Genomic DNA, 136,596 nt, shown 5'->3' on the forward strand with positions numbered 1-136,596 from the left:
TAAATACTTTCCCAAATGGAGTGCTTAATGTGATGTGCCTTACAGAGATTAAGTTCTGTGATGGGAAAATTCCTGCACCACTTTATAATTCATGCCAGAGAGCTGCTGATCAGAGACCGGCAATGCCCAGCAAACACCCAGCTCCCTGCTGTGTGCAGGCAGTGCTGTGATAATTCACACTTCTGGCCTGGGCTGCAGGTGAGGAGAAACTTTCCAATCCTTCAGCAACCAAAGGCTATAGGACTGTGTAAAAGTTGTGTAATTCTTCCCCTATCTGTCATAGTCAAGACAGCCACTGCACTCAGATTGCTTCATTTAAAAACCTCAGAGGCCTTCAAGTATCAGCACTATGTTATAGAGAAGCCCTTCATACCTTTTCCATGTAGCAATCCTACAGGCAGCTCCACACAGCTCTGGCTCTTCCTCTCTTCCTTCTGCAGTTCCAGCTCGCTGCTTCCCTAGCACAGCCACATAACCCTGTCTGTCCCTCATACAGTGGCTCACCTTATCTGCCCCTCACACAACCTCCTACCCCTTCCTCCTCACAGCACAACCAGCAGACTCCAACTGACTCTCTACCACCTAATGCACTCTTTTATCACACCCATAGCTGTGAGGACAAGGCTGTTCCCACTCTTTGGTAATTAACACAGCTGCACTATATCAGAGGCAGGATTACCTTTAGCACTATCTTTATCTGTCTTACCACACCTATCACTCAATGGACTCTCCCATTGCTCCTGGTGATGTGTAACCTCTAGGATGTTTCCTTCTGCTGATAGGAAAGGACATTAAAGAAAGGTGGACTGTGGAGAGCTTGGGAGGAATATGGTGGCAACTCCACTTCTAAGCATGCAGACAACTGGGAAGGCCCCTTTTGCTGCTATAGTCAAGAAGATAATCTTGCTCTGTGAGGTATGGGCAAAATTAAACTGTTGATAGCTTCTTTTTTAAAGGCTGAATATTAAAAAAATTCCCAGAGTTCCCCTACCTGTTCTAAAGAAGGATATACAGATATGCCTGAAATTAGCTCCTGACTCCCAGGTGTAAGTGCATACCAAAGCTCTGTAGATTGTAAGTAACCCACTACATCTAGTGCTTAAAGATCTATAAAGTATTTAAACTCAAATCTGAGCAAGAACAGTTATGCTCTTGTTTCTGAGGTGCTGGTGGATGCACACTGCATTAAATCCACTATTCCCTGCTTTAAAACAACCTGCCAGCCTCCACAACATAAAAGAATTAACACACCACTACAGGCAACTCCAGACACATTGCCTTCCGTTAGCTCTTCCCTGTGTGGAAAGTATGATAATAGTACTACTTCAACTTAGAAGGCTGTTACAAAGTTAAATTTATGAATGTTTTGAAGGAGTTATGAGGCTACCACAGGAAAGTCATCATGGAAATTAATTAACCTGCCTTCAAGGCAGGGTTTGAAGAACATAGAGAGAATGTGACATGAAAGATTCTACTTTACATGATGAAAATGAAGAGAAACATTGAAGAACTGTACATTAATTAATGACATCCTTATATTGAATGAGGTAGGAGTTTTGTGGAAAAAAACACTCTGCAAAGGTAATTTAAAAATTAATTCATATCACCAACAACATACAATAGTGTAGGGGAGGGCTTTGTCTTCAGAGCTTTCATGTTTTCTGTATAGTTTCCTTAAATTTTCTTTAAATTTATTTTTTATTTTTCCACTGCATGACTCCCAGTCTGAATGCTGTGAACCAACTATCAGAGGAAATTACAATTGTAGCAGAACATTTCTTTCTCCATGTGACATGCTGTGCTTGTGGGATCCATGACCACTTGAGAGCCAGCACTGGGGGGCTCATGTTCTTCGGGGCAGATTCTCCAGTGCCTCCACCCCTTCCTCTCCTCTCAGCCCACTGGCTACTGCCTGAATACCCTCCCTGCAGATACCCTCATACCCCTTTATCCAGTTTCTGGCCATAGTCCTCCATCTTTTCATGGTCCACATCTATTATCTGCTGTCCTATTTCCCAGTCCTGGAAATCTCAGAGTCCCAAGTCCTCTCTGTTTCCTTTTCCTCATCACTAAACTCATGTATCTTGCACTGGGACCAGCTGTTCTTTCCCATGTGTTCATCAGACACCAATAGGCTAAAGATGAATTCAAATTACAGGAGATTCTTCCTTCTTTTGTTATTAAAGGAGACCCTGGAAATTAGGAGTAACAGCTACAGTAAGACAGGTGGGGTTTTTCTTCTGTAAGGTGAACAAAACTGCAAATTAATCTTTAGACAGGTAGAATAATAAATGGAGCCTCCTGACGTAGGGTTGGCAGGAGAAACAGCTGAAATGAAAACATCATTTGACACTTTTAAAGCAACATTAGGAATAATTGTTACTATATGCACCAGGAACCCTAAATCCATGTAGCTAAAGTTTTGTTGAGGTGAGTGAGCTCAAAAATGAGAATACCACTTGAATGGGTAGATGGAAGAACTGTTGCCCAGCACCCCAACAGAATAATTGCCTCTTAGGAAATAGTGATTTACTAGGAGGCACATCAGGAATACCGAAGCAAATGCTGTCCTTCTCCTTCCTCTCATATTGACTGTGCTCTGTACTTTTATGTAAGGAATATAATGATAATATAATTGCTCAGCAAAAAGAAGAAAACAAAAGGAGTAAGAATGAAAAGTGAAACGATTAAATATATCTTACATTTAAAATCTGGTAAATTGGCAATGAAGACGGGTGAACAAGGTGTTTGGGATCTAACACCATTTCTGGCAAGGCTTTGAGCAGCCCAAAGCCACAGGCCCGGGCCGTGTGCGCTGCCCCAGCACCGCTGTGCCCAGTGCGGCCCGGGAACAGCAAAAGAACCGTACAAGGTGTGTGTTAGAATTCTGGGGAGAGGAGTTCAACCACTACTATGTGAGTGATGAGGAGAAACAAAGATTCTGTTAATTTCTGCCCTTCCAAAAGCGAGCACAGAGCGGTCCCGCCGCTGAGGCCGGCCCGGCCCGAGGGGACCCGCGGGGAACCGCGACCGCGGCCGGACGGAGGGGCCCGGCTGTGCCTTCCCCGGCGCCATCCGCCATCCGGGGCCGCACGGGGCTGCCAACAAACACCTGGATGGAAAAATCTGGGAGAACGGCCGGATCCGCCCGGAAAGGTGGAGAGCGCGCGCTGTTCGGCTCCCGGGGATAACCCGACTGAAGGCGCCCGGGCACCAAAGCGCCGCTGGGCCGCCCCCGCCCGAGCGCAGCCCCTCAGCCCGGGCCCCGAGGGCGGGGGTCGGGGAGCCGAGGGCGGGGCGCGGCCCCACCTGGGCACCGGCTCCGCCCCGCCGTGCGGGCCCGGCCGCCTCTGCCCCTCCCCTGCCCTGCCCTCCCGCTGCCTCCCCGTCAGGTGCCGGGGCGGGCACTGCGCCTGTGCGGCGGCCGCGGGCGCAGCCAGCCCAGCCGGGCCCGGCGGGACGCGGCCGCACCGGCGGGAAGATGGCGGAGCCGGGGGCTGCGCGCGGCCACCCGCGGGCCACAGGTAAGGGATGGAGAGATGGAAGGATGGAGGGACGGGGCCCGCCGGGTGCCGGGTGCCGGCGCCTCCCTCGCCCGCCGCTTCCCCCGCGCCGTCCCGTCCCGTCCCTCGCCGCCCGGGCCGGCGCTGCCCGAGCCCCGGGGAGGGGCGGGCGGGGGTCGCTCCCCGGCAGGTGCCGCCGGCCCCGGCCGCCATCTCGGAGGGACGGGGGGCTCCTCCCGGCTCCTCCCGGCTCCGGGCGGCCGCTCCCGAGGGGACGCGGAGCGGGTCCCGCCCGGGGCTCCCGGCGATCCCCGTCCTTGCCCGCTGTGGTGCGGGAGGTGTTTGCCGTGAGGCGCTTTGTGCCGCCGCGGTTTCCCGGCGCTCCCGAGGCGGGCGGGCGGCTGTGCCCCGAGGTGCGGAGCGGGGGGCGGCGAGCTGTGAACCTCCTTCTCCCGGCGGTGCCCGGGCCTGCCCGTGCCGGTGCTGCCCAGCCCGGGCAGAGAACTGGTTGGGCGGGTATCGGGCGTGAACGCCGCACGCAGAGCCCTTGTATAGACACGGCTCCTGGTTGAGCTCCTGCTCAGCGAACGTAACTTTTAATTTCCGAGGGTGAAAAGGGCGTGCAGATGTGGTGGAGGTCGCTGTGCTGTATGTGCGGAGCAGCGCCTGGCACGGGGTCAATCCCCCCGCACCGTGAGATGCTGGGCCGGGCTGGGGGCCGTGACCTCGGCTAGTGCATTCACCTGTAGGTGTTGGGGTGGCTCTGGCTGCTCCCTCTTCCTCCCCTGGGCTCGGGTATGAGGCGAGGGGTGATTCAGGTGTTATGCAGGTGCTCATTACGCTTTTTCCTTAATTATCTGCTATGGAGCCTCTGCTTTGTGGATGGTTAAACCATCTAAACCTGGTGCGTAACAGGGAATTAATTTCCCCGTTTGTCCTAAGCCACTGTAGTGACTAAAAGTAGCTTTACAATTGCTTTGGGAGATAAAGAAGGATTACTCTCCCAAATTTATGGAGTGGGAATCTGAGACTGACTTCTTTGAGATCACACAGTGTGAGGAGCCAAGGAAGGAGCTGAGAACACCTCTGTCTGCTGTTCATCACCCTTCTCCACATGCTCAGCAGTTCAGCTTTTGCTGTAAGGCTGTTACTGTTTAGTAGTCAGGCACTTCTAGGGCTTGGGTCTCCAAATTTTAGAATTTCGCATGAAAGACAGGAAGAAATTAATGCTCAGAATTCATATTTGTGAGGATATTTTTCCACCTCTTTTCTAAAGCATAAGGAATTCTTCCCAATATTCATTTGCACTCTTCCCAGACATTTTTCTTTTTGTGTCTTTTAGTTGATACATTCTAACCTCAGAGTTAAATGTTGTAAAAAACCGTGACTCCTTATGTTGACCAGTACAAAATCTATTTTTCACCCTGTATGGGATTGGGAATTCATAGAAAAGGTAGCATGTACTATAATTAAAGGTGGTATCAAATGGGTCATGTGTTGTAGGTACAGACAGATGTAATTTCTTGTGGTCAGGCATCAGCATTTGAGTACTAATGCCCAAGGAAGGCAGTGTAGAGTGGTCTTGGCCAAATTCATTATTTGAATTGTCTGCCAGAAGGTGTAAAAGATGTGTGTGTTACCGACAGCAATATGGATGGGATTTGGATCTCCTACAGCAGAGAATGAGGCTTTTTTTGGTGGGATTTGCCTATTTTGTAACAAGTGCAGCAGCTTGTGAAGTGAACCATTAACGTGGATGTGGAAATGATGCTCTCTTAGTTCATGTTTGTAGGTATTTCTTGGTCCTGGAGTCCTCATCTTGGTCATAGGGATAGGAAGAATTTTACCTCTCTGTTCTAGAGTAAAATGCTCCTTCCCACAGCATTGTCCCCCAAAAATGCTGCTGCCCCAACAACAGGCAGTGACTGTATGGCCACCATTCCCCTTCCCAAACTTTGAGTTTTGATCTGTAGTATCCTCTAGTACCAGGGGAATTGCAGGGATGGCAGTGTGAGTAAGGCACGTCAGATTGTCAGCCCAGACCAAGCTGTAACAAACAAGCCTGCAATAACGGATTTTTTTTTTGCATCTCTTGACTGCTAGGGGAGAGAATATTATTCAATTGTTTATAATTCTGCAAAAAAGGAGCAAAAAACTGTGGCACAAGAAAATAATATTCACAGAACTCAATTATATCCCTTTGCCAAAAATCAAAGGCGTGAGGCAAACAATAGCCTGAGAAGACACCACAGGAATCTTTTTGTCAGGAAGAGTGTTAGGTGACCAAAATGTAGGCATTATTGCTGCTGCTGTCTGTAGTAAAAGTAATGACTAAGGAGCATTTGAAGGACAAGTGACTCAGTATTGAATCTCTCATCTTCCTTTTTACTGCCCAGTGAGATTTGGTTAATGTATGTGCTAGGAGATTGAAATACTGGACACTTTGATTTTCAGAGTAAAATGTGTTTGTTGGCTGTTTGGGTTTTTTTCCTTGTAGAAAACATGACCATGCCTAAAAGAATTTAAGAGAAAAAATGATGTATTGTGCCATCTTAGACTTTAATCACAAAACAAGTTTGTGTGAAAGGAATTCATGTTTAGATCCTTTTAAAAATACTGTGTGGGTTTTTCTTCTTGATCTCCTTTCTTTTCCAAGTGATTTCTCATAGGCCAGAATGATTTAAACAATGTATACTTGCCCTCTTCTTTTTGTACTGTATTGTTTTCTCTCATCTGTGGACATTCAAGGTTGTTTATCCCCAGCGTTAATTCATGTGCTGCTTTTCATGTGATGTTACCATTTGCAAGTATTGGCTTTAGTTCAGGGCAGTTTAATACGCTACATCCTCTCAAGGTTACTGTTCCAGTGTTTAAAGTATTGTAACATTGGCTTTGTCCTTAAAAAAGAAAAAGTCAAACCACTTTCCGATATAGTTCATTAACCTGCAGTGAAGAAAAATGTCTTGCCTTTGAATTCCAGGACTGCAGAAGTAAAAGGAAGGTTTATCACTTGAAATGCACAGGTTAGGAAAGTGAAGCATCTGAAAACTTTAGTGTTTATAGGACAGTGTTGTGTAGTGTCACATACCTCCATTTCCTTTAGGGCTGGTGTATCCATAGCAGTGGAAAGGCATCAGGAATGCTTTTTTTAACATTACGTAATTAGTTCTAGATGTGCTAATTGAAGAAGCATGTACATATTTAATGTAAATGAAACTATATATCCTGTGTGATGATCTGTATGAAGATTTATGTAGTAAGGCTTTTTTATATCTCATGAATAAATAAAATACAATTATAACACTCCTGGTTATCAGTCGTTGTGGACCAAAACTGACAGAGGAAATCCTTTAAAAATCTTATGTCTGTCATTCACTTACAAATGCCTTCTAAGGCTACAGAATAGGGCAAGGCTTTAAATTCTGTTCAGTTCTGGACTATTCAGGTGATTGAGAAAAAAAAAAAACACCCCTCTTTTTTTCCTTCTTGTGTGTTTCACCTTTGCAAAGAAGGTCCCACTGTCAGGATTACTGAGTAGCTTGTTTGGCTCTTTTTTAGTTATCCTGGCCACTCCTCATGAAATCAGGTTTTTGCATCAGCTCTCTGATGGGGCATTGCAGCATCCAGCCCTTTGTTTGTGACTGGCTCAAGCTGTTGAGCAGATCCTAGAAGCAGTAATCCTCAGTTTAGATTCTACATCAATTTATATAAGGATTTTTTGTTTTAAAGGTATTGTTTTATGGAATCTTTAAAAATAATGACTGTACAGGTTGGAGAGGGATGAAGCTAATACAAATTTTGGGAATCCTAACTGCATTTAGTTACACCAGTAACTGAATTACGCACTCAGATTTAACTTTCTTGTGGACGTGTACTGCTTGAGAGGGAAAATCTGGATAATATGCTTAAATAGTGGAAAGGAGTACTAATGCTCAGCCAAGGTTATTGGAGTAATCAAAAGCAAAGTTCAGTACTGTAACAGGGTTTATTTTAATCTGCCTGTCTTAGGTCATTTTACATAATTTCTGAGTTATTTTGCTGTAATTGACTTGTGTTTGGTACTTTCATCACAATTTGATATATTACTGGTGTATTTACTATGCCTGGAATTAGTGCTTGTAGGAACATGGTATGTATCAGTTCTCCCAATATACTTGTGTTCAAGCAGCTTAACCAGTGAAAAATGTGACTTGAAGTCTTGGGTAGTCACATTACCCTGGACTGACTTTAGATAGGATATTTAGAAATACCTTTCACTCTGTCTTATCTTCACAATGATTAATGATGATGATGTGTTGCTGTGTAAGGATAAGAGATAAGTGGGTTTCACAAAGTGGAAATCTAACCATTAAAATGGGGAAAAAACCTCTTCAAGATTATGTTGTTTAAAAGACTGTAATGCGTGTGACAGACTTTGTCATTCAACTAACAAACTATTGTTTTTATTCATTTTTGTCATGAAGCTGTCAAGATTCTAAAACCCTTGCACTCTCTGTGGGTCTGAATGTTGTAAGAATCTTAGTAAAGTACTTCTTGTTGTAGTTAAATAGTAATCCAGACATTTCAGAAGTAATCCTGGCTTTGAGTTGTCCTCTGTGTATGTACATACATAATACATGTACATTTCAGGCTTTTTGCAGTTGTAATGATCTAATATATTCAAATGCTTGTTGGTCACATTCTTAGTTTTCTTAATTTTCTTCTTGTGACTTTTAAATGCATTACCCACAGTAGTTACACTTTCCCATAACTATTTAATATCTATACCCTCTGTGATCTAAACTTTTGTGAAGTATTGTGCTTCTTTTCATTTAATGTATTATTTGTGTTCATGTCATTTTTGTTTGCCAAATGCCAGATCAAACTGTTTTGCCCTAAATTCTGGGATGTCATTTTCGCTTTTGCGCTTAAATATCTGAAGATTTTTGCTACTTCTTTCATGTGTTTGTGTCTGCTTTGCTTTGATCGAGGGGGAGCTGATTATTCTTGTAGTACTGAGGTGCTGCAGACAAATGTCAGCTTTGCTGAGATTGATAAAGCATTTCTGTGATCTTTGCATAAACTTCACTTACACAGCAGGTGTTTGTTTTTTTAGCAGCTTTTTCAGTGAGAAGGTCCAAAGCATGAATAGAAGGTCCAAAGTGATGGATAGAAGAGATATTCCTGACGTTGTGCAGGGTCTGCACAGTTGTGTTGTGGTAGCTGTTTGCTTAGGTGTGGGCTTGCTCTAAACTTTTTCTCTGTGTGCCAAAGTTTGTTTTTTCACTGTGTTTTCAAGTTACTTTTCTGGGCATAAAGATGCCAGTAGTAAACTTCTTGTATTAGTATTTCACTTTTGTTAGATTCATTCCTTTACAATGTGCAAAATGCAGCTTTTTGTGTTCCAGTGTTATACATATAGGCTTTTTGATTGGACCAGTTGGAAAAACAATGTTGAACTCAATTTCTTCTAACTATTTAACAGAAGAGATTGTTTCCTGTGCATCATGCAATATTTAACTTTTTGACCTTTGTTTTTCCTTACAAGAGTAAATACACATTTGATGCAGTGTTGGACATTCAAATCCTTTTTTTCTAGTTTGTGAAAAAATCTGGAAACTCTCATTTTTCTGTATTTTGAGTACAGAAATAAAAGAAATTGTTGAAGCTTTTGAAGTCAACCCCTTCAGTAGTAATTACATGTAAATACATTCTGTATTCCTGTGTGCTTGCATTTGCTTTCCAAGAGGTCCAGTCCATGGAATATGTATTAACTTGATGCAATAGGATGAGCATTTTAGTCTGGGGTGTCTTCTGCATTGTTACTTTGTGCCAGAGCCAGATGCTTTGTTGGCTTTGTGCATGGTAATACATCCGCTTGCAAAAAAAAAGGAAAATGGATTTTATGCCTCATAACCTTACCACCATCACAGGTGTGTTGTGCATTCAACCAGTTTAGAAGAAATTACATGAAGCTTCATAAATCTAGTTCTCTTTGTTAAATAGTTTCTCTTAGATACTTCTTGTTCCTAGTAGTGATTTCAATAAATAAAATGAGTGAAAATTTATCACTTCTACCTGGGATTTTGATATGATGGGAATGGGTGTGTTAGATAAAAATACCATACATGAATTTGTGGACGCCACTGTAAAAGTATCTCAAAAAACTTCAAGAAAATAGTAGTAATACTGCTACAGTTAGTACAGTTTTGTCTGTTTTGATGCCAGATGCTGGAGGATGGATTGTGGTTTTGTTTCACTTAGGAAGATCTGCAAGTACACCTTGCCCAGTTCCATCCATATGAATTATCAAATTACTTGTCTTGTGCCAAGCAGAAGCCATCAAGGCTCTGCTTTATTTCAGAAAAGTTCTCATTCAAATATTTATAGTTTGAAATTAATTTTGCTCGTGGGTGTGGAATACTAAAATTCTTCATGTGGCTGGGATCAAAAGAGAAAGATACAAACTTTCCAAAGGTGCTGTGGCATGCCTGGGTTTGTAACCACAGCAGGAGTGCTGGAGGGGTCGGCGCAGAGCTCTGCTGCCTTCTCACTTAAACAACAGATCAAGTGAGAGCTGGAAGAATACTCTAGTTTGAATAAACTAGCCTTGATTGTTCAGTTGGAATAAACTTTCAATATCCAATTATATTTGGACTAAAATAAACCTAATTTTGAAAAAACTCCAGTCATGTGAAACAAAAATATTTTTTTTAGCTCATAAGTTTGCTGCATCACAAATCACCCAATAAAGGCCTTTCCTTTTGTCTCAGAAGGGAAAACAGGACAATATTGCAGTGTTTATCCACACATCATTACTATGATTTTTACATATTTTAAGTTAAGGGATTTAGTTTTCCTTCCCTTGGGAGGGTGGTATCGACACATGGGAAGTGCTTTCCTTTTCCCTTTGCTGGTGACTTGCTGCATCTTGCCAGTTTTCATTCCCTTGTTTGTGTCAAATGTGGCATCTGTGTGTGTGTGCAGACCCACTCTGTGTCAGGGGAAAGAGACCTCAGGGAGAGGACTGGAATGTGCTGTTGGGCCTCTTAAAATGTTGATAAAGAGTGAGCAAATTGTGGCTTCCAAGATAAATGGTGGATGAGCTAGTTCTGCTTTCCTTCTCCTGAAGGGAAGGGACTTTACTTTCATGTTAGTTTCTTGACTTTTGATACCATGCATTAGCCATAGGACATATTTTTCCTGTATGCTTAATGGCCTATTAATAGATATAAGTATTTCCATTATGTTTCCTGGGTGTAGTGGTGCTAAAGTGCTGTGGTTACAAGTAAACATGGCACTTTTCAATAGTCAGAGGATGTGGTTTTAATGGTGCAGTGTAACAAGAGGTGACCTTCCGTTGGCACAAATGAGTTTTTGATGAGGCTCTGGATGTGGATGTGTGGGCTGTGGGCCAGGATGTGTTTTGTGGCTTGTTGAGGCCAGGTTATGGCACTGAATGAAAATGTTTGAGCGCTGCATAGGGAAGAAATTGTTTAGGGAAAGTATTATGGAGAAAGGCTGCTTTTTATGGCATTATCAAATTACAGAACTGAAAGAAAACTTGAAACAGAAATAACTGCACAGATTGAGACATTTACAGATAATGGAAATAGAATATAAAAATTATTATGAAAACCAAGCTATGGGCAGTTTTGCATCTCTTTCGTGCCTTGCAGTATGATTTCCCTGTTTTGAGTTGGGTGGTTGTTGGTTTTTTTTGGGTTTTTTTTTTTTTTGCCTCTGAGGTTTTTGTAATCTCTGTTCTTATAACAGAGTCAGTGCCAGTCTTCCTCTAAGTCTCATACAGCCAAAGGATGTCATAAAAAGAGTAAGTAGCCTATCTTTGAATTTTATTATATTTAATCTGTGATGAAGTTGTCCAAATCATGTGCGAATGGAACTGAAAGTCACGTTACACAGTACGAGCACATCCACTTTCAGACCCAATTTTTGTCATGACTGGTCTGTTTGAAGTGCTGAAGATGAACTGAATACTACAAGGGAAGTCTTCAGGCAACCTCCTTGTAGTGAGTGCTCCCTAAAGCATAGTGACAAGCTTACAGGCCATGTAGCAACTGAAAAGGTGTTTAAAATAGCACATTGATGCTCCTGGAAGATCACTAAATTCTCTGTTGATGAAAACCCCTGCATTGCATAGAGCTTCTGGTGCCTACTTGCTGATAATGGTGCATCTGTGCTATTGATAAAATGAGACTCTACTCAGATAACTCTTAAGATTTTAGAAGTTGGCCTTTCATTTTCCTCTATAATGTTTTCTTCCTTCGCTATTGTCATCCACTCAGTCCTGCCTACCAGGTCATAGGGGTGGCCACCTTAGTGAGAGAGAGTGTCTCTCTCACTGCTGTCCTCCCTGGTGCCTTAGAGAAAGGCATTAAGGGTGGTGTGTAAGATCACAGCAAGCATCCAATGTGTTTCCTCAAATTATGGTTACAGGACTTAGAGATGTATCCAGAAGATACATCTTGACTGTAGCTCTGCATGTACATATTCCCACGCTCTAGTCAGCTTCTTGCCCCAATTTCATAATGACACTCAATACACTAATTCTACCCCAGCAGAGCTCACTCCACTCAGTTCAGCCTAGGGAGTGGAGGGAGAGAAAAGTGTGATGGAGGAGACTGGGCCCATCTGATGGGCTCCAGCAAGAACTGACTTCTCCCCAGCCCACCTGCCTCCTGCAGTGGGACCCCAGAGGGCTGAAGCAGCTCTGAAATTATTCTCATGGCAGCTGCAGGGGAGGCAAAGAGACCATGAATAGGAAGAAGGTGGGAAGGAAAAGAAAATGCATTCCATGCTATTTAACCTCTGCTTCAGGCATTACTGTTCAGAAATAGAGAATCACCATATCAAAGGGCTCTTTGAAAAGCAAAGGTAACAAAAACAAATAGAGTGAGGAATGTTTCCCTCGTCTTCACAGCAGCTCTTGGTTAAGGTGTTGCAGCGTGATATACTTCCTTAACTTGTAGACTTGGAGAAGTAGAGGGGCAAAAGTCCTCAAGATGGTTTGTTGATGGCTGTTTTGCACTGAAATGAATCCAGATACCTCCTGGTGATGCATGCATCTTGAGAAATTCTGGTCAAAACTTCCATGGTATAAAGTAGTACTTTGAAGATGTAATTTTCCTATTCTGACCTTCATTCCCAATGGCTGAGAACTGTTGGATCTGATTCTGAGGAGCAATGTTTCAAGCTGATTATATTATAGAGTCCTTCATAAATTTGTACAACTGAAAAACCCCAAGAAAGAAGATTCTTAAAGGAATATGTAAAACTGCTCAGCAGCTAAAAGCTAGCTTTAATTCCAGTGTTTTAGATTTGAAAGCATTCAACCACGTCTATCTGTTTCCAGCTCTAGTCCATTACTTTGTACCTTGCCAAAAGAAACCAAATTTATTCTTCATGGGTGTCATTTGGTTAAAACACGTAGTTTCACCATTGTCTGATAGATGCCAAGTGCTGTTGGAGAACAGTGAAATAAATACACATATTTATTTGTAGGTAGAGCTAGAGTGACATTCTTTGAGTATACAGTTTGGGGTCTTTGGGAATTTCCTTTGTATTAGTTTACACAAACTGGTAAGAACTGATGGTGTCAGGTTTGTAGAGAAAAAGATTTTCGTTGTGCATCGTCTAGCACTGCTTTAAGAACATAGTACAGGATTTGGCTTCTGGTTCTGGATTTAATGAAGCATGTTACACTGAAGAAATCTGCCCCTGAGTCTTCAAATGTTTTATCAGGCACAAGAATTTCTTTATCTTCTGCTAGAAAACTGTCTCCTTTTGATTCGGAAATGTTTAATGCATTAATTAAAATCTACTAAAAGCAAAGACAAAAATACTTATTTCTTGCCAGTTAGATGGTCCTCTTGCCTATGCACAGAAGCAATACCAAAATGTTTCCTTGCTTGTTTGGGAGAATTTAATTTCAAACTCATTTGTATTCTCAAGAAGTTTGGATGCTGATCCTGGAAAAAAGAGTGAGGTTTTTTGTTAGTTTTGTTTTGTTTTTTGTTTATAGCATGAATCCTTATTGAGGTAGAGAAGGTGGGTCTAGTTGGTTGTTTGTGATTATACACCTGTAATTTTCTTTGTCCTATTGCTTGTTGGCCCAGAAGAATCCGTTCTTTCTTCTACTGTCAGCTGAGGCTTAGAGAGCAGCCTTATTGTGTGTGTGTGGACCTGTGCTTCCTTCTGCCCAACTTTCTTCTTACACGCACAGGACGGGATGTGGTTTTTTCCTGCGTTTTTGACTCCTCCTGTCCTCTTCCAAAATATTTACTGGTTTCTATTTCTTCAGCCAACTCAACCTACTCATCCCTCTCCTCTTCCCTTGCTATGGGTAGGCAGGTTTTTCAAGTCCTGACTATGTCTTTTGATTTGTATCTACATGTGAAACAAAATTCTGGAAGCGTGTAGGATTCCTGTGACTTTCAGCCTGAGTGTTTGATGAAATGGGGCTCCACATTCAGCAGAGCTGCTTTCTGTTGCCACTATCAAACAAAAGCCTTTCCTTGTACAGGTGTGTCCTGAACTTTGCTCTGCCCGCAGTTAGCCTGTGTCTAATCAGCCCTGGCAAGGAGCTCCTCAGTCAGCTGCCTTTGCTGAGAATCCAACAATGAATGTATCTTTCCAGTGAGGCGGGGTTTGAGGACAGATAACCTCTCCTTATCAGAGCAACCAATTACAGTCCAAACAAACAAGGTTCCGTGCCCACTGGTCTGAGCAAGGAGCAGCTTGGTTTGTGATTTGTGGAAGTGGAGAGGAGAAAAGAGGACAAGTGGATGCATAAGCACTGAGGTTCTTGGGGCAGCAGCTGGTTCCTGCTCTTACAGACACACAGGATGTTGTGGCCCAGCCTTTAATAGTGGGACACAACACCTGTGATCTTTTGCTCTGCTGTAGCTGTGGTGCAAGGTGGCAACCAATGCTCAGGGTCAACTCAGTTTAGGTTCTAGAGAAGCACTGGGCAAGAGGGTGGGAATAAAAGTTTAGATGTCTAATTTACTTTGAAAAGTATTCTAGTGGTTCCTGGCTTTGCAGGGTGAGTATTTGCTATTATATTTCAAGAACTGACTAGGTGAATTTAAGACACATCTCTTGGGGTTTAGAACGAAGTGTAGAACCCATTGATGGGCTTTGGTTTTTCTGTGCTTATATCCAAAACTACTTTCACCTAATGAAGCAACCCTGGTGAGTCATTTTATTAACTAGAGTTGTAGTTGTGGAATTCCAGATTAGCAAAGGAAAACAAAACTGGTAAAAAAAGGAAATAAACAAAAAACTCCAAGCCAAACAAAAGTTCCTTTTTGACATATCTTTCATGTCAGTACATTTTGGATGTATACTTCATGATTTTTAAAAGTTATTAAACCGAGAGAGAACTGCTGATGTGTATGATCACTGTATGCAGTTTTTAGATTCCTTGTAAATGCTGGAGATAGCAATCTTTTGTATGCACTCTTGCAATGATTACTAAATATTAATCAATTTCTAAGTCTAGTAGGTGCATTTAAGTAGGCAGGCAAGGCTCTTTTTTCATGTAGTGCTGTTAATTTGTTCCTGGGTTTTTCACCTAGGCTTGCGCTGTATAGAAAAGATAAATGGCACTACTGGTTAGCTTGCATGGAAAAATAGGATGCAGTCTCCACTTTCCTCGTTTGAGACCTTCCTTTGTCGAGGAAAAATGTCAGATGGAAGCTTCCTGGAAGAAATAAAAATGTCAGCCACAACACTTAGCAAGGTTGAATTTTTTATTCTTGATATGGTGGGATTTATGGCACCAGGCTGTGGGCACATCTGGAGCTAAATGAGCAGGCAGGCGTGTTGCTGTGACTCTTTGCAGGGACTCTGCTGTTACAGGCTTCTGCCATTTCTTTAGTAGAAAGGAATTTAGCAGTGTCAAATGTATCACTAAAGCAGTGGCAGCTTTACTGTTTTTCTCTAAGATTTTTCTGGACGATGCTAGAGTTAGGAGACAGTAAGAGATCCTGCTGCCACCTAGAGCATCAGCAATTACCAGATCTATTCTGAGCACATACATGCTGTCTTTCAGTGTTTCAGGATTTCAGGTAGTAAGAGAATTAGGGATATGCAGTAGTTATCTGGGAAAACACCTTTTCTCTTACTTTGCAGAGCTGTGGTTCTCACTGGGAGCCATAACTGGAACCCACTGTCAGTGCCTTACATGCCCAAGGGCAGATTTTTTTCAGCAAATTTGAGAGGAAAGGAATTTATGAGGCCAAGTACAACTGCTTAGTTTCAGATATAAGAGCTTTCAAAGTAATTATAAAAATGTTCTTGTTATTTAGCTTTGTTTTATTTGACTTGACAAAAAGCTCAGTGCCATCTAAATAAGGGAGGGGAATAAGGTAATGTTTTGTGTGTTATGTAAAATATCATTAAGTTTTTTTGCCTTTGAAAGTAGGATATATTTTAAACTCCTATACAGATTGCCTGCTAAGTATAGAGAACTATCAGCTCTTAACACTTTGCTTGTAGCGTGAGGGTGCTTGCTTTTTAAAATGGCTGGCAGAACAAATTGCAGACTGGAGGAGTGAGGGGTTTTTTTGTGTACAGCACAGATGTGTAGGAGATGGAAAGTTAAATTTTGGAACAGAAAACTATGAGAAAAGTGGAGATTTCCCTTAGTATTTTCATACTTGTCTTTTAAGATATAGTAAGATGAAAGGTGTTTTAGTTTCATTTGACTGACAGGATGAGAGTAGTAGTCAAATGTGTTTTGAGAGAGGAGTTTTTTAACCTGTCTTGTACATGTGTGTGGAGGCAGGGGATGGACTACAGAGCAGTATGTGTTGGCAGAGATACTATGAACAGCCCACTTAATGTTAGGAAGAGTTGAAAGGAATAGGTATGAAACTATTTTTTTTTTTTTTTTTTGAGAAGGAACATAAAGCTGAAAGTAACTGAATGCCTAGAGAAGGTGATAAGGGAAGAAATTGTAACCTCAACAAAGGCAAATCTTGTAGTTGATTTCAGGAAGGTGAGGAGGTGTGAGGTCTCTGCCCATCAAAGCTGAGACACTGAACATCTGCATGTCTTGGGGATGGACCTTGTGTTGGTGTATAGGGACCTGCAAGGCAGCATGGGGTTAACCTCAACTTATTGCAATGGTGGAAACCTTTCAGTTTCAAAAACCTGGATTTAAAATATATCATGAAAACGTTAGTAATCTGATTCTTATGCCTTTGTTAACTCTACTATAGCCTAAGTCTTAAAGCATGACTGACGTGAACCATAATTGATGTAGCATACCCAGGATTGACAGCTCTGATGTCAGTAGTAAGGAAAGAATCTAGTTTTTCTTTCATTTATTCTGTAGAAATGTCTAGGTTCTTCTGGAAACAAACAAAGTCTCTACTTCAGGTATACTTGGGTAAGTTCTGGCAGGTTCTCCAGTGATTTTTCTGTGCATCTGCCTGTTCTCTGAAGAACATTGTCAATAAGGGGAAAGTGGTAGGAAACTCTTACTGATTCTTGTATGGGAACAACAGAAAAGGGTATTATTTGGTGCTATTTACATGTAGTATGTTCCTTTGGTAGCTGATGCAACCAAGACATGACTGTGGTTATGTATATATTATCAATAATGAGCAATTTTCCTTAATCTTTCTTATGATGCATTGATATTTTTTTCTCCAATATTGAGTATCTACTGTAAAAAATCTTTATTAGTTGAAGTCACTAACTTATGACATTTGTTCTGATGTTTCCCTTTCTACTTAGCTTACTTACTGAGGTTTGAGTTTTGCAAGGAAGAGACGTTTGCTAATCAGTGACTGTCACTTGATCTCCTAGAAGGGCATAGAGCTCTTCAATCACTTGAATTTAAAAAAAAAAAGAAAAAAAAAAAGGTGTGGGGGAGGGAGAGGAGACGAGACATTGGAAAGGGAATGGGTATGTTGGGGTTTTTTTTAGAGATGCTGACTTAAAAGCAAGAATGAAGCTTATAATTTTAGTGTTGAAACTCTGAAAAACTATGGAGAATATGTAATAAGACTCTTAAGCTAAAATTGAGCAAACCCATGCTTAATAAAGAATGACATTAATTAAACAATAAGCAGGGTCCATATGCATTCTTATTCTGTGAAAAAATGTCATTATTAGAGAGTAACTCATTGATTTTCATCGTAGTCTTGTAGTATATTTATTTATAAATATAAAAATGTAAGGGTTTTGCATATTGATTTTTTTCTTTCCTTTAGTCATATCTCTGCTTTTATCCTCCTTCTGTTAGATGATCCTGGAAAAGAAAATCAATGTATGAGGTCTATCCACTAGATCATGTACTAGATATATTGACTTAGTAATCTTTAATCCTGCATGTAAACAGAAAGAAAAATGCTGTTCAGTAAGACTGTTTTTTTTCTTACTGTTTGGTATTTTTCATCTTCTGGTAACAGATTTAACTTCTGCAGCTTCTTTGTGCATATATATATGAACACATAAGAGTTCTTCTGAAGTCTCCTGTATTTATTTGTACTTGGAATTCTTTCACACAGTGTCACAGGAAAGAGAATGGTGTGCATCCCTTTGGTTCAGTGGGATTTATCGTCATGATGGGAAAAAGAATAATGGGATTGAGATTAAATAAAGGTCAAGAATTTTATGTTGGCATTACTGCACTGCTGTTGTTTCCTCATGACCTTTTGCAAGCATCGCTCTTGCTGTGCTTTCATTAAACTACAAAAACTCTGAACTCTCCTCGGGTTTGTTTCTTATCTCTGAGGTTAACAGGGCATGAGCACTGTCTATTTCATGCTGCTCTGAGCATTCATCTTGAGCAGGTGCTGGACCTGGATGTGTATGGTGAAAAGCTGGCACTATTACTGTGTTAATTTGATGAAACTCTGCTAAAGAGTACCCACTAATGAACATTTACACACGTTTGTCACAGGTGAAGAAGATACTGTCAAATGTGGATTTGTCAGTGTTACACCAGGAACTGGGTTCACTTCATGTATTTTAGGTATTCTGCTTAAATGTTTCAGTTCTGATGAAATCAGTTTTGAGATAGTTTTATCTCTTAGCCGTCCAAGGAGATAATTATGACATTAAATATCTAGTATTTCAGTTCCTTTGCTAAGATGCTTTAGCTGATTTCTTCCATTCTTTTCAGTCCTGCTCTTCTGTCCCTTCATTCCCTTGAGGTCTGTTCCTCTGACATTGTAGAAGTGCTGCTTTCATTCAGGAACCCAAAGGCTGATGGTGCTGTGTAGAGTAACACGTAATGGAATTGAAAAATATGAGCTTTAGATAGTCTAATTGTTAGAAACGCCATTTTATAGCTCTTCTAGAAGCCTTTGATCCTTAGCTGAGAAACTCATCGTTAAATGTCCCTTCCCTGGAGGGATCTATGTTCAGCTGCTTAGTGTTCTTCATTTGTCATCAATAAAAATGTAGAATTTTGAGATTCCACCTCCCAAAAAAAGAAAAGTTTAAATAAAAACTTCCTCCTTCGCTATTACCTGTGCAGTGTAATTTTTCAGCTGTTAATAAGCAGACAAATGAAGACAGTTAATATTTTGAAAGTACCTGTAGAAAATGCTGCCCTTCCCTGTACGTGCTCTAATGCCTCACTGACAGGGAGAGTGCACAAATTGCATTACTGTGCACAATTAAGTTCTCTGCAGGAATTCGTCTGACATCTGTCTACCCTGGTTGTCTTGGGCTCCCTTTGAGTAGAGTGCAATAGGCACTTGTAAATTCCTCCCTCAAGAGGAGGTGACAGGTCTGAGAAGTACCTCAGCTCTCTGTAAAGTGAGTGAGAGGAAAGCTGAGAGCTGCTGGCTCTCAGAGGTGTCTGTTTACTCGGGCAGCTGAAGTTAGGCTGAATCTCACTCCTCCTGGCACACTGGAGGTGCTGTACCTGTCCTAATGTACTGCTCTGTAAATGAGGAGACAATTTGTGGCTGCCATCCACTTCATGATGTGGTGACAGCTGTAGCAGCTGCTTTACTCTGCACTCCTCAGGCTTTGAAGATGCTCAGGAGGCACAGGAGGGCCAGCTGTGGCCTCTGTGCACTGTTGAAGCTGCTGCCTGCGAGCCCAGAGGCAGGAAGGTGGGTGCTGTTTACAAGTCAGGTTTACCATTTTTGTTGCAAAGGTTAATTGCCAGTCTGCTGTCACATTTTCCCCTCTGTAGCAATGTGTTGCTATTGGTTGTCAATTCATGGAGCCATGGCTCAGCCAGGGCCTTTCCAGAAACGTTTTGTTGACTCACAAAGATGTAGTCACTGGGACTTTTCCAGTGGCAGCAGTTCGTTCCAAGCTGCTGTTTTCCTCAGTATACCTGTGGCCTTCCCTCATGTGTTACTTGGAATCTTGGAATGCCCCATCTAGGCAAGGGGAAAGCTGCTTGTGATCTGTGTGACTTGTATGGTGGGCAGGATGTAACCAGGAGGCTTCTGGTTTGATACCACTGAATTGGTTTTTGGTAATCATTCAAACTACTTATCACTTCATTTAAATCTCCTCTTTATTTAAGAGGGCAGGCAAATTTCATGGGATGTTCTCTTTCAATTATAGATGTGTCAAAGTGTCATGAAGATATTTGTCATGCTCTTGCTTCTCTGGCTCTGAAAGCTTATCTTAATCATCAAAAGAATTACTGGTCCATATATACTGTATATCGCTATAACTTTTGACCTTTGAGGTTACAACACATGCCGCACACACTGTTTGTGGTGTTTTAGCTTTTTGCAATAGTAATTAAATGGAAATGTGGGATAGAGGTTATGAGAATTGCCAGTCCCTGTTTTAGAAAAGCCTGTGTAAGGTAAACCCATATATACATGGATTCCTGTGAAGTCTGTCATTCAGCAAAGCATTTGGGATGAGGTTTGAAAATATTAAAAAAAACTAAAACAAAATCATCAAGCTTCAGGCTTTTTATTTGAGTTTTGTTTTGATTATACAAATTGTTTATCCATGTAGGGTATTTTTATTGCTAAATTGAGGGTAGTCATGAAGACTAAGACTTAACATACTGTATTAATTCTGTTTATTGGACCTTGATATTTGGTACATGTTTTGCTTATTACATGCTTCCTGGTGAATGTAAGATGACTTTCCAGATACAGCTGGAAGGTCACAGACTAAGCAGACAGTGTAGCCCCCTACTTTGGAGATGAAGCCATTACTCCAAAACCATTTTTGATGCTCCAAAACTCTGAATAAGTGAAACCTCTTTTTTCTGCATGATTTGCTAAATACAAGTAGTATTTAATCTTTGACCAGTTTTCCTGCCAGAGCTGCCTTATGTAATTTTTAATGCCTTATTGCTATAACTTTAATCACTGGGGGACAGGATCTGCCTTTTATCTTATGCTTCTCATGCACACTGCATCTCTGAGCCAAATATTAAAGACTTTGTGCATTTTTTTTCCCTACAATAGAATTTTTTTCCTCCCAAAGAAAAAACAAAATCTATCAAAAGAGTACTTTGTTGGAATCCTTAAAACATAGTTAAACAGCAGAATAAAGGAGTATATTGATAATAAATGAACAAGGGGGAAATATATCCAAATGAGACCATGGAAGAGAGCATAATCTCAAGAAAGTAGAATTTTAAAATTACAAAACAAATATTTTTGAGGAGAACACTGGCAAATAAAAACAATAGTGAACATGTCACCCTTTGTACAGACCCTGCCAGACTTTGTCCTGGGTTGCTGGAGTGGTCCATATGTGAAAGGAACAATCAAGAAGCATAAGGCTGTGTTACTGAGGCTGAGTTACTTCAGTGTTGTGTGTGAAAGAGTTTAGGGGTGTTTCTTGTCCAAGTCTTAAAATGGAATATACCTTAATCTATTGCTTCAATTGTATTTGATGCTAGGGGAGAATAGCCTTAATACAAAGGTTTTAAAACTCTACAGAACTGAAGAAAGAAAAATGAAAGTTTTCAAGTGTAAAACTGAGCAAGTAAAATATGATACACTGGGAAGAGCCTATGAGCTTTCTCTAAGGGAATAAATATATTTTGGGCTTCTCACAAGAGGTCAGCAAATAGGCAAGGTGCAATCATGCAGAAGGGGGAGTGTGTTTGGCTTTTCTAAAAGATGTTTGCAGAAACCTTCATCAAAGACACTAAACATCTTGAAAGCTCTTTACTGTCTGATGATTTCAGGATTGAGTGAAAAAATGTGTGAATACTGTGATGGGGTTTTCTGTTGATGGAGTTTTAAGAATAGTTGTGTAAAGAGTAGGCACTAAAGTTTGGTAAACTTTAAAATGAGTACCAAGTGACTGAGCAGTAAATGGCTGATATATTTCAGTGTCCATTGGTACAGATACAGATCAGGAGTGATGCCTGTGGGAGACAATTTATAAACAATGAGATATTTCCCAGTAACACTGGGAAAGTGGTCTTGGAGGAGGGCCAGTTTGTGGGGGTGACACCTTCCCTGCAGAAAGTTCCTGAGCTTGTGAGGATGGGTTTGACTGGGATCTTCTCAGATCCTGTGTCCTCACAGTTAGTGTAGCTGCCTGTAGCTGTGAAAAGTCTTTTATTCTGAGTAGTATTAATGATCATTCAGAAGCTGATTTTCTGTGGAGGTTTTCTATGCAATACATGTGAGTGAAACTTTTTTTTTTAACCAGTAATTAAGGGTTTGTGATAGAAGTATTCCCTAAATATGATGTATGATTTATTTTTAGAGAGAAGCTGTATTGGTCATGTTAGAATTATTGATGTTAATTTTAAATTATTTAGAAAACTTGATCTCTCTACAGAATTTGGCACACGTGAGAAGATTCCCTGTTATAAATGCCTTTAGCCATAGTTTGCACTGTGAAGGCTGAAATCTGTTTGAGAGGTAACTTTGTGCTGCATATATGCAACAAAGAAAACTTTGCAAACCTTCCTCTTGTAAAATCTACAGGTCTACCCTGCATTTTCTGCCTTTCTTCTTGTACAGATTGAGCATCCCATTTCATAAATATGTAACCATAGTGTAGACTTGCAGAGATTTTCAACTATCTGTTAAAGCTAGGAGTAATTTTGAGAATGAAAATTTAATTATATAGAGAGTATTGCCTTTTTTTCCTTATTCAGTGTTTTCTGTTTTAATCAGATATAAATGTAATCCTCCATACCAAAATGAATTCATTCTTAATGGTTTATGTTCAAAGGGACTTTTAAAGTTGTCCTTTAAAATCCTAGGGTGGTTTTAATCAAGATTAAACAATTTTTATTTTTTTTTCCAGAAGCCAGATATTTTTTTGGTTTTGTTTTTTGAAGATGATGGTGTAATTATTAATAGTTTGTCTCAAAACATCTGCAGTAATGCTGTTTCTAGAACATAGATTGTCTGGTGCTACTGAGCAGAAAAGCATGTTGTTTGTCGTGTAGGCAATCAGATGATCTTGTAATAGTGTAGTGGTATAGAGTCAAGTCAGACTTCTTGGGTCCTGTTTTTGCTTTAGAAGGCTATTTATTCTTACTGTGTTGACATTTTAAATAAGGCAAACGGTGTTTCTGGTGGAGTTCAAATATCATGGCTTTTACTGTAAATGAACCAGTTCTTAATGAAGTTCCAAGATAAGTGGAGCTACTGTATTGAGGACTTAACACCATCCAATGTTTCCATTTTCTGTTCTTGATTTCCCACCCCCCCATCAGTTTTGTGCATGTAAATTTGCATGCATGGCCTAATTATGCTTGTTCTCCCTCTGTCTCTCACCTTCAGGAATGCAATCACAGCAATTTGCTTGTTTTCCATCCTTGTCAAAATGTCCACATCTTTATTTCCTCTCTGTGCTGTTATGTATGTCCCAGAACTGGTCTCTGCAAAGGAGAGCAACCCATGCATGTCATTTCCATGCTTGGCTCTATTGGTTTCAAGTTCAAATCAAGAGCATTGCTTGGCTGTGCTGCAAATCTGTGTGCTCTCTTTAATTTTGAACTGTGTTTGATGAAGCAGTATCTTACTGAAATCTCATTCTTACATGTCCATTAGATGGATATCTTGTTTTTCCTTTAAATAGCCCTGTAGAGTACAGAAGTTAACTGGTAATTCTTACAGCAGTTGGACAGGATTGGAACACTCTAAAAGGCTGGCATCCCTGATTGCATTTTTGCTTGTTTTGGGAATGCCTGTTCAGTCAAGTCTAGGAGAAAGATCCATTCCCTGCTTTGCCATGTCCCAGGCAACAGCATTTTCCCCCCTCCTGGTGGTGTATCCCATTTATCTCCCTGTGCAGCCCTGAGACAGCCTTCTGCCCAGCCCTGGTTCCTTGAGCTTGGCTATTATGCCTGTTTTGACTAACCTTAGCCTAAAGCTGTACAGCCTGCTCTAGGTTTGGCTCATTTCATGATGATGCAGAGTATTTCTTGTGCTTTTCTCTTTTGACCCACAGAAGAATTTCTGTTAACAACATACAAAAGTACAGTGATATCAAAGAATTGAAGTTTTGACCCTTGAAAAGGGGCAGACTTCTCTGAATCCCTCTGGCCCTCTGGGATGTGCACATTAAGGGAATTTTCACTGGATTGCTCTAAAAGATTGACTGGCTTTGTAAAGTCTTCTGAACTAGGGCTTGAGTGACTGCAGAGAATACAAACTAGAAGAGCATGTAGTTAAATCCTCATAATGCCCTAACTTTGTCTTCCCACATACTCTATTTGCTTCTGTTTTTCTTTTTAAAAGCTTTTTTTGCCTCTGGAGGCTTTCAAAATGCTGCTCTTTCTTCCCTAGGTTCCATATGCCAAAATAGTTAGCTTGGTCTGGATTTTTTTTTTTTTTGCAGATGATGGAGGATGCCACTGCTTTATTACATGCTCCTCAATGTTCTCAAACAAATAAGATAAGTAAAATTAAATGGTCTCAGTTGCTCCAAGTAAAAGCACTTCCTCCTTGCTCTCTAGAGCCATCTGTGCCCTTGATTTTGATTCACACAATGATGTTCTTAAGCAAAGACCAGGGCAGTGATTGTCCCCCTGTACTTGGCACTGGAGAGGCTGCACCTCAAGTGTGATATCCATTTGCAGATCCATCACTACAAGAAGGATGGGAGGGGCTGGAGTGTGTCCAGAGAAGGGCAACAGAGCTGGGGAAGGGTCTGGAGAGTAAGTGAGGAGCAGCTGGATCTCTTTAGCCTGGAGGAAAGGGGGCTCAGGGGAGACCTTATCACTCTCTAAAACTGCCTGAAAGGAGGTTGTAGCCAAGTGGGGGTCAGGTTCTTCTGGCAGGCAACCAGTGACAGGAGCAGAGGAAATGGCATGAAGCTGTGCCAGGGGAGGTTCAGGTTAGATATTAGGAAGAATTTCTTCACTGAAAGAGTTGTCAAGCATTGGAGTGGGCTCCCTCATGAAGTAGTGGAGTCATCACCCCTGGATATGTTCAAGAAATGACTGCTTTAGTTAGCAAGGTGATGTTCAGTCAAAGATTGGACTCAATCCAATTGGATTGGAGTCTTTTCCAACCTGAACAATTTTATGATTCAATGAAAAGGGTATACATTTGGATGGATAAAGTTAAAATACTGCTACAGACTTAATAGTCTGAAAGAAACTACTTGTCATACTCAGACATAGCACTGTATTTAAGTGTATGATTAATTAAATAATTTCAAGACTTAAGCAAGTCCTAAATCAGGCACATCAGGTTGTGTGGCTTACACAAGCTTCCCTAATTTAGGCAGGAAAACACCTCCTAGCCTTAAAGAGCTGTGATGTCACCTCCCTCTCATGTGTAAGAGAGTGGCCTGCTCCAGCTGTAACCTGCCAAACCTCTCCAGGCAGAGGTGATGGTGCAGAAGGGCAGTGGTGTTGGGTGTGCTGCTCAGGGTGTCTCATCTTTCCTTGCACTGGCAGTGCACAGGGTGGCCCTCCCACACCTCTCTGCCTTGCCCAGTCAGGGTACAGTCACCTTGCCAGGGCAGGCAGGAAAGGGAGGGATCTGCTGTGCCTTTGTGCAAACGTAAAATAGAAATCCCCAAGTAGGATCTGCTGCTTGCAGGCTTGAGCTATTTTGGTTAGGCACACTCTGGATTACGTGTATCTACAGACACATACACACAACTTAGTAATTCTGTTCCCAAGGCCGAATATTTCTACTTGAAGCTATTTTTGTACAGTGAGTAGGATGAAAATTTTCTTACTAAACCTTAAAAAGTAGTCAGAAAACAGCCTAGTATTTTCAAATACCACGCTTGAGTGTGTGACAGACTTGATGGGTGAGTAATCTACATGAGTTACCCATAAAATACTCATCACCTTGGTATTGGAATACTAAATCATGCATGCTGTAGATTCATAGACTCTGCAGGGACTCTGATGGCTTGTTCTGTTTTTTGCCTCTCAGGAGCCAGCAGTCCTGCACCGTAGCTGCACACTGCTGGGACATTATATTGAGTAGGTAATTCTTCCAAATAGATTTCAGAGGGGCAATCTGAACACGAGCCTTGCTGCAGCAGTGTGGAGGTATTTCCAGCTGTCAGAGGCAGCAAGCCAGTCCTCTTGGGGACACAGCCTTGCATGTGGCCATTGATGGATTTCTGCACCTGCGCAGAGCCTTCCTGATTGGGGCTGGGGGAATCCAACGGCACAGATCCAATGCAGGATGAAGTCACATAGCTATGTGATCCTGTAGACCTCTCTCACTCGTGGAGCACATCTGATATGTCAGGTCTACAATGTAATGGTTAATAAGTCTTTTTTTTTTGCTGTAGAGAAGCAGAACTGTTAAACTTCAGGCTGCAACTACTTAAAAAAATCCCATAATTATGTAAAGGCATGGTAATGTCTTAATTTCTTTTAAATAAATTGACTCCCCAGGAAAAAGCTGTTATACTGAGAATGAGCTTCATTTGTCATTTACAAATAAGTGAATTTCATAACAGCTTGAATCCCTTATGTTGAGCTGCTTATTTCTGATTTAATGAATAATGGAAGAGCTGGAGGACACTTCATGGTGGGTTTTTTGTTTTGTTTTTTTAATTGCTTAATTTGATAAACCTAATAGATTTTAATAATTATGAAGTCAGATACAAGCTCCTGTTGCCCAAATCAGTATCCCACATGTTGTGAAACAAATATATGTGATCCATGCTTCTCCAAGCCAGTTGACTAGGGCAAATATACAAAATTATGAAGATCCCTTCCACTTGCAAAAACTTGGGTATTTTTATATGGAAATTAGATTCTGAGCACCAGAAGGCAGTTATCAAAAATACCATTTGCTTGGCTGCTGTAAGCTGGTCTAGTTCCTCTCCTGTGGCTTAGATCTTGAAAGTAATGCAGTTACTTCTCACACTGCTGTGCTTCCCATCAGATATGTAGCTATGCTGATTATCACTACTTAAATGTGCCTGGTTTTGATTGCCCTATTGCCCTAGGAAAATAATGCCCCACTATGTTGGTTATTTTTGTTACTGAATTTGAAGCTGCTGTTGCATAGAAGCAGTAGCATCCAAATTATCTCCTCTGCTATAATTATGTATAGTAGATGAGAGTACTACTCACTGCAATAGGGAATTTGTTCTAAAATTGACTGTAAAGTGCTATGAAAACATTTCTTTAGCAAAGAGGCAATTTTCTCTTTAAAGGTCTGTGTGCAGGCTCACTTCAAATTAGCTGCATTAAGGTAATCACAATATTCACCAAGTAAAAACAGTGTATGTTTTGTGTACAGATGCTCAAGGGCATCCTTTTGTATTGAAATGATGGCTGCAGAACTAGTAACTGAAAGAACTCTTTTGTTGTGGGTAAGTTTTTTGGTGTGGGGTTTTTTGTTGCTTTTTTTTTTTAAATTTCTGATGTTATTTGTAAAGAAGGAGCAGATCTGCAAAGTTGACTGTGTCCTTCATCTTGCTTTCAGTGATGTAATGCAATAATGTGCAGCTTTTAATTGGCCTGTAAGTTGGGACTCTGCTACATGTGTGTGAGCTCCTTTTGCTCGCTGAGGCAGCAATAAACTCCCTAAATGGTTCAGCTCGCTGGGTTCTCACAGCTGACAGGAGCCTGCAGCACCCACAGCCTGCCCGCAAGGACCCCCAGCCATTCCTCTCTCCTGATCCCATTTATCAGGGGAAGAGTTTTTACATCTTTACAAAGCTTTTCTACTCAAGCAAACCTGTCGCCCTCAGTTTCTGAGCGTTGCATTGAAGTGGCTTTGGATACCAAAGACTTACTTTGGAAAGTGGTGTATGGAATAGGAATTATGGTTGTAACAAGATGTTGTTTAGAAGGTGGCAAATAAGGCTTTAAAGCTTGAAAACAGAGAGATTTGAGGACTCAGAAATGGTAACTTCACAGAATTAAATATCTTTGCAGATGAGTATAGGTGGAGTGAAAAAGGGAAGAAATATTCCTTAATGGGGGTTCAGAGACTGTCAAGTCAAAATAGCTTTAGCCAAGGATGAAAAAGTGGGATGGTTTTCCAGTATATCATAGTTATAAACTTACTGGTGTGTTATTTCTCAATGGTGTATTAGTTTCCATTTATAATTAAAAAAATATTAGCAGTGATTTTTCTATTTTATGAAATACAGTGAACACTTTAGAAAGAAATACATATTGAACTTGCTGGTTGTATAAGTAGAAACAAACTGAGAATTCTTCTGTCCAAGGAGGCAATGAGCAAACTTGAGAAGATCCATTTGAAGTTAAGGTTATAGTTCTTACACTTAAAAAAAGAAAGTCATCTGTACCTTTCTACTTCTCATAGAAAACATAAAACCAGACAGAGTTAGAATTCTGAGTAATGCAACAAGATAAGCCAACTTTAGTCATAATAAAAGGGATGCCCAGTATATCATCTATGTATCCTTGAATCCTTTTAGAAAAGAACATACTGATGTTGTTCTAGTTTGGGCCAGGTCATTGCAAGGATATTCAGATATGCCACATACTTGCAGATTACTTTGATACCATGTTAGAGTGTGTGTTAAAAAAACTAATCAGAAGTTCTTTGTAAAAACTAATTCAGTCTTTGCTTTAAGGTACTTTTGGTGCACTGACATTGCGTTCAAATTTTTTAAACTTCATTTTAACCATTTCCTTGTTCCTTAAACAGTCAAATACACACCTGAAGTGTAAGGCAAGGCTTGCAGAAACCACTTCAAGTTAAATTTCACTTGTTCTTCTGATTGCCACATTTCCTTTAGCCAAACCATTTCTATTGATCTTGAAGAGGTGGTGTTGGTATTCCCTTTTTATATACAAAAGGATTATTTACTGAAGGGTTTTTAACTGGGTATAACAAATTAATATGGTTTCATGTATTTTCCTATGTACATTTTGATTAAGATATGACTTGGAAGTTTAAAAATAGAGGCATACATGTATTTTAGAATCCAACAGAACTTGATTTTATGGAAGTGTGATGTTGAAATATTGGTGTGCACTTTTTATATAGAAAAGTCATGTAATCTAGAATTTTGAGGCACAAAATTCAACAGATGATTTCTAAAAGCCCTGTCTGATTTAGGATCAGTTTGGATTTTAATTTTGTAGGTGAATAATAATCCCTCAGTGAAGTTTGATGGAGGGATATAAGAGCAATCCTTAAACATAGAGTAAGAACAGTTTTTCACTAGAGAATTTATATCCCATCTCTCAAGGCTATTTTTATTGAATATTTTATTATTAAAGTAACACTGAAGGCTCTATATTGACATCTGGGTACTGATTAATAACTGATATTTTTTCATCAAATATTTCTGGACTAATTTGGTTCAAAAAGAAAAATGAACCTATTTTCCCAGTCAGTTGAGTACAAAACTTTTCTGATTCTTGTCAGGGAGCATCTAGATAAAAATCTATAAAATGTGAGCTTTGAAATATTTATATTTTAATACTGTATAATTCATTTGTTTGCATTGTTTCTCTGTTTTCTTCTGTGGGAAAACAAAGGGACTCTTAGTGTAAGGTATACTGGGGAAAAATATGTTTGCACCTCTCTTAAATAAAATAGACAATAGTACCTAATCTAGTCAGCAACTGTAAGGAAACAAATGTTCTTTTCTACTGTGATTTTAAGTCTGTCCTGTATTAATGCACACTGATGAATAAAACAGCAGTGTGCTTTTGTGTTGTGTTCCAAACATGCAAAAATATGAGAATTCTTTGACTTATAATTAGCCCAGTTGGTTCAGATCATTGCTCCTGACTAGGCTGCTGTCCCGCTAACAATACTCCAGGACCCCACTGACGGTCTGTTTCTAGAGTTGTAGTAGAAGAACATCCACCTCTTGTTTCTGCCCTTTCATCTGTGCTGCAGCCTGGTGTCCTGCTCACATCTTTCTTCTGCCCCACTGGGTATCAGCAGGCACTTGTTTTTCTTTTTCTGTTCTTCATGTTGGAGACCAGGCATTTAACCTGGTGAAGAGAAGGCTCAGGAGGAGCTCATCACCGTATTCCAGTACTTAAAGGATGGGTACAAAGAGAATGGAAGCTCTTGTCTTCTCAGGTAGCTACCTGGAGAAAGCAAAAAGGAATGGTACTAGGAGAGGCTTTACCTCGATAAAAGAAATAATTTTTTTTACAGTGACAACAGTAATCACCCTAACAAGCTCCTGAGGGACATGGTGGAGGCCCTGTCACTGGATGTTTTCAAGATGAGGCTGGACAGGATGTTAGATAATCTCATCTGGGCTCCCTCTCTCATGGAATATTGGACCAGATGATCTTTTGAGGTCCTTTCCTCCCTGGGCAGTGCTATGGTTGTATGAATCTACAACCCTTCAGAGGACAAATTCCAGAAAGCAACAAGCCAACTACATATTTGCAGTACCAAAGCTGAAGTTTTGGAGTAAGGGTTGATGTGTGATTCCTGTAAGGAAAGTCCGTGTATGTTTCCTCTGTGAGGCCTGGAGCTGCTCTGGGCCAGGAGCACCATCCTCATGGCTGGCAGAGGTTGTGGCACAGCCCATGGAAGTGTCCAAACCACCTTCCCTTGTGAATGGAGTGCTTGGGTGCGGGGGAGAGACTTTATGGTCCTGAAAAATGCCTGTTTCCTGGCTGCAGGCTCCTCAAGCCTCCCAAAGCAGTGAGCACGTGTGGGGTGTGTGGGTTTGCTTGCAGCTGGTGTGCTGGAGCGTGCCAGCCACCTCTGACAGCAGAGTGCTGCTGGCACCTGCCCTGCCAAGGATGTCACATCAGCCTCGGGAGCTTCCTGGGGCAGTTTGTGAGTCAGGGGAGGTGTGTGTGATGCTGGGGTGCAGGACAGTTGTGCTGAAAGCCGCAGGGCTGCAGGAGCAGTGTGCTGGATGTGCCAGATGGTGTTCTGTTGGAGGGGTGAGGTTTTGAGGGGAGGCAGGAGCTCATGTAGATCTGTGCTGGGAAGTGGGAAGGTGCGGGGCATGCCAGAGAAGGGGCGTGTGTGCATAAGCAGAGCCTGAAGGCAGGGAGCTGGTTTTCATGTAACTTGAATTATTTCAAGAAAGAAGGGGAAAGGTAGGGAGAGGACATCTTTATCTACTTCTTGTTCTCTCTTTAATCATAAGAGAGGAAAAGTGCTTAGAACGAGGAGGAACTGCAGAACTCGGCACACTGGTACTCTCTGCAGCCAAACTCCATAAAGGTGGAAACAGGTAATGATCCTAGTAACACTAAAGTGTCTTCTCAGGAGCATTGTATACACATTTGTGTTTCTCAGGTATAAATAAGTACAACTTATTTTCTTTGATAAATAAAGTCCAAAAATAAGCGTGGAGTAACATGCACCACCACTGAAGTTTAATGTGTATATTGTTCTTTATACATCAAAATTCTTAACATGGCTATAACATGCTCAGTGCTGCCCATTTGGCTGACTCTCAGTCTGCCTTGCACAAGGACGTTGTGGCAATAGTTTTTCCAATGAAACTTGAGAGAATTTTCTTGCCCTTAAGACTGTTTCCAAGCCAGGATGCTCACCAGTTTTCAAGGTTAAATAAGCCTGCCATGAGATCTCCAATGAGTAAACAAACACAAGAGGTGTTTGAAAAGATAGGTAGTTTGCACAGCACTACTATTTATCATTCTGCTTATAGAAAACTGTTCCAGTTTTCATGGTTTTTGTTTTTCAATTTCTGTCTTCCCCCATCAACCATTATATGGATGTGGGAGGAATCTTATTTATCTAGTCACATATAAATCTTTTTCTGAAACTTACTATTTACTCTTCATGCTGTTACTCAATCTAAAATGGATGAGTAAGAGCTAATCCAGTCTTTGGCTCTTCATGTAACAGTCAACACTTCTGATGGAACTCTGCCATCAAGAAAAGTAATCCTAAATTAATTTTGTGCTCACTATATAAGGTGTATATATATTTGCCTAGAAAGACAGTATTTACAGAGTGCTGCCCACTGATTCTTCTGTAGAAGTTAGCTTTGTATAAATCACAGTAATTGACCTATTAATTTTTCACAGAGTGTGGAAAGTCCTTAGAAAAAAAAACTGCATCCACTTCCAGTGAAAGGAAGGAAGCTCAGTGGCCAACATCACTAGCTGCCAATGTATTTGTCCAAAGTAACTATGAATGCAACTGAATAGCCTCTATTCACACTTTTTTTATATTCCTGAGAGGAGGGAAATGTATATGATCTCCTCAAGTAGTGTTCAGGAATGTTGTCTTTGAAATTATCATGCTGTTTGCTTAAGTAGTTGTCAGAAACGTCCTTAAGAGCTCCTCTTCAACAGAGGAAATCATTGTGCCTTGTCTGCAGCAGTGGCAGTTATAGATGAGGCTCAGGAGGGGCTGTACTTTACTTTTTATTCAAAATAAACCTTGCAGAGTGTTTTCTGAAAACAATTTTTAGTGCTGGCTGTAGTATTGCAGTTGAAAAAAAGGATGATTTTGTTTCCCTGCTGTTGTTTTTCTCAGCTGCACTGTGCAGGATATTGTCTCCTATCTGGCTGGATCTTCACGATGTTAATAATGAGTTGTTTGCAAAGCAGGGTGATTTCATTTGCACTTTGAATGCTTCCTATTTTCAAACTGAAACCCTTCATATTTCCTCCTGGCTCTACCTTTATCAATTTCAGAACTTGCTGTGTTTGTATGGGGTTGTCCTGCTTTGTTTTCATTAATATGTGGATCTTTAACTGGGTTTTGATAGAGCTATCACCTTGGACTTTTAGAGCTGCAGATTTTATTAGGCAAGTAGCCCTGATCTTTTAGCTGAACTGCCATGATAGATTACGTAGGGTAGGAATCTGCTCTTCAGCAGATGTGTGTCCAAAACACCCATCATCCTAACTCTTGATTTTTAAGGTGGCAAAATAAAAACACTTCATTTCATCACTCAAACCTGATAATTCTTGTTGACATTCCAGCCTTTAGTTTGGAGAAATGTTGATGAGCAATATGTCCAAAAACTTAGGAAGAAGGTGAGAGGTTAATACAAAGCAAGGTGGGGAAACCCAAAACATAGCTGTGTAAGTTTAACATTTTCTATCCCCTGAAATTGTTTTTATCTTCTCACTTATTAAACAGGAGCAGCTGCTGATTTCTTGGGATGTGCATTATGGACCAGAATAGCTTTTCCTTCCCTTCTGTTAGCAGCTGGTGGCCTCTGTGCAGTGAGCAATGGATGGCAAATTGAAATGGATGGTTTGCTGGCTTCACTTTACTTGTACACCAGCAGCCATTTCTATGTGTTAAAATTGTTTATTCATGAACCTCTTTTATGTATAAAGTATTTGACCCAGAATGATCGTAGGCATGGGTACTGGGCATGTGTTACTTATTAAGATAGAAATAGAAGAATGTAATAATACCAGTTTTAAAGAGTTTAATTTTCTGTCAAAAGTACTTCACAATTTGTAATCATCTGTTAAAAAAACAAGAGAGAGAAGTAAATATCACTCTACAAAGCTAGTTTTGTTTTAAACCAATTCACATAACAGTTGGACTTGATGAGATATTCGTATCTAAAAATACCTGAAACCTTGTAAACTACTTGCTATTGACATACCTATTGTTTTACTCAGTTGTTATCTAGTGGGCAGACTAGTTATCGCACTATTACCTTTTTGTTATTGTTGTTTAATTGTTGTTTATGCGGTGAAAAATCATCCTATTTTATGTCAGTTAGTGATTCTTGGAAGCCAGAAGTGGTTTCTGTTGCAGTAAAAGGGATGAGAAATAAAAAGGAGCCTGGGAGAAAGTCAGTGTTTAGTGGTCCTGTAGTTTGACTGGACTACTCAGTGATGCTCTGCAGGCTGTGCTCTCCATAGACAGTGAAGGAGGTCCTGGGCTCTGAGTTAGAGATGTGGAGTTGAGCACTTCAAGCACTTCACTCGTGTGAAACAAAGGAGTAAATCAGAGTTTTGTGCATTGGCAATAATGCAGCAGAGTCTCTGTGCTCTCTCCCCCAGCACTGCAGAGTGGGTGCAGCTGTGCCATGCCAGTAGGGTGGTCAGCTGAATCCAGGGACCCAGCTGGGATGGGCTGGAGTTGGGCTGGAGATGGGGCTACCAGCGACTTAGCCCAGTGGTACAGCCGGTCTGCAACCTCAGTTTGGATCTGTCCATGTGGCATTGGCCCCTTCTCTGTGCCCGAGGTGTCTTCCAGGGAGTGGTGTCCTGTGTAAAATCCCTCTTAATGAAAGAGTTAATGGAGAGGGCAGATGGCTGCAAGGGAATTTCAGTGTCTACCCCAAACTCTCGTGCAGTTCAGTAGATCTGTTACTGTGGATGGTCAGGGTGCTTGGATCTTGGCTTTTGTGGGGACTCCTGAGATCATGGTGTGTTTTGGTTTTTGTTTTGCTTGCAAATTCCTTTGGATTAACTCCTTCTGTTGTCCAGTGTCTGTGCAGTTTGTAAACAGTAGAAATTTGTCATTAAGAGGTTTACAAGTAATTTTAATACCTTTAGCAACTATTTAGCAATTGTAATTTAGTTTAGACTGCATAATTTGTGGGAAATTATTTCAGTCAATCATATGAAACTTGCCTGCTACAGCCCATTCATTTTTGAGGTAGAACATAGCAATAGGACATGTTTACATGTGGTAAATCCTAAACAACTATATTGCAAACAGAAAAAAAAGTGATGAAAAGGCAGTCTAACTTGAATAAACTTGGTAGATTGCTGAAAGATAAAGTTAGTCCGTTGATAATTGTATGGTATTTCCATAATTGTGTTGCACACTTCCACCAGTTTATCCCTGAGGCATAGCTGAGAAGATATTTTTTAAATAAAAACTTCTTTAATTTTGTAGGATCCAGAATAGAAATTGTTGATGTTCTTGGTATGAGGAGACTTATGTAATTGTCTCTACTCTGTAGCTGTGATGTCAGCTCTGTCAACCCGAGAGGTGAACAGTCTCACTGGAAACCACAGAGAGACATTAACGGCAAATATAAGGAGTAAATTATAAATAAATACTCAGACACTGAATTACTGAACATGTAAGATTTAATGATGTAAATGTCAAGAATTGAAGTACTATATAGAACTAGAACTGTTTTACTGGTTTTGTGACATGAAAAGAAAAATTATCAGATAGGAAAGAACATAGTTTAGTTAGGGATTTAGTGTTGATATTGGGGCAGGGAAAGGTGATGACAGGTTGTTACAAGAATTAAATTGAGATTATTTTGCTATTTTTTGGTGCAAAGTTTTAAGCTTTTGACTGTAAATTCCCACATTTTGGTGCAAAATAAAGTTACCTTTATTTTATTTGCAGGATCAGTCAGGTTAATTTTTTTTTTTGCCAGTAATTGTTTTATTAAAATCACAACTGCAACACATCAGAAAAGGAGGAGAGGAACAAAGAATAAGAGAAAATTAAAAAGTAAATTTTAAATAGAAAATACCAGCTAACCCATACACAGGCTAATTGTAGGCTTACAAAGTCTAAACACACATTAGAAGGAATTAAGCCAACTAGCCTCTATCTTCCAAAATGTATAATTACGTTGTATTACAAGTAGATAATTCAATTGCTAAATCATCATTCAAGTGTTTTCAAAATGAATTAGAACAAAGTATTGCCTGCCAAGCGTGTGCGACCTTCAATTCCTCGCATTCATCATTAATTTATCTCTATTGAAGAGCTTTCTTTTTATCCCCACAAACTCATCCACATCACATGTTTAACTTGACTGTCATAGCATTAAATAAATCTGTGTGCCAAAAAAGAGTCAGGCTGCATGATTAGATTTGGTGGTTCCAGTATGGCATCTCACACAGGAGAAGGTTGAGGGAAATGCAGCCATCATCAACTTTTTTATATTTATGCTACTGTTCATTTGTGCAAATAATTATCTTTGTTTCCTTTTAGAGCTCAGTATGTTTGCTGGAAATATTTTTTTCAAGCTCATGTGTCAGCCTCCACTTTTTTAGCTAAACTATGATGTTTTGATAAACTGCAAGCGCTCAGTTTCTCATTCTGCTTTTTATAAATAACCCTAAAGACATTACCACTGAAAATATTCTGCCGTTATTGTTGGTCAGTTTATCTTGGCAGTGTAACATTGTGACACTGAATTAAGCTTCTGATACAGTTCCCATCTTATATGTTGTCTCTGCCTTTATTTAAACCTGTCAGTTTAAGTGTCAGGCAGATGAATATCAGTATAGCATAACATCATATGTCTTTTTCCTGAAGTATTTAGACTGTGTGTTGAAATTTGGTTTTTGGCTAATCTGTGTCCTCTCATTTTATTGTTATATTTATTCTAGATGAGTTATTCGGAAAATGTGCAGAAGAAGCTAGAGATTTTTCTCTGAACTATTAGGTTATCAAAAGACATGCAGATTTCTGTATTAGAAATTTGTTCTTTTTAGAAACTGCCATGAATTTTAATAGATTTTTTGAGTTCTTGTGGGTTTTCTTTTTACACAAGGCCATCATGTTGTGAGTACCGGGGCCTTGAAGATAGAAAGTCTTTATTGATGTAGGGCATTGTATATTTAATATGCTGTATTTCTTGAAGCATACAAATGAATAAGGATTTTGATGTAGGTTTTAAGTGTCTGACTACAATTAAAAGAACTCAGCTGTCTGTATTTCTTCAAAAAGAAATTATATTTAGAGGATCACACCTATTTGTCCATCCTTCTTTCTTGTCACCAATAATTAGCTATTGAAGGCATCAGTCAGCTTCAACTGGATTTGTCCTAAATGGCAACCTAACGGGTGCTATGCTCCTGCAAAAAAACAGGTGATGCCACAGAACAGAGTGAAAGCTCACCCCTATGATACATGGCCTAAAATTCACCACTTTCAGGAGGGAATTGTTTATGAATGACCCTGACCTCTGAGAACACTTCAGTAGAGAAGCTGGTGTCAAGGCACAGCCATGTAAGAAATTAGACTTTTCAGTGCCCTGTAGAGGTTTGTTTTTTTTAAGTCACTTGTTTCAAGAATTCAAATTACCAGAAAAATAAAAATCTGTGGGCCAGATTTCTATATCTGTCCTTTTTTATGGATGAGAACAAAATTTTACTTTTCAAAATGCTACAAAATCATTTGCAAGAGTATACAGAGGCAGAAGGGATAAAGTAATACTTTGAACCAAATAGCTTTTCTTATATTGTGGTGGAAGACCCATATGAGCCTCTTAATAGACATCTGTCATTTTGGGCAAATATGAGCTACATTTTTTTTTTCTTAAAACTTTTAAAATCACATTCTGCTTGTTTTGTGCCCAGAAAGCATCTGGCCATAGATCTGATGTTGAATTACTGACTCTACCACTTACACGCCAGCTTTGGACTTTGTCCTGAATCAAATGAGTCTTCTCCAGGTGGCTGAAGGATCCACAGAAATACTCCAAGAAATGTCATTCTATGAGTACCTGTATTTTCTTAAAAAATTATGTGCTGGGCCAGTGTGTCTGGTCTTTGAAATGAATTCTGGTAAAAGTGAAAGGAAAACACTGTACTCTAGAGTGCACATGTGTGTGCAAGGGCCTGTTTGTGTCTAAAGGCTCTAAAATGCTCGTGCCGTGGGAATACCAGCTGAGTGTCCATAGTTCTCCCCTGGTGCCTGCAGTGCCTGCCCCTGCACAGGACTTCCCTGAGTGAGGGCAGAGGCACACTTGTCACTGCAGTGGAAGCTGCATGTTGTTGACTCTAATATTAACTCTGTCTCTCCCCTTGTTCCTTTGTGGGCCACGAAGGTCACAAAAGACGGGAGGAGACACCAGTGCAAACTGGAGTTTCCCTCTATCCTGTGTAGTGTTGCCACACATCACTGTGAAAGTTTAGATGAAGTTTGACAGAAAATACTGAATACAGGGTCTGATCTCTGTGCTGAACACTCCTTACTGCAAAGCTTAGTGACCCACTATGTTTTAATTGGCCTCTTTGTGTTGGCTTGTGTGCTGTCTGTCCTGGACTCAGTGTATGTTTTCATCTTAGCATATCATTTAAGCACTTTGCATACAGTTTAGTCACTTTATATTGTGAATTATCCTTTAATTTTATAGATTTTTGTAAATCTTTGTAAATGCTCCAAATTCTTACCCGGAAAAAACTTCGACCTCCTTCTTTTTGAGATTTGAAAAATCAGTGGTGAGTGGGTAATCCACTCACCTCTCTTGTGTGTAAAGTTTGAGTTTGGTAAATTATCTTTATTATTCTGTATGTCAAGAGCTCCGTGGATACTGTGATTTGTGTTCTGAGTTTGCATAAACAACTAATACAATTTATAGCTGGAACTCAGTGAATAATCCTCTGAGAAATTGCAGATTAAACAAAGATTTATCTTTTGCAGTGGTAAAAAGTCAGACTTAATCTTTTTTACATTTGTTAAGGTATTGAATCTCAATAAATTCCACTTAAGAACATCAGTTCACATAACTCTTTCAAGGGATGCAGAAATGTTCAGCCTTATTTGTGTATCTGTCCATCTCCATGCTGTCTCTTGCCCCTGAAAAATAATCTTCAAATACTAACCTAATAGATCCAAGGTCTTTTGTTTTCATAAAATGCAAACATTGTCAGAATGGAGCAGGATTTATGCAAGGGGTGTGGGACCCAGCATGTCTCATTTCTGTGTTCCCTCACTGACCTGGACTCCAGCAGGCTGCACCAGCCCCATGCATAAATGAGATTGCCTGGGTCAGTGTTAAGGCAGTCTCCACTCTGGGATATTTCCTAGACTTTGAGAAGCTCCAAGTAATTCAGACCCTTTAATGCAGTTTAAGGGTAAGAGTTGTTGCATGAGGTTCTTGCTTTTGGAGCCTTGCCCTTCAGGGGGCCTGATTGTTTTCTAACAGAGACAATTAAGACATTCTGTTCACAGTGGCCAATATTAAAGAGTTGGACCAAGAACAGTCATAATAAATGATTGTACAGAGATGCATACACTGCATACAAAAGGATGTATGTCAATGTAATATTTCTGTTCTCTGGGGCAGAAAGGTTGCCAGCACGTGGTCAGGTCTCAGCAGTGTCTCATAGGTGGACTTGCATGCACTGGAAGCTTTGTGCTTGGAGTACCTTGAGTGTCAGAAGCTCACAGCTAAAGGACAGGTAGAACGGTAAGCAGAAGTCCCAACCAGGACTTGTTAGGCTCTTGATGGAAGACCTAGAATTATTATGCAGATGAGATTACATAAATGCCAGAGGGAAAAGTTATTGTTCTGGATTGGGAAGGGTATTGGTATTCCACCACTGAATCATGCTTTATTAAGAATTATGTGTAGGGGCCAAGACTGGGGGATGCAAAAGCAGGAGCTGTGTGGAATACACTGCGATGAATTGACATTGACCATAAACACAGTTAAAGCTGTATGTCCATACATAACATTATAAATATGAACTGTGTTGGTGTAGTTCATCTACTAAAACGGAAGAAAAAACTTTAAAGCAAACGTTTATTTGTTAAAGGTTTTCTTCCCTAGGAGATTTTACTGTGCACGTTCCTAGAATAAATTGTTTTGATTTTGTTAGTCAATGGGTGTTCTCCCTGAGATAAATACTGGGAAGTATAATTAGTGTGAAGTACAGCAAAAGCAACATTTAACTTTTGCTCCTAAATATAGCCAAGTCCACAGAGGATGAAGTTCACTTGATCATGTGTGCTGTGGATTAATCAGCTTTGCTTCTTTTTGTTTTGGAAGGTTGTGCCAAATCACAGGGAAAATGTGCTTTCTACATCTGATGCCGGTAGCTGCTTCTATGTGGAACAATACACTGTTCCAGCAATGCACGAGGAGTGGGTAGAGCAAAGTGGAGATTATTTAGGTTAGTCCTTGATAGCTGCATGTCATGTTAGTAAGTCATCAACACTTTTTTTTTGATAGAGAGATATATAAAAATGGAAAATTACAAATGGCTTCTTCTTTTGTTAAATGTTTTATATTCACTTTGCTCACAACAAAGAACAGAACCATCCTGAAGCTTTCTCCAAATCTTTACTCATGGAGGACAGAGTATAGTAGTAGATGAAGATAATGTTAAAACTTACTTTTTCTATCTAGGGGAAAAAACATTTAGACCTGTTGTGGTAATAAAAGGACATGTGGGCAACACCTCATGCATTGTTGAGCATTGTTAGGAGACAGCTGTGTTTTCTTGGTTCTCCAACTGTATCTTTGCTGCAACTCAGAGCAAATCCCAGAACACTGGTATCTCTTTTACAGTTTCTATAAAATTAGACTTGAAATTAAAATAAAGTTAGTAAAAGGAATCTGCAGAACCATCCCTGTACATGCATGTGCAGTGGAAAGTTTAAGGTCTGTGCTGTACTGTACGAATTGCCCCCTCTGAAATGGTCATCCACCAAGCCTCTGTCACCCAAGTGTGAGCCTTTTATTTGTAGATTTTTGTTGTTGTTGTTATGTTTTATCATTTCTTCTGTGATTAGTCTTAATTTTTTTTAAGGACAGTTTGTGAGAGCATACTGACAAATACATGTCGTTCTCACTTCAGGCTCCAAAAGAAAACTTTTTGGCTGAAGTTGGTTTAGAAGCAAGCTCTAATTTTTTTGTCATACTTTTGTCTGAGTACCTAGACATAGAGCTTAAGTAACAGTTTGATTATAGGATTTTTTAAAAATCTTTATTGACTGCCCCATAGTGGAAGCAGTCACTTTGCTGCAGAGATCCATGGTCTGCAAAAAGGCCAGTGGAAGGCAGGATGTACAGAGACTGCTGGGGCTTCCTCCAAAATGCTGTCCTGTGACACTTGAATCAGCTGAAATTAGAGATTTGCAGCTGCTATGGACTGGTGCTGTGAGAGGGAGCTCTGGCAGCACAGGAATGGCCTTCAGCAGTGCACTCAGTGCCCTGAACTGGGCAGCTTGATACATTCAAGGTAACTGCCACAGTGGGAAAATCATTCCCTCTTCCCCGTGAAGCAAAATTTTAATGCTGGGTGCTGATGTGGGGGCTGTGGGGGTGTCTGGCCTGTCTGGAGGCAGAACAGCCACCCACTGCAGAGGGGAAGGTGGCTGGGCTTACATGGCCAAAGAGCCTGAGCACGAAGACTGGAGCTCAGCCCAGTGTTCTCCAAGTTACCTGGGTGCTCACATCTGGGAAGCTCTCTGTTTTCTACAGATAATATTTGTCATTACTGGCTCCTGCACCCCTTGAGTGTGCAGCATGGAGTGCTGCTGTGAAGGTTTGAAGTGTTCAGCAGGAAAATGAACTGTGGTGCACCTCAGTGCAGGTCAGCTCCTCACCCGCCTGAGGGCTGTGCAAGGCTTCTACTAAAGCTCTTCCTTACCTGGGCACAGGAATGCAGCTCAATGCTCCCTTTGCTTTGGCTGTCTTTGTGCACTTCAGCTGTCACTGGAGGGTGCAACACAGCAGTGACATTGGAAAAACCACCAAAGCATAAGATCACTATTCAGTGCCACAGACCCCAAAGCCAATTAACTTGAAGAGGAAGTGGGGTTTAATGTGCATTGGAGGATTACAAGCTCACTGGAGGTGGGAGAAATGGGTACTTAGAGTTCCCATCTGGTCTGCTCATGCTAAAAAATATCTGAATTTCTTGGTGAGATGCTAGTGTTTCACTAAGCTGTAGTTATCTAATACCTAATAATCAATATATAATATCAGCAGATGTTGATACATAGATGGGTATTGTCAGTCCAGAAACACTTTTAATTAGAAATTGAATTGTGCTAGACTACACTATACACATAAATACAGCTATGAATGCTCATGTGTGTTAAATTTGGGAGAAAGACACTGTCAAGCACTGGTTAAACCTCCAGACTCCTTTCTGCCTGAGAGATTACAGAAGCACATAAATAAAACATCAGTGTAGAACACATATTGGATGCAGTGCTGCTGACTACATCTATGCACTATAGATCCAAAACTTTTTTCCTTGTTCGTTTTGGTAACAAAAATTGTTCCCAATAAATAGAATTTCATTCATTTTGATGTATATGTTCCTAAAATGAAGCTGTTTGGATTGAATTTACTGTGATGGAGAAACAAATTTATCTGATCCTAAAAAGTTATCCTTAGATAATTTGGGCAAAATAACTGTGACTTGAGGGTTATTGTCTTAGAGTGAGGCTTTTTCTTGCACAAGTGAAAGTAAAGTGAACCAGACAAATGGCATCTACAGTATTTACAGCTAATCTCCTTCCAAAAAATGAATTTTCCTTTCAGTATGATAGTACATGAGTGATAAGACCTTTTTTTCCAGACATGGGTGAGGTAAGCATGGGCTTACTGATCCTAACAAGGTATTTCCATATTTTCTGTTTTAACACAGTCATTCTGCTAAGTCAGTGAAAGTAGTCTGTGCAAGTTTATCAGTGCATAAATTGTAACTATAAGTTGAGACTATTGCTCATTCAGGAGATAAGTAGTAAGTGAACGAAAGAAGAAAAGAATTTCAGTCATGGAAAAACATTGTTTAATTTATAGTGTTCATAGCTTTGGGGTTTAGGGGTTTGCTTGTTTAGTATAAAATTTCCAGCTAGTGCCACCTTGGCAAACCCTAGAATTTTCAAAATGTTAATTGTGAATTAGAAAGTATTTTTGTATGTATTTTATCCTTTCCAGAATGTACAGTGTTTCCTTCTAGAAAGTTGCTGGACAGGCTATAGAAGGGAATATCCTACCTACAGATGCCAAATGGGTCTGGGGTCTAGTGATGTTTTAAAAATACAGCTGTAAATGTTCATGTGTGTTAAATCTGTGAGAGGGGCACTGTCAAGCACTGGTTAAGCCTCTGGACTCCTTCCTGCCTGAAAGGTTAGAAGCACATGAATAAAACATCAGTGTAGAAACGTGGACACAGTGCTACTGCTTGCTGTGGGTTATGTGGGGGGCTGTCTAGCCTGTTCAGTAAACTAAATAAATAATAACACTAGATTAATTATCTACTGTTTCCATAAGTAAAAACATTCTGCTAATGTATCTTACCATTCTCTGAGTGCTCGAGGTGCTTCTGCTGTGTCTGCCTGATACTGGAGTCTCCTTGGGGCACACACATTTGTACACAATCCCATGCATCTGATTAGCTGTCTTTGGGCTCATGCAAAACTGAGAAGATCCGCCATTTATATTTTAGCAATTTTTTCCTCCCCATGCAGTATGTTTTACAGCTGAAGTTCTTGATTCAAATGGGTAATCTGAAAATCCAGGGTGGGAGCAGGAGCATAAGGCAGGTGTCCTAGTTGTTTAACCAGAGCGTGCAGTCCCTGACAACTTCTGTTCTATCTGCCAGGCCACCTCTGAGACAATTAGCCTGGGGTTCTGAAATGTCTCTGTGTTTGGCAACTAACTGTTTGCCTTTAATGACTTCATCCACTTAACATCTTTATAACAACAAATAGCTATCCTGGAATTTTAATTAGACATAATGGAAAATGCTTCTTTTTCTACTCTGGTTATATTTGAAATCCAGCCTGGCAAATATAAAAATAAACTTAAGTATCTGAAACTGGGGAAATTCTGATTCTTTGTATTTGGATTTTTGAATGCAATAGAATAGAGAGCTTTTTTAATTAAAGAAAATGTAGAAAAATATAATTATCAAAAAGGACAACAATCCACCAAATCTTACTGAACCTACCTGCAAAGCTCTTGGGGTGTTTGTGTGTTGCCTCTACCTGAAAGCCTCTCAGCTGTATAATAATTAAAATTCAGAAAAAATGCCTTTTGCCAATAGAAAGTGCCATCCAGGTTCAGTCACATGCAGCTTTGTAACTATTTTTCCCCTCAGACTATAGTTAATAGCTGAAAACTTGAACATTTCTTCATTCAGAAATGCCCAGAGGGAAATGGTGACAGGTGGAAGTCTATTCATTATTGTCCAAGGAACAATCCCATGGGAGACAAAGCAGGTTTTAGGGAGCAAAATGTCTGTTTTACAGATGAAGATAATGTTATTTGAAACAGCAGAGTTTGTCAGCAGAACAGGGGGTGTAAGTGCAGTGATGTCTCAGGTAAGGCCACCCATCGGCAGAACTGCATCCAAACCAGGAATTTCACTAATGCAGCAGCATCAGTGCAGGTGACACATACTGTGGCAGAGGTCTGAAAGTGTTGGACAATGCCAGGTAGAATGGACAAAGGTTTAAATGTGTTGAACGTGGTCATGCAGGAGGCCAAAGGTCTCGGTGTGTGGAACACTGTTCTGCAGAGCTGGTCTCAGATGCCCAGCTGACTTTTCTTCTGTCAGGATGCCTGACAAGGCTTCAATATCTGCTATGTATAAATATATTGTGAAACCAAATACCATGGGGTATTAGAGAGGACAGATGGGGGTGTGGGTTCAATAACAAGGTGGAAAAAACCAAAAATGAAATAGAGACACTTCACCTGCTGACAATTACTCAGGTGTGAATTTCAGGAGAGGAGATGCCCAAGTAGCCTGTTGGTCCTTTAGAAATGTAGTCTCAGCTTCCAATAACCTAATTGTCCTGCTTGAGTAGTTGTTTTCTCACCAAAAACAGGATATGGATTTCAAAAGACAGAGCTTGCCTTGTCTCATCAGGAGAGGACAGCCTTCCTCTGTCTTGAGCAACCACCAAGAGGCTTTCACAAGCACTATGTGGAGCAGAGCAGTGTGTGTGGACGTGTTCTGGCACTGTTTCATCAATCTGAATAGGTTTGCCTTGCCCATAAAAAAGGGTTGAAACCTTTTAGTGATTAACATATTGGGTTTTACTTCTGTGAATATTTATTTTCAAGTAACATGGAGGTATTGAAGGAATGTTGCAGCATTAACTGTTACACTTTAGCTGCAGGTCAGCTGCTGACATTCAGGCTGCTTTTACCTTATGGTCTTTTTCTGTAGAAATGCTCATTGTAACAAAGTCCCAGATGAACAGCTGGCCCTTCTCAATCAAAAATGAGGCACAATCTCAAGGAATTAGCCCAGTGCCTGAGTGCATGGCTTTGAGAGTGGGGACTGTGCAAAGGAGACTTCTGGGGAGGGCTGGGAGATAAAAGTAAGAAGTAGCAGCAGTGTGTATGTGTGCATTTCCTGAGAGTAAAATCTTTGATGTTATTATTTGAGCAGCTTCCTTACTCCTCTACAAGTCTGGGAATAAACATTTATTAGGGGATTTTCTTCCAGTATCCCGTTGTATTCATTACCCTGGTTGGCAGAAGAACGACCAGGCTGCATTTACGTCCTGACTCTTAAACATGTTGTTAGCTCTTCCGTGCCTCTCTAAGTGAGGGATCAGAGGCTTAGCTGTAAATATGAGGAAGGCTCAGGATAAAGCTGCGTATACAGATTTAACCCGAGGTCACAGCTCAGTGAGAGCGATTTTGCCGCGGGGTTTTGTTGTTCATTCAGACTTTCTCCTGCCCTCTGCTGGCAGTTCCCTGTTACGGGACAGGGATACCCTGTCACTATTCCCGGGGTAGTTACCTGTGCCAGCTTGCTGCTTGCAGTCTGCTTTGCCAAACGGAATTGGAATTCCTGTCATTATTGAAATTCCACAGGTAACTGCTGTGCTCACTGCATTTATAACGTTACATGAATGTTACATGAAGATGCATAAAGTACAGCAGGTTTGACCTTTGAAAAACATCCCAAGGTACCACCCAGGCATCAGTTATTCTGTCCTTCAAAACTATATTTACTTTCTTAAGGGAAGCGAGTTTCTGACTTTTGGCAGGCATGATGATTTGCAAAGTCAAGTACTTGAGTAAAGAAAAGCCAGCTGAGGATGCCTGTGCTATTTTAATGCTGCTCTTGCCATCTTGTGTTGGATGCCTGTACATATTAGAATGCAGTTTTCCTCCACTGTTTTTTTGCCGAGGTTTTTTTTTTTTTTTCCTGTTGGTGTATTGCGTATGTAATGAACAGTAATTCCATGTATTTGTACAATTCCATTGTATGTGTACACACCTGTGACACAGCTGAGTGTGGAGTGCTGTTCTCCAAAAAGCCTTCTTCAGATAATAGCTCTGTCTGCTTTTCAGTTTCAGAAAGAAGTGAAGCAAGAAGCACTAATAACTTTGAACTTGGATCAACTCTTATGCACTGAATGAATAAGCAAAGGGACCTAGAAGGAAAAAATGTAATATATATGTAAGAGCAGTCAGAATAAAGATTGTACAGACTGTTTCAGTTTGGATACATTCTCATTTCTTAAATATGTAACATTGCAGACTGGATAATTTTTCAGTATTTTCTGAATTGGGTTGTGATATTGAAATGCTTGAGAAAGCCAACCTGAAAAAATTGCATCAGCTTTGGATAGCAATGGGGTTGTGAGCAAGGCTTTTAGATCCACTTCTACAGTTGTGTTTGTGAAGCAATCAAAGTAGAGATGAGTTAGCTGTGATTTTATTGATAGGCACAATGGGATGCATTTTTGCTGGTGGGTTTCTGAGGTAGTTACTGTAAGCCAGGAGAGTGATGAGAATCAGTGCAGGTTTTTGTGAACTTTGTTCATGGACATGAACTCTTTTGATGTTCCCCTCCATCCCGCCATTTATCCTCATTCTAGTTTCTGCACTTTAGGTTCTACCTCTCTGTCTGACTTATGTTCTTTGCCACAGAAGACCTTACTTGTGCCTCTACTTGTTTCTTTCCCTTTCTCCAGCTTGTTCTCAAGCTCAGTCTTCCATCTTTGGGCTCTTGACCCATTTGAATTTCACATCCCTCTGCTGCTTCTAGCCTGAGTTGTAGGTTTCGTGTTTGTTTGACTTCAGGACAACTGAAAAGTTTTCCATTGGAACTGTAATGTACCTATGCTGCCAGCTGGATTCTCTTTCTTGGCTACTTATTGCAGTACCCTTCAAAGCAGTTACAAACCTTTGCCATGGTTGATTTACTGAGCTGCCACCTCTTGTCTCCTTCTTTGTCAAATCTGAAAATAAATGTCAGCCAAGTGAGCAAACAAGTGGACTAGTATGGAAGTAGGATGAGTCTTTGCTAATAAATAAATAAATATTTGACCCACAAATTGAGTTGTAATTAACCAGCTGGGAGCTATAATCACATTTCTCCAGGGGCCTGGCTGCCTTCAGGTGGTCACAGTCTGTGTGAGCTGAGGAGGATTAGAGATGGTCTTTGAAGATGCTGCTTGGGGAAAAAGCAAGCTGTTACTGTAATGGGGGACAGCTGAGACCCTGCCTTTGTCACCAGGGGCCACTGACGCTGGCTTTCAGCCTTCCTACAGAACTGTGCATTTTATAGAAAGGTACTTCCTGTGTCAAATCCTTACTCCCACATCCAAAGGATGCCTTTGGAAAGGAGCCTGCAAGTGTGACTTTTCAGGAAGGTAGTTGGGGTTACAATCTATGTAATTTTTCCATTCGTATTTATCTGATAAAATCAATAAGTGCAGTTCTCAGAGCAAAAGGAAGGGGACTTAATTAGAATTCAGTAACTCAGTAGGGAGCCCAGATAATGATTGCAAATGATGTAAACTGTGCTGTGAGATACCATGCCTGTTTGCACTGCAGCACTGCTCAGACCTCAGGAGATCCTGGGAAGGGAGGGCGCTGGAGGCTCTGTCAGCTGTTTTACAAAAATACCATCCCCTGGATGGTCTGTCAAGGCACTCAGTGGCCTTGTCCCTGCTGTTGCAGAAGGTCCATCTAAGGTCCCTTTGGTTCCAGGGCATGCAGGCAGGGCACCCCAAGGCACCTGGTGTGTCACACTCTGCCTTCCTGCCTCCTTAAACTGGGCTTTTCAGCTGCTCATGCTGTGCAGAGAACTGGGTATATGAATCCAGGTATGAAACATTAGGCAATCTCCTCCCAAACAAGTATCCTACTTTTAGATACTGAGTCCAGGAGGAAACAAGTGTTTCATGCCTGGGAAAGAGAGCAGGAGGGCTGCTGCTTCCATAGCCTCTTCCAGCAGTAATTGCTGGTTGTTGAAATGAGCTGGTGTGAGCGAGCAAGGAAACTGGGGGGCTGTGGTCAGCCATAAATATGAAGGCTGGGACTCCAAGTAGCTGCTTGCTGCTTTTCTAAGCTACCTTTTTCCTTCTAGCCAAAAAATTTAAAATGAGCTTATTAACCAAGATAAACATGTGTTAATCCTTAGGGTTCTTCCCAAGGAAGTTTCAAGTTTTGAAACAAGCTCTAACAGCATGCCTGTTTGCTCAGAGGAGTCAGGCATTTGCACTGAGGAACCATGCTTGGGGTCCAGCTGTAGCTGCCAGACTGTGCTCAAGAAGTCCCCAGATCCCAGCTTGTGAACCCACCCTTACACAACAGCAAAATTGGTTTTGTTATTGGAGTTGTTAAATGCAGTAGTTATGATTTCTTTTTGATGGATTATTTTAATATCTTTCTGATCCTTCTTCAGTTTTGCTAACAGCTTTTTAAGGCTTTTTTTTTTTTTCCCCTCCCTCTTTCTTCAGCTATTGATGGATTTCTGAGAACTGATGAAAGACAAAGACTGGCAAAGGAAAGAAGAGAAGAAAGGGAGAAATACCTTGGTAAGTTGGCAGGAGGTGTATGTATTATTTATAGATATGTTTTAATAGGCTTAACTAACTAACGTAACATTTTTTGTGTTCTGAATTTTAAATCTTGTCATTCAGTCTGTTCCTAGTCTTTATCACTTCTTTTAACTTAAATTATAAAAAAAATGTGTCTTCTGGATTTCCAGTCAAATATTTAATACTTCATTTATACAAGTTGACTTCCTTCTTTGATTTGTGTGCCTTTGAATATAGGTTTATGTTCAAGATACTGCTGTTACGATCCTGGTTTGTGAAAATAGCAAATAAGCCTTGAATAATACTCAGAATAATATGTAGGATGATTTGGTAAAGCAACGTCAGTTTTAATCTGTTCAGTTTTAGCCATCTTGAAATATATAATAGAGTTATTAAGTATAGCATTAAAGTGTGTAAGTTGTAAAATGGTTAATCTTTCGGGAGAATGATAAAAAACATTATTCAGTTCCTAAATAACATAAGCAATGAGTTCATATTTTGTTTAAAACAAACAGTTATTTTTAATCTATTAATATTACCAGGGAAATGTTGAGATAATTGTAAAATATATCTGTAAAAAGTATAAATACATATTTCAGGAGAGCAGGTGTATACACAATTAAAATATACATATATATGTGTGTGTATACATATATATACACACAAAAATGAAATTTTCTGTTCAACATTGATTTGGATTTTGTATATCTCTCTGTATATAAAAAAGTGTTAAACAGTTAACTTCACTTTTCCTCATTGTAATGACAAGAAAGGTCAGTAGCAATGTTTCTAGAGATTGCCTGACAATACCTAGCAGAAGGAATTGTCAGTGTTTTATGATTTTTGTAAAATTTAAGATAAGCATATATTTTGAGGAAATGTCTACTAAACAAGCATGGGCACCTGCCAAAAGGATTATAGGAAACTACTGGTTTTGTTGCATTAGATAAACAAACTGTTGACCATTTCTTTGCAAAGTCTGGGGCTTGAGACCAGTGACTTGACAGTTTTCATTACCATGGGCGTGGTCAGCACGATTCCCTTTGGTAGTTCTGGTGAGAATCTGCTGCTCTTCAGTACTTAATCTTGCCTGAGCTTCTGTCTTGTCTGAGGCTTGCTTCTCTTCCAGGTATGCTCAGTGGAGGCTATCTCTTTGTTCCTCCTGATTATCCCTTCTTTTTTGGTTCCCAAGAAAGTGATATGATGATTAGATTGGAAGGGACTTGGAGCAGAAGAGATGAGAAGGAAACTGAAACCTGGAGATTTTGAGAGTGGCCCAGGGGATTTAGAAGGTGGTGTCTGCAGTTTTCTCCCAGACATGCCTCCTGGAAACATATTTCTTTAGGGTTAAGACCATTTCTATAATGAGGAGCTTTGGATTTTGGTCACAGTTTGACTGCAAGAATTTTCTTTCAGAAGTCCAGAAAAAAGCAGCATATTCCCCCAAAGGTCAGATCTTTAGGCAGTCAACAGGTACTATGTAGCAATATGGAGTGACTTTTTCACCCAAGCCAAAACTCATTAATCAGTAGTTTAGCGTCCCTAAATTAAGCAGTAAGAATTGTGTATGTGTCCATGATGACAGAATTGTTTACTTCTCTGTCCAGAATCAGTCCCAGGTTTCACCTACTTACTCAGAAGGTAATCTTAGCACAACCTCTGGACACTTCACTCTATTTTTGGTTTTTATGAACTCCAGCATGTTTTTTTCACCTGCCTTATCTGATGTGGCTAGCAGTTGGAACAATTAATGCCTGGTCACTTGTTATCCACTGTCTCTGAGGTAACTTTTTCTGTTGACAAGTCTGAACTTCATGCATTCAATCCAGGTTCACTGCATCACTGACACTCCCCGATACTGCCCTGTCTTGAGTGGGGAGAATGAGTGGATTTTTATAAGACAAAAGGGGAAGACAACATGAAATGTATTTCTAACAAGAATAAACTATAAGGTGTTCTGGAAAGCAGGCTGGATTTGAAGAAGAAGTGTTGTAGAAGGATTTAGTATTCAAGGGACAGAAATGGAATGTTGGAAAAAGATCTGGGTGTTGGGAGGACTCTGGCTTTCACCCAAGGGAGTGAGGATGGAGTGGGGCTAAGAGGGACCGAAAGTCACAGCTTTGGTTAAAGAGCCTGGGGACAGGAGCTGAGGGGAAAAGGCAGATCTGAGGAGAGCCATTTGGGATGGCTGGGCAAGAGCCTAGGAACGATGGGAACATAATATGAGAGAGTTAGAAGGGTGATGATGTGCTGCACAAGGAAACGGGAACTGAAGAAACACAGACTGAATAAGGAACAGGAAGAAGGACTAGCTCTTGTATAAACAGTGTTAATCTGGCTTTCTCTGACTTTTAAGTTCTTAGCCTGGCAATATTCCTTCTTTGATATTGGCTGTATGTGTGTTGGTACGTGACACTACAGGCTTGTCTGTACATAGGCATGCTTACTGAATTCCTCTTTCCTGCCTTTTTATGGAATACACTTGCATGGGAAATGGATTTTTCCTCTCAATTTTGCACCTTAACTCCTTCTACTTGTTTTCCTGTGTACACCTGAAGCAACAGTCCAGTATGTATTGTTGCAGTCTGAGTTTCTGAAACATCAGGGTAATGTCCCATGAAGATTATTGCTCCAGTTGGAATAAACAGCTGGGCAAAGCCTCAGTAACAGAAGCAATTTCTTTTTCATGGCAAGAGGCAGAAGTGGATAAAGATATAGCACCAAATCATGAGCTGAAAGATGTATTTTCAAAACTTCATAGAAAACTTAGCATATGCTGCATACGTGTGTCTATTTTAAAGACAGCTCCATAACAAGAAGCACTGTTTTAAAGAAGTCCCAAGGGCTTGTGCTTCAACATGTACAGCTGATTTCCTTCAAAGCTTACAAGGAAGAGTATGTATGAAAAAATAATTTGGCTTTAAGCTTCAGAGAGACTTGAAACATAAAAAAATAAAAAATTGCCAAACTGTTTTGTACACTGTTTTTACATAGGTAATGGGTATAAACTGGCACGTTGTATACAAGGGCTTCCCTATTTATTGAGCAAGTTGCTTAAATTTACTAATCGTTTCAGCACTTCAGTGCACTATATTTTTAATCTTAGTGGACTAAAACCCTGTGTACTTGTATTTGTTGTTTTAAACTATTGTTTCATATTATCAAATAATTTTAAAATAGAAGAAAATTTGCATGAAGTGAAGTGCACCTTTATCTCTGCACAAGCTGCTAGGGAACAACAGATACTGGAGAAGGAGAGAAGAGCAAAACTTCAGTATGAAAAGCAAATGGAGGAGCGATGGCGAAGACTGGAGGAGCAGAGGCAGAGAGAGGAACAGAAGAGAGCAGCTGTTGAAGAAAAGCGGAGACAAAAGCTTAAAGAGGAGGAGGTGAGGTCCACTGGGAGATGTATGGCAGCATTGAACATGGCTGAATATTGACATCATTAAATGATTGGGGGTGGGGGCAGGACTGGAGACATGAGCAATTACTGCAGGAACTGCAAACCACATCACCACAGCTGTGAGTAGTCTACCACTGTACATCAAAAACACTTTCCAAAACATTTTTTTTAAATTTTTGTCTGATCTTCTGGAATAGTCATCTACTATTGCTAACATATCTGGGACTCTGACTGTCAAATATAAAGCACCAGCTTTCTGGAAGGAAGTTTTTAAAGATGAATGTTTCCAAAAAGGGAAAGAATTTTCTTATTCTTCTCTTTATTGTCCACGAAACAGAAATAATGTTTGTGAAAATGTGTTCTTCCATTTTTTCTCGGTGACAGAAACTCAGAAATTTGTACTTAAATCAGTGAAGAATCTAGGCTGTTTTCAAATTCTAACATAAAACAGAAACACATATTTTTAAGCATCTTCATGCCCTTCCTCTCTTTTATGCTCCCTGCTGAGATCATTTAAGGTTCTTTTTTTGCTCTAGTGAGTCCAATTTCTGGTACAGCTCTCTGAATCCAGGGTGTGTGTGTATATCTCTGCATGACATTATATAGAGAACACTAACACTGCTTCCCGCAACTGATAAAGAATTCATGACTTTTGGAAAAGGGGGCAGTGGTTAAAAAAAAAATACCCAGTTCCTAGATTAAGAAAGCTTTAGAAATCCACAGTTCTTAACCTTTTTTCTGCCTCCTGTTCTCTCATCAAAATAACTTTTCAAAACAGGTAAAACACTTCTGCATGATTTCAGAATAACATATATCATCTCTTCATTACATTTTTTGTTTGATTTTTCACTTTACTTGAAGAGAAGATTGTATCCTGTCATTCAACTTTAACATACTCATTGTGGCTTCTATGTAATGGCTGAGAATTAATTTTAAAATATTTCGTCGTGTGATTTTTTTCCAATTCTTTTACGAAAAATGTGAAAAAGCAGAAACAAAGGATAGGAGGTCTGTCTCTTGTGGTAACAGCATTGAAGTGATGTGCTCCTTCCCCAGCATTTCCTGCTGTAATAACCTTTTGCAGCTCAGCAAAACAGATTTCATTTGAGAGGGTTGTAAGGGGAAGGGACAAGTACAAAAATGTCCAAAACCCTGCCCTCAAAATTTTTAGCAGAGCATGACAGAAAGGCGGAGAGGTGTAGGAAGAGAGAGTATCTGCCAGCTTTTCCTGCATTCGTGCTTTGCCTTTGCTGAAGAAATGAGAGCAGAGTTGTTGGATGTGAGAGGCTGTGACAGATCAGACCCAAAGCGTCTGTTTAGTGGGGGCCGACCCATCTCCTGTAGTGGCCTCCTGCACTCCCCAGAGATGGGCATAAGAAGCTGAGCACACTGTGATGTTTTTCCCAAGCATCAGAAAGCCTGTTCCAGCTCCCCAAGACACTGCATGTGTGAGGGTAGACTTCTGTAATGGTGAGGGAGAGGCTGCTTCCGAGAGTTTGGTCATTTCGTTTGGCTGCTTTCAAGAGTTTGTGGTTACTCCTAGCTCTGCTCACCAGGCCGGTCCTTCATGCCTAAAGTGTCCAAAGCCTTTTTTGGAAGCTAAAGCAGGCCTGAGTCTGGATTCTTTCCCTTTCCTTTCTCCCTGCTCCTTCCCCAGGCCGAGGAGCCTGAGAGAAGGCTGTGTGGGCAGTAGGACAGGAGAGGGTGCTTGCTTGTTTGGGGATGGATTAAACCTGTGGGAGGAAAAAGTCCAGGAGCCTCTGAAGGAGAAGAGGGTGCACAGGGGAATAATTTAGAGAACAGGGTAAGGTGAGAGAAGAAGGAAAGTGGGAGTAGGAGACATCATCACCTCCTAGCTTCCCTTCACAATTTCTTGTCCCTCATTTCTCAAATTCTATTTGAATTCTACTCCAGGATCTGCCAGTTTAGCCCCACCTTCCCCTTGATCTTGTGATGAACCCCTCAAACTCTCTGTGCCTATTAATACTGAAGGTCTAAGTAAGGATGGTGATGAATTTGCAGTTCCCAGGGCATTGCAACTAACTCACTGTTTGTGAGTAATTTTGGCCATTTAAGACCCTCTTTACTGGAAGTGCTTTGAACATGTATTTCCCCCACGTGGGGTGTGGGGGTGTGTGTGCCCTGACCACTGAGCCACTGTGTACTGCATCTTCTCAGTGTTTCTCCTTTCAGCACCAATTTACACTGGATGGGTACTGGAGTACACATTTTACTTGCTTATCAGGTGTCTGAAATGACAAGTAGAGAGATTTTCTTCCTTGCTGTCTGCCTTACTGGTTGTCCTTTATATTTTTCCTGAATTATTTTTTCCTTGTTTTTTAACAGAGCAGAGAGTAGTGCACATTCGTGATACGAAGATTTTATATAAATCTCTCTATATAAAATGTTGCATCTGAAAGAGTCTGAGAGGAATAGATCTTAACAAACTGGTGGGGACTTGTTGGCTCCTATATCAGAACATCCTCTGCTTGACTGTTTCACTTGCAAAGGACTTCTTGAAAAGGTGGCTAAAATTCAATTTATTGTGCTTACTTTTCCCCTTCTGCAATGCCAATAAGAGATGGTGGTTCTAAAGTCTCTCTTGGTAGGAATTGAGGTGTTCTGTCAGAGTTCTTTGGGACAACTGGAGCTTGTTGCAGAGCACAGTGGAAGTGTCAAATTCTTCAGAAGGAACTGAATAAATAATATTTAGAAATTATTCTGTCTACATTGGGCACATCTTTCTTGTCTGCAGAGGTCTTCAGTATCACTGCCCTTCCCTTTGTATAACTTTCAAAGCTGCCCACTTATTTTAGTAAAAGCAGTCCTTGAGTCCTTGAGGAAAGCAACTTGTGATTCTACAGAAGTGATTTCAAAGTGTCTTTTAACAGGGAACTGGACAAAATAAAGCTAGTAATTTTTTAAGTTAAAATAACTTTTTCTCTTTTCCTTTCTTGAACTTCCATGGGACTTGGAAATACCTTGTTAAATAGAAGTCTAGCTGAACACAGGTTATTGGGAAGAGATTATTTTAGTGCACTAAAATGTAACACTAAATGTGTTACACTTGGAAAAAATATGTGCTTAGACACAAGAGAGTGAAAAGCTCTCAAGATATTGTAGCTTTAATTACTTACTGTACTCCATTCCAAAGAAGAAGCTAACTGATAATGTCAGGAAACAGTGAGCTACTTACATACAGTACTATATATAAAGTGAGGAGGAAGAGATGATTCAGGGCTGTTTCAGATTTTTGTCTTGCAGATATAAGGAGATTGGTTTGAAATTATTTGCACAAATTATTTTAAGTCATAATACCTGAAACATTCTTTTTTCCTTATTGTCACATCTGTGTTATATTTTACACAGAAAAAAAGGAAAGAACTTAGTTGTGAGAAAACAAGTAATTTGACTGAGTTTTGAGGGGTGATGTTTTGTTTGTTTTTAATTCAGACAATACAAGTGCTTATTCTATTGCTCAGGCTGAGGAAAACTTGCATGAGTAGCTGGATTTTGGAAAGTAATGTATATTTTAGATGCTAGCAGTAGATGGCTCTCTCTTATGATTCTATTCATTCTTAGTTTAACCTACATGCGGTGCTTGTGCATTATAGGGGTTTTTGTGCAAAAACTCACAGTATCTTGAGAGCAGATATTGTTTCCTCTACCTGTAGCTGTTAGAGTTCCTAAATGAGATCACATGCATAGTCTGATATGTTTTCAAGGTGCTTAATCTATAACATAGACTGGAAGGGTTTTCCACATTGTTTGCTGATGAAGGAAATCTCTGTCTTGTGGTTTAGTTTTTGTCATGGAACAAATTATTCGTGTATGAGTTGTTTATGCTATGCTTGCTTATGTCTTATTATTTTCTTTGGCTTTTTAGTTTTGTGCCAACTTAAAATGTTTTGTTTTGTTTTTTTAATAACTATCCTTTCTTTGTGAAAAGCACCCTTCATATTGTCCTTTATCTAACCTATATCTGCAGAGGTCTTGCGAGTTTTAATAATTATATTCTATAGGGCTCTAGTCTAGTGAAAGGCTCTTTGCAAATTAAAATGAATGATCTTCTCCGAACAATGTAACTGAAGATTTCAACCTCAGATTGTAGGTAGAATGGGCTTTCAAATAAGTATGAAATGTAATTTAATTTCTTTAATCTATTTCAGCATGCATTTTATTCTTGAAACAGTACTTTGATAGTAGGTGGTGTAAGTGTATTCTGTGATTTGCAAACTATAGAATATTGCTTACTCCAAGCATTGTTAAAAAAACCCCAAACAAGACAGCAAACAGAAATAGTTGAAACATGACTGTTTTAATATTCTCTTTTTTGATTAATGAATAACAATATTCATTAGAAATGGGGCGGGGGGGGGGGGAGGTTCTGTGTATGAGTATGCTTTAATCAGAAAGAAAGGGAAGGGCGATTTTCCTTGGTAAAGAGTGTGGGTAGATAGATAGATTGGGGCAAGCTGCATAGTAGAAGAAAGGGGTCAAAAGAAGCACATTGCAGAGATGAAATATATGAGGTTTGGAAAGACTAAGAAAGAGAATTAAGATAGAGAGGTGGGAAGCTAAAAAAGCACAAACTGGTAATGCAAAGCCTGCACACACAGAATTTAAATGTGAAACTTTTATCCTCAAGTAGTAAAAGAAGAAAGACTAGCAAACTAAAGCAGAGAGGACTGACTTCAGATTCCAGAGAATGGAAGATTATTTCTTTTTCCCAGGCAGGGTGTGTAAAAGAAGCAAATGGGGTATTCAGGGCTGTGGGGGGTTTCTGTGCTCTTGCAGAAGAGGCTGCGCTTGAGCCTTGTGGTGCTTCGTTCATTTGCTCTGTAGGGAGAAGGAGAGAAGCAGAGCTCTCATTTTCATGCCTGCCTGGACACTGATGGCACTGAGTAGACAGAGGAGGGGGATGAAGGGGGGGAGGGAGGACAAGGAAGCAGCTGCCTGCTCTCAGTGGTCTTTGAATGATGTTACCTGATAGACTGGGAGCTCACAACACCACTGAAAGATCGTCTTCCTGGAGACAGCAGCAGAAATTCTAACAGCAGGGTGGATCACCTGGCCAAAAGGTAACAGGGACAGGAGAGCTGGGAATGATAGAGGATGCAAGAATTTCCTTTTTTCACAGCTTGTATAGAGGGCAATAGAATATTTTATAGTGCAAGTGATTTGTAATAAAATTAGAGGAAAGCTTAAAGATTAAAAAGTTGCTTGTTGTTGATACTGATGGATAAATGGTAGCAGGGTTGGATGAGGTGGAAAAAATGAGCTCAGAAATAAATTAATGCAAGTCATAGTATAGAAGAGATTTTTCAAAGATGTGGAAAAGGCAAAAGTATATTGTAGATAACCAGAAGATGATGAGGGGACATCTGAAAATGTAGGAAGTCAGTGACCAGGGTCGGAAGCCCGGGAAGGTAAGACAAAGTTTACAGGTACATGTATAAAAGTATGGAGATTCCTGGAAGTGCCTGATGTTAGGGTCAGATGTGCTGAAGGAGCTCCATTAGAGACAACTGGCTCACTACCAGTGCAGAGCCTGAAGGAAACACACTTGAACAAAGACTGAAATTTTTTTGTAAAATAGCTCAGGAAAGCCACACCAAAGGCATTAATCAGTGAGAGAAAGTAATCTGGCCAAGAGATGTATGAAGGGTTTTCCACACAATTTATCTGAGCTGCCAGAAGATATTGGAGGTAGAGCAGGGGATTGATAAAAATCAAAACGGGTATGATGTAATCACAGAAGCCTGCATGATCCAGTTTGAAGTGGGTAAGAGTAGGAGTTTTATACTAGACCAAAAGGATATAGCAAAGGTAATAAGGAATAGCACCAAAAATACTGATAGGATCAAAGGGCTAAAACTCTCTGGGGCAGTAGCTGGAGGCAGCAAGAATAGACTTATCTTTCACAGTAGGGGTTGGGCTGCTGAAATGTGAGGGTGAGGAGGTTGCCAGATGCTGAATGACGTACTGGGAGGAGGAAAGGAAGAGGCTGTTAGATGATGGAATTGTGGGTGGGGAAGAACCACATTTTATCTGCTTGAAAGGAGGAAAAGAAAAGGTGCAGGGATCATTGCCACAATAATAAATCACTGAGAAACTAGCAGAGGGAGGAGGTGGGAATGAAACTCAGTGGAGGTCTTTGAGAGTCAAGAGGTGATGGAGAGGGACACTTAGCTGTGAATTAAAGATAGAGCAAGTTGTGGGGAGAGAAAAAAAAAATTTTATTCTTCCCTCTGATAAAATCCTAACTCATGGAAAAGAACATGGGGGGTGATGGGGGGTGGGGGAAAAGTAAATCTTGGAGCAGTATGATGAAGGCATGCACTAAAATAAATACACAGAGAAGAAAAGAGATGAGAAGATCTTAAATGCCTAAACTTAAGGAACATAACAGAAGAAAGGAGGGAGTTCTTGTAAAAATAAATAAATAAGTAGGGCATCCTGCAAAGTAACCTACTTTGGGTTTGAAGTGATCATTTATCTGAGTGACTAGGTGGAGCCACTGGCATTGCAGCAATTTAACTGTGCTCAGAAAGGGACGGAAGGAATCCTGATGTCTGCATAGACAAGAAGGAGTTAATGCTTGTCGAGCATTATTCTTATACAAATTAAGTCCAGAGCACAGCAGCAGCCTCACCAGCAGGAGCAGATGCTAGGCAGTGATGCAACCTGTGTTATTTACTTAGGCCTCTGTAGTGACCTCAGTGGCTTGCAGACAAAGGATACTCGTATCTGGAGGTAGGTAGCATGCTGATACCTTCTTTATTCAGTTCTTTTTCTTTTATTGTGAGCAAGCTCCTGAAATCATCTTATGTGGAGCAACAGGGGGACTGTGTATTTTTAGCATGGTTTTGGAAGGCGGGGGAAAGAAGCCCCAAGTAACTGATTGAGGTTTGTGTCCGGCTTTGTACCAAAATTACCAGGAACGTTTAGAAGCCATGATGCGCCGGTCCCTCGAACGCAGCCAGCAGCTGGAACAGAAGCAGAAGCGATGGTCGTGGGGAGGAGCACTGGCTGCAGGCTCAGGAGGCAGAGATGGTAAGTGAAACAGGCTGCCTGCATTGCAGATCTGGAAGTGCAAAATGCATGAGATTGTGGAGATAGTAAGTATGATGGGTTTATAGTTAGGGTGGTACCGTAGTGGCTACTGCCTTGGGGCGTGAATAAGTGCTTTGTAATTGCCTGCCAGGCTTTCTCTCCCTAATACCTTCTGTGGAGACAGGTTCCTCCTAACTTTAGGAATGCAGATCATTTTAATAGAGTAACCAGAATCTGTTTGAAGGATGCTAAATGCTAAAATTAAAATTGATGCACTGTCTCCCTTATTAGCTTCTTCCACATTGTCTTCCCACCCACGCACTTAGCAAATTTAATATTCACCAAAGGACTGAGTGCTGTCTAAGGCTTGCAAAAGATGATCTGTTTTTGTTTGGTACTTCTAAAAACCTGATAGGAATTTCTAGATGACTATGCAGCATGTGCAGTTTAAAATAGTTTGGGTTTTTTCCCCACGTACATTCTGTTACTGCTATTTTTGCTTTGGCTTCAGAGGAAATTCTTTTTATTACATAATGAGTCACATGCTGCTTTTATATTTCAGAAAGATGCATGTTTTCTCTTTTCAATCATACAATTTATTTGACTTTGTCAGGTTTGAATAAACTGATGTTATTGGGAAAAACATCCATCTTTGGTGTTGATGAAATATAACGATTACTCTCTTTTAAACAGTTTGTAACTTTACTTTAAAAAGACAAACTCTATTTCATGTCATAGTTTTCATACATCATTAGGAAAGCCAGGAAGTTAAATATATATAATAATGAAAGAAGTCTCTTATAGTTTGAGAAATAAAACCAGTTTTCATTGTGATGCAGTTTGTGCTTAATTCCAGCTCCCCCAACTTATTCAGTAATTTCTTTCACCTCTTTTTGCTCTGATTTCTCTGCTGTGTAGGTGAATCAGAAAATACCCCACCCCCTGTTCTAGGTTTAGCTGCCAACACCCTTCCTCCAGACCCTGTGACCTCTACTGCTCCTGCTGATTCCTTCAATGGTATTTCAGAGAATCACAGTACCATCGTGTCTCGTTTATAACTGTTCTAATCACTGTAATCCATCCACTGATCTTGTTCTTCCTAACCACTCTTTTCTTATCATTTCAGTCTGGTACTCTATGGCATTACCCTTAGTGATGTAGACCAGTGTCTTTTAATTTCCTTTTAATTTTGCCATGGTGGAGCAATGCATGCCTCACATTCCAGCACAGTAGAGGCATTTCATGGTTTTTTCAGTAACTGTAAACTTCTACTGCTCAGAGTCTCATCTCTGTTAATTCTGCGGGTGCTCTGTGTGTGTGTGTATATAATTAATTACACGTATATTTGACAGTTCTAATGGACATGCACAGGTGCTGTTGAGAAAAATTTCAGTTGCATAGTAAGGAAAGGTGTTATGAAGACCATGTTTCATCAAAACAGCCCTCTTTTTCCATCTCAAGGGCCGCCTTCTGCGATATTTTAAGAACAAATAAATTTGGTATAAACAGCCGTGTTATGTTTTCAGCCTCCTGAAATGAATTTTGGCCGAGCTGGTATTTGTAACAAATTCAGGTGGTTGACTTTGTTTAAGCAATCATGTGTTATATTGTTCAGTTATCTTTTTTCTTCAGGGTTTTATTTGTGGTTTGTTGGGTTTTTTTTAATTACTATTCCCATAAAAGGACTCTGAAGTAGATGAGTCCTCCAAAATTACAAATGGATTGCATATTGGATTTCTAATCTTGATTGCAAATGTACTTGGCATTTTGAAAAGAAAATACAGGCTATGCTTTTGAGAAGTAGGTTCCTTCTCTCCCTCAAAGGAGGAGTTAAGCTTGGCTATTACTCCTGCAGAATTCACAGTAAATGTTACGCTGCCTATGATCTCACAGAACTATTATTTCTGTGCCAACAGATTCAATTTTTTTACTGATAGTTGTTCATGTGCAAAGGTATTTGCCTGTGCAACTGATATTTTACAGCATACCAGCATTATATGTGCTTTCTTAAAAAAGCAAATCTAGTGAATTGCATTGTTTACTGTAGAAATGGAGGCAAATTGCAAATATTGATTAGTATTGGAAGCCCCACTAAGGCAATGATTTGATGGACATAATAGGGAATGCACTTACTTAGAAGGTGCAGAGTTAGGGCCACATACATTTCTCTAGATGAAAATATTTTTGATTTTGAAAGAAATTAAATTCAAATGTAGGGGACAAAGCATCTGCGCTTTTAGCTTCTGAGTATCAGATAGTGATCATCATGTACTAGTACTCTGTAGTAATACCTGAGTAGCATCTCTTTCATTCAGTTGAATAAATGCCAAGGTAGGAAATGAGTATTGTGCTCAAACAGACTTTGACAAATGGTATTTCAGAAAAAAAAGTACCAAAAAACTGAGCTATCTAATTTTTTTAAATTTTTCTCAAGCATGAAAAGATAAAACCAAATGGCTGATGCCAGCTTAGTCATTAAAACAGTGAGGTCTCATACAGATGTTGGTCATTTCATTTTCTTATTAGAGTAATATCTGGTGTGAACCTCAGCTCTTCCAGACTGAAGGTAGAGAGGGGAGGGGGAATGAAGATGAATTCAGAGTTGTCATGTGTGCAGTTTGTTTTCTTTGGGTAACTTTATGCTTGTGCTGGTAATGAGTGTCTTGTATCAGAATAGCTTCACTCGTTCAGATCTGATATATAATTATTTATCAGTGTCAGTATAAAAACCAGGCTGCTGTGAAACTGAAACATTAAATTCACAAGGAGAAAAGTTGCATGCCAAGCACGTATCATAGGGTGCTGGTTCTCAGCGGTCAGAAAGAGCTCATCTCATGCCAGTTCAGTGCTGTGATCAGTGCAAGGGCCAAGAGTACAAATGCAAGGTTAACTTTTTGAGTTGATCAGCACTGTGGTTTGAATACAAATCTCTTCAATGCGTTTCTCTGCAGCATGTGACAAACTTTCAGCTTCTACAATGAATCTGCCAAAGCAAATGGAGTCGCCAATCAGTAAACGCCTCTCGTCCTCCACAGCGGCCATAACGCATTCCCCCGACAGAGGCAAGTGAACATGCTGGTCTCCTGCCAGCAGAAACTCTCCTTCTGCTTAAAGCCCTTCTGGTCCATATAGCTTTGTCATTTGCTTATGTCTGTAATTCAAAGGAACTCAAACATCTGAAAGATTCTGTATTAATAAGATGGTTCTGCAGCCTGTCCCAAGGCTGTGCTGCCATGCTGGAGATCGTAGTCCAGCAATGAATGCCATGAGTTTTTTACTGATTCTTTTCCAAATTTTGATACTCCAGCAAACAGGGTTGTAAGTACAGGCTGTGACTGCAGCAATTTCCTATAACTGTACTGCTTCTGACCTTCTAGCAAAAGAAGGAAAAACAAGCAAACCAAAGGTGTGGCCTGGCAGTAGATATGGGATGTTCCATAGGCAGGGGTATGTCTGATGAGCCACCTGGGGGACTTCAATCTGGTGTCCAGAGGTGTGGAGTCCATTAATTTCTTATGAAACTCTGATCCTTGAGAGGTTCTTCAAAAGATCATCATCTTGTAGGATTAGTGGTTGCTAAACACCACAAAGAGGACTGAAGGGTTTATCTCACTGTGAACTCTTTGGATTTTTTTTAGGTTTATTTTGTGTTTGCTTTTTTTTCCTTCTGCTCCATTTTTTTTTTGAAGTCTAACGGGGAAAAATATATTTACTGAAATAAATTACTATGAAGCCTTGTTTTGAGAATGAAAAGGGAAAGGTAAATTTATTTTAATTTTTGAATTGCTTAAGCTCATCAGTGGCTTTGAGGTTATTATGACAGATGGCTATATATACATGTAATAGGAACGTCTATAAATACATCTTATATAGTTGACACTTATATTTATGGAGTAGGAAGTAATGCAGGCATATTGTATAAATAAGACTTACGTAATGTGGTGAGATGGCAGATTTCAAATGCAGTCCCAGCATGGGTGGCAGATTAGTGAGCAGCTGTGCTGTTCTACCAAGTGTTTTACCTTTCCTACTGGGGAAGAAGACAAACCTTTTTCGTGCTGAGTCATGAAAGCAACCATTTTGCAGAATGGAACATGCCTCTGAGTAAAAACAAAATTCAATTTGATCTTGATCTTACTGTGTGTAATGGGAAACTTAAAACAGTGGAGAAATTAAAAGTTTTTCTTTAGAGGGAATGAAAATTATCTTCAAGTATTTTCAATCTCAAAAAGTTCAAGTTTTTTTGTCATTTCATTTAATCATTTCATCATTTTGTTTCAGTTATTTTAACATAACATTGTTTTATTTCTTTGCATTTTAAATTTTATTTTGTTTGCTCCCATCCTTCAGCTCACCGCATGCATCTTAGCCCAATGGAAAACTTTATTGTTTCTCGACTGCTGACTCCCACACAGTCATCTTTAGCCAGAAGCAGGAGTACATTAATGCTTTCTGAGCAGTACAATACTCCAGGTAAAAATGTGACTTCCTCACTTTGAAACTGTTGAGGTATGTTTTTACCTGCATTTATGTAGCTGATGGAAGAAATGGAGTACTATGAAACAAATGGCAATTTACAGGATAGTACAAAATCAATGATGAACTAAGTTGTTTCAGATAGCAGTGTATTTAAAATCTTTGAAAAGCACATTATCTTGTCTGTGCTGTTCTGAATATCTGTTTTGGAAAAAAAATCATTAAAACTGCAGACTATCAAAAGAAAAAAACATATTCATTTAAGCAACAGGTTTTTAGACAAGGATGTGACAACTCTTGGAGGCTTAGATTGATTTATTAATGTCAGCCCTATCATACCCAAATAGTATGTAGAACAAAAATCCCAGTGCACCATTGAGCCTTAATTATTTTTACCAGGGTTACAGTTTCTATCTGTTAAATATCTTTTTGCCTTTAACTGTGTGACTGTGTGCATGTGACACCTATATATATATAGGTGTACATACACATGAAAAAGCAGAATATTGATAGGAAGGTGTCAGTTCCAGAAATTATTGATTTTTAAGGGATGATAGTTACCATTCCTATGTGTAAAGGGTAGACTTATAAAACCATTATTTTGCAAACATCTACAAAAAGAATGTTTCCAGACCTGCTAATGCTTAAGCAAGTGCCTGACTTTGAGTAATTTCTGCTTATAAAGCCATACCTGGTCACAGTGCTGCCTGAAACAAGACAAAAGCTTAACAGCCCTTTTTACTTTTAATAGAACAAAGAAAGTACCCTAAAGCCCACACCCAAATGCCTGTCTGCAAAAGGAAACACTTTTCCAGGATTAAACTGCTTAGCTGATAAAAGACTGGTCATCTTTATTATGAGTGTGTTCACACATCTTGGTTAAAATAGGCTTAAGTTCTGCATCTGTGCTGTTCATGCAAAGCTATTCAAAAATGAATTGCTAAGTAAACCTACTTTCCCTTGTGTGTTACTTCTCCATTCAGTGCATAGGGACACTGATATTGAATGCCTCTTAAATTGCTTCCCTTGTTTCTACATTAAAAAATGTACACATTTCTGCTTCCAGCTTCTAGTGGAAGCAGAAATGTTTTCAAATAGTACTTGAAAAAGTTCCCAGTTTGCTTACTGCTCAGGGACCAACTACTGCCAAGAGTGAGCAAAACCCAACTCAAAATTAGATCAGTACCTTCTGCTTAAGATTTTGAACTGAATTGCTGAGGCCACCTATGGATAATTTTTTTCTGTCTTGTATTTGATATCAAAGAAATCAATAAGGATGACTTTTTGTCCTTCCTCACTTGTTTTGTCTGTAAACTCTCAGGTTTATCTCTCTTCATCATAGGATCTTTAAAGTAACACACTGGCATGTCTGACAAGGGTACAATTTGTTCTGCAAATTGCTTTTTTATTGAGCTGAAACAGGGCAGCTCATTTTGGGAACAGCATTTTGAACAAGCATCCTCTTGTCATTTCTCCACAAGACAATCAGGCTGTAGCACAAGTTGCAAAAAACAATCTCAGAGGCCATTGACATTTTGTCAGTAATTGCCAGCAAAATAGTTGAGGGAGATCTCCCATTTGTCATGTACCTCTCACCACAGAAGTAGCTTCCTGAACAGGGAAGAAGGATCTTCCTTTCCAAGACCTCCTCTTCCACTGTGCCTCCTGTCATTATGCTGGGGTCAAAATTGCTCTGCTACTGCATTTTCTGTAAGCTTAGAAATGAGGTGCCTCAATTTCACTCCACTGCAACACATTATTAATGTCACTCAAAGTCAAGGTATTCAGGCAAACAGTTGTTACTGGATGCATAATTAATTCTTTTAACAGTTGAAGTAAAAATATTTATCTTAGGCAGCTTTTAAGTTTCTGAATGTTTTTGTAAATATACAGTACCTTATACCAATTGGCTGGAAAGTGAGTCAAAGAATACAAAGGTCCAGTTAAATATCAAATCATTCAAACAGGCCTCATAAAAATTTATTAGGGCTGCCTCCAATAAAAAATTTGAGAATATGACTTTCTTTACATTCGTGCATAATTGCTGCTTTTCAAAGTCAGTATCCCTCCTGACTTCAGTTGACTAAAATTGGAAACACTCTATCACTTGATTGCAGTTAGTGTCTGTCTTATTGATAAAACATATACTCTGTTGATTGTTCTATACGTATGTGAAAGTTTCATCTTAGAAGGCAATATGAACAAAATGAGGAGTAAAATATCCCATTTTAAAAAATCCTGTTCATATTGCAAATAAAAAAAAAGTTGCCCTGTAAGCTGTAATGCATGTGTCACACTCAAATTGGTGTCCCCCTCAAATAACAATACTGAAATACCGACAGCAGAGTTTAGTTTTGGGGAGTTTTTTGGTTTTGTTTTTGTTTTTTTATATTAAATATTATTTGGGAAAGTAATTAATGTATTTAGGAGCTTTTGCATGTTTAGGCTTTAAAAAAGACAAAACACTCTATCCTTCTGTCACCTTTCCTGGTCTGCAGTATGTGTTCAAAAACCACCCAACTGGCATTATCTGCTTTTTCTTTTTAACATATGCAAAGGAATACTGGACTTCTTAGAAGAAAAAAAAAAAGTCACAGTATTAGTCAGGTGATTCAAAAGGTGTATGAGTAAGAGAGCAATATTTTAGAGATAACTTTTTCCTATAAAATGTTTCAGTTGAGACATTTTTAATAAACATGGGATCATGTTGAATGCATTATATGTGATATTTTAAAATACTAAAAAACACTTTAAAACTACCTTTGAACATTATAACATGAAAGTATGCTGTTTTCTCCCGTCCTTTACTTCCTCTATCTGGGCTCCTTTTTGCTCTTGCTATTGTACTATAACTCTTTAGTATTCCATATCTGTCCTCGTGTAGCACCAGCTAGTCCTCTTAAATCTCCCTACAAGCCTTCCCCCACCCGAAGCACCGACAGGAAGAAGGCAACTTCACCCTCCACTGCCAATGCCATGAAAGGGGCACCTGCAGCTGAAGTTACTCAGGTGAGTTTGTAATGGTTTTGATTTCACTGCTGGGTAAACTGATGCAGCTTCTGCTTGTTATCTTTCTCTTTACATGAATATAAATGAAGTTCTTCCCCTGCTATAAGAAACAGAAGTAGAAAAGTAAGCCCTGCCAACACCTGTTACCTTTGTGCTCTCGTTAAGGAGCATTTTAATATCTCCTTCCTCCTGGGAATCGGTGTTGAGTGCTGCTATTGGAACACCAACACCCCTATTTTCAGAGAACTGAGGCACTGAAGTGTATGGTTTTGGACTTGCTTGTAACTTCTGGGAATGAGGATGACAAATAGAATTCCCCCCTGAGTATGACTATCCAGTCTTGCTGGTTAATGAGCAAGCTTCATATATTTCAGAAACTCCCCAAGTGTATTGATAATGTCTCTGTTTTACACCAATTGCTTTAACTCTTTCTGTGGACATTTTTAATGCTGTTGGCTTAAAAGATGCATTGTCGATCCACTGTAGTTTCCAGAAAAGAAAAGGCAAGTCACTCACCTTCACTGAGTGTACACAGCTTAAGACATGCTTAAAAAAAAATTCTATGTTATAATATAATAATATTAAAATTATATAATATTCACGTAAGGTTCTGTATCTTGTAATACTTAATGATAGAGGGATTCATGCCATCTAAATTAGCTGCAAGTGAGAGAACCAAAGCTGGGAGAAAAGATTTGTGTCAGTGTTAGGTGTGATTCAGTGTTACATGCAGCAACATTTCTGTGAGATGCCTGTTTGCACTGCTGATCATGTTTAAGCAGGGGCATATGGATGATTTTGACGATTCCACCCAGTGCCACCACCCCTCCCAAGGACTCTTGAAGAAGCTGTGATGTATATTACTTATCTGAAATTTGCATGCTCTGCCCATGCAAGACAGGGGTGGGTGTGTGCTATATCTGTGTAAAATAAAAAGCAATTAATAGCACATCAGTTGTGAGCTGCTGTTTGAAAAGCTTTTACACACAAATCTCTTTATATGCCATCTTGCTAGTAAAACAATCAAATGCATTTTTGATTTATTGATCCTAATTGTGGAAATTAAAATGAACTGTGCTTCTAGACTGAGAAGATAAAGAAAGAGAAGCGACCTGCAACACCTGGTTCATCGTCTGGTATGGGATCTCCTCTGAGAAGGTCTGATTCTCCTGCTGCCATATCCAGAAGATCTGCATCACCTGCAACACCTAAGTATGCCTTTCTTATTAGTGGACTAATAGCCTGTGAATTTCTGATTACCTGTAAATAAGGCATAGATTCTTGAGGAACTTCCTTTGAAGTGTTGTGTAAAGTCTAGTTGATTTTACTTATATATACACACATATACAGATGGATGAGAGGAGAGGTATAGATGACAAATGTCATGTGTAATACTGTGTTAGTACCCAGGAGAGACAGTTCTCTCTACTTTTCCTCAGTTTTGAGATTACAGTGCATTTCATTTATTCATATGAAATCTTACTTCACATTTATTTCTAAATGTGGGTTTTTTTGTTTGATTTTGAAGACACTGCCTAATGTGAAGAAATGCACTCATCATGAATACTGCACTCATCATGAATACTAACTAGAAATTCCAGCATTTAATATATGCATTTCCTATTGTTGGCATGACCATCTGGTACCATAAATACACTTAACTATGTGTCATCTAAGCCATTGCTTTTAACCTTTGCTCATTTGCAGACCTTTGTGGTTTTGCTTTTATTTTTTTTTAATACAGAGCTGTGGATCTGTAGCATATCTGGGTTTACTGGCAACTGACTTGCTTTTCTTGATTGTCTTTTGCTGTAAACTGCATTACATGTACCACAGCTTGCAATTCAAGTTTAAGCAAATGGATCTCCAGGTTTCTTAGAACAGAATATTAAGTCTGGCTCTAATGTAGGAGTATGCTAAAGTAGTCCTGGTCTACAGTACTTGCCTAATTTATTTGGCTGGTTGAATGGTTTGGGTTTTTTCCTTTAGACATTGTTTGTGGGTGCCGCTTCTCTCTCAAAATTTGTCTTATTTATTTATCTTTTTTAATCTGAAGCTGACCATATTTTGAACCTTGGCTTGATGATCCCCTTTCTGACAAATTTCTTCTGCCTGAAAAACCAGCTGGTGTTCCTTTTCTGTTTCAGCTCTGAGGGCATAGCCCTTTAGTGGGGGATGATTTTGTGTGTGAATCTGATGTTAGACAACATAAGGAAACCATCTGACTCTCAGCATTCTCTCTGACATCAGACATTCAGACATCCCCTTGCATGTAGCTGGGACACTGCAATTCTTTGTTTGTATTATAAGGCTACAAATTCTCAAACTTCCAATATTATATATGTAATATCATCAGATTCTGTGGTATGAACTACATACATTTTGTGAAAATTTGAATGAAATGCAATGTTAATGACAATCAGCTTTCTTATTACAATATTGAGCAGATCATTGTCTAGTGGCATTCTGCAACGTAAAATTAAAAAAAAAGTTTGAGGTCTAAGACTGTATATTATTCTGCAAGTACTGATACTCCCTGCTCAGAATGCATTTTTCAGTTTGTTCAGCCATTATAGGAGACACACCATGAGACACATTTAGTTAAGCAAAATGATTGGTGGGAAATGAATTAGCTGAGAGTTAAGTGCTTCTTGCTGGGCAGACAAAGGTTAGTGTAGACCATCAGAGAAATGTCCAGTGGCTTAAATAAAAATTCTTGGGAGACAGCTCTTTAGTGCTTCATGAGAAAGGTATGCCCAATCTTAATCTGTAGCATTAATTTCCATTAAAAATTAGGAAATTATGGAGATTTTTCCCCAGCGGTGCAAATTATAACCTTTGTAGGGTAAAGTGTTTTCATGCCTATAAGGAAGACTGTTTTTAGAAGAAGAAACAGATGCTGCATGAAGGAGTTAAGAAGCCTGGTGCGTTTCTCTGTGATTGAGCCACAGTAGTGATCCCATTTTTCCCCCCCTCCTTCTCTTTCTCAAGGGACTCTGATTCTGACCGTGGCTAGAAATGCATTACTGAGCATTTAATCTTAATGTGGCCCAATTAGAACACCCTTCTTGACCTTATGAGAGATACAGTAAATGGAGTTTAAATCCATGTTTATTACTGATTGCAGAGAGTTCTGCTTCAGCACTTTAAAAACTTCCCCTCATAATTCTAAAATAAAAATGTGCCTTAATGACCATAGTGTATTATTAGATATAGATAATAATAGTGATAATATAATATGCATTTTTTCATACAACTCAAATTCCACTGTTAATTTTCATTGAGGAGATAAGATTATACAGTCTAAAGGAGGGTTCCAAAAGCCTTACTGCCTGTATTTAAATCCATTGACCAGCAAGATCATTTTCTGACATTTAAGTATAATTTTAGTCTGACTAAATATATACATACAAATACTCATTCTCCTTGCAAACCTAAGGATCTTTTTTACACGTTTAATCTTTCTCCTTCTAGCACACTCTATGACTGAAAAAATACCTTGGAAGGAATAAGAATACACATTGTACAGGATTAGTAGTTAGTGATCCTGCATAGCACCCTAACCTCTAAAGCTGTTGAGGAAAGAATCAAGTATGGCCAGTGATTTACATGACAATTAGCTGTATGAATTTCTTTTCTTAAGAATATGTGACTTGGCATTCAGGATTTCTTGGTATTGTTCTAGATACTAGTTCTTAACAGTTGTCATCTTGGTTTCTGAGTGGCAGTAACTTGTCTTCTTAATATGTTATTTCATTATTTATTAAATAAAAAGCTCTTTTTATCATGGTAAAGTAACTCAAATAGGATCAAACAAGACAATAAAACTTCAGCCTAAAGAGATACAGTGATTATTGGCAGAAGAGAGTTGCCGTAGTTACATAAATAAAATACTAATGTTTTGAATGGGCAAATCTTACTGAGAAAGCAAAAAAGGTCAGCCCAAAAATATAACATCTGAAACAAGTGAACAGATATAGATGTAAGAAGGAGAAAAGGGGAAAAAATAAAAATATGCTAAACAACAATTAAAAGCAGGGAAGGAATTCAAAATTTGATGTTATTTGGAAGAGTTAATATATTAAAAAATGTCACAGAGAGAAATCCCGAACTATTATGTTGAATCTTAATCTTTGATCAGCTGACAAAGATGAAAGTTAATGGATTAGAGAGTGTCAACAATTGAGAATTTGTCTTTAATTTTTTTCAATTGCTATTGGATACTGATCGTGTAAAGTGCTCCTTTTTTTCAGATCTTTCCCAAGGTCAATAATAACAGGATAAGGGTTTGGGTAATTTTTTTGTTTTATCCTTCATCTTCGAAGATCTATACATTAATCGGTTTATTGTTGCAGTATCCCTCAGAGAATAGGTAAGCGTGCTTTCTTATAGATCAGGAAGGCAATAAAGCCTGTGTCCTTCACATCTCTTTGGGCAAATAGTCCCTGAATAAATCAATGGCACCTGACTGACTCAAGGAAGTAGGATTTAGTTTTAAGTGTCTTCAGATGAACCATAGTGTAAGCCAGTGAATAAAAATCGAAAGCTCTGACAAGTGTCACATTCTCTTCCAAAGCATAACCTCATGAGAGAAGGAGAAAGGGGGAAGGGAAAGGTGACTGATGAGTGGTGCTGCTGGTAGGTGGTGGTTCATGTTTCCTTTCCAGATCCCAGGCCAGTCATTGTCCTTTGCTCATGGCTTCACTAACTGAACTCCTCCTGGTTCTGTTGGGTGACAGCCCCCTGTAGCCTGGGGGAAACATTTTTGATGTCAGAAATGTGCATGCTCAAACTGCAGAATACTGACGGAATAAGAACACAGACAAGTACAAAAAAAGTGCCCCCCAAACTCATAAAATGTTTAAAAATGAGTTATTGGAAAGGTGTCTGCATGTGGTGAATTCCCCACAGAAGTAGCTTCTATGTCCTGCAGTGATCCATTTTGGATTTTATTTCATATGTGCTACGTTTACTACTCTTGGTTTTTGCTCTGACTTGGAAAGATAAAAACAATGGGTAGAATGTTGGATAAAGAGTATTTTGAGGGATTTTTCAGCAGTTAGCTAGATAATGGACCAGACCAAGATTTTGAAACATCTGTAATAATGCAGCTTTTCAAAAAACTATTCTACAGACATTTGCTGAGTTCTCTTTTAAGAAATGTAAAAAAGAAATGAACCTGTCTTTGGTTACAAAAGATCAAAACTAAGAGTGAAAGAAAATTGCTTTTGAGAAAGTGTCACAGATATAGCAAAAAAATATCAGAACCCAGAAATAGCTTGTGATCAGAGCAATGTCAGCAACATGCAGCTCCTTGGTGTGATTTCAGCAGAGTTTTTTGTTGAATTAAGGGAGAGAAAGGGGATAAATAATGCAGCTCTGTCATTGCTGAATATTTTTGATTTACAGTCAGCCTTGTGAACAGCTGTAACCAGTGACCTGCCACACAACTGGCTTTTCAGGAGAGCATGCTGGTCTCTGCCCTGGTGTTCATGGCCAGAGCTGGATGTGACCTCTGATTTGTGTGCTACATGTACTTTATTTTCTCTGCTTAGCAAAAGGAAGCTCAGAACTCCTCCTATGCTTTTCCTGAGGCATCATTCTGCATAATGGACTATCCCTTTTGTAAGTGAATAGGAGCCTTTGTAATTAATCAGTGGATCCTCACACCTGATAGATGTTCTAGCAGTGCATGTAAGGGGCAGCTTCTTTCAATGCTGGTGCCCCCATGCCAGCTCAGGGCAGTTAGGTGAGAAAACTAATGTCTTCTTGGACAGAGGAAGGTGCTTCTGTATTCCTCTGTAAAATCCAGTTACTGAGAATGAGTAAGCTGTCTGACAACTGACATGCTACCTCTTCTTGGATTTTAGTGATTTATCATCTTAATTCTCTAATCCTTATCAGGCATAGTTCTGTGTTTCCCAGTTTCTTATGGTTTTAAACCTAAACAGGCTCCTATACAAGTGATTGTAATTTTTTTTTCCTTAATAATTTCATTTTTCTACCTTCTCAATCAAGTTTGGCTCTTTCTGGTGTAAAGTAGCATAATTTAAATACTATTTAGAAGGAGTGCTTTTTCCAGTAATAATTCTGCCTGTGTCAAGGAATGTTAACAATGCTAAGTTGAGAGTATGTTTTAAATACAAGAAATACAATGTTGATTTAATACTTTCTACTGGTGTCCAGTAAATTATATAAAAATTCTGAAAAATATTCTTATTCCTGATGGACTTTTTCAGCTTTGCACTCCACACACTGCAATATTCTCATCCTTGCAGTAATCAGTCTTTTCTATTTTTCTCACTTTTAGCTACTTTATATGAAACTCTACTATTTTCTTGTTCTTCTGGTCTAAGAGCCTTTGGCAGTTTTGGTAAAAAAAAAAAAAAAAAAAAAAAAAAAAAAAAAAAAGAAAAAAAGAAAAAAAAAGATGCAGTACCTAAATAATACATTCAGCACATGTTTCTAATCCACCAGCTGAGTTGTACAGCCAGTCTGCTCTAATGCCTATGCAGTGCAGGATATGTGGCTCTCATGACTAGACTCCTTCCTATCTACCTCTTTGACTGTTATGTCTTTATTAGAGAACAATTACTTCACTGTACTAATACTGAAAATGACTCAGGCTTAGTTATTAGCCTGTTTTGCTCCTTCTGTCACAACAAGTTAAATCAAAAGCATTGCAAGGAATGTGTGGTAAAGTTGGAAATGTGAACCAAAGGCAGCGAGAAGGGATTCTGCTTTGAAGAAGTGTCTAATTAGAAAGAAGCACCCTCTGTGGTGCAGAAAAACATGAGAAAATGTTTTCTCTTTACTTACCAATTATATTTTTATGAAATGCAGTTGGAAATGACTGCAGTGATGAGGCACATGTCAGATGTACATGTGTAGGTGGGGACCTTGAAATCTGCCTTTGCTCTCCAGGTGGGGACCTGGAAATCCATCTATATCCTAACAAGGAATCTAAAGACGATGCTAAAACCAGTTTGGTCAACACAACCAAACTCATTGGCTTCTCCCATTGCTGTTTTTTCAAAGAACTGGAATCAGGCTTGCCTGTTCACATCTTCCAAAGCCTGCTTCTGTCATGGAACAGCAGGAAGTCGTGGGTGGCAGCAGGACAGACAAGGATAGGGACCTTGCCCACAGCAGCCCATCCCATACAGGCAAAGGAAGTGACCCAGAGCCCAGTGACAGCCAACAAAGGCCTTACTGAGGCAAGTCCAAGGACAAGCCAGGACATCATGTCAGGATCAGCAGGTTAGGAAGCCAAGAAGAACAGGCTCACCTACAGCTGAGCTCAGCCAAGGACCAAGGGCGAGGACCTGAGCTGACAGGGAGCTCCTGGGCCTGCAGGCAGGGGGTACCTGAGGTGAACTTCAAGTTTAGTTGGGTGCTACTGTTCCTGCAGCCTGAGGGCTTTTGGAGTCTGTGGTGGCTGTTCAGTGGGAGTAAGAAAGTAGGGGATGGTGCAATACTCTGCAGTGTTTTCCTCCCTACAAACCAGGCAGCTCTGAGTGAGCTCCTTGTATCCTAATGTCTCAAGCTCTTTCAAATGCAGTCTAATATGATAGAAAATAACCCTTTTTTCTACAGAATTCATGAGTTTGGGGAGGAGTTGAAAGATGTCTTATTTTTATTGTCTGCTCTGTAATAATAGTTTGGGTTATAATAGTCTCTGACCACACAATACTATAGTTAGATCTATGGAAAACTTGCCTCTCCAGTCCATTAATTTTCAGCTGTTGTTCATGTTTTTTGTGCTTGTGGTCTGCCAGAATGAATGTATAGTCCAGAAAGCTTGTTGTAGTATATGAAACTCTATATTGTGTAGATGAAAAAAGTGATAAGGGATAATACATATATATCATAATTGCATATTCAGGAAGAAGGTTAGAAATATGTGTGCGATGTTCACTTTAAGGTAAGATAATTTATTCTAATGAGACTCAGGTAAATCATTATTTTAAGATTGTAATCTCTTTATTCTTATACTGCTTACACACACATCCCAGCCTTTCTTAACATTACAAGTGCTAGCTACTAGTGTTACATAAATAATGAATGGTGTTTGTGTGTAGTTTTATGTTTCCTGGTAATCTGGTCTCTTTATGTGCACCTATTTTCAGTGACTGTCAGATATCTTTACCCCCTTCCATTCTCCCAGAACTGACTTCAGAGTTATCACTTCAGGTGAAGTGTGCAACAGCCAGATGAGCAGTGGGCTGCATTGCTGTGCATCACCATCACCACAAGTGCAGCTTGTGAAAGGCTGCAGGGGCTGAGTTTGGAGTCTGTTGTGTTGGTGCTGAAAAACCACTGAGTCAAACAGTGTTGCTGACAATATAATGGTTTGATTAGTTCTGACCCTTCCTGTAGTACCCCACCTTACTTACCAGTATATACTGGCATTTGGTGCTTCTTGGAAAATCAGATACTATTAGAAAAAGACCACATTCAGCAAGGTGGTATTCAGATGAAAGCAGCACATTGTAGCTTGTTATAATTTCTACAGACAGAGAGCTGCCATAGCTTTGGTTTTCATGTTGGAAAGGACTGTAGAAACAGTAAAGTTGACAGAATTCTTTTTAAAAGTCATTACTAAAATCATTGGTTTAGGTAGTCCACAATTTCCTCTCTCACCTAGACCTTAGACAGTGTTATTGGTTTATTTTAATGAGAATTTTCTGTAATTGTGTGCACTTCCATGTTAGTTCCATGCATTTTAAGTTCTGATTGCATTCAGGTGGTTCTTTACAGTATTGTGCAAAACAGCTGATACTCCTCTGTAGCCAGAGACAAGAATGAATGAGAAATGTGAGGATGGAGTTTGATTCCAAGCTGTGTAACATCTGGTCTTGTTTGTTGTTTTCCCTCATCAGGACAGCTGCAAAGACTTATCCTCAGTCTCCTAAAAACACCAAACAATATCCAGCTTCTCCTGTGAAGCATCGTGCCACTTCCAGTCTCAGCCAGGAAACACCTAAAAAGAAAGCAGACAAGGAGAAAGAAAATGTCAGTCACCTGAAGTCTCCAGGAGCACGTGCTGAGGATGTGGGCCAGGTGGCTCCTGAGAAGCATGTGCCTTCTGCTGGAAAGGCTGAGAGCAGTGAAGGTGAGCCTTACTGCAAGACATTAGTGCAAGATACCAGGGTCCCTGAGACTTTCAAACAGTGGTGAGCTGTTCTTTTCATGAAGCTGCTCAGTCACAGGCTTATGAGAATGTGTAAAGATACATACTGGAACCTGTGAATACAGTTTTCACTAATGTACCAAGAGCATTTGTTAATGAGGATGTGCCAATGCTGACATCCAGGGATGCCCTTATCTCTCTTCCATCTTCTTTCTGTTGAAAATGCTGAAGTGTGCTTTTAAAAAGGTGTCTTACCACTCTGAACCAGGCCCATTTCAGCCTCTGTACAAACATGAAATTGCTGGGCACTCTCTTTGTTCCCTGTCTGACTTTCCACCCTTGGTTGTCTTCTCCTAGGGAAGATCACAGCAGGAACAAGTGATGCAGAAGAAGCTGCAAAAATTCTAGCTGAAAAAAGACGACAGGCCCGCCTGCAGAAAGAACAAGAGGAAAGGGAGAGACAGGAAAGAGAAGAACGAGAAAGGTCTCTCTATTGCTCTGTGAAAGTTATTACCTCGTAATTTAACCTGTCTCACTGAAGATGCTTGAAACTGTGGTAGAAACAAGTGGGAATTTACATGCATTTGTTAATTTCTATCATTTCAGACTCATATTTCATTAGTGTCTTTTGCAGTCTCTGTGATTAGTTAGAAAGTAATAATTTGGCCTCTTCAAGAACCCTGAATAAATTATTACTTTTCCAAATGCTTCAAGCACATGTCCGTGCTGAAGTGTAGTGCATACTGCAGTCTGGACATACCTGAAGTATTTTATGTTGTAAAAAAAAAATATTTGAGGTGGCTTTAAAGGAGCAAGGTCACGGAGCAGAAACAGTCTTGCAACAGCAGGATATGCATTAAATGGCAAAGCTTCAATCATTCATAATTAACCTGAAGTTCATCTTCCTGCCCAACTCTGCTGCAGGCATTGAGGGTTCTGAGTGTGGGCAGAATAAAGGTTGCTGTGTCTGAGCAGTGAAGTTCTGGCTCTGTCCTGGGAACAAGCTTTAAGGTGGTTCTCCACATGGGATACAGGTTGCAAGTGTCAGCAAACCATGCACTTCCTTCAAACCCCGAATAGGAAATCACTAACTCTGCATGTCTAGATTCAGCTTTGGGTTTTCCTATTAAAAACACAGTGGGTGGGGTGGGAGTGGAATGACCAGCTCTTGCCATTTTGGCCCTGATAGAATGATAAGAATGATCACCTACAAAAAAATTCTTAAGGAGCATGATGTCCCTCAGTGTGCCAGGGAACAGCACAGTTGGAATTTAGACTCACTCCTTCCAGGGTTCCACTGTGTTTTGTGGAATTTGCTGCTACTTATCCCATCTGTTTATCTTTAGATGAAATAAAAGATAAAAGAACTTGCTTATTTATAGATAGCAGCATTCTGGGTGTCAAGTACAGGGGAGAGGGTTGTCTTTGTTCTTGAAACCTAATTTTATTATTGACACTCTAATTGAAATTAGAACAGAAATGCTTTCTTTGATCACACATGTTTTTTCAGTGGAAATTATAACTTCTATGAAATATTTTAGGCATTAAAAGCAAGATTGGAGTAAAAGCTTGATAGCATGTGCTCAATGTCTTCACTGTATCCTGGCATCTTTCATGAAAATATGTGCTGATGCATGTATTATCACTTCTGTTACATTTGTTGCAGGCTTGAAAGAGAAGAGCAGAAAAGAAAGGCAGAAGAAGAAAGACTTCGTCTGGAAGAAGAAGCTCGTAAGAAGGAGGAGGAAAGAAAACGTGAAGAAGAGGCAGCTAGAAAAAAGGCAGAAGAGGAAGCCAGGAGAAGAGCTGAGGAAGAACAAATGCTAAAGGAAAAGCAAGAAAAAGAGCTCCAAGCCAAACTTGAGAAACAGGTATAATCTCAAACAGAAATGCGAAATTTTTATACAGGTAAAAAAAAATACTTCCTAATATTTGCTGCCTGAAATGAATAATGACCCTAACATATTTTGCACATTTTGATTAGAGGGAAGAAGCAGAAGTCAAAGCCCGTGAGGCAGCTGAACAACTTCGTCTTGAAAGGGAACAAATCATGCAGCAAATTGAGCAAGAAAGGCTGGAGCGGAAGAAGGTGAGTATTTGCATCTCAGGATAATTATTTCATTTCTTGTTTAAATACATAACCCAGGAATCACCCAGTAGTATCTACTAACAATAGTCTGGAGAGATTAGAGGTGAATAGTTATGCCAAATTTAATATTTGTTACTTGCCTGTTAGGGGAACACGGACATCAAAATTTGTAACAAAATGGAATTGCCTGAGGCAAATGACTTTCTACTAGGCACTGAGCAAATACAGAGCCAGCCTCTACCTGAAAGGTTAAATGCCTGAGACAAGCAAGGAGTGGCATGCCAAAGCAAATATCAACTGCTGCCCAACCCAGGACATCACTAACTACTGAGAAACAAGAGTGACTTTGTTTAAAACTTACTCCATGAAAGCTGTGTGTCATTAATGAGCAGGTTTGTGATTAACAAACAGCTTTCCCCCCACCTGGCTGTCTCTGGTTGCATTATGCAAAGGAGCAGGATTGTCTGGCCACTGCTACACACAGAAAGGGCTGAAGCTGCATAAATGAGCTTTGTTTACAGTTGTGTAGCAGGAAAGAGGACAGCTGCAGAACCCCTATCTGGTTACAAAAGGTCATCTCTCCATATATGTTATTCCAATATGTTTTAAACTGTTCACCACTGAACTGGAAGTATGTTGCAGATTAGACTATCAAACAAAAGTGTTTTACATCTCAAATAATTTCCTTTTTAATGAAGAAAGAAGGAAAACAAAAGTATTTTGGGATAATGCCTTACACATTTTGAGCAAGAATAACTTCAGATATTTAATTTTGCTTTTCTATTCCAAAAAGGCTAACTATTTTTAAAGGAACTGTTTGGAAATAGTTGGAAAAGCAACTAGATTAAAATAACCACTGTTGGTTTTAAACAAATGTCTTGTTCCAGAACTGAGCATAACTCATAGCTGCAAACACCTGGTATTAAAAATACTTATTTCTAAAGTGCATCTGCTGAGAATGTCATGTTCTGTAAGATCCGATAGGTTAAAGCCAGCTGCAAGATGTTTTCTTTCTACAATTTTCTTTATTTTTCTTATTTGTTCTCCCTTTTCCAAGACAGGAAGAGATGTCATGACAGTAAAGAAAAGGTTCTTTGTCTTTTTTTCCCCTGTCTCTTGTGTTACATATTCTGCATGCCATCTCATCCTCAAATTTATTTTGATTTATAGAGAATAGATGAAATAATGAAGAGAACAAGGAAGAGTGAAAACCCAGAAGTAAAGGTATGAAACAGTATGTGGCTGCAGGATTTTTTTTTTGTTTTGTTTTATTATCATACATGGAAATTAAATTCTAGGGTAGTTTCATGTTAGTAAGTGTACTTAGGTACGCTCTAGACCCAAATTTTAGATGCATTTCAAACTGAGAGTGACTGTTGCTGTGTTACAGTCACTGCTACAGAGACACAGCTTTTATGCAGCCTTTGCAGGTGGGATAGTTGTCCCCTCACTGCCTAGCAAGGGGCAACTGCCCATTCCTGCATGCTGGCGCTGTAAAGTTTGCTGCTGATGTGTCTTCCAGCTTTGTACCAGGCAGTGACTCAGCTACTGAGCTCTTTGTTACACCTGTCCGGAATGTGGGATTGAAAAGAAGGCAGTTGTGTCCAGCTAAGAAGTGACAGTCAGGTTTTTATTTCTAATCTACAAAGGAAACTGTTTGTTCAGTTACTTTCAGAGAATGTTTTCTGTTTTAATTTTAAAAATTTGCTATGCCTAACTAAAAAGGGAAAAAGAGTTCTGTTTTGCTGTTGGGCTTTGTCACCCTGTGGCCCTGGGCAGTCTCACAAGTTTTGAGTCCAGTCAGTTCCATGAAGGTTACAGTCCTCCCTCTAATACAGCTGAATCATTACTTGATTTCAGAAGGAAGAGCCAAAACTGGAGATCCCATCAACTTTGAATGTGGAAAAGCAACCAAAGGCCCTTGTTCTCAACCAGCCAGGTAAAAGTTGATATATTTTTCTGACCTATTTTCACAGTTGAATCTCTTCAGATTTTTTTTGATCTGAGGCAGAGCACTGTGTATTATCATAAATTCTTTGCTTTCATCTCAGAAAGAACAGCTATATTTGCATCAGTGACAAATGTTGGAAACTGGAGACGACTTTGTTTTGCCACTTAAGCAATTCAAAATAAAGTTTCTCCTCCATTTTAGTATCTGATGTAGCATTTTTGTTAATGAAAAGTTCTAATCTGCCAATAAGTTTGATTGGTGCAACCTACCTTCAAATTTTGTAGGTAGAAGAGTTTTGCACACAACCAAGCTTTTTATAGTATGACTATAAATCTTATATTTAATTTGACTTCATTAAAAAAGCCCATGTATTTAAAGGATTATTAAATAAAATATACATATCTGACATATGTGTATATTTTGTTTACTTCTATAGGCTAAGGTTTTTAGTACATGACATAAAAGATAAAACATTCTCTCCTTGTTTCCTCAAATTTAAAAGATGTAGCATAAAAAGCAGTTTTGGTGTTGAATAGAGGAATGACAGTGTAGTATCATGAGTCATGGATTAAACCGAGTCTACTGCATTGTCAGTCTTCCTTTCTACTCAATCTATAACTTAAAACTATTTAAATAACAAAATTTCTACTGTCATAATTTCTAACTTTTTTAATAGAGATCAATGGATTGGCAACCTGCCTGAAAAATAAAAGCTTCGAAAGTGCTGCTTCTGTAATCCCTACCCAAGATGTAGTTGCTAATGGACTGAAGTCAGTTTCAGGACTTATTCAGCTGGAAGCTGTTGATGGGAAATCTAACAGCATGGAAGATTCAGCAGATGAGGTTCAGTCCATGGATGTGAGGTACAGACTGGTTCTACCAACGGGTTGGGGAATTCCTGTAAGACACAGGATTTTGGAGTTTTATTTGTTAATACTTTACCACTTTCCTTCTCACATCCCCCCACGGTAGCAGCTGGAAGTGCATTGGGTGTGTCCTGCTCCTGCCAGGATGTTCCTGGGTGTTTGACACAAGAGCCACAGAATCTCATCTCACTCACATATTTGGGGGAGGGAACTCTGAAATCCTTCCACAATCCTTAGTTATGGATTCCATGCAAGTTTGCCCAAACCTTTCAGATAGTTTTGTGAAAGCAGCTACTGTAGATACTGTTCTGATGTCACCATTTTTTAATTTGGCTGCATGGCTGTGATGCATGAGCATTTCTGCCTCCATACAAACAGAATAAAGCAAATAATGGATTTAGAATTTTAAGTACTTAACAAGTAGAAATGTATGGAAATCAGTAAATAACTTTGTAGTTTTAAATACTCTCACGTTTTGATGGAAGAACATGCAGAAAAAAAGGATTTTTAATTTTAAAGGTTTATTTACATATTTTCCATATATAGGCAGTTAATTTAAGGCTGCTAAGTCAAAGCTAGGACTGAGTTTTAAACATGGAATTTTTATACTGTTCTCCCTTAATCGGTAAGCTAATTGAACCTCTCATACTGTCCCAGTATTTCCAGCAAATATGCATAAATGTTTAGAAAATGCCCTGCTGGGACCAACCAGAAGATTCTGTAGCCCATTATTTGGTCGTAGAGATTATCAGTAAGAAAAACCAGGGAGGGAGAGCACCTGGGCCTACCACTTCCTGCAATCCAATGTCATTGCAGTGTAGCCTTAGGGATATTGAAGATGCAATTCTGCCTTGGCCTTTTAAGTAGCCACTGGTTGATGTGTTGCCCATAAGCTTATCCCACTCTTTTTTTACCAGGGGATGTTTGTGTCTAGGACCTCACCTGGAAGCAGTTTGTACGGTCTCACTGAGTAGATGATGTTCTTTGATCCCTGTTAAACCCAGTTTCTTATTGGTGGCATTGGACACCCCTTACATTTTGTGTTGTAGGATTTCATGCATGATAGTTTCGTCCTCAACTCATTTACCACCACATCTTGGTTTTAGAAATGTCTGTGAAAGCCTTCCTCTGCCTTCTCTAGACTAACCTTGCTAGTCTCAGTAAAGCAGCTGGTTGCAGCATTTCCTAAGTTTAATTATGAGATTTCTATGTCTGAAGTATATCACAAGGTCTCAAGAAATAACTTCTTATTTAAGTTTTGAAATGTGTGTGCTTTAAGTAAGTGTTTGCAGGTCCAGGACAGTAATGTGAATAATGCAATAAACATTTTGGTAAAGGAATGGTGCAGGGACTGAAATAATGATCAATAAACTCAGTTCAGTAAACTATCAGCATGTGGGTTTAGGAGATGAGTGCTGATGTTACACAGCTACTGCAAACTTTAATAATTAAGGGATATAGGTTAGGTATGACCTTCCATCCTGAACAGGGCAATATCTTTTTTCTTTGGATTAGGACATTATCTAGATAAAAAGTTTGCTGCAGCTGATGAGTGTTAGTTTCTGAACAGTCAGAGGTTTAGTTTGATTGTTGTTTAATGAAAAGTTATTAATCTCTTATTCTGTGTCTTTCTTCCTTTATGTTTCATATAGCCCGGCTTCAAAAGAGGAACTTATCTCTATCCCTGAATATTCACCCATGAATGAACTCATGCCAGGTGTTTCTTTGGACCAAAATGGGACAAGTAATGCCAAGGCTCTTGAAGACCTCTTGGATTTCACAGGCCAAGCTACTTACTCCAAGATGTCCAGTGATACCCTTAGCCTAGATGACTGTAACAAAAACTTGATTGAGGGATTTAACAGTCCAGGACAGGAAAATACACTTAATTCTATCTGTTGACAGCCTCTCTTTTCAGCAGAACAGATACAGGTACAGTATTGTGATAAACATCTTAGGTATGATAAATTGCTGTGATTACTTACTAGCTTCCCAGGATATTGCAGCAGTGGTACACAGCAGTGTGGAGAGAGAAAGAAAGCTGTTCTCCTAGGTATTTAAATTCAACATAATCTTTGAGATTTGCAGCTGCCTGTAATTTGGCATCATATGCAAACTGACTGTATCATAGCAACCACAAGTATCTGGTAAATGGAAACATTTCCTTTAGACATCCAGAATTTCTTCATTAATATGTACCTTTCGTGTATATCTTTGGGGCCTATTTGCATGAAGAAAAGAGTTAAAAGTGGAGCCAGTCTAGGCCATGGTATTTATTGCTGCTGCTTACTCTTTTCTGCTGCTGTAAAACTTGCAATGTAGAATCACATACCCTGAAAAGCCAGCATAGTAAAAACCCATAGGAGGCTTCAGTGACAGTCTCAAGATACAAAGCCCTAGTCAGGTTTTTTGGAAGAGTATATTCTCTAAGTTACAAAACTGAGGTCATCTGATTTGCATAGCTGACTTGATATTCTTCTCTCTCTTTTTAATTGACAGAGGTAACAATTTCTGGAGGATATATATCCCTGTGATGCTACTGGCAGTAAAATATGAGCTTGTCACTTGAAAAAGCTTCTGCAGTCCTTGAACACTGGATTTCAAATAATCAGAGCTGAATATAACTTGTCTTCCCAGGGAATATGTTGAATAACTGGTTGCTTTTGGTAGAAACCAATGATCTAGAGCCTTGATGTTTCAGGGAAGACAGAGTGTGCATTAGAATTTGAGCTTTAGCTGCTAATAAAGCACTTATTTCTTCTTTAATTTAAAATTCATCTCAACACTTCACTGTGATTTTTACCTGTGCATTTTATTTTTAAATAATTATTTCCTAAGCTTGATCATACATTCATTTAGACATCTTTTTCTTGTAAATAATGATGGAGTTTTCCCACAGTGCATTGAAACAAGATAATATACTGTACTTTAGTTTTGTGCCTATCTTTTTTTGTCTTTAATAAGGAGTTATTGGCAACTTTTATGAGGTGTGTAATTTAAAATTGTAGCTGAAGAGGCTTGAAAAAACATATAGCTGCTGGAATCAAAAGAGCCTTCTTATTGACTGTGGAGTGTGGGAATTATCCCTTTATGATTGTTGACACTTTTAGTCACTAGTGGCACTTACCGGTTAAATATTAATTAGTCTGGGAGCAGCTATCAACTGTGTTTAAAATTATATTTGTGTAACACTTGTAAGCAAAGTAGGCAAAATGCCAAGTGTAAGCCCTTAATATATATGTAGTATAGCTGTAGTAGATCCGAGTGAGTGATCAGGAGGGTGACACATTAACCTTTGAATATGCAGACACTTGATTGATACCAGCAGGCTTTCTATCACACAGAGAAGTATTTTGTCTTCCTGTAGGCTCAACAAAATCAGATTTAGTCAGCAGCAAAACAATACGTGAGTGTCAGAAACACAAAGGCCAAAATGCACGCCGGGAACACTGGGGCCCTTAATGTTCTGTAAACATCTGTATGGAACATTCCACATCAAGATGTACCAGATCAGGACGTCATGCGCCATACAGTGTTAACTTTATTTCTGTTGGTAAACCTTTATGCTAGATCAGGTGCTGCTTTGAGGACATTTTGTCCAGTCCCTTGTAAGTATAAATACAACTCTCTTGGGACACTAACACAGAAGATGTGAAAAATTGGGGGGAGGGTTTTTCTTTTCGTTTTCCACATATAAGAGTTCACAGCATAGATTGACCTCAGTTGTAGCACCATTCTTGTGCTCTTAAAAGTCAGCAGTGGGAAAGTAACCAGTGACATAATGTGCAATGCCTAAAAAAAACATACCTACAACAACCCAGCTCTATTTATGTTAGTGTACTTCAAAGAAATACTTTCTTTTGACTGTGCAGTAAGCTGTAGCATGGTACTGTGTCTTCCAAATTAGTCCTTCATCTGTTTCCTAAATAATAAACAAACAGAAGCAGTTGGTTTTTCTGTAATACATTGTGTTTGACAAATGTCATATTATATTTTATTATGGTGTCACTGTATAACCTGTAGATTTCTGTATTTGCATGACCTGTATAGCATGTATAAAGGTGAAATACATTTTCATTTATGAATCTGATTTGTTTCTTAGTGCTTTTTATTCCCACAACAATATGACTGATTTAAAAATACGTGTATGTTAATTTGTTCTGAGGTATTTTCTGAAGGAGGGTATAATACTGAATGAAGGTGTGGTTGTCAAAACCTCAGAGCTGGAGGATTCAAAATCCCTGACACCAGAAATGCCAAATTCTGTGGTTTTGGTGGGAATATGGAAGGAGAACTGGAGGAGTGCAAATTCCCAATGCCCGGAATGCCATCATTCCATGACGGTTTTGGCGGGAACTAGTGAGGGTGATCCAGCTGACCCGTCATCTTCTGCTCCCTCCTGGGCATTGCCTTGGAGAACTGAGTTGTGGGTGCTGCTGGGGATGCAGTATCAGGATGATTTTTAAAAAGCTGGTTTTGGTGTAGGTGCACAGTGTCGAAGCTAAACCATAGAACCAAATCACAGAATCAATGAAGTTGCAAAGAGCTCCAAGATCTTGGAGCCCAACCTTTCACTGATCCCCACTTGGTCCAGAGCACTCCCTATTAAATCATCAAATCCCAAATCCACTTGTGTGTGTGGCTCTCATCCTTGTGCCGTTTGCTGGTTAATAAATGCAGTGCGCTTTTGGCGTGTCAGGGCAGCTTCAAATTTCCTAGAATGAAGACATTGAAAAGTGTCCAATGTTCCCTCTCTCCCTTCCCCCAAGTTTCAAAGAAAAACTGTTTCTAGAGACATGTAGTCAGTCCATTACCAACAATGAGTGCGTTCTAATTAAATGGGGGGGGTCTTCTAGAGCACAAGACCTGGCATTCGAGGTCTCTTGATGGTTTCTAATCCAATTAACTCTTCAAACGTACTACATTTAAAATTCTGTACCAATAATTACTACTAATTCTAGACACATTTTCTACGTCACCTACATTCTACCAATGTCTTTGGTAGAATTCTGCCACTGTCACAGCAGAAGATGGAGTAGTAGAAGAACTTAAGACACCACCCAAAGTTCTCCATCTTGCCTCTATCTACTTTCATTCTAAAAACCCAAACCTACAAATTTTCACCCTGTGACAAATGAAACTACTATCTAATTTAAATTTTTGTTGCTCTTATTTCATCCGTAAGTGTTGGCAGTCTTTCCCATGGACTGATGTGGTGGTGCATTTTTACAGTTTTCTGTTCGTTGTCTGTAATTCTGTTGTGTTTCCTTGTAAGTTGGTTTATTCCATGTACCCCCCTCCCACTACTCCCCTTTGGTTTCTCCCTTGTTCCAGTTAGTCCTCAGTCTTATGTTCTATAACTCCTGGCTCCTGTCCTTCACTCTGGAGCCTCTCCCTGGGCCTGGAAAGATCCAGGGAGAGCCTCGAGTGATTGGACAGGAACCCAGCTTCCCCCTCCCATATTACCCTGATCGGTTACCGTATCCATCAGTTATGTTCCAGGCCATTCCCATGTTACCACGAATTGGATCCTCACTGAACCCATCCCTCTGTAGCAGCCCCAAAGAAAGGTTCCTGCAGAAGGGTGCTCCTTGGCATTGCCGAGGCTGCCACCCTGGGATTTAGTTGCTCCCCCTGTGGGACAATACACCCTGTTTGGTTCGCCTTAGCAGTGTCCCTCTTTCATTCCTTTGCCATCGTTGCCCTCAGCCTGAAGAGCCTGAAGACCAGCCCAGACTCACAGGGTTCTTTGGAAGGTGGCGTGCCCACCAGAAGATACACCTCACTTGCCGTGGTGCCAGAGCTAGCTGGGCTGAGGAAACCAGTGCACTGTGACAGACTAAGGTCAAAGGCAATGCTTTCCTGGGCTCCCAGCAAGGGTCTTGGACCCTCCAGGGCAATTTGAGGGCTTTTCCCCGTGCCCTGGACTCCAACAGCACCTGGGCCGTAGAGCAGTTGTGCCCTACGGCCGCCCCCCGGATTGAGTGGCTTTCCGGGGGGTGATCCACTCTTGGCGTTGGTGCTGGGAGAGGGCTGGGCTGAAGAACTCTGGCACCACCTCAGGATATTATTGTCCCTTCCTAAAAAAATGTTTGTAAACCAAAGAATGGCCTTCTTTTGCCTCTGTGTAGTGTTCTGTTTTGTAAAGTGACTCTCAGTGGATGTAGTTAAGACAAATGTGTTGCTACTTTGAGAAGCAAACTTCCAAATCTTTCACATTCTCAGGGCATTCCCATTAATTTGGGAAGTTTGCAACTTTTTGGAACTTCTTGAATTGAGCAATGGGAAGTAAAGCTTTCCTGAACTGAGGATTCTTAAATGCCAGGTTCTTGTGTCCCTTCACGACAAAGATGCTTTTGGGCTGCAGGAAATGACTTCAGTGAGAAAAGAATTCCAGCATGGGGTAAGAGCTCCTGACAGAGACCAAGAGCGGTGCCAGCAGTTGCTCCAGGTGCTCTTGCCAACAGCCCCTGTAGGAAGGAGCACAGTCCCCAGTGCATGCTGGCTTTGGCTGTCTCTGAGCCTGCAGAACAGGACAGGGCAGCATTTGCTGATGGTTTGAACCATTCCTAAAGATCCTGTCGGGATGTCGGAGACACTTGGGGTGAGGGATTCCTTCCAAGCTGGGCCACTTTGGGTGGGCTGGGGGCGGCCCCAGGGCAGGGGGCAGTGTGTGCATTGGGCCTTTGTGACACAGTGCAGCACGGTCACCGGGACATGAGATGGGACAGGGTGTCACAGGGCCCTTTGTGACATCTGCTGACACAGGTGCTGGCGGTGACGCAGCCACAGCACGCCACACCGCTCGGTGCCTGCGACGGGAGAGGACGGGACAGAGCGGTGCTGTGAGGAGCTCCCACACAGCACACTCGTTCCTTGCTGACCCGGAGCTTTTCCGAGGTGTTGTTCCTGCAGCTGACCTCGCGGCCAGACTGCAGGACTCGGTGACTCGGATCCTTTCCGAGGCATCTCCTATCCCTGTGTCCTGTGCCTTCCAGGCCAGACCGAGGGATTTTGGTCACCTGAACGGTTTACGAGGAATCTCCTGTCATTGTGGCAGGAGCCCTCAAGACCAGAGTGCAGGACTTTCTGTCCTGCAGCCTTCCTGAGGCTTCTGCGTCGCAGGTGCCTTCAAGGCACAACTGCCCGACTTGTGGACTCTGAGTTGTCCTGAGACATCTCTCTAGAAGGTGCCCTCCAGGCCAGATTGCAGCATGGTGGGCAGAATTTTCAGCATCTTCAAAGCCTTCAGAGGGAAAAAAAAGAAAGGCCCTGGAGCTGTCCCAGCACAGGAGCCTGAAGAGCCGCAGCAGGTCCAGCCACTGCAGGATGGTGAGTGGCAGAACTGGGCTACAGGGCTGAGGGCTGCAGCCAGATTGGCCCCATTCCATGCCGTCCCATCCCTTCCAATGTCAACATATCCCCGGACAGGATGGAAAAGGAGCTGGGGCTGCCCTCTGCAGTGGCCATTCTCCATCCCCCGTGGCAGCCTGGGGCAGTCCCAGCCTGGGGACTGCAGGGCTGGGCTGTGTTCTCCAGCCTCTCCTGCAGCCCCTCAGCTCTGGCTGCTCTCACTCTTTGCCAGATGCAGTCACGGACCAGACGCAAGAGCGGAAGCCCGCCCGTGGCCGCTTCCGCAGAGCCCTGAAGGTACCTGCAGCCATCCCCACCTGGGCTGGGCCTGCTGTCACTGCTCAGCCCAGCAGCACGCTTGGAGCATCCCTCACATGCCTGTCCCTTGTTCTCCTGCAGATGCTGCGGAGGTTTGTGCCCACTGGGTGTAGAAAGACCCGCACCACTGCAACCGAGGGCACAGCTGAGCCTGACTGTGGGGTGATTGAGCTCCACGCAGAGCCTGATGTCAGCTCAGTTTTGGCTGAGCCCTCAGAAGACTCTGAGGCTGCAGGGAATGGTGTCAGGACTGTCTATGTGGTGGCTGAGGTCCACGCAGAGCCTGATGTCTGCCCAGTTTTGGCTGAGCCCTCAGAAGCCTCTGAGGCTGCAGGGAATGATGCCAGGACAAAGGCTGACATGGCAGTGACTGAGGACGTGGCCATCACCAACGCCGAAAGCGAAGAGACTCAGGGCATGGCAAATCCTGACACCACGTTCACTCTCATGACTCCTGGTCCCGGTCTGGAGGTAAACAGCCTGAGGCCAGGCCTGGAGGCTTCCCAGGATTGCGTGTCCCCTCAAGACACTGGGCCCTGTCAGCCTCTGAGGCCAGCAGAGTGTGGCGGGAAGGGAAGCACTTCTGGGGGGAAGCTGGGCAAGTTGCTCCCTTGGACAGCGCTCCAAGTCTTCCCCATTCCTCCTCCAGGTGCCAGCCCTTGTAAGGAACATTCACCAGAGTCTGGCATCCCATGCAAATGTGGATGTCAGGCTGCACACGGACATTCTGAGGCTGGCTGGAGAACACCCAGCTGACGTGGTGCTGACCCTCCTGCGCTGTGCCCCAACGTGTGACAGGTATGGGCCCCACCTGCCTTGAGAGCTCAGGGCTCACCAGCCTTTAGGGCCATGGCCCTGCACAGCCTGTGCAATGGGCTCTGCCAGACAGGCAGAGAGGTCCATCACCCTTGGGCCCCTGCTGCCATGCTCCCTCCATGCCCTTCAGGGCACTGGGGCTCTGTCACCTGAGCCCCCAGAGCTGCACAGGGCATGGTGCCGTGACTGACACGCCCCTGACACAGAACTCTGATCTCACAGAGCTGCTGCAATGATGTGGAGAGCCATAGGCTCGTCGGGTTCCACCATGGAAAAGGTGCTGCTAACACTGCTCCGTGTCATGGAGCACTGGCCAGTGTGCAGGATGAGCACCTCCGATGGGGACAACAAGGACGTTTTTGCCCTGGCTGTGAGTTTCTGTAACCCCAGGCCACCTCTTCAGCAACTCTGCATCCTCTCCCTGCCTCAGGCACTGGGCTGAAAGCTGGGCTAGGGGCAGGCTCAAGGGGCACCACGCCCGCTGCTCCCCCTGCATCTCCCCTGGGCCCTGCCACATGGACACCTCGGCACTGAGCGCTCTCTTGGGCTCCTTCTTTTGCAGGCAACTCTGGTGCTCTGGGTGATTGTCCAGGTGCCTGAGTGCCACAAGGCCATCATGGTTTATTTGCCCTACCTGTTTGTGGCTCTGCTCTACCTTGTTGTCATGACCACTCAGCAGATGCCACCAGAGGAAGTCAATAACTTCTGGAGAGCATGCCAGGAGGAGCACCACCTGACCAGCAACCCCAACAGGTCCCACTTGTCCTGTCCTTCCCGTGCCCTTGTGGCCAGCACCAGTGCTGGCAGTGTGACCTGAGCTTTGCTGTGCATACAGGTTTGCAGTGCAGGCCATGAAGGCCCTGCTCTACCAACAGCAGTGGGACAAAGAGGTGATGGCAATGGAGCTCAAGCGTGGCTGGGACACCCTGCTCTGTGCCGACACCCAGCACTATGCCGTGGGTCTGCTGGCCAGGTGACACCCCCTTCCTTTTTTATCTCCGCCCCTGGCATTTGTGCCCTGTGCCCCACAAGTCTCTGTGGTCATGGGCCAGAGGGATGATGGCCGAACAGACTGGAAAAGTTTGGGAGAGGAGGGTGCCCAGAAAGGGCCGCCTTCCCCAGCGCTCACATCCCTTCTATGGGTGCTGAGAAAAAACTGTGCCTCTTGAAGTCAGTCCTGGGAGAAGTTTTCCCCTCCCACCTCAGGGTCTTGCTGTCTTTTTCCCCCTGCCAGGGAGATGCGTCATGACTTGATCCCCCTCTGTTCCCACATCGCAATCCACCTGATCCAGCTGCTCAGGATGGAGGAGGATCCACGCTGGGATCTGCCCTTCCTGGCATACCTTGTGGAGGTGAGCGTGATGGCCAGCACTACCTTGCTGAGCTGCCTCCCAGCTCTCTGCCCTCTTGTAGCTGCAGCTGTCTGGGACAGTGGCCACACCTTGTGCTGCTGCCTGGGGCCAGCCCTGTGCGGTTCTGGGCTCCTGCTGGCTGGATCCCCTGTCACTGCCCTGTGCCTTTCCAGGTCCTGGATTTCCTGGAGTTGACTGAATGGGGTGACAGCATCATGAAGGTCATGTCGAGGTACCTGCACAGCCAGTGCAGGCAGAGGCAGCGCCTGGCGCTCAGAGGCCTCGTGGTGCTCAGCAAGGATCCAGCGATGGTAAGAAGGTGGCAGTGGCTGAAGCTGCCCTGGGGAAAGCAGCCCTTTGGGCTGGCTGGCCTTTTGGCAGCTGAGGCAGCTGCTCCCGGCTCTCCTGCCTCCCAGCTCAGCTGCCCAAGTGCTTCAGGACAGGCCTTTGGCCCCTGGGCCCTGTGGCAGCAGGCTGGGCTTGCAGGGCCAGGGCGCTGTTGGTGGTGCAGCCGTTCATGGCTTCACAGCACAGCCTTGTGTTCCACACAGGCCCGACCTGAACGCAGCCTGTCTCGACGCCTTGTGGAGCTGCTGGGGGATGCAGATGGAGAGGTGGTCAGCATGAGCCTCTCCGTGTTAATAAATGTGCTGCAAAACAAGTACAGCCTGATATCCAGCAGTGCTGCCCCAAAGCTTGCTAAGCCACTCCTGCAACTCTTTGAAAATGTAAGGCTCTGTGCCTCCAGCCACGGGCACTGGCTGCTGCCTGGAAAGTTTGGGCTTGGTGGATTTTCACGCCTTTGCCCATGTGGGCTGGTGAATTTGGTGCTTCTAGATCTTTCACTCTTCCTTTCCTCCAGGACAACAGCCACGTGCAGCTGCTCTCCATGCAACTTTTTCAAAAGATCATGGAGTTGGTAGTGAAGGAGGGAAAAGAGCCCCTGGAGAGAATTGTGAGCCAGAGCCTGCTCCCCCTCTTCCTGCACTGCCATGAAGAGAAGCAGCAGGTAGCGAAGGTGAGCGTTTGTGTGATTCTGGTGGATCTCTGGGAGGGGGCTCAGCTGCCTCCTGCCCTGGCCCCTCCCGGGCTGCAGCCTCCCCTGGCCTGGGCACAGGGACGAGACTCCTGTGCCCTGGGCTGCGGTGCCATCTCCACATCTCTGCTGCTCTCCAGGCCTCTCGGGAAACGCTGTATTGTGCAGCCGGCTTCTTGGAGAAGAGCGATCTCCAGAAGGTGCTGAGGGCAGAGGCGCCACTGAAAATCGCCGAATATCTGGTAAGGACGGGCTGGAGAAGCCCGAGCCTCAGGCCGGAGAAGCCCCAGCCCCCGGCGCTCGGTGTGTGGGGCTGGCAGCCGTGGCCCCTGCCCAGGGCCGCACCCCGGGGCTTCGGCCTGGCCCCACAGGCCGCTCCCTTCCCTGGGCCGCCAGGGCTCTTCTCCAGGCTCCTGCGCAGGGCCCCGAGCCGGGTGCGATGGAGCCCCGGCCCAGCGGGGCTGCGGGGCAGGACAGCCCCTTGGCTCCCCGGGCAGCCCCCGGGCCTGTGTCCCCTGCAGAGCCCGGGCCTCGGGGCTGTGCGGGCAGGGGAGGCCGGGGCTGGGCGCGGGGAGAGCGCGGCCCCTCGAGGGGCTGAGCCCGCACCCAGCGCACCCTCCTGCCGCTCTCTGCAGCTGGCACTGGACGAGAGCCGAGCGGCCGAGCACCTCCGCCAGGCCCTGGAGTACGTGGACAACCCACAGGAGGCCCTGCGAGAGGCGGCCATCAGCTTCACGGGTGAGCTGCGAGCCCGGGCTCCCTCCCCGGCCCCGGCTCTGCCCCGCCGGCCCTCGGGGCTGTCACCGCCGTCTCCCAGCCGTGCCCTGGGGCGGCAAAGGGCGGCAAAGGGCCCGGGCCGAGCCCTGCCGGGGCAGGAGGCCGTGTGCCCACAGGGCTCTGGCAGCGCCGCTGGGGCCCTGACAGGCTCTGTGCTTGTTCCCAGGGACCGCCGGGCTCTTGCTGTCGAGCGGAAAAAAGAGTTGCAGCTCTAAGTGAGGGTGAGTGAGGGCAGCGGGGGCTGTCAGGGGGAGCTGCAGTCCCTGCCCCGCCTGTGGAGGACTTCGCTCCTCGTGTGGACGAGGAGTGGTGTGGGCAGAGCACACTGAGATTTCAGGGACGCGGTGGGGATTCGTGGCCAGCCCCTTCCAGCTGATCTGTTGTCTTCTGCATTGCAAGAGCTGGCTGGGATGACCCTGGCAGGAGGGTCCCCTTGGATTGCCGTAGATCTGCGCTCTAAGCGTGGCTCTGTTCCTCTCTCTTTCAGCCCTTAAAACCCCAAAGACGGGAGTCCATCCTGAATTTTCCAGCTCACTTAGTCCTAATGAATTAGTTAAAAAATATGGATTTTGATCTAATACCAATATCCAACTGTGATGGACAAAGACTCGCTAACAGTTTAAAGTCAGAAAGTGTGTGTTTATTACGACGCCGGGCAATACGTGGGATCTCTCCCAAATACACACCACAAGTTACAGATGATCACAGGGTCTTTTTATGTACAGGAGTATTGAATACCCAAAACACAAATGCATATTCGTAATTCTGGTACATCCCATTCCTTGCTTCATATGGTAATTAGCCAAAAAGCTATTAAACAGCCATAGTTTGTTCTTTGAAATGGGTCAGTGGTCCTTTTATGGGGTGGGGTCCCAAAAATGACAAAGTAAAATGGGTCTTCCTCACTTGACTTTTCAACCTTTTAGTGTTACATGACCACTGCATCCTGGTTTTTCAGGACTGTTTGATTTATGATTGTATTGTATTCCTGGAGTCTATTGATTATTCAGGATGCAAAAGCCTAGTTTGACAGACTCCATGATCTTTTAGTTCCTAAAATCTGGCTTCTGTTAACTAAAGGGAAGCTTATCTATCTTATGTCAGCAATACCTATTTTAATTTCTTTTAAATTAACGCTTTACTAAGGGCTGAAGAAGTAGTGTTGTCTTCTGGATCCAGCAAAGCAGTGTCCCAAGAACAGCACCAGGAGACAATGAAGAGGACACCAATTCCAGGGCCAGAGTTGATGACTGGTTCCCACAGCCGAGACTGTGGGAAGCTGCCGTGGCTTCAGCGCTTTTCCTGCCTGTAAATAGCTCCTTCCTCCAGCCCTCAGACCTTGCCCACCCTGGTTTTTTCCCCTCCCAGTTTATCCCTTTGCTTCGCCTTTTGTTAATAAACACTTTGGCTTCTTGATTTTGCTTGCATCTCTGTGGAGCTGAAGCAGCACAAAAAGCTGAGCCCTGGGACACACAGGCCCCTGCTGCTGTTCTCTTCTGCCCCGTGTTTTGTGCAGAGACACAGAGGAACGAGGCCAGATCAGGCTGGAAAGTTCCCTGGGCTGAAGGTCCAGTTCTACAGCACTGTGGAGTTCAAGGTCTTGCTGAACACACTGAAGGCAGTAGAGGCACAAGGAGCCCGTGTGTCAGGGACCAAAGTTGTGCCTATTGCCCTGCTCTATTTGCTCTGCTCTTGTGCATGTTGACAAGGTTTTAGCACCTTTTTCCACCTCCACATTGCAGGAATTCGTGGGTCTGCTGGATAGGGAATGCTCCTCCCAAATTTTCTGCCCATTTGTCTAGGAACACTCCAATGACAGTGCTGATGCAACTTGTGCCGCTTCAGCCTTCTGAGGTTTTTGGGGAATTTTTTGAGGATTTTGGGCGGCTGGCGATAACACCGTGAATGTCATTTTTCCACGGGAATCTGGGAGGGGAGCTGAAGGATTCAAAATCCAGGATGCCAGGAATGCCAGATTCCATGGGTTTGGTGGGAATATGGGAGGGGAGCTGGAGGATTACAAATTCCCAATGCTCAGAATGCTGTTTCTCCATGGGGATTTGGGAGGGGGGCTGGAGGATTCCAGATTCCTGATGCCAGGAATGGCATTATTCCATGGGGATTTGGAGAGGAACAGGAGGATCAAAATTCCCAGCACCAGGAGTACTGTTATTCCTTGGGAGTTTGGGCAGGGAATGGGAGGATTTGATATGCCCAACACCAGCAATGCCGTTATTCCAGGGTTTTTGTGGGAATTTAGGAGGGGAACTGCAGGATTCGAAATTCCCAAAGCCTCGTATACTGTTGTTCCATGGGGATTTGGGCAGGGAGTCAAAGGATTTTAAGTTCCTGATCCAGGAATGCCATTATTCCATGCTTTTGGTGGGACTTTGGGAGGGGAATGAGAGAATGCAAAATTCCCAACACCTGGAATGCTGGTATTCTATGGGAACTTGTGAGGGGAGCTGGAGGATTCAAAATCCCTGACACCAGAAATGCCAAATTCTGTGGTTTTGGTGGGAATATGGAAGGGGAACTGGAGGAGTGCAAATTCCCAATGCCCGGAATGCCATCATTCCATGATGGTTTTGGCGGGAACTAGTGAGGGTGATCCAGCTGACCCGTCGTCTTCTGCTCCCTCCTGGGCATTGCCTTGGAGAACTGAGTTGTGGGTGCTGCTGGGGATGCAGTATCAGGATGATTTTTAAAAAGCTGGTTTTGGTGTAGGTGCACAGTGTCGAAGCTAAACCATAGAACCAAATCACAGAATCAATGAAGTTGCAAAGAGCTCCAAGATCTTGGAGCCCAACCTTTCACCGATCCCCACTTGGTCCAGAGCACTCCCTATTAAATCATCAAATCCCAAATCCACTTGTGTGTGTGGCTCTCATCCTTGTGCCGTTTGCTGGTTAATAAATGCAGTGCACTTTTGGCGTGCCAGGGCAGCTTCAAATTTCCTAGAATGAAGACATTGAAAAGTGTCCAATGTTCCCTCTCTCCCTTCCCCCAAGTTTCAAAGAAAAACTGTTTCTAGGGACATGTAGTCAGTCCATTACCAACACTGAGTACGTTCTAATTAAATGGGGGGGTCTTCTAGAGCACAAGACCTGGCATTCGAGGTCTCTTGATGGTTTCTAATCCAATTAACTCTTCAAACGTACTACATTTAAAATTCTGTACCAATAATTACTACTAATTCTAGACACATTTTCTACGTCACCTACATTCTACCAATGTCTTTGGTAGAATTCTGCCACTGTCACAGCAGAAGATGGAGTAGTAGAAGAACTTAAGACACCACCCAAAGTTCTCCATCTTGCCTCTATCTACTTTCATTCTAAAAACCCAAACCTACAAATTTTCACCCTGTGACAAATGAAACTACTATCTAATTTAAATTTTTGTTGCTCTTATTTCATCCGTAAGTGTTGGCAGTCTTTCCCATGGACTGATGTGGTGGTGCATTTTTACAGTTTTCTGTTCGTTGTCTGTAATTCTGTTGTGTTTCCTTGTAAGTTGGTTTATTCCATGTACCCCCCTCCCACTACTCCCCTTTGGTTTCTCCCTTGTTCCAGTTAGTCCTCAGTCTTATGTTCTATAACTCCTGGCTCCTGTCCTTCACTCTGGAGCCTCTCCCTGGGCCTGGAAAGTTCCAGGGAGAGCGTCGAGTGATTGGACAGGATCCCAGCTTCCCCCTCCCATATTACCCTGATCGGTTACCGTATCCATCAGTTATGTTCCAGGCCATTCCCATGTTACCACGAATTGGATCCTCACTGAACCCATCCCTCTGTAGCAGCCCCAAAGAAAGGTTCCTGCAGAAGGGTGCTCCTTGGCATTGCCGAGGCTGCCACCCTGGGATTTAGTTGCTCCCCCTGTGGGACAATACACCCTGTTTGGTTCACCTTAGCAGTGTCCCTCTTTCATTCCTTTGCCATCGTTGCCCTCAGCCTGAAGAGCCCGAAGACCAGCCCAGACTCACAGGGTTCTTTGGAAGGTGGTGGCCCACCAGAAGATACACCTCACTTGCCGTGGTGCCAGGGCTAGCTGGGCTGAGGAAACCAGTGCACTGTGACAGACTAAGGTCAAAGGCAATGCTTTCCTGGGCTCCCAGCAAGGGTCTTGGACCCTCCGGGGCAATTTGAGGGCTTTTCCCCGTGCCCTGGACTCCAACAGCACCTGGGCCGTAGAGCAGTTGTGCCCTACGGCCGCACCCTGCATTGAGTGGCTTTCCGGGGGGTGATCCACTCTTGGCGTTGGTGCTGGGAGAGGGCTGGGCTGAAGAACTCTGGCACCACCTCAGGATATTATTGTCCCTTCATAAAAAAATGTTTGTAAACCAAAGAATGGCCTTCTTTTGCCTCTGTGTAGTGTTCTGTTTTGTAAAGTGACTCTCAGTGGATGTAGTTAAGACAAATGTGTTGCTACTTTGAGAAGCAAACTTCCAAATCTTTCACATTCTCAGGGCATTCCCATTAATTTGGGAAGTTTGCAACTTTTTGGAACTTCTTGAATTGAGCAATGGGAAGTAAAGCTTTCCTGAACTGAGGATTCTTAAATGCCAGGTTCTTGTGTCCCTTCACGACAAAGATGCTTTTGGGCTGCAGGAAATGACTTCAGTGAGAAAAGAATTCCAGCATGGGGTAAGAGCTCCTGACAGAGACCAAGAGCGGTGCCAGCAGTTGCTCCAGGTGCTCTTGCCAACAGCCCCTGTAGGAAGGAGCACAGTCCCCAGTGCATGCTGGCTTTGGCTGTCTCTGAGCCTGCAGAACAGGACAGGGCAGCATTTGCTGATGGTTTGAACCATTCCTAAAGATCCTGTCGGGATGTCGGAGACACTTGGGGTGAGGGATTCCTTCCAAGCTGGGCCACTTTGGGTGGGCTGGGGGTGGCCCCAGGGCAGGGGGCAGTGTGTGCATTGGGCCTTTGTGACACAGTGCAGCACGGTCACCGGGACATGAGATGGGACAGGGTGTCACAGGGCCCTTTGTGACATCTGCTGACACAGGTGCTGGCGGTGACGCAGCCACAGCACGCCACACCGCTCGGTGCCTGCGACGGGAGAGGACGGGACAGAGCGGTGCTGTGAGGAGCTCCCACACAGCACACTCGTTCCTTGCTGACCCGGAGCTTTTCCGAGGTGTTGTTCCTGCAGCTGACCTCGCGGCCAGACTGCGGGACTCGGTGACTCGGATCCTTTCCGAGGCATCTCCTATCCCTGTGTCCTGTGCCTTCCAGGCAAGACCGTGGGATTTTGGTCACCTGAACGGTTTACGAGGAATCTCCTGTCATTGTGGCAGGAGCCCTCAAGACCAGAGTGCAGGACTTTCTGTCCTGCAGCCTTCCTGAGGCTTCTGCGTCGCAGGTGCCTTCAAGGCACAACTGCCCGACTTGTGGACTCTGAGTTGTCCTGAGACATCTCTCTAGAAGGTGCCCTCCAGGCCAGATTGCGGCATGGTGGGCAGAATTTTCAGCATCTTCAAAGCCTTCAGAGGGAAAAAAAAGAAAGGCCCTGGAGCTGTCCCAGCACAGGAGCCTGAAGAGCCGCAGCAGGTCCAGCCACTGCAGGATGGTGAGTGGCAGAACTGGGCTACAGGGCTGAGGGCTGCAGCCAGATTGGCCCCATTCCATGCCGTCCCATCCCTTCCAATGTCAACATATCCCCGGACAGGATGGAAAAGGAGCTGGGGCTGCCCTCTGCAGTGGCCATTCTCCATCCCCTGTGGCAGCCTGGGGCAGTCCCAGCCTGGGGACTGCAGGGCTGGGCTGGCTTCTCCAGCCTCTCCTGCAGCCCCTCAGCTCTGGCTGCTCTCACTCTTTGCCAGATGCAGTCACGGACCAGACGCAAGAGCGGAAGCCCGCCCGTGGCCGCTTCCGCAGAGCCCTGAAGGTACCTGCAGCCATCCCCACCTGGGCTGGGCCTGCTGTCACTGCTCAGCCCAGCAGCACGCTTGGAGCATCCCTCACATGCCTGTCCCTTGTTCTCCTGCAGATGCTGCGGAGGTTTGTGCCCACTGGGTGTAGAAAGACCCGCACCACTGCAACTGAGGGCACAGCTGAGCCTGACTGTGGGGTGATTGAGCTCCACGCAGAGCCTGATGTCAGCTCAGTTTTGGCTGAGCCCTCAGAAGACTCTGAGGCTGCAGTGAATGATGTCAGGACTGTCTGTGTGGTGGCTGAGGTCCACGCAGAGCCTGATGTCTGCCCAGTTTTGGCTGAGCCCTCAGAAGACTCTGAGGCTGCAGGGAATGATGCCAGGACAAAGGCTGACATGGCAGTGACTGAGGACGTGGCCATCACCAACGCCGAAAGCGAAGAGACTCAGGGCATGGCAAATCCTGACACCATGTCCACTCTCATGACTCCTGCTCCCAGTCTGGAGGTAAACAGCCTGAGGCCAGGCCTGGAGGCTTCCCAGGATTGCGTGTCCCCTCAAGACACTGGGCCCTGTCAGCCTCTGAGGCCAGCAGAGTGTGGCGGGAAGGGAAGCACTTCTGGGGGGAAGCTGGGCAAGTTGCTCCCTTGGACAGCGCTCCAAGTCTTCCCCATTCCTCCTCCAGGTGCCAGCCCTTGTAAGGAACATTCACCAGAGTCTGGCATCCCATGCAAATGTGGATGTCAGGCTGCACACGGACATTCTGAGGCTGGCTGGAGAACACCCAGCTGACGTGGTGCTGACCCTCCTGCGCTGTGCCCCAACGTGTGACAGGTATGGGCCCCACCTGCCTTGAGAGCTCAGGGCTCACCAGCCTTTAGGGCCATGGCCCTGCACAGCCTGTGCAATGGGCTCTGCCAGACAGGCAGAGAGGTCCATCACCCTTGGGCCCCTGCTGCCATGCTACCTGCACGCCCTTCAGGGCACTGGGGCTCTGTCACCTGAGCCCCCAGAGCTGCACAGGGCATGGTGCCGTGACTGACACGCCCCTGACACAGAACTCTGATCTCACAGAGCTGCTGCAATGATGTGGAGAGCCATAGGCTCGTCGGGTTCCACCATGGAAAAGGTGCTGCTAACACTGCTCCGTGTCATGGAGCACTGGCCAGTGTGCAGGATGAGCACCTCCGATGGGGACGACAAGGACGTTTTTGCCCTGGCTGTGAGTTTCTGTAACCCCAGGTCACCTCTTCAGCAACTCTGCATCCTCTCCCTGCCTCAGGCACTGGGCTGAAAGCTGGGCTAGGGGCAGGCTCAGGGGGCACCACGCCCGCTGCTCCCCCTGCATCTCCCCTGGGCCCTGCCACATGGACACCTCGGCACTGAGCGCTCTCTTGGGCTCCTTCTTTTGCAGGCAACTCTGGTGCTCTGGGTGATTGTCCAGGTGCCTGAGTGCCACAAGGCCATCATGGTTTATTTGCCCTACCTGTTTGTGGCTCTGCTCTACCTTGTTGTCATGACCACTCAGCAGATGCCACCAGAGGAAGTCAATAACTTCTGGAGAGCATGCCAGGAGGAGCACCACCTGACCAGCAACCCCAACAGGTCCCACTTGTCCTGTCCTTCCCGTGCCCTTGTGGCCAGCACCAGTGCTGGCAGTGTGACCTGAGCTTTGCTGTGCATACAGGTTTGCAGTGCAGGCCATGAAGGCCCTGCTCTACCAACAGCAGTGGGACAAAGAGGTGATGGCAATGGAGCTCAAGCGTGGCTGGGACACCCTGCTCTGTGCCGACACCCAGCACTATGCCGTGGGTCTGCTGGCCAGGTGACACCCCCTTCCTTTTTTATCTCCGCCCCTGGCATTTGTGCCCTGTGCCCCACAAGTCTCTGTGGTCATGGGCCAGAGGGATGATGGCCGAACAGACTGGAAAAGTTTGGGAGAGGAGGGTGCCCAGAAAGGGCCGCCTTCCCCAGCGCTCACATCCCTTCTATGGGTGCTGAGAAAAAACTGTGCCTCTTGAAGTCAGTCCTGGGAGAAGTTTTCCCCTCCCACCTCAGGGTCTTGCTGTCTTTTTCCCCCTGCCAGGGAGATGCGTCATGACTTGATCCCCCTCTGTTCCCACATCGCAATCCACCTGATCCAGCTGCTCAGGATGGAGGAGGATCCACGCTGGGATCTGCCCTTCCTGGCATACCTTGTGGAGGTGAGCGTGATGGCCAGCACTACCTTGCTGAGCTGCCACCCAGCTCTCTGCCCTCTTGTAGCTGCAGCTGTCTGGGACAGTGGCCACACCTTGTGCTGCTGCCTGGGGCCAGCCCTGTGCGGTTCTGGGCTCCTGCTGGCTGGATCCCCTGTCACTGCCCTGTGCCTTTCCAGGTCCTGGATTTCCTGGAGTTGACTGAATGGGGTGACAGCATCATGAAGGTCATGTCGAGGTACCTGCACAGCCAGTGCAGGCAGAGGCAGCGCCTGGCGCTCAGAGGCCTCGTGGTGCTCAGCAAGGATCCAGCGATGGTAAGAAGGTGGCAGTGGCTGAAGCTGCCCTGGGGAAAGCAGCCCTTTGGGCTGGCTGGCCTTTTGGCAGCTGAGGCAGCTGCTCCCGGCTCTCCTGCCTCCCAGCTCAGCTGCCCAAGTGCTTCAGGACAGGCCTTTGGCCCCTGGGCCCTGTGGCGCTGTTGGTGGTGCAGCCGTTCATGGCTTGACAGCACAGCCTTGTGTTCCACACAGGCCCGACCTGAACGCAGCCTGCTTCAACGCCTTGTGGAGCTGCTGGGGGATGCAGATGGAGAGGTGGTCAGCATGAGCCTCTCCGTGTTAATAAATGTGCTGCAAAACAAGTACAGCCTGATATCCAGCAGTGCTGCCCCAAAGCTTGCTAAGCCACTCCTGCAACTCTTTGAAAATGTAAGGCTCTGTGCCTCCAGCCACGGGCACTGGCTGCTGCCTGGAAAGTTTGGGCTTGGTGGATTTTCACGCCTTTGCCCATGTGGGCTGGTGAATTTGGTGCTTCTAGATCTTTCACTCTTCCTTTCCTCCAGGACAACAGCCACGTGCAGCTGCTCTCCATGCAACTTTTTCAAAAGATCATGGAGTTGGTAGTGAAGGAGGGAAAAGAGCCCCTGGAGAGAATTGTGAGCCAGAGCCTGCTCCCCCTCTTCCTGCACTGCCATGAAGAGAAGCAGCAGGTAGCGAAGGTGAGCGTTTGTGTGATTCTGGTGGATCTCTGGGAGGGGGCTCAGCTGCCTCCTGCCCTGGCCCCTCCCGGGCTGCAGCCTCCCCTGGCCTGGGCACAGGGACGAGACTCCTGTGCCCTGGGCTGCGGTGCCATCTCCACATCTCTGCTGCTCTCCAGGCCTCTCGGGAAACGCTGTATTGTGCAGCCGGCTTCTTGGAGAAGAGCGATCTCCAGAAGGTGCTGAGGGCAGAGGCGCCACTGAAAATCGCCGAATATCTGGTAAGGACGGGCTGGAGAAGCCCGAGCCTCAGGCCGGAGAAGCCCCAGCCCCCGGCGCTCGGTGTGTGGGGCTGGCAGCCGTGGCCCCTGCCCAGGGCCGCACCCCGGGGCTTCGGCCTGGCCCCACAGGCCGCTCCCTTCCCTGGGCCGCCAGGGCTCTTCTCCAGGCTCCTGCGCAGGGCCCCGAGCCGGGTGCGATGGAGCCCCGGCCCAGCGGGGCTGCGGGGCAGGACAGCCCCTTGGCTCCCCGGGCAGCCCCCGGGCCTGTGTCCCCTGCAGAGCCCGGGCCTCGGGGCTGTGCGGGCAGGGGAGGCCGGGGCTGGGCGCGGGGAGAGCGCGGCCCCTCGAGGGGCTGAGCCCGCACCCAGCGCACCCTCCTGCCGCTCTCTGCAGCTGGCACTGGACGAGAGCCGAGCGGCCGAGCACCTCCGCCAGGCCCTGGAGTACGTGGACAACCCACAGGAGGCCCTGCGAGAGGCGGCCATCAGCTTCACGGGTGAGCTGCGAGCCCGGGCTCCCTCCCCGGCCCCGGCTCTGCCCCGCCGGCCCTCGGGGCTGTCACCGCCGTCTCCCAGCCGTGCCCTGGGGCGGCAAAGGGCGGCAAAGGGCCCGGGCCGAGCCCTGCCGGGGCAGGAGGCCGTGTGCCCACAGGGCTCTGGCAGCGCCGCTGGGGCCCTGACAGGCTCTGTGCTTGTTCCCAGGGACCGCCGGGCTCTTGCTGTCGAGCGGAAAAAAGAGTTGCAGCTCTAAGTGAGGGTGAGTGAGGGCAGCGGGGGCTGTCAGGGGGAGCTGCAGTCCCTGCCCCGCCTGTGGAGGACTTCGCTCCTCGTGTGGACGAGGAGTGGTGTGGGCAGAGCACACTGAGATTTCAGGGACGCGGTGGGGATTCGTGGCCAGCCCCTTCCAGCTGATCCGTTGTCTTCTGCATTGCAAGAGCTGGCTGGGATGACCCTGGCAGGAGGGTCCCCTTGGATTGCCGTAGATCTGCGCTCTAAGCGTGGCTCTGTTCCTCTCTCTTTCAGCCCTTAAAACCCCAAAGACGGGAGTCCATCCTGAATTTTCCAGCTCACTTAGTCCTAATGAATTAGTTAAAAAATATGGATTTTGATCTAATACCAATATCCAACTGTGATGGACAAAGACTCGCTAACAGTTTAAAGTCAGAAAGTGTGTGTTTATTACGACGCCGGGCAATATGTGGGATCTCTCCCAAATACACACCACAAGTTACAGATGATCACAGGGTCTTTTTATGTACAGGAGTATTGAATACCCAAAACACAAATGCATATTCGTAATTCTGGTACATCCCATTCCTTGCTTCATATGGTAATTAGCCAAAAAGCTATTAAACAGCCATAGTTTGTTCTTTGAAATGGGTCAGTGGTCCTTTTATGGGGTGGGGTCCCAAAAATGACAAAGTAAAATGGGTCTTCCTCACTTGACTTTTCAACCTTTTAGTGTTACATGACCACTGCATCCTGGTTTTTCAGGACTGTTTGATTTATGATTGTATTGTATTCCTGGAGTCTATTGATTATTCAGGATGCAAAAGCCTAGTTTGACAGACTCCATGATCTTTTAGTTCCTAAAATCTGGCTTCTGTTAACTAAAGGGAAGCTTATCTATCTTATGTCAGCAATACCTATTTTAATTTCTTTTAAATTAACGCTTTACTAAGGGCTGAAGAAGTAGTGTTGTCTTCTGGATCCAGCAAAGCAGTGTCCCAAGAACAGCACCAGGAGACAATGAAGAGGACACCAATTCCAGGGCCAGAGTTGATGACTGGTTCCCACAGCCGAGACTGTGGGAAGCTGCCGTGGCTTCAGCGCTTTTCCTGCCTGTAAATAGCTCCTTCCTCCAGCCCTCAGACCTTGCCCACCCTGGTTTTTTCCCCTCCCAGTTTATCCCTTTGCTTCGCCTTTTGTTAATAAACACTTTGGCTTCTTGATTTTGCTTGCATCTCTGTGGAGCTGAAGCAGCACAAAAAGCTGAGCCCTGGGACACACAGGCCCCTGCTGCTGTTCTCTTCTGCCCCGTGTTTTGTGCAGAGACACAGAGGAACGAGGCCAGATCAGGCTGGAAAGTTCCCTGGGCTGAAGGTCCAGTTCTACAGCACTGTGGAGTTCAAGGTCTTGCTGAACACACTGAAGGCAGTAGAGGCACAAGGAGCCCGTGTGTCAGGGACCAAAGTTGTGCCTATTGCCCTGCTCTATTTGCTCTGCTCCTGTGCATGTTGACAAGGTTTTAGCACCTTTTTCCACCTCCACATTGCAGGAATTCGTGGGTCTGCTGGATAGGGAATGCTCCTCCCAAATTTTCTGCGCATTTGTCTAGGAACACTCCAATGACAGTGCTGATGCAACTTGTGCTGATTCAGGCTTCTGAGGTTTTTGGGGAATTTTTTGAGGATTTTGGGGGGCTGGCGACAACACCGTGAATGTCATTTTTCCACGGGAATCTGGGAGGGGAGCTGAAGGATTCAAAATCCAGGATGCCAGGAATGCCAGATTCCATGGGTTTGGTGGGAATATGGGAGGGGAGCTGGAGGATTCCAAATTCCCAATGCTCAGAATGCTGTTTCTCCATGGGGATTTGGGAGGGGGGCTGGAGGATTCCAGATTCCTGATGCCAGGAATGGCATTATTCCATGGGGATTTGGAGAGGAACAGGAGGATCAAAATTCCCAGCACCAGGAGTACTGTTATTCCTTGGGAGTTTGGGCAGGGAATGGGAGGATTTGATATGCCCAACACCAGCAATGCCGTTATTCCAGGGTTTTTGTGGGAATTTAGGAGGGGAACTGCAGGATTCGAAATTCCCAAAGCCTCGTATACTGTTGTTCCATGGGGATTTGGGCAGGGAGTCAAAGGATTTTAAGTTCCTGATCCAGGAATGCCATTATTCCATGCTTTTGGTGGGACTTTGGGAGGGGAATGAGAGAATGCAAAATTCCCAACACCTGGAATGCTGGTATTCTATGGGAACTTGTGAGGGGAGCTGGAGGATTCAAAATCCCTGACACCAGAAATGCCAAATTCTGTGGTTTTGGTGGGAATATGGAAGGGGAACTGGAGGAGTGCAAATTCCCAATGCCCGGAATGCCATCATTCCATGATGGTTTTGGCGGGAACTAGTGAGGGTGATCCAGCTGACCCGTCGTCTTCTGCTCCCTCCTGGGCATTGCCTTGGAGAACTGAGTTGTGGGTGCTGCTGGGGATGCAGTATCAGGATGATTTTTAAAAAGCTGGTTTTAGTGTAGGTGCACAGTGTCGAAGCTAAACCATAGAACTAAATCACAGAATCAATGAAGTTGCGAAGAGCTCCAAGATCTTGGAGCCCAACCTTTCACCGATCCCCACTTGGTCCAGAGCACTCCCTATTAAATCATCAAATCCCAAATCCACTTGTGTGTGTGGCTCTCATCCTTGTGCCGTTTGCTGGTTAATAAATGCAGTGCACTTTTGGCGTGTCAGGGCAGCTTCAAATTTCCTAGAATGAAGACATTGAAAAGTGTCCAATGTTCCCTCTCTCCCTTCCCCCAAGTTTCAAAGAAAAACTGTTTCTAGGGACATGTAGTCAGTCCATTACCAACAATGAGTACGTTCTAATTAAATGGAGGGGTCTTCTAGAGCACAAGACCTGGCATTCGAGGTCTCTTGATGGTTTCTAATCCAATTAACTCTTCAAACGTACTACATTTAAAATTCTGTACCAATAATTACTACTAATTCTAGACACATTTTCTACGTCACCTACATTCTACCAATGTCTTTGGTAGAATTCTGCCACTGTCACAGCAGAAGATGGAGTAGTAGAAGAACTTAAGACACCACCCAAAGTTCTCCATCTTGCCTCTATCTACTTTCATTCTAAAAACCCAAACCTACAAATTTTCACCCTGTGACAAATGAAACTACTATCTAATTTAAATTTTTGTTGCTCTTATTTCATCCGTAAGTGTTGGCAGTCTTTCCCATGGACTGATGTGGTGGTGCATTTTTACAGTTTTCTGTTCGTTGTCTGTAATTCTGTTGTGTTTCCTTGTAAGTTGGTTTATTCCATGTACCCCCCTCCCACTACTCCCCTTTGGTTTCTCCCTTGTTCCAGTTAGTCCTCAGTCTTATGTTCTATAACTCCTGGCTCCTGTCCTTCACTCTGGAGCCTCTCCCTGGGCCTGGAAAGTTCCAGGGAGAGCGTCGAGTGATTGGACAGGATCCCAGCTTCCCCCTCCCATATTACCCTGATCGGTTACCGTATCCATCAGTTATGTTCCAGGCCATTCCCATGTTACCACGAATTGGATCCTCACTGAACCCATCCCTCTGTAGCAGCCCCAAAGAAAGGTTCCTGCAGAAGGGTGCTCCTTGGCATTGCCGAGGCTGCCACCCTGGGATTTAGTTGCTCCCCCTGTGGGACAATACACCCTGTTTGGTTCGCCTTAGCAGTGTCCCTCTTTCATTCCTTTGCCATCGTTGCCCTCAGCCTGAAGAGCCCGAAGACCAGCCCAGACTCACAGGGTTCTTTGGAAGGTGGTGGCCCACCAGAAGATACACCTCACTTGCCGTGGTGCCAGGGCTAGCTGGGCTGAGGAAACCAGTGCACTGTGACAGACTAAGGTCAAAGGCAATGCTTTCCTGGGCTCCCAGCAAGGGTCTTGGACCCTCCGGGGCAATTTGAGGGCTTTTCCCCGTGCCCTGGACTCCAACAGCACCTGGGCCGTAGAGCAGTTGTGCCCTACGGCCGCACCCTGCATTGAGTGGCTTTCCGGGGGGTGATCCACTCTTGGCGTTGGTGCTGGGAGAGGGCTGGGCTGAAGAACTCTGGCACCACCTCAGGATATTATTGTCCCTTCATAAAAAAATGTTTGTAAACCAAAGAATGGCCTTCTTTTGCCTCTGTGTAGTGTTCTGTTTTGTAAAGTGACTCTCAGTGGATGTAGTTAAGACAAATGTGTTGCTACTTTGAGAAGCAAACTTCCAAATCTTTCACATTCTCAGGGCATTCCCATTAATTTGGGAAGTTTGCAACTTTTTGGAACTTCTTGAATTGAGCAATGGGAAGTAAAGCTTTCCTGAACTGAGGATTCTTAAATGCCAGGTTCTTGTGTCCCTTCACGACAAAGATGCTTTTGGGCTGCAGGAAATGACTTCAGTGAGAAAAGAATTCCAGCATGGGGTAAGAGCTCCTGACAGAGACCAAGAGCGGTGCCAGCAGTTGCTCCAGGTGCTCTTGCCAACAGCCCCTGTAGGAAGGAGCACAGTCCCCAGTGCATGCTGGCTTTGGCTGTCTCTGAGCCTGCAGAACAGGACAGGGCAGCATTTGCTGATGGTTTGAACCATTCCTAAAGATCCTGTCGGGATGTCGGAGACACTTGGGGTGAGGGATTCCTTCCAAGCTGGGCCACTTTGGGTGGGCTGGGGGTGGCCCCAGGGCAGGGGGCAGTGTGTGCATTGGGCCTTTGTGACACAGTGCAGCACGGTCACCGGGACATGAGATGGGACAGGGTGTCACAGGGCCCTTTGTGACATCTGCTGACACAGGTGCTGGCGGTGACGCAGCCACAGCACGCCACACCGCTCGGTGCCTGCGACGGGAGAGGACGGGACAGAGCGGTGCTGTGAGGAGCTCCCACACAGCACACTCGTTCCTTGCTGACCCGGAGCTTTTCCGAGGTGTTGTTCCTGCAGCTGACCTCGCGGCCAGACTGCGGGACTCGGTGACTCGGATCCTTTCCGAGGCATCTCCTATCCCTGTGTCCTGTGCCTTCCAGGCCAGACCGAGGGATTTTGGTCACCTGAACGGTTTACGAGGAATCTCCTGTCATTGTGGCAGGAGCCCTCAAGACCAGAGTGCAGGACTTTCTGTCCTGCAGCCTTCCTGAGGCTTCTGCGTCGCAGGTGCCTTCAAGGCACAACTGCCCGACTTGTGGACTCTGAGTTGTCCTGAGACATCTCTCTAGAAGGTGCCCTCCAGGCCAGATTGCGGCATGGTGGGCAGAATTTTCAGCATCTTCAAAGCCTTCAGAGGGAAAAAAAAGAAAGGCCCTGGAGCTGTCCCAGCACAGGAGCCTGAAGAGCCGCAGCAGGTCCAGCCACTGCAGGATGGTGAGTGGCAGAACTGGGCTACAGGGCTGAGGGCTGCAGCCAGATTGGCCCCATTCCATGCCGTCCCATCCCTTCCAATGTCAACATATCCCCGGACAGGATGGAAAAGGAGCTGGGGCTGCCCTCTGCAGTGGCCATTCTCCATCCCCTGTGGCAGCCTGGGGCAGTCCCAGCCTGGGGACTGCAGGGCTGGGCTGGCTTCTCCAGCCTCTCCTGCAGCCCCTCAGCTCTGGCTGCTCTCACTCTTTGCCAGATGCAGTCACGGACCAGACGCAAGAGCGGAAGCCCGCCCGTGGCCGCTTCCGCAGAGCCCTGAAGGTACCTGCAGCCATCCCCACCTGGGCTGGGCCTGCTGTCACTGCTCAGCCCAGCAGCACGCTTGGAGCATCCCTCACATGCCTGTCCCTTGTTCTCCTGCAGATGCTGCGGAGGTTTGTGCCCACTGGGTGTAGAAAGACCCGCACCACTGCAACTGAGGGCACAGCTGAGCCTGACTGTGGGGTGATTGAGCTCCACGCAGAGCCTGATGTCAGCTCAGTTTTGGCTGAGCCCTCAGAAGACTCTGAGGCTGCAGTGAATGATGTCAGGACTGTCTGTGTGGTGGCTGAGGTCCACGCAGAGCCTGATGTCTGCCCAGTTTTGGCTGAGCCCTCAGAAGACTCTGAGGCTGCAGGGAATGGTGTTAGGACTGTCTATGTGGTGGCTGAGGTCCACGCAGAGCCTGATGTCTGCCCAGTTTTGGCTGAGCCCTCAGAAGCCTCTGAGGCTGCAGGGAATGATGCCAGGACAAAGGCTGACATGGCAGTGACTGAGGACGTGGCCATCACCAACGCCGAAAGCGAAGAGACTCAGGGCACGGCAAATCCTGACACCATGTCCACTCTCATGACTCCTGCTCCCAGTCTGGAGGTAAACAGCCTGAGGCCAGGCCTGGAGGCTTCCCAGGATTGCGTGTCCCCTCAAGACACTGGGCCCTGTCAGCCTCTGAGGCCAGCAGAGTGTGGCGGGAAGGGAAGCACTTCTGGGGGGAAGCTGGGCAAGTTGCTCCCTTGGACAGCGCTCCAAGTCTTCCCCATTCCTCCTCCAGGTGCCAGCCCTTGTAAGGAACATTCACCAGAGTCTGGCATCCCATGCAAATGTGGATGTCAGGCTGCACACAGACATTCTGAGGCTGGCTGGAGAACACCCAGCTGACGTGGTGCTGACCCTCCTGCGCTGTGCCCCAACGTGTGACAGGTATGGGCCCCACCTGCCTTGAGAGCTCAGGGCTCACCAGCCTTTAGGGCCATGGCCCTGCACAGCCTGTGCAATGGGCTCTGCCAGACAGGCAGAGAGGTCCATCACCCTTGGGCCCCTGCTGCCATGCTCCCTCCATGCCCTTCAGGGCACTGGGGCTCTGTCACCTGAGCCCCCAGAGCTGCACAGGGCATGGTGCCGTGACTGACACGCCCCTGACACAGAACTCTGATCTCACAGAGCTGCTGCAATGATGTGGAGAGCCATAGGCTCGTCGGGTTCCACCATGGAAAAGGTGCTGCTAACACTGCTCCGTGTCATGGAGCACTGGCCAGTGTGCAGGATGAGCACCTCCGATGGGGACGACAAGGACGTTTTTGCCCTGGCTGTGAGTTTCTGTAACCCCAGGTCACCTCTTCAGCAACTCTGCATCCTCTCCCTGCCTCAGGCACTGGGCTGAAAGCTGGGCTAGGGGCAGGCTCAGGGGGCACCACGCCCGCTGCTCCCCCTGCATCTCCCCTGGGCCCTGCCACATGGACACCTCGGCACTGAGCGCTCTCTTGGGCTCCTTCTTTTGCAGGCAACTCTGGTGCTCTGGGTGATTGTCCAGGTGCCTGAGTGCCACAAGGCCATCATGGTTTATTTACCCTACCTGTTTGTGGCTCTGCTCTACCTTGTTGTCATGACCACTCAGCAGATGCCACCAGAGGAAGTCAATAACTTCTGGAGAGCATGCCAGGAGGAGCACCACCTGACCAGCAACCCCAACAGGTCCCACTTGTCCTGTCCTTCCCGTGCCCTTGTGGCCAGCACCAGTGCTGGCAGTGTGACCTGAGCTTTGCTGTGCACACAGGTTTGCAGTGCAGGCCATGAAGGCCCTGCTCTACCAACAGCAGTGGGACAAAGAGGTGATGGCAATGGAGCTCAAGCGTGGCTGGGACACCCTGCTCTGTGCCGACACCCAGCACTATGCCGTGGGTCTGCTGGCCAGGTGACACCCCCTTCCTTTTTTATCTCCGCCCCTGGCATTTGTGCCCTGTGCCCCACAAGTCTCTGTGGTCATGGGCCAGAGGGATGATGGCCGAACAGACTGGAAAAGTTTGGGAGAGGAGGGTGCCCAGAAAGGGCCGCCTTCCCCAGCGCTCACATCCCTTCTATGGGTGCTGAGAAAAAACTGTGCCTCTTGAAGTCAGTCCTGGGAGAATTTTTCCCCTCCCACCTCAGGGTCTTGCTGTCTTTTTCCCCCTGCCAGGGAGATGCGTCATGACTTGATCCCCCTCTGTTCCCACATCGCAATCCACCTGATCCAGCTGCTCAGGATGGAGGAGGATCCACGCTGGGATCTGCCCTTCCTGGCATACCTTGTGGAGGTGAGCGTGATGGCCAGCACTACCTTGCTGAGCTGCCACCCAGCTCTCTGCCCTCTTGTAGCTGCAGCTGTCTGGGACAGTGGCCACACCTTGTGCTGCTGCCTGGGGCCAGCCCTGTGCGGTTCTGGGCTCCTGCTGGCTGGATCCCCTGTCACTGCCCTGTGCCTTTCCAGGTCCTGGATTTCCTGGAGTTGACTGAATGGGGTGACAGCATCATGAAGGTCATGTCGAGGTACCTGCACAGCCAGTGCAGGCAGAGGCAGCGCCTGGCGCTCAGAGGCCTCGTGGTGCTCAGCAAGGATCCAGCGATGGTAAGAAGGTGGCAGTGGCTGAAGCTGCCCTGGGGAAAGCAGCCCTTTGGGCTGGCTGGCCTTTTGGCAGCTGAGGCAGCTGCTCCCGGCTCTCCTGCCTCCCAGCTCAGCTGCCCAAGTGCTTCAGGACAGGCCTTTGGCCCCTGGGCCCTGTGGCAGCAGGCTGGGCTTGCAGGGCCAGGGCGCTGTTGGTGGTGCAGCCGTTCATGGCTTGACAGCACAGCCTTGTGTTCCACACAGGCCCGACCTGAACGCAGCCTGCTTCAACGCCTTGTGGAGCTGCTGGGGGATGCAGATGGAGAGGTGGTCAGCATGAGCCTCTCCGTGTTAATAAATGTGCTGCAAAACAAGTACAGCCTGATATCCAGCAGTGCTGCCCCAAAGCTTGCTAAGCCACTCCTGCAACTCTTTGAAAATGTAAGGCTCTGTGCCTCCAGCCACGGGCACTGGCTGCTGCCTGGAAAGTTTGGGCTTGGTGGATTTTCACGCCTTTGCCCATGTGGGCTGGTGAATTTGGTGCTTCTAGATCTTTCACTCTTCCTTTCCTCCAGGACAACAGCCACGTGCAGCTGCTCTCCATGCAACTTTTTCAAAAGATCATGGAGTTGGTAGTGAAGGAGGGAAAAGAGCCCCTGGAGAGAATTGTGAGCCAGAGCCTGCTCCCCCTCTTCCTGCACTGCCATGAAGAGAAGCAGCAGGTAGCGAAGGTGAGCGTTTGTGTGATTCTGGTGGATCTCTGGGAGGGGGCTCAGCTGCCTCCTGCCCTGGCCCCTCCCGGGCTGCAGCCTCCCCTGGCCTGGGCACAGGGACGAGACTCCTGTGCCCTGGGCTGCGGTGCCATCTCCACATCTCTGCTGCTCTCCAGGCCTCTCGGGAAACGCTGTATTGTGCAGCCGGCTTCTTGGAGAAGAGCGATCTCCAGAAGGTGCTGAGGGCAGAGGCGCCACTGAAAATCGCCGAATATCTGGTAAGGACGGGCTGGAGAAGCCCGAGCCTCAGGCCGGAGAAGCCCCAGCCCCCGGCGCTCGGTGTGTGGGGCTGGCAGCCGTGGCCCCTGCCCAGGGCCGCACCCCGGGGCTTCGGCCTGGCCCCACAGGCCGCTCCCTTCCCTGGGCCGCCAGGGCTCTTCTCCAGGCTCCTGCGCAGGGCCCCGAGCCGGGTGCGATGGAGCCCCGGCCCAGCGGGGCTGCGGGGCAGGACAGCCCCTTGGCTCCCCGGGCAGCCCCCGGGCCTGTGTCCCCTGCAGAGCCCGGGCCTCGGGGCTGTGCGGGCAGGGGAGGCCGGGGCTGGGCGCGGGGAGAGCGCGGCCCCTCGAGGGGCTGAGCCCGCACCCAGCGCACCCTCCTGCCGCTCTCTGCAGCTGGCACTGGACGAGAGCCGAGCGGCCGAGCACCTCCGCCAGGCCCTGGAGTACGTGGACAACCCACAGGAGGCCCTGCGAGAGGCGGCCATCAGCTTCACGGGTGAGCTGCGAGCCCGGGCTCCCTCCCCGGCCCCGGCTCTGCCCCGCCGGCCCTCGGGGCTGTCACCGCCGTCTCCCAGCCGTGCCCTGGGGCGGCAAAGGGCGGCAAAGGGCCCGGGCCGAGCCCTGCCGGGGCAGGAGGCCGTGTGCCCACAGGGCTCTGGCAGCGCCGCTGGGGCCCTGACAGGCTCTGTGCTTGTTCCCAGGGACCGCCGGGCTCTTGCTGTCGAGCGGAAAAAAGAGTTGCAGCTCTAAGTGAGGGTGAGTGAGGGCAGCGGGGGCTGTCAGGGGGAGCTGCAGTCCCTGCCCCGCCTGTGGAGGACTTCGCTCCTCGTGTGGACGAGGAGTGGTGTGGGCAGAGCACACTGAGATTTCAGGGACGCGGTGCGGATTCGTGGCCAGCCCCTTCCAGCTGATCTGTTGTCTTCTGCATTGCAAGAGCTGGCTGGGATGACCCTGGCAGGAGGGTCCCCTTGGATTGCCGTAGATCTGCGCTCTAAGCGTGGCTCTGTTCCTCTCTCTTTCAGCCCTTAAAACCCCAAAGACGGGAGTCCATCCTGAATTTTCCAGCTCACTTAGTCCTAATGAATTAGTTAAAAAATATGGATTTTGATCTAATACCAATATCCAACTGTGATGGACAAAGACTCGCTAACAGTTTAAAGTCAGAAAGTGTGTGTTTATTACGACGCCGGGCAATATGTGGGATCTCTCCCAAATACACACCACAAGTTACAGATGATCACAGGGTCTTTTTATGTACAGGAGTATTGAATACCCAAAACACAAATGCATATTCGTAATTCTGGTACATCCCATTCCTTGCTTCATATGGTAATTAGCCAAAAAGCTATTAAACAGCCATAGTTTGTTCTTTGAAATGGGTCAGTGGTCCTTTTATGGGGTGGGGTCCCAAAAATGACAAAGTAAAATGGGTCTTCCTCACTTGACTTTTCAACCTTTTAGTGTTACATGACCACTGCATCCTGGTTTTTCAGGACTGTTTGATTTATGATTGTATTGTATTCCTGGAGTCTATTGATTATTCAGGATGCAAAAGCCTAGTTTGACAGACTCCATGATCTTTTAGTTCCTAAAATCTGGCTTCTGTTAACTAAAGGGAAGCTTATCTATCTTATGTCAGCAATACCTATTTTAATTTCTTTTAAATTAACGCTTTACTAAGGGCTGAAGAAGTAGTGTTGTCTTCTGGATCCAGCAAAGCAGTGTCCCAAGAACAGCACCAGGAGACAATGAAGAGGACACCAATTCCAGGGCCAGAGTTGATGACTGGTTCCCACAGCCGAGACTGTGGGAAGCTGCCGTGGCTTCAGCGCTTTTCCTGCCTGTAAATAGCTCCTTCCTCCAGCCCTCAGACCTTGCCCACCCTGGTTTTTTCCCCTCCCAGTTTATCCCTTTGCTTCGCCTTTTGTTAATAAACACTTTGGCTTCTTGATTTTGCTTGCATCTCTGTGGAGCTGAAGCAGCACAAAAAGCTGAGCCCTGGGACACACAGGCCCCTGCTGCTGTTCTCTTCTGCCCCGTGTTTTGTGCAGAGACACAGAGGAACGAGGCCAGATCAGGCTGGAAAGTTCCCTGGGCTGAAGGTCCAGTTCTACAGCACTGTGGAGTTCAAGGTCTTGCTGAACACACTGAAGGCAGTAGAGGCACAAAGGAGCCCGTGTGTCAGGGACCAAAGTTGTGCCTATTGCCCTGCTCTATTTGCTCTGCTCCTGTGCATGTTGACAAGGTTTTAGCACCTTTTTCCACCTCCACATTGCAGGAATTCGTGGGTCTGCTGGATAGGGAATGCTCCTCCCAAATTTTCTGCGCATTTGTCTAGGAACACTCCAATGACAGTGCTGATGCAACTTGTGCTGATTCAGGCTTCTGAGGTTTTTGGGGAATTTTTTGAGGATTTTGGGGGGCTGGCGACAACACCGTGAATGTCATTTTTCCACGGGAATCTGGGAGGGGAGCTGAAGGATTCAAAATCCAGGATGCCAGGAATGCCAGATTCCATGGGTTTGGTGGGAATATGGGAGGGGAGCTGGAGGATTCCAAATTCCCAATGCTCAGAATGCTGTTTCTCCATGGGGATTTGGGAGGGGGGCTGGAGGATTCCAGATTCCTGATGCCAGGAATGGCATTATTCCATGGGGATTTGGAGAGGAACAGGAGGATCAAAATTCCCAGCACCAGGAGTACTGTTATTCCTTGGGAGTTTGGGCAGGGAATGGGAGGATTTGATATGCCCAACACCAGCAATGCCGTTATTCCAGGGTTTTTGTGGGAATTTAGGAGGGGAACTGCAGGATTCGAAATTCCCAAAGCCTCGTTTACTGTTGTTCCATGGGGATTTGGGCAGGGAGTAAAAGGATTTTAAGTTCCTGATCCAGGAATGCCATTATTCCATGCTTTTGGTGGGACTTTGGGAGGGGAATGAGAGAATGCAAAATTCCCAACACCTGGAATGCTGGTATTCTATGGGAACTTGTGAGGGGAGCTGGAGGATTCAAAATCCCTGACACCAGAAATGCCAAATTCTGTGGTTTTGGTGGGAATATGGAAGGGGAACTGGAGGAGTGCAAATTCCCAATGCCCGGAATGCCATCATTCCATGATGGTTTTGGCGGGAACTAGTGAGGGTGATCCAGCTGACCCGTCGTCTTCTGCTCCCTCCTGGGCATTGCCTTGGAGAACTGAGTTGTGGGTGCTGCTGGGGATGCAGTATCAGGATGATTTTTAAAAAGCTGGTTTTGGTGTAGGTGCACAGTGTCGAAGCTAAACCATAGAACCAAATCACAGAATCAATGAAGTTGCGAAGAGCTCCAAGATCTTGGAGCCCAACCTTTCACCGATCCCCACTTGGTCCAGAGCACTCCCTATTAAATCATCAAATCCCAAATCCACTTGTGTGTGTGGCTCTCATCCTTGTGCCGTTTGCTGGTTAATAAATGCAGTGCACTTTTGGCGTGTCAGGGCAGCTTCAAATTTCCTAGAATGAAGACATTGAAAAGTGTCCAATGTTCCCTCTCTCCCTTCCCCCAAGTTTCAAAGAAAAACTGTTTCTAGGGACATGTAGTCAGTCCATTACCAACAATGAGTACGTTCTAATTAAATGGGGGGGTCTTCTAGAGCACAAGACCTGGCATTCGAGGTCTCTTGATGGTTTCTAATCCAATTAACTCTTCAAACGTACTACATTTAAAATTCTGTACCAATAATTACTACTAATTCTAGACACATTTTCTACGTCACCTACATTCTACCAATGTCTTTGGTAGAATTCTGCCACTGTCACAGCAGAAGATGGAGTAGTAGAAGAACTTAAGACACCACCCAAAGTTCTCCATCTTGCCTCTATCTACTTTCATTCTAAAAACCCAAACCTACAAATTTTCACCCTGTGACAAATGAAACTACTATCTAATTTAAATTTTTGTTGCTCTTATTTCATCCGTAAGTGTTGGCAGTCTTTCCCATGGACTGATGTGGTGGTGCATTTTTACAGTTTTCTGTTCGTTGTCTGTAATTCTGTTGTGTTTCCTTGTAAGTTGGTTTATTCCATGTACCCCCCTCCCACTACTCCCCTTTGGTTTCTCCCTTGTTCCAGTTAGTCCTCAGTCTTATGTTCTATAACTCCTGGCTCCTGTCCTTCACTCTGGAGCCTCTCCCTGGGCCTGGAAAGTTCCAGGGAGAGCGTCGAGTGATTGGACAGGATCCCAGCTTCCCCCTCCCATATTACCCTGATCGGTTACCGTATCCATCAGTTATGTTCCAGGCCATTCCCATGTTACCACGAATTGGATCCTCACTGAACCCATCCCTCTGTAGCAGCCCCAAAGAAAGGTTCCTGCAGAAGGGTGCTCCTTGGCATTGCCGAGGCTGCCACCCTGGGATTTAGTTGCTCCCCCTGTGGGACAATACACCCTGTTTGGTTCGCCTTAGCAGTGTCCCTCTTTCATTCCTTTGCCATCGTTGCCCTCAGCCTGAAGAGCCCGAAGACCAGCCCAGACTCACAGGGTTCTTTGGAAGGTGGTGGCCCACCAGAAGATACACCTCACTTGCCGTGGTGCCAGGGCTAGCTGGGCTGAGGAAACCAGTGCACTGTGACAGACTAAGGTCAAAGGCAATGCTTTCCTGGGCTCCCAGCAAGGGTCTTGGACCCTCCAGGGCAATTTGAGGGCTTTTCCCCGTGCCCTGGACTCCAACAGCACCTGGGCCGTAGAGCAGTTGTGCCCTACGGCCGCACCCTGCATTGAGTGGCTCTCCGGGGGGTGATCCACTCTTGGCGTTGGTGCTGGGAGAGGGCTGGGCTGAAGAACTCTGGCACCACCTCAGGATATTATTGTCCCTTCCTAAAAAAATGTTTGTAAACCAAAGAATGGCCTTCTTTTGCCTCTGTGTAGTGTTCTGTTTTGTAAAGTGACTCTCAGTGGATGTAGTTAAGACAAATGTGTTGCTACTTTGAGAAGCAAACTTCCAAATCTTTCACATTCTCAGGGCATTCCCATTAATTTGGGAAGTTTGCAACTTTTTGGAACTTCTTGAATTGAGCAATGGGAAGTAAAGCTTTCCTGAACTGAGGATTCTTAAATGCCAGGTTCTTGTGTCCCTTCACGACAAAGATGCTTTTGGGCTGCAGGAAATGACTTCAGTGAGAAAAGAATTCCAGCATGGGGTAAGAGCTCCTGACAGAGACCAAGAGCGGTGCCAGCAGTTGCTCCAGGTGCTCTTGCCAACAGCCCCTGTAGGAAGGAGCACAGTCCCCAGTGCATGCTGGCTTTGGCTGTCTCTGAGCCTGCAGAACAGGACAGGGCAGCATTTGCTGATGGTTTGAACCATTCCTAAAGATCCTGTCGGGATGTCGGAGACACTTGGGGTGAGGGATTCCTTCCAAGCTGGGCCACTTTGGGTGGGCTGGGGGTGGCCCCAGGGCAGGGGGCAGTGTGTGCATTGGGCCTTTGTGACACAGTGCAGCACGGTCACCGGGACATGAGATGGGACAGGGTGTCACAGGGCCCTTTGTGACATCTGCTGACACAGGTGCTGGCGGTGACGCAGCCACAGCACGCCACACCGCTCGGTGCCTGCGACGGGAGAGGACGGGACAGAGCGGTGCTGTGAGGAGCTCCCACACAGCACACTCGTTCCTTGCTGACCCGGAGCTTTTCCGAGGTGTTGTTCCTGCAGCTGACCTCGCGGCCAGACTGCGGGACTCGGTGACTCGGATCCTTTCCGAGGCATCTCCTATCCCTGTGTCCTGTGCCTTCCAGGCCAGACCGAGGGATTTTGGTCACCTGAACGGTTTACGAGGAATCTCCTGTCATTGTGGCAGGAGCCCTCAAGACCAGAGTGCAGGACTTTCTGTCCTGCAGCCTTCCTGAGGCTTCTGCGTCGCAGGTGCCTTCAAGGCACAACTGCCCGACTTGTGGACTCTGAGTTGTCCTGAGACATCTCTCTAGAAGGTGCCCTCCAGGCCAGATTGCGGCATGGTGGGCAGAATTTTCAGCGTCTTCAAAGCCTTCAGAGGGAAAAAAAAGAAAGGCCCTGGAGCTGTCCCAGCACAGGAGCCTGAAGAGCCGCAGCAGGTCCAGCCACTGCAGGATGGTGAGTGGCAGAACTGGGCTACAGGGCTGAGGGCTGCAGCCAGATTGGCCCCATTCCATGCCGTCCCATCCCTTCCAATGTCAACATATCCCCGGACAGGATGGAAAAGGAGCTGGGGCTGCCCTCTGCAGTGGCCATTCTCCATCCCCTGTGGCAGCCTGGGGCAGTCCCAGCCTGGGGACTGCAGGGCTGGGCTGGCTTCTCCAGCCTCTCCTGCAGCCCCTCAGCTCTGGCTGCTCTCACTCTTTGCCAGATGCAGTCACGGACCAGACGCAAGAGCGGAAGCCCGCCCGTGGCCGCTTCCGCAGAGCCCTGAAGGTACCTGCAGCCATCCCCACCTGGGCTGGGCCTGCTGTCACTGCTCAGCCCAGCAGCACGCTTGGAGCATCCCTCACATGCCTGTCCCTTGTTCTCCTGCAGATGCTGCGGAGGTTTGTGCCCACTGGGTGTAGAAAGACCCGCACCACTGCAACTGAGGGCACAGCTGAGCCTGACTGTGGGGTGATTGAGCTCCACGCAGAGCCTGATGTCAGCTCAGTTTTGGCTGAGCCCTCAGAAGACTCTGAGGCTGCAGTGAATGATGTCAGGACTGTCTGTGTGGTGGCTGAGGTCCACGCAGAGCCTGATGTCTGCCCAGTTTTGGCTGAGCCCTCAGAAGACTCTGAGGCTGCAGGGAATGGTGTCAGGACTGTCTATGTGGTGGCTGAGGTCCACGCAGAGCCTGATGTCTGCCCAGTTTTGGCTGAGCCCTCAGAAGCCTCTGAGGCTGCAGGGAATGATGCCAGGACAAAGGCTGACATGGCAGTGACTGAGGACGTGGCCATCACCAACGCCGAAAGCGAAGAGACTCAGGGCACGGCAAATCCTGACACCATGTCCACTCTCATGACTCCTGCTCCCAGTCTGGAGGTAAACAGCCTGAGGCCAGGCCTGGAGGCTTCCCAGGATTGCGTGTCCCCTCAAGACACTGGGCCCTGTCAGCCTCTGAGGCCAGCGGAGTGTGGCGGGAAGGGAAGCACTTCTGGGGGGAAGCTGGGCAAGTTGCTCCCTTGGACAGCGCTCCAAGTCTTCCCCATTCCTCCTCCAGGTGCCAGCCCTTGTAAGGAACATTCACCAGAGTCTGGCATCCCATGCAAATGTGGATGTCAGGCTGCACACGGACATTCTGAGGCTGGCTGGAGAACACCCAGCTGACGTGGTGCTGACCCTCCTGCGCTGTGCCCCAACGTGTGACAGGTATGGGCCCCACCTGCCTTGAGAGCTCAGGGCTCACCAGCCTTTAGGGCCATGGCCCTGCACAGCCTGTGCAATGGGCTCTGCCAGACAGGCAGAGAGGTCCATCACCCTTGGGCCCCTGCTGCCATGCTCCCTCCATGCCCTTCAGGGCACTGGGGCTCTGTCACCTGAGCCCCCAGAGCTGCACAGGGCATGGTGCCGTGACTGACACGCCCCTGACACAGAACTCTGATCTCACAGAGCTGCTGCAATGATGTGGAGAGCCATAGGCTCGTCGGGTTCCACCATGGAAAAGGTGCTGCTAACACTGCTCCGTGTCATGGAGCACTGGCCAGTGTGCAGGATGAGCACCTCCGATGGGGACGACAAGGACGTTTTTGCCCTGGCTGTGAGTTTCTGTAACCCCAGGTCACCTCTTCAGCAACTCTGCATCCTCTCCCTGCCTCAGGCACTGGGCTGAAAGCTGGGCTAGGGGCAGGCTCAGGGGGCACCACGCCCGCTGCTCCCCCTGCATCTCCCCTGGGCCCTGCCACATGGACACCTCGGCACTGAGCGCTCTCTTGGGCTCCTTCTTTTGCAGGCAACTCTGGTGCTCTGGGTGATTGTCCAGGTGCCTGAGTGCCACAAGGCCATCATGGTTTATTTACCCTACCTGTTTGTGGCTCTGCTCTACCTTGTTGTCATGACCACTCAGCAGATGCCACCAGAGGAAGTCAATAACTTCTGGAGAGCATGCCAGGAGGAGCACCACCTGACCAGCAACCCCAACAGGTCCCACTTGTCCTGTCCTTCCCGTGCCCTTGTGGCCAGCACCAGTGCTGGCAGTGTGACCTGAGCTTTGCTGTGCACACAGGTTTGCAGTGCAGGCCATGAAGGCCCTGCTCTACCAACAGCAGTGGGACAAAGAGGTGATGGCAATGGAGCTCAAGCGTGGCTGGGACACCCTGCTCTGTGCCGACACCCAGCACTATGCCGTGGGTCTGCTGGCCAGGTGACACCCCCTTCCTTTTTTATCTCCGCCCCTGGCATTTGTGCCCTGTGCCCCACAAGTCTCTGTGGTCATGGGCCAGAGGGATGATGGCCGAACAGACTGGAAAAGTTTGGGAGAGGAGGGTGCCCAGAAAGGGCCGCCTTCCCCAGCGCTCACATCCCTTCTATGGGTGCTGAGAAAAAACTGTGCCTCTTGAAGTCAGTCCTGGGAGAATTTTTCCCCTCCCACCTCAGGGTCTTGCTGTCTTTTTCCCCCTGCCAGGGAGATGCGTCATGACTTGATCCCCCTCTGTTCCCACATCGCAATCCACCTGATCCAGCTGCTCAGGATGGAGGAGGATCCACGCTGGGATCTGCCCTTCCTGGCATACCTTGTGGAGGTGAGCGTGATGGCCAGCACTACCTTGCTGAGCTGCCACCCAGCTCTCTGCCCTCTTGTAGCTGCAGCTGTCTGGGACAGTGGCCACACCTTGTGCTGCTGCCTGGGGCCAGCCCTGTGCGGTTCTGGGCTCCTGCTGGCTGGATCCCCTGTCACTGCCCTGTGCCTTTCCAGGTCCTGGATTTCCTGGAGTTGACTGAATGGGGTGACAGCATCATGAAGGTCATGTCGAGGTACCTGCACAGCCAGTGCAGGCAGAGGCAGCGCCTGGCGCTCAGAGGCCTCGTGGTGCTCAGCAAGGATCCAGCGATGGTAAGAAGGTGGCAGTGGCTGAAGCTGCCCTGGGGAAAGCAGCCCTTTGGGCTGGCTGGCCTTTTGGCAGCTGAGGCAGCTGCTCCCGGCTCTCCTGCCTCCCAGCTCAGCTGCCCAAGTGCTTCAGGACAGGCCTTTGGCCCCTGGGCCCTGTGGCGCTGTTGGTGGTGCAGCCGTTCATGGCTTGACAGCACAGCCTTGTGTTCCACACAGGCCCGACCTGAACGCAGCCTGCTTCAACGCCTTGTGGAGCTGCTGGGGGATGCAGATGGAGAGGTGGTCAGCATGAGCCTCTCCGTGTTAATAAATGTGCTGCAAAACAAGTACAGCCTGATATCCAGCAGTGCTGCCCCAAAGCTTGCTAAGCCACTCCTGCAACTCTTTGAAAATGTAAGGCTCTGTGCCTCCAGCCACGGGCACTGGCTGCTGCCTGGAAAGTTTGGGCTTGGTGGATTTTCACGCCTTTGCCCATGTGGGCTGGTGAATTTGGTGCTTCTAGATCTTTCACTCTTCCTTTCCTCCAGGACAACAGCCACGTGCAGCTGCTCTCCATGCAACTTTTTCAAAAGATCATGGAGTTGGTAGTGAAGGAGGGAAAAGAGCCCCTGGAGAGAATTGTGAGCCAGAGCCTGCTCCCCCTCTTCCTGCACTGCCATGAAGAGAAGCAGCAGGTAGCGAAGGTGAGCGTTTGTGTGATTCTGGTGGATCTCTGGGAGGGGGCTCAGCTGCCTCCTGCCCTGGCCCCTCCCGGGCTGCAGCCTCCCCTGGCCTGGGCACAGGGACGAGACTCCTGTGCCCTGGGCTGCGGTGCCATCTCCACATCTCTGCTGCTCTCCAGGCCTCTCGGGAAACGCTGTATTGTGCAGCCGGCTTCTTGGAGAAGAGCGATCTCCAGAAGGTGCTGAGGGCAGAGGCGCCACTGAAAATCGCCGAATATCTGGTAAGGACGGGCTGGAGAAGCCCGAGCCTCAGGCCGGAGAAGCCCCAGCCCCCGGCGCTCGGTGTGTGGGGCTGGCAGCCGTGGCCCCTGCCCAGGGCCGCACCCCGGGGCTTCGGCCTGGCCCCACAGGCCGCTCCCTTCCCTGGGCCGCCAGGGCTCTTCTCCAGGCTCCTGCGCAGGGCCCCGAGCCGGGTGCGATGGAGCCCCGGCCCAGCGGGGCTGCGGGGCAGGACAGCCCCTTGGCTCCCCGGGCAGCCCCCGGGCCTGTGTCCCCTGCAGAGCCCGGGCCTCGGGGCTGTGCGGGCAGGGGAGGCCGGGGCTGGGCGCGGGGAGAGCGCGGCCCCTCGAGGGGCTGAGCCCGCACCCAGCGCACCCTCCTGCCGCTCTCTGCAGCTGGCACTGGACGAGAGCCGAGCGGCCGAGCACCTCCGCCAGGCCCTGGAGTACGTGGACAACCCACAGGAGGCCCTGCGAGAGGCGGCCATCAGCTTCACGGGTGAGCTGCGAGCCCGGGCTCCCTCCCCGGCCCCGGCTCTGCCCCGCCGGCCCTCGGGGCTGTCACCGCCGTCTCCCAGCCGTGCCCTGGGGCGGCAAAGGGCGGCAAAGGGCCCGGGCCGAGCCCTGCCGGGGCAGGAGGCCGTGTGCCCACAGGGCTCTGGCAGCGCCGCTGGGGCCCTGACAGGCTCTGTGCTTGTTCCCAGGGACCGCCGGGCTCTTGCTGTCGAGCGGAAAAAAGAGTTGCAGCTCTAAGTGAGGGTGAGTGAGGGCAGCGGGAGCTGTCAGGGGGAGCTGCAGTCCCTGCCCCGCCTGTGGAGGACTTCGCTCCTCGTGTGGACGAGGAGTGGTGTGGGCAGAGCACACTGAGATTTCAGGGACGCGGTGCGGATTCGTGGCCAGCCCCTTCCAGCTGATCTGTTGTCTTCTGCATTGCAAGAGCTGGCTGGGATGACCCTGGCAGGAGGGTCCCCTTGGATTGCCGTAGATCTGCGCTCTAAGCGTGGCTCTGTTCCTCTCTCTTTCAGCCCTTAAAACCCCAAAGACGGGAGTCCATCCTGAATTTTCCAGCTCACTTAGTCCTAATGAATTAGTTAAAAAATATGGATTTTGATCTAATACCAATATCCAACTGTGATGGACAAAGACTCGCTAACAGTTTAAAGTCAGAAAGTGTGTGTTTATTACGACGCCGGGCAATATGTGGGATCTCTCCCAAATACACACCACAAGTTACAGATGATCACAGGGTCTTTTTATGTACAGGAGTATTGAATACCCAAAACACAAATGCATATTCGTAATTCTGGTACATCCCATTCCTTGCTTCATATGGTAATTAGCCAAAAAGCTATTAAACAGCCATAGTTTGTTCTTTGAAATGGGTCAGTGGTCCTTTTATGGGGTGGGGTCTCAAAAATGACAAAGTAAAATGGGTCTTCCTCACTTGACTTTTCAACCTTTTAGTGTTACATGACCACTGCATCCTGGTTTTTCAGGACTGTTTGATTTATGATTGTATTGTATTCCTGGAGTCTATTGATTATTCAGGATGCAAAAGCCTAGTTTGACAGACTCCATGATCTTTTAGTTCCTAAAATCTGGCTTCTGTTAACTAAAGGGAAGCTTATCTATCTTATGTCAGCAATACCTATTTTAATTTCTTTTAAATTAACGCTTTACTAAGGGCTGAAGAAGTAGTGTTGTCTTCTGGATCCAGCAAAGCAGTGTCCCAAGAACAGCACCAGGAGACAATGAAGAGGACACCATTTCCAGGGCCAGAGTTGATGACTGGTTCCCACAGCCGAGACTGTGGGAAGCTGCCGTGGCTTCAGCGCTTTTCCTGCCTGTAAATAGCTCCTTCCTCCAGCCCTCAGACCTTGCCCACCCTGGTTTTTTCCCCTCCCAGTTTATCCCTTTGCTTCGCCTTTTGTTAATAAACACTTTGGCTTCTTGATTTTGCTTGCATCTCTGTGGAGCTGAAGCAGCACAAAAAGCTGAGCCCTGGGACACACAGGCCCCTGCTGCTGTTCTCTTCTGCCCCGTGTTTTGTGCAGAGACACAGAGGAACGAGGCCAGATCAGGCTGGAAAGTTCCCTGGGCTGAAGGTCCAGTTCTACAGCACTGTGGAGTTCAAGGTCTTGCTGAACACACTGAAGGCAGTAGAGGCACAAGGAGCCCGTGTGTCAGGGACCAAAGTTGTGCCTATTGCCCTGCTCTATTTGCTCTGCTCTTGTGCATGTTGACAAGGTTTTAGCACCTTTTTCCACCTCCACATTGCAGGAATTCGTGGGTCTGCTGGATAGGGAATGCTCCTCCCAAATTTTCTGCGCATTTGTCTAGGAACACTCCAATGACAGTGCTGATGCAACTTGTGCTGATTCAGCCTTCTGAGGTTTTTGGGGAATTTTTTGAGGATTTTGGGGGGCTGGCGACAACACCGTGAATGTCATTTTTCCACGGGAATCTGGGAGGGGAGCTGAAGGATTCAAAATCCAGGATGCCAGGAATGCCAGATTCCATGGGTTTGGTGGGAATATGGGAGGGGAGCTGGAGGATTCCAAATTCCCAATGCTCAGAATGCTGTTTCTCCATGGGGATTTGGGAGGGGGGCTGGAGGATTCCAGATTCCTGATGCCAGGAATGGCATTATTCCATGGGGATTTGGAGAGGAACAGGAGGATCAAAATTCCCAGCACCAGGAGTACTGTTATTCCTTGGGAGTTTGGGCAGGGAATGGGAGGATTTGATATGCCCAACACCAGCAATGCCGTTATTCCAGGGTTTTTGTGGGAATTTAGGAGGGGAACTGCAGGATTCGAAATTCCCAAAGCCTCGTATACTGTTGTTCCATGGGGATTTGGGCAGGGAGTCAAAGGATTTTAAGTTCCTGATCCAGGAATGCCATTATTCCATGCTTTTGGTGGGACTTTGGGAGGGGAATGAGAGAATGCAAAATTCCCAACACCTGGAATGCTGGTATTCTATGGGAACTTGTGAGGGGAGCTGGAGGATTCAAAATCCCTGACACCAGAAATGCCAAATTCTGTGGTTTTGGTGGGAATATGGAAGGGGAACTGGAGGAGTGCAAATTCCCAATGCCCGGAATGCCATCATTCCATGATGGTTTTGGCGGGAACTAGTGAGGGTGATCCAGCTGACCCGTCGTCTTCTGCTGCCTCCTGGGCATTGCCTTGGAGAACTGAGTTGTGGGTGCTGCTGGGGATGCAGTATCAGGATGATTTTTAAAAAGCTGGTTTTAGTGTAGGTGCACAGTGTCGAAGCTAAACCATAGAACCAAATCACAGAATCAATGAAGTTGCAAAGAGCTCCAAGATCTTGGAGCCCAACCTTTCACTGATCCCCACTTGGTCCAGAGCACTCCCTATTAAATCATCAAATCCCAAATCCACTTGTGTGTGTGGCTCTCATCCTTGTGCCGTTTGCTGGTTAATAAATGCAGTGCACTTTTGGCGTGTCAGGGCAGCTTCAAATTTCCTAGAATGAAGACATTGAAAAGTGTCCAATGTTCCCTCTCTCCCTTCCCCCAAGTTTCAAAGAAAAACTGTTTCTAGGGACATGTAGTCAGTCCATTACCAACAATGAGTACGTTCTAATTAAATGGGGGGGGGGGTCTTCTAGAGCACAAGACCTGGCATTCAAGGTCTCTTGATGGTTTCTAATCCAATTAACTCTTCAAACGTACTACATTTAAAATTCTGTACCAATAATTACTACTAATTCTAGACACATTTTCTACGTCACCTACATTCTACCAATGTCTTTGGTAGAATTCTGCCACTGTCACAGCAGAAGATGGAGTAGTAGAAGAACTTAAGACACCACCCAAAGTTCTCCATCTTGCCTCTATCTACTTTCATTCTAAAAACCCAAACCTACAAATTTTCACCCTGTGACAAACGAAACTACTATCTAATTTAAATTTTTGTTGCTCTTATTTCATCCGTAAGTGTTGGCAGTCTTTCCCATGGACTGATGTGGTGGTGCATTTTTACAGTTTTCTGTTCGTTGTCTGTAATTCTGTTGTGTTTCCTTGTAAGTTGGTTTATTCCATGTACCCCCCTCCCACTACTCCCCTTTGGTTTCTCCCTTGTTCCAGTTAGTCCTCAGTCTTATGTTCTATAACTCCTGGCTCCTGTCCTTCACTCTGGAGCCTCTCCCTGGGCCTGGAAAGATCCAGGGAGAGCCTCGAGTGATTGGACAGGAACCCAGCTTCCCCCTCCCATATTACCCTGATCGGTTACCGTATCCATCAGTTATGTTCCAGGCCATTCCCATGTTACCACGAATTGGATCCTCACTGAACCCATCCCTCTGTAGCAGCCCCAAAGAAAGGTTCCTGCAGAAGGGTGCTCCTTGGCATTGCCGAGGCTGCCACCCTGGGATTTAGTTGCTCCCCCTGTGGGACAATACACCCTGTTGGGTTCGCCTTAGCAGTGTCCCTCTTTCATTCCTTTGCCATCGTTGCCCTCAGCCTGAAGAGCCCGAAGACCAGCCCAGACTCACAGGGTTCTTTAGAAGGTGGCGTGCCCACCAGAAGATACACCTCACTTGCCGTGGTGCCAGGGCTAGCTGGGCTGAGGAAACCAGTGCACTGTGACAGACTAAGGTCAAAGGCAATGCTTTCCTGGGCTCCCAGCAAGGGTCTTGGACCCTCCAGGGCAATTTGAGGGCTTTTCCCCGTGCCCTGGACTCCAACAGCACCTGGGCCGTAGAGCAGTTGTGCCCTACGGCCGCCCCCCGGATTGAGTGGCTTTCCGGGGGGTGATCCACTCTTGGCGTTGGTGCTGGGAGAGGGCTGGGCTGAAGAACTCTGGCACCACCTCAGGATATTATTGTCCCTTCCTAAAAAAATGTTTGTAAACCAAAGAATGGCCTTCTTTTGCCTCTGTGTAGTGTTCTGTTTTGTAAAGTGACTCTCAGTGGATGTAGTTAAGACAAATGTGTTGCTACTTTGAGAAGCAAACTTCCAAATCTTTCACATTCTCAGGGCATTCCCATTAATTTGGGAAGTTTGCAACTTTTTGGAACTTCTTGAATTGAGCAATGGGAAGTAAAGCTTTCCTGAACTGAGGATTCTTAAATGCCAGGTTCTTGTGTCCCTTCACGACAAAGATGTTTTTGGGCTGCAGGAAATTACTTCAGTGAGAAAAGAATTCCAGCATGGGGTAAGAGCTCCTGACAGAGACCAAGAGCGGTGCCAGCAGTTGCTCCAGGTGCTCTTGCCAACAGCCCCTGTAGGAAGGAGCACAGTCCCCAGTGCATGCTGGCTTTGGCTGTCTCTGAGCCTGCAGAACAGGATAGGGCAGCATTTGCTGATGGTTTGAACCATTCCTAAAGATCCTGTCGGGATGTCGGAGACACTTGGGGCGAGGGATTCCTTCCAAGCTGGGCCACTTTGGGTGGGCTGGGGGTGGCCCCAGGGCAGGGGGCAGTGTGTGCATTGGGCCTTTGTGACACAGTGCAGCACGGTCACCGGGACATGAGATGGGACAGGGTGTCACAGGGCCCTTTGTGACATCTGCTGACACAGGTGCTGGCGGTGACGCAGCCACAGCACGCCACACCGCTCGGTGCCTGCGACGGGAGAGGACGGGACAGAGCGGTGCTGTGAGGAGCTCCCACACAGCACACTCGTTCCTTGCTGACCCGGAGCTTTTCCGAGGTGTTGTTCCTGCAGCTGACCTCGCGGCCAGACTGCGGGACTCGGTGACTCGGATCCTTTCCGAGGCATCTCCTATCCCTGCGTCCTGTGCCTTCCAGGCCAGACTGAGGGATTTTGGTCACCTGAACGGTTTACGAGGAATCTCCTGTCATTGTGGCAGGAGCCCTCAAGACCAGAGTACAGGACTTTCTGTCCTGCAGCCTTCCTGAGGCTTCTGCGTCGCAGGTGCCTTCAAGGCACAACTGCCCGACTTGTGGACTCTGAGTTGTCCTGAGACATCTCTCTAGAAGGTGCCCTCCAGGCCAGATTGCGGCATGGTGGGCAGAATTTTCAGCGTCTTCAAAGCCTTCAGAGGGAAAAAAAAGAAAGGCCCTGGAGCTGTCCCAGCACAGGAGCCTGAAGAGCCGCAGCAGGTCCAGCCACTGCAGGATGGTGAGTGGCAGAACTGGGCTACAGGGCTGAGGGCTGCAGCCAGATTGGCCCCATTCCATGCCGTCCCATCCCTTCCAATGTCAACATATCCCCGGACAGGATGGAAAAGGAGCTGGGGCTGCCCTCTGCAGTGGCCATTCTCCATCCCCTGTGGCAGCCTGGGGCAGTCCCAGCCTGGGGACTGCAGGGCTGGGCTGGCTTCTCCAGCCTCTCCTGCAGCCCCTCAGCTCTGGCTGCTCTCACTCTTTGCCAGATGCAGTCACGGACCAGACGCAAGAGCGGAAGCCCGCCCGTGGCCGCTTCCGCAGAGCCCTGAAGGTACCTGCAGCCATCCCCACCTGGGCTGGGCCTGCTGTCACTGCTCAGCCCAGCAGCACGCTTGGAGCATCCCTCACATGCCTGTCCCTTGTTCTCCTGCAGATGCTGCGGAGGTTTGTGCCCACTGGGTGTAGAAAGACCCGCACCACTGCAACTGAGGGCACAGCTGAGCCTGACTGTGGGGTGATTGAGCTCCACGCAGAGCCTGATGTCAGCTCAGTTTTGGCTGAGCCCTCAGAAGACTCTGAGGCTGCAGGGAATGATGTCAGGACTGTCTGTGTGGTGGCTGAGGTCCACGCAGAGCCTGATGTCTGCCCAGTTTTGGCTGAGCCCTCAGAAGCCTCTGAGGCTGCAGGGAATGGTGTCAGGACTGTCTATGTGGTGGCTGAGGTCCACGCAGAGCCTGATGTCTGCCCAGTTTTGGCTGAGCCCTCAGAAGCCTCTGAGGCTGCAGGGAATGATGCCAGGACAAAGGCTGACATGGCAGTGACTGAGGACGTGGCCATCACCAATGCCGCAAGCGAAGAGACTCAGGGCATGGCAAATCCTGACACCACGTTCACTCTCATGACTCCTGCTCCCAGTCTGGAGGTAAACAGCCTGAGGCCAGGCCTGGAGGCTTCCCAGGATTGCGTGTCCCCTCAAGACACTGGGCCCTGTCAGCCTCTGAGGCCAGCAGAGTGTGGCGGGAAGGGAAGCACTTCTGGGGGGAAGCTGGGCAAGTTGCTCCCTTGGACAGCGCTCCAAGTCTTCCCCATTCCTCCTCCAGGTGCCAGCCCTTGTAAGGAACATTCACCAGAGTCTGGCATCCCATGCAAATGTGGATGTCAGGCTGCACACGGACATTCTGAGGCTGGCTGGAGAACACCCAGCTGACGTGGTGCTGACCCTCCTGCGCTGTGCCCCAACGTGTGACAGGTATGGGCCCCACCTGCCTTGAGAGCTCAGGGCTCACCAGCCTTTAGGGCCATGGCCCTGCACAGCCTGTGCAATGGGCTCTGCCAGACAGGCAGAGAGGTCCATCACCCTTGGGCCCCTGCTGCCATGCTCCCTCCATGCCCTTCAGGGCACTGGGGCTCTGTCACCTGAGCCCCCAGAGCTGCACAGGGCATGGTGCTGTGACTGACACGCCCCTGACACAGAACTCTGATCTCACAGAGCTGCTGCAATGATGTGGAGAGCCATAGGCTCGTCGGGTTCCACCATGGAAAAGGTGCTGCTAACACTGCTCCGTGTCATGGAGCACTGGCCAGTGTGCAGGATGAGCACCTCCGATGGGGACAACAAGGACGTTTTTGCCCTGGCTGTGAGTTTCTGTAACCCCAGGCCACCTCTTCAGCAACTCTGCATCCTCTCCCTGCCTCAGGCACTGGGCTGAAAGCTGGGCTAGGGGCAGGCTCAAGGGGCACCACGCCCGCTGCTCCCCCTGCATCTCCCCTGGGCCCTGCCACATGGACACCTCGGCACTGAGCGCTCTCTTGGGCTCCTTCTTTTGCAGGCAACTCTGGTGCTCTGGGTGATTGTCCAGGTGCCTGAGTGCCACAAGGCCATCATGGTTTATTTACCCTACCTGTTTGTGGCTCTGCTCTACCTTGTTGTCATGACCACTCAGCAGATGCCACCAGAGGAAGTCAATAACTTCTGGAGAGCATGCCAGGAGGAGCACCACCTGACCAGCAACCCCAACAGGTCCCACTTGTCCTGTCCTTCCCGTGCCCTTGTGGCCAGCACCAGTGCTGGCAGTGTGACCTGAGCTTTGCTGTGCACACAGGTTTGCAGTGCAGGCCATGAAGGCCCTGCTCTACCAACAGCAGTGGGACAAAGAGGTGATGGCAATGGAGCTCAAGCGTGGCTGGGACACCCTGCTCTGTGCCGACACCCAGCACTATGCCGTGGGTCTGCTGGCCAGGTGACACCCCCTTCCTTTTTTATCTCCGCCCCTGGCATTTGTGCCCTGTGCCCCACAAGTCTCTGTGGTCATGGGCCAGAGGGATGATGGCCGAACAGACTGGAAAAGTTTGGGAGAGGAGGGTGCCCAGAAAGGGCCGCCTTCCACAGCGCTCACATCCCTTCTATGGGTGCTGAGAAAAAACTGTGCCTCTTGAAGTCAGTCCTGGGAGAAGTTTTCCCCTCCCACCTCAGGGTCTTGCTGTCTTTTTCCCCCTGCCAGGGAGATGCGTCATGACTTGATCCCCCTCTGTTCCCACATCGCAATCCACCTGATCCAGCTGCTCAGGATGGAGGAGGATCCACGCTGGGATCTGCCCTTCCTGGCATACCTTGTGGAGGTGAGCGTGATGGCCAGCACTACCTTGCTGAGCTGCCTCCCAGCTCTCTGCCCTCTTGTAGCTGCAGCTGTCTGGGACAGTGGCCACACCTTGTGCTGCTGCCTGGGGCCAGCCCTGTGCGGTTCTGGGCTCCTGCTGGCTGGATCCCCTGTCACTGCCCTGTGCCTTTCCAGGTCCTGGATTTCCTGGAGTTGACTGAATGGGGTGACAGCATCATGAAGGTCATGTCGAGGTACCTGCACAGCCAGTGCAGGCAGAGGCAGCGCCTGGCGCTCAGAGGCCTCGTGGTGCTCAGCAAGGATCCAGCGATGGTAAGAAGGTGGCAGTGGCTGAAGCTGCCCTGGGGAAAGCAGCCCTTTGGGCTGGCTGGCCTTTTGGCAGCTGAGGCAGCTGCTCCCGGCTCTCCTGCCTCCCAGCTCAGCTGCCCAAGTGCTTCAGGACAGGCCTTTGGCCCCTGGGCCCTGTGGCAGCAGGCTGGGCTTGCAGGGCCAGGGCGCTGTTGGTGGTGCAGCCGTTCATGGCTTGACAGCACAGCCTTGTGTTCCACACAGGCCCGACCTGAACGCAGCCTGCTTCAACGCCTTGTGGAGCTGCTGGGGGATGCAGATGGAGAGGTGGTCAGCATGAGCCTCTCCGTGTTAATAAATGTGCTGCAAAACAAGTACAGCCTGATATCCAGCAGTGCTGCCCCAAAGCTTGCTAAGCCACTCCTGCAACTCTTTGAAAATGTAAGGCTCTGTGCCTCCAGCCACGGGCACTGGCTGCTGCCTGGAAAGTTTGGGCTTGGTGGATTTTCACGCCTTTGCCCATGTGGGCTGGTGAATTTGGTGCTTCTAGATCTTTCACTCTTCCTTTCCTCCAGGACAACAGCCACGTGCAGCTGCTCTCCATGCAACTTTTTCAAAAGATCATGGAGTTGGTAGTGAAGGAGGGAAAAGAGCCCCTGGAGAGAATTGTGAGCCAGAGCCTGCTCCCCCTCTTCCTGCACTGCCATGAAGAGAAGCAGCAGGTAGCGAAGGTGAGCGTTTGTGTGATTCTGGTGGATCTCTGGGAGGGGGCTCAGCTGCCTCCTGCCCTGGCCCCTCCCGGGCTGCAGCCTCCCCTGGCCTGGGCACAGGGACGAGACTCCTGTGCCCTGGGCTGCGGTGCCATCTCCACATCTCTGCTGCTCTCCAGGCCTCTCGGGAAACGCTGTATTGTGCAGCCGGCTTCTTGGAGAAGAGCGATCTCCAGAAGGTGCTGAGGGCAGAGGCGCCACTGAAAATCGCCGAATATCTGGTAAGGACGGGCTGGAGAAGCCCGAGCCTCAGGCCGGAGAAGCCCCAGCCCCCGGCGCTCGGTGTGTGGGGCTGGCAGCCGTGGCCCCTGCCCAGGGCCGCACCCCGGGGCTTCGGCCTGGCCCCACAGGCCGCTCCCTTCCCTGGGCCGCCAGGGCTCTTCTCCAGGCTCCTGCGCAGGGCCCCGAGCCGGGTGCGATGGAGCCCCGGCCCAGCGGGGCTGCGGGGCAGGACAGCCCCTTGGCTCCCCGGGCAGCCCCCGGGCCTGTGTCCCCTGCAGAGCCCGGGCCTCGGGGCTGTGCGGGCAGGGGAGGCCGGGGCTGGGCGCGGGGAGAGCGCGGCCCCTCGAGGGGCTGAGCCCGCACCCAGCGCACCCTCCTGCCGCTCTCTGCAGCTGGCACTGGACGAGAGCCGAGCGGCCGAGCACCTCCGCCAGGCCCTGGAGTACGTGGACAACCCACAGGAGGCCCTGCGAGAGGCGGCCATCAGCTTCACGGGTGAGCTGCGAGCCCGGGCTCCCTCCCCGGCCCCGGCTCTGCCCCGCCGGCCCTCGGGGCTGTCACCGCCGTCTCCCAGCCGTGCCCTGGGGCGGCAAAGGGCGGCAAAGGGCCCGGGCCGAGCCCTGCCGGGGCAGGAGGCCGTGTGCCCACAGGGCTCTGGCAGCGCCGCTGGGGCCCTGACAGGCTCTGTGCTTGTTCCCAGGGACCGCCGGGCTCTTGCTGTCGAGCGGAAAAAAGAGTTGCAGCTCTAAGTGAGGGTGAGTGAGGGCAGCGGGGGCTGTCAGGGGGAGCTGCAGTCCCTGCCCCGCCTGTGGAGGACTTCGCTCCTCGTGTGGACGAGGAGTGGTGTGGGCAGAGCACACTGAGATTTCAGGGACGCGGTGCGGATTCGTGGCCAGCCCCTTCCAGCTGATCTGTTGTCTTCTGCATTGCAAGAGCTGGCTGGGATGACCCTGGCAGGAGGGTCCCCTTGGATTGCCGTAGATCTGCGCTCTAAGCGTGGCTCTGTTCCTCTCTCTTTCAGCCCTTAAAACCCCAAAGACGGGAGTCCATCCTGAATTTTCCAGCTCACTTAGTCCTAATGAATTAGTTAAAAAATATGGATTTTGATCTAATACCAATATCCAACTGTGATGGACAAAGACTCGCTAACAGTTTAAAGTCAGAAAGTGTGTGTTTATTACGACGCCGGGCAATATGTGGGATCTCTCCCAAATACACACCACAAGTTACAGATGATCACAGGGTCTTTTTATGTACAGGAGTATTGAATACCCAAAACACAAATGCATATTCGTAATTCTGGTACATCCCATTCCTTGCTTCATATGGTAATTAGCCAAAAAGCTATTAAACAGCCATAGTTTGTTCTTTGAAATGGGTCAGTGGTCCTTTTATGGGGTGGGGTCCCAAAAATGACAAAGTAAAATGGGTCTTCCTCACTTGACTTTTCAACCTTTTAGTGTTACATGACCACTGCATCCTGGTTTTTCAGGACTGTTTGATTTATGATTGTATTGTATTCCTGGAGTCTATTGATTATTCAGGATGCAAAAGCCTAGTTTGACAGACTCCATGATCTTTTAGTTCCTAAAATCTGGCTTCTGTTAACTAAAGGGAAGCTTATCTATCTTATGTCAGCAATACCTATTTTAATTTCTTTTAAATTAACGCTTTACTAAGGGCTGAAGAAGTAGTGTTGTCTTCTGGATCCAGCAAAGCAGTGTCCCAAGAACAGCACCAGGAGACAATGAAGAGGACACCAATTCCAGGGCCAGAGTTGATGACTGGTTCCCACAGCCGAGACTGTGGGAAGCTGCCGTGGCTTCAGCGCTTTTCCTGCCTGTAAATAGCTCCTTCCTCCAGCCCTCAGACCTTGCCCACCCTGGTTTTTTCCCCTCCCAGTTTATCCCTTTGCTTCGCCTTTTGTTAATAAACACTTTGGCTTCTTGATTTTGCTTGCATCTCTGTGGAGCTGAAGCAGCACAAAAAGCTGAGCCCTGGGACACACAGGCCCCTGCTGCTGTTCTCTTCTGCCCCGTGTTTTGTGCAGAGACACAGAGGAACGAGGCCGGATCAGGCTGGAAAGTTCCCTGGGCTGAAGGTCCAGTTCTACAGCACTGTGGAGTTCAAGGTCTTGCTGAACACACTGAAGGCAGTAGAGGCACAAAGGAGCCCGTGTGTCAGGGACCAAAGTTGTGCCTATTGCCCTGCTCTATTTGCTCTGCTCCTGTGCATGTTGACAAGGTTTTAGCACCTTTTTCCACCTCCACATTGCAGGAATTCGTGGGTCTGCTGGATAGGGAATGCTCCTCCCAAATTTTCTGCGCATTTGTCTAGGAACACTCCAATGACAGTGCTGATGCAACTTGTGCTGCTTCAGCCTTCTGAGGTTTTTGGGGAATTTTTTGAGGATTTTGGGGGGCTGGCGATAACACCGTGAATGTCATTTTTCCACGGGAATCTGGGAGGGGAGCTGAAGGATTCAAAATCCAGGATGCCAGGAATGCCAGATTCCATGGGTTTGCTGGGAATATGGAGGGGAGCTGGAGGATTACAAATTCCCAATGCTCAGAATGCTGTTTCTCCATGGGGATTTGGGAGGGGGGCTGGAGGATTCCAGATTCCTGATGCCAGGAATGGCATTATTCCATGGGGATTTGGAGAGGAACAGGAGGATCAAAATTCCCAGCACCAGGAGTACTGTTATTCCTTGGGAGTTTGGGCAGGGAATGGGAGGATTTGATATGCCCAACACCAGCAATGCCGTTATTCCAGGGTTTTTGTGGGAATTTAGGAGGGGAACTGCAGGATTCGAAATTCCCAAAGCCTCGTATACTGTTGTTCCATGGGGATTTGGGCAGGGAGTAAAAGGATTTTAAGTTCCTGATCCAGGAATGCCATTATTCCATGCTTTTGGTGGGACTTTGGGAGGGGAATGAGAGAATGCAAAATTCCCAACACCTGGAATGCTGGTATTCTATGGGAACTTGTGAGGGGAGCTGGAGGATTCAAAATCCCTGACACCAGAAATGCCAAATTCTGTGGTTTTGGTGGGAATATGGAAGGGGAACTGGAGGAGTGCAAATTCCCAATGCCCGGAATGCCATCATTCCATGATGGTTTTGGCGGGAACTAGTGAGGGTGATCCAGCTGACCCGTCGTCTTCTGCTGCCTCCTGGGCATTGCCTTGGAGAACTGAGTTGTGGGTGCTGCTGGGGATGCAGTATCAGGATGATTTTTAAAAAGCTGGTTTTAGTGTAGGTGCACAGTGTCGAAGCTAAACCATAGAACCAAATCACAGAATCAATGAAGTTGCAAAGAGCTCCAAGATCTTGGAGCCCAACCTTTCACTGATCCCCACTTGGTCCAGAGCACTCCCTATTAAATCATCAAATCCCAAATCCACTTGTGTGTGTGGCTCTCATCCTTGTGCCGTTTGCTGGTTAATAAATGCAGTGCACTTTTGGCGTGTCAGGGCAGCTTCAAATTTCCTAGAATGAAGACATTGAAAAGTGTCCAATGTTCCCTCTCTCCCTTCCCCCAAGTTTCAAAGAAAAACTGTTTCTAGGGACATGTAGTCAGTCCATTACCAACAATGAGTACGTTCTAATTAAATGGGGGGGGGGGTCTTCTAGAGCACAAGACCTGGCATTCAAGGTCTCTTGATGGTTTCTAATCCAATTAACTCTTCAAACGTACTACATTTAAAATTCTGTACCAATAATTACTACTAATTCTAGACACATTTTCTACGTCACCTACATTCTACCAATGTCTTTGGTAGAATTCTGCCACTGTCACAGCAGAAGATGGAGTAGTAGAAGAACTTAAGACACCACCCAAAGTTCTCCATCTTGCCTCTATCTACTTTCATTCTAAAAACCCAAACCTACAAATTTTCACCCTGTGACAAACGAAACTACTATCTAATTTAAATTTTTGTTGCTCTTATTTCATCCGTAAGTGTTGGCAGTCTTTCCCATGGACTGATGTGGTGGTGCATTTTTACAGTTTTCTGTTCGTTGTCTGTAATTCTGTTGTGTTTCCTTGTAAGTTGGTTTATTCCATGTACCCCCCTCCCACTACTCCCCTTTGGTTTCTCCCTTGTTCCAGTTAGTCCTCAGTCTTATGTTCTATAACTCCTGGCTCCTGTCCTTCACTCTGGAGCCTCTCCCTGGGCCTGGAAAGATCCAGGGAGAGCCTCGAGTGATTGGACAGGAACCCAGCTTCCCCCTCCCATATTACCCTGATCGGTTACCGTATCCATCAGTTATGTTCCAGGCCATTCCCATGTTACCACGAATTGGATCCTCACTGAACCCATCCCTCTGTAGCAGCCCCAAAGAAAGGTTCCTGCAGAAGGGTGCTCCTTGGCATTGCCGAGGCTGCCACCCTGGGATTTAGTTGCTCCCCCTGTGGGACAATACACCCTGTTGGGTTCGCCTTAGCAGTGTCCCTCTTTCATTCCTTTGCCATCGTTGCCCTCAGCCTGAAGAGCCCGAAGACCAGCCCAGACTCACAGGGTTCTTTAGAAGGTGGCGTGCCCACCAGAAGATACACCTCACTTGCCGTGGTGCCAGGGCTAGCTGGGCTGAGGAAACCAGTGCACTGTGACAGACTAAGGTCAAAGGCAATGCTTTCCTGGGCTCCCAGCAAGGGTCTTGGACCCTCCAGGGCAATTTGAGGGCTTTTCCCCGTGCCCTGGACTCCAACAGCACCTGGGCCGTAGAGCAGTTGTGCCCTACGGCCGCCCCCCGGATTGAGTGGCTTTCCGGGGGGTGATCCACTCTTGGCGTTGGTGCTGGGAGAGGGCTGGGCTGAAGAACTCTGGCACCACCTCAGGATATTATTGTCCCTTCCTAAAAAAATGTTTGTAAACCAAAGAATGGCCTTCTTTTGCCTCTGTGTAGTGTTCTGTTTTGTAAAGTGACTCTCAGTGGATGTAGTTAAGACAAATGTGTTGCTACTTTGAGAAGCAAACTTCCAAATCTTTCACATTCTCAGGGCATTCCCATTAATTTGGGAAGTTTGCAACTTTTTGGAACTTCTTGAATTGAGCAATGGGAAGTAAAGCTTTCCTGAACTGAGGATTCTTAAATGCCAGGTTCTTGTGTCCCTTCACGACAAAGATGTTTTTGGGCTGCAGGAAATGACTTCAGTGAGAAAAGAATTCCAGCATGGGGTAAGAGCTCCTGACAGAGACCAAGAGCGGTGCCAGCAGTTGCTCCAGGTGCTCTTGCCAACAGCCCCTGTAGGAAGGAGCACAGTCCCCAGTGCATGCTGGCTTTGGCTGTCTCTGAGCCTGCAGAACAGGATAGGGCAGCATTTGCTGATGGTTTGAACCATTCCTAAAGATCCTGTCGGGATGTCGGAGACACTT

General features: G+C 45.5%; 1 protein-coding gene across 2 annotated transcripts; it reads left to right on the forward strand.

The window, feature by feature from the left end:
• The first annotated feature begins 3,456 nt into the window (after positions 1–3,456).
• Positions 3,457–84,364, forward strand: MAP7D2 (MAP7 domain containing 2). 2 transcript variants are annotated; one of them, XM_083854618.1, is made up of 17 exons: positions 3,457–3,524; positions 48,218–48,295; positions 51,524–51,687; positions 58,643–58,757; positions 61,709–61,819; positions 63,108–63,230; positions 66,094–66,242; positions 67,327–67,454; positions 75,125–75,357; positions 75,733–75,859; positions 77,042–77,246; positions 77,360–77,464; positions 78,635–78,688; positions 79,325–79,403; positions 80,092–80,278; positions 81,934–82,213; positions 82,781–84,364. In XM_083854618.1, the coding sequence occupies exons 1-16, from the start codon at positions 3,482–3,484 to the stop codon at positions 82,181–82,183; spliced, it is 2,151 nt and encodes a 716-aa protein (XP_083710744.1). In that variant the 5' UTR covers positions 3,457–3,481; the 3' UTR covers positions 82,184–82,213; positions 82,781–84,364. The 2 variants fall into 2 exon arrangements, with proteins under 2 accessions (XP_083710744.1, XP_083710745.1); XM_083854619.1 differs by lacking the exon at positions 63,108–63,230 and having other exon boundaries at positions 66,118–66,242.
• Positions 84,365–136,596: the final 52,232 nt, after the last annotated feature.

This window comes from Zosterops lateralis (assembly GCF_965231275.1).
Source record: "Zosterops lateralis genome assembly, chromosome: 2".
Taxonomy (NCBI): domain Eukaryota; kingdom Metazoa; phylum Chordata; class Aves; order Passeriformes; family Zosteropidae; genus Zosterops; species Zosterops lateralis.

Bases quoted from the DNA above. Each gene is read 5' to 3' on its own strand.
- MAP7D2 (XM_083854618.1), top strand. From the start codon at position 3,482: ATGGCGGAGCCGGGGGCTGCGCGCGGCCACCCGCGGGCCACAG. The intron at 67,455-75,124 runs GTATGCCTTTCT...TTCCCTCATCAG, and splicing joins GCATCACCTGCAACACCTAA to GACAGCTGCAAAGACTTATC. The intron at 77,247-77,359 runs GTATAATCTCAA...CATTTTGATTAG, and splicing joins AAGCCAAACTTGAGAAACAG to AGGGAAGAAGCAGAAGTCAA.